A 144,179-nucleotide genomic window follows, 5' to 3' on the forward strand; every position below is an offset into this window, starting at 1 on the left:
CCTGATTTTTGTAACATAAAAATTAGTAAGGTCTTTTACCTGCTTTTTGTCAAGCGTCTCGAGATAACACTTGTTATGAATTGGCGCTATACACCGAAAGATTGATTGACTGATTGATTAAATCCTAACATTGTACTGAGCTGTAAGTGCACCAATGTTGACACCCATCTGCTCTTGTCTGGTAATGATAAATGTCATGGGTGTGGGAAAACAAGGGAGGTGGCTCCAAGTGCAGAATAACAAAAATGATTTAATTTAACAAAAAGGCAAAAGGCAAACAAAACTTACTATTCAAAAAGTCCAAACTGAAAAAAACCACAAAGGGTAAGTAACACACGTAGCCACAAAGAATCACAGGAGCACAAGGAAAACCGACAAGCGAAACTCTGCCATACAACACCGACAAACAACAATGAACTGACACAGAAGGGTAGAAACACAGAGACTAAATAGCCACAGGGGTAATCAAACACAGGTGAGACTAATGACACAGGTGAAGACAATGAGGGCAATCACACGGAGGGAAACACACAGAGGCAGGGATGAACACAAGACAAGAAACACTGAGGACAACTATTAAATAAATACATGAAACACTGAAGACACTGTAGAATGAAAAATCAAGAAACACTAGAAGATAGAGGGAAACACCAGGGAAGAATGAGACCTAAAAGATAAATACAGCTAAACTGTGAAAAACTAAACTAAACAGACCAAATCATGACAGATAAAGGCGTGATAAATGATAAAGAAAGTGTTAGCAATGTCTCCTTAGATGAACATGGACAATACTGTTTAGAGTAACACAAACGTGAACAATTCCAGCACCAAAGATTGTTTCACATGCCTTCAGATTCTGCATTAAAAACAGAATCTGTATTTAATATCACAGTGACTGAAATTGAGCGTAATATGTTGGAGTTAACGATGATAAATATTGAGCAGCAGTTCTATTATACTGCAATTATACAAATGAAGAAAAGAGAGGAGGTGGAATGGAAAGGATGGAATGTTCAACTCGATAGCATTATTAGCTCAGGCTACTAGTTACCCAACGTTAAACACACAGAGGTTCATGATACAAAGAACGTTAATTTATCTTTCCGTCATAATTAGACTTGGTATCCTGATGTTTTAGTGCAAGCCGAGAGAGAAATGTAGACCATCGTTTTGAAGCAAAATTACATTTTTGAGGAGTTGCATGTCAGGCTAAGTATGTAGCCTTCTGCCACAAGGCTAAGAAGCTAAAGCTAAGCTTATGCTATGGTGTAGATCCGACGCAGAAGTAGAAATCAGGCCTATTCTGTAGCCAACACAAGTAGGAATTCGATTAGGGAATTCTTCTAAATTTACAAAAGAAACTGAGCCATAAGATCATGAAAAAGTGGATTCCATCAAACCTTAAAGCTAAACCGATGTGTGTTAAATTACTCTAATCTGACCTCTCTCATGTCAACAAGCATTTTTTAACCCCCACACAACAGCTGTGCACATGAGTTATAGCCTCTTTCTCTTAAGCTCTAGGCACTGTTGAGTGAAATACAGGAAGTCAGCTTTTTCTGAGCTGGTAGAAGCTGTTCATCTGGAAAAAGAAATCTTGCAGTTTTGACATTTTTTATACTGCTCGTTTTAGTTTAAGTCAGTTTCAGCCGAGCCCCTTTTGACCATGTTTTATGCTTCAAACTCGCAGCCATGATTGCCTGTGGCTTTCATTACCATTTATAGTGTCTTACCAATTAGTCAATTTAGAAAAACTAACATTTTAGCACATTTGGTATCCCACTGACTTGATCTGTTAAAGTGACCAACTGCATATCAAGAAGAAGTAAGTATACTTTAAATATACTACAAAAACACAGCTGCTCTAGTGAGTGTCCTGTCCCACTGCAGACATTCCATTGGCTGAACCTTGGCAACAGGAACTTTCCAAAACATGTTTGGTCGTTCTGACAGACATTCAGTCAATATTATCTCTTCCACTAATGACATTTCACTCCATCTAAATTATGACATACTTATATTTTATGGCTGACAGAATCCAATAAGATTAAAGCAAGACTATAGTGGGTGAATCTCTGTCCTCCATGACACCAATAAGTGCACAGAGCATCAATAATTGCTCATTAATTTCTAGCAAAAACTCAACACATAAAGAGATGAACTATAGCACAAAAGCACACAAAATTGAGTAGATTTTTTTAAGCACATTATTTCTTTGAATGTCTTATTTCTCTTGCTGTTTGATGTTTAATCATAATGTCTTTTTTGTCATAATGTCTTACATATTTCTTAAAAATTTCTCAGTGTTCTTTTTTTTAACTCTGTAAAGCACTATGCCTTTCTTTATTAAATGTGCTTTATTAGGAATCTTGCCTTCTATGACTTGTTCTAATTCAATCTGTGCATGGGATGGAATGTTTAGCAGCTATTATGCAGGCACAAACTCTTGCAGACTGCTGTTGCGCATTCTGTTACCTGTATGCTTCCCATTCCTCCATTTTATAGGGGGGGACATAGGGGGTCTGAATCTCCAGTGGATTTGAGCTCAGTCAGAATGAGAGCTTTTCTGCAACATCATTTCTAAACATTGTAATTTTTGTTTCTGAATTTAGAAACATTGTACCTTTCACATCTGAATTTTCACATTGCACTTTGTATCTTTGGTATATCAAATGTGTTTCTATTGGATTGGATTTTTTATTCTGAATCTGTGAACAAAATAATGAGCATTGAAATTTGAAGTGAATTCAGAGTGAAAAAATGAATATACCTACAAATATTCTAGAATAGCAAAGAAATGGCTTTTTATTTTCAAAATCTGCTGACACAGATTTGCTTATTATAGGCCTACAGAAAATATTAAGATTAAGTTATTATTATCATACAAAAAAATATTTTAAGTTATTCCACATCAGTGTCTTTTTACTTCTTTTTCAGTAGAGAGTTTGGGATCAGGTCCAATGATCTGCAAGCTATAGCTCATTCTGACCAGATATGACAGTCCACTGTCTGTCCTTATATCTTTCCACAAGTCTGTTCCAAAAAGAGTTGAGGGTTTCACCTGAAGAAGTTCATTGGAATTCAATGTTCTGTCCTGTCTAAAATCATTACAGTAACATCAATTATCACACACAATTCTCAGTACTGGTCTTTATAGCCATGGTCTTCTGCATTCTGAATAGGTCGATGCCAAACTACCTTGCTCATAAGTACCCTGGGAGTGTTTTTCCGATAAGTTTGCTACTTCTTCTTGTCTCCTGCCAATTCTCTCAGATCCCTCTGGTCAAAAGCCAGATAGTCGTCCCCGAGGCTACCCCTGCCCCCCTCAAGATCCCATACATCACTTAATTAATACCAAATACCACACAATCTTCGACTCACATTATTCTAATTTTTAATCAGAACATGTGCTGACTGCACATGTCTTAATTTTACAGTCATTTAATTTATTCTGCCCAGTTAGGTAAATGTGACCAAAGGCCACAGACGAGAGATGAGGGGAGGAGTGAAAGAACTGTGCTGAAACATGGGAGGACTGGAAGAGGGGGAGCCTCAGCACAGAGTTTAATGTAGCGTGCACCCTGAATCTAGATCACTGAACACACCAGTGTTTCTTCAGTGAACTCTTGTTGCAGAGATCGGCACCCTGGTTTCACTTCATGTCTGTCCCAGTTTTTTTTTTTGCAGCATTGCACTTACAGGGCTTATGCTACAGCTATAGCTGGGCCACAGAGGTGTGGGACTATACGTTAAGACATGCCTTTGAGATAAGAAATGTAACGCAACAAGAGAGCAGCAGCATGGTTAAACTGTGGGGAAATAAAGACGACATCAAGCTAGTTTCAGTGAGAATGGACCTCAATTAAAGAGTGTGTGACGCACGAGTGTACATTAAACTACTTAATGTAAATTGTTGTGGCCTTACACTTACAGTTAGACACAGTACCAAATACATTTATTTTAATCCACTCATTTAGCTCTTAACTGTCCTGTAATTCAGCTATCAAAATAATATAAAATGTTGTGAAGTCTTTTTGGAAAAGGTAAACATTTGAATGCAGGGGTAGCCTACTAAATGAATTCTAAATTGCACCAGGTGCTTGTGAGCCTTCTGACTCCCTTACTACAACTGCTACAGCAGTCACAACTAAAACCATTACGCCTGACGCATTGACATAAAGCAGGGAGAAAAAGGCTGAAAGGAGTTTTGTCCGATAGGAGTAGGGGGTCTTCAGTTCTTGCTGGCGGGGAATATGCGGGCGAGACAGCCTCCTTGCTTGTAACACAAGGTCCCTACACAGAATTAAGTACGCTCCAGCGGACCCGAGTACGCGTCTTGTCCCCGCCCCCCCCCGACAAGGCACAGCATCCATCCTCATGCGCTCGCACGCTGCGTGATCCTCATCACAAACCGAGCTGTGCTGAGCCGATGGAGTAGTAGTACGAGTAGTAGTGGGAGTGCTCTCGGGTTCCTTTCCCCCCTTTCTCCTCCTTTTCGTTCATGGATTCGCATTTTCTGTGGACTATTGCTTCAGACCATCGCGGTAAGTGTGCGTGATGCCTGCGGATGCTGTGTGTGGGGGAGAAGTAAGAGGAAACGGCACTATGCAGCTATTGTCTGTTGCTGAGGCAAGTTCGGACCTCAATCAAGTCAAAACGCGGGAGTGTGGTGAAATACAGCGAAGCAGGGCTGACTATAGAAGGTGGATCTTTACATTTAACGGACTTTATTACCGGTAGTAAGACCATTTTGTGGGAAATTGTGTTTTTAATGATCGGAAATAATCAATTTCGGTGTTTAGACAGACACCTGTCTCTAACCAGCAACAGTGACCGCCCTCCAGCGCTCATTTAAGATCGGAAAGGTGCAGATATCGTGTGTTTCGTTGTTACACACACCTCGGGGAGCTAAACGAAAATCTGTGCAAAACGGGTCTCCTCCGTTATCGAGCAAAAAATGTGTCTCCAGTCCAGCAGGAAATTTCGGCCCATCTCCCCGCCCCCCCAACACGAGAGGGTGGATATTCCTTCTCATCCAGCCCCCCCCCCCCCCCCCCCCCAGACATGCACGTCGCAGTTAATACGTTTCAGATCACTGAAAGACTGAAATCTCTTGCTCATTAAGATGTCTTGATGAGCAATTTAGTGTAACCTTGACATTAATTTGGTGAAGAATGTGCCACCACCACCTTCTGATTACCTCTTCTATCATCACATTCTGTGAACGTGCAGCACTGGCCTAAGCCTATAAAAGAAAGGAAGAGATAGAAAAATAAATACAAGAGAGTAACCTTACCTTCATGTATGCATAAAAAATGCCTACACAATAAGAATAAAATCAAATGTTTGAGGTGAGAGTTTTTTTTCATAAATCTGTTTAGGTCCTTCAGAAACTCATCCTATAGCTGCTTTTTTTTTTGCATGGTGTAGGTGAAAATGCATTTTAGCTTTAAGTTTTCAATCATGCTGTTGCTGAATTGTGATCAACAGCACAATAAAACAGTCTGTGGTAAATTGACAGACGAGAGGCATTTGCAGATAAGCTGATTTCTTCAGCAGTCCAGTAAGTAGATAAATACTGGACCAGTCAATGCTGCTGTGCATTTTGCTCTAAAGGTCCTGCAGTTTTTAATTGTCTGCACCCGAAAGAGTGAATTGTGTTTCTTGAATGCAACAAATCACAATCTCATGTTGCTCTTGCAGCTTTTGATTTTTTGCACTTCTTTGACAGAGGGTATTTGTAGCTGAAACCTGCAAGTGTGTGCTGTGTGTGTGTTTATGTCTGACATAGGCATTCTTACTGGTTCCAGTATATACTGTACAGCAGACATGGTATTATTCAGCAGACAGATGGCAGGTGGCTGGACATCAGGTGAGACTTTCCTTGGCTGTCAGCAGGGCCTGCCTGAAAGCAAGATTCCACTTGGCATACACCCAGACATAACGGAACAAGTCTGCATTTATGCACTGTGCGTTTGTCAGATGGCCTCATGGCATTTCACAGCTGGTGTCTGTTGCTAATATTCAACTCATTTTGGGTGTGTGATCCATTTGCGCGCGGCGCTAGGTGTGTGTCTGTGTAAGGTTGAGGATACAAACGCAGCTAGCACAAAAGTGCTCTCTCGCTAAAATGAATGCGTGTGTTAAATGCCCCATTCTATACTTCTCAAATGGAAAGCCTTGTTTTTCTATACTGTGCATGTGTGTGCGTGTGTCTTTGTCATTTCTGTAATGTTCTGTATGTCCCCTCTGAACAATCAGATAACAAATCAAGCTGAGGTCATAATGACATCAACATCCCTGGGAATGACATAGTACTGATGTTCACATGTGACATCAGCAGCAGCTTCAGCAGTGACCTAATGTAAACATCGTCTTTCTTTGTTACAGATGTGATCTAAGGCAAATTTTCACACAACTGGCAAGTTTGTGCTTTCATTTTGACAATTGATCATATTGAAGTCTTTGTGTTTAGTATAGTTTGCTTTTTGTTCATTTTAGTTTAAATGTTGTCGAGATAGAACGTGTGATTAATCAAACGAAGGTGTATGCATTTGGATCTTCGCTTCAAATTGTGTAAAAAAAAACAAAAAAACTCTTGGTCTTCTGCAGTCACCAGCACTGCTTTGTTGTGTTTTTGTTTTCCAAATTGACTTTTTGGCAGTCGTTGTGCCGGTCTCCAACGTGGTTAAGCCTCTCCCACATTTATCCCTGCAATCCCAGCTTTCAGGAAGCTGCACTTTACAGCACACCTAGCTTGTTTTATCTTGCTACTCTCTCTCCGTGTGAAGGGCTACGTGAGTATTGCTTGCAGCGGAGTACGGAATCCCGTGAGATTTTCAGAATGAAATTCAGCTGTATGAATACCTCCTTTACATCACGGGGGCTAAATCCAAACATAGTAGTGAAATGTAACATGGCTCCTGAGCTGCAGTGAGTGAGAAACAGGGAAATCATATTTTATTGAATTCTTTTGGAAACAGGTGCTTTTTTAATTTTTATTTTGCAGCCTAATGGAACTGTATAGACAAGCTGCAGACAGCGCACTTCAGATGTCAGGAAAAAAGCAAACAGTGGCAAGATACTGTGACATTTTGCAATAATTACATGGAGACACAAGCCACAAAAAAACACCAGACGGAAATATAGTAGTGAGGCTGCAGGAAGGACTGACCTTTGAACTCTCGAATAATATCTTACCCACCCCTATTCTCACCAGGGATTGGTTATTGATTACGTTCACACAAATCCATGCAAATTCAGACTGCCACACACATAAACCCTTTCTATAGTCCAATGTTAGCAGGTATTTGATTACCAATAGATGTGGGGGTGGTGTTATTGGTTCAGTATGGGTGTCCTGATTGGGCAGTAGATGTCACTCTGATGTCTCAGGGGGATAGATTAGCTCATAGGTTTGTAGGCTTCATCTAGAGATTGTTTGATCCTCCTTTTATGTTTAAGAAGACGGACACATACAGGTGATATGGTGACAGGTGCAACCGGGAAGAATTGGAACTTTGCTTGTTCTTCATTTAACATCTTTGCTCTGCCAGAATCCAAACAATAGATGAGCTTTTAATGTGGCTTAACATCTACATTTACAAGGCTGCTTGATTCATTTGAGGGGAAAGTGACGTGTTGTTGGCTGAGATACAAACATCAAGTCTTTGCATGCCAGACTGCAACGTAAGCTTCTTAGCTCAGACTTGTGTATGTAATTAAGCTAACTAGCTAATGGACAACTACTTGAAATTCCTTCCAAATATCCTCGCTGGTTGTGCACCCTAGTTATATATAACAAGGATTTTTTTTTTGGTCTCTGGGAACCTTTCTTTGTTTAGTTTTCAGTAAATTCCGATTTGTGTATTTTGATTAATAATGAAAAAACAAACAGAGAGGAAGTCGTGAGTACGCTTGCTGTTTTCAAGCAGCTGAAGACCTTCTGTTGACATGGTCACTTTTTAATCCGTAATGCCTATAAGTGTCAGAAGAGCAGCAGTATGTGAAAGTACGAGACCAGCTTCTTTAAAGTGGATGTCCTAGTGATGAGAAGGACACACTCTCCTGGTTCAAGAGCTGGATTTAAATTCTCTGATTTAAAGGAGTTGTAAAATGAGTAGATGTTGTCGAGTCCTGTGTTGCTTTGGTGTTGTTGAATTGGACGGAGACAGTGAGTAAGCTTATCCTATAGTGCCCGATTTAGGATTTACATAGTCAAACCCGATTCGTCCGATTTTGCATTTTGTCAACTGATAATCTAACCTGACTTTAACATCATAAAGCTCTTTGTCTAGAATCAGATTGGAATAACAGTAAATTCTTTGATAGGACACTGTTTTTCTCACTCATTAAGTCTACATTTAGGTGACCTTATAACTATATTACACAAGCCAATATAGAAGTCACACACACTTCACGGCCCAGTGTGTGTGGGTCAAACTACCGACAAACAAACGTCTTTTAAAATACCATTTGGAGATTTATTGAACTCTCCTGATCATAATAATCCAACAAAAAATGAGTCCCTACGATTTAAATCCAGTTAAAATGTTAATCCAAGCACATTCCATCCATGAAGTTTTACTGGTCAGCTTTTCTCTGATGACACCTTGTTATGAGCCTATGACAGCCAATGAGAGCCTTTGTAGAAAGGAGGTATTCCCCCTGTTCTGACAGCCAATTGCATGGAACTCTGCAGATGACTGACATTTCTTGTAGCCAATAAAATTCTTAAAACATGGTTAGGGTAGTGGTGTGCGATATAACGATCTTAGATCGTGAAGGATTTGGACGTGTTGACGGTCTGCCAAAGCAGAGAGATCGTAGAACCGGGCTAATGTGTTTATTCTGTCATGCTGCGGTTTATGCTCCGACACAGACGCGTCTCCCCCTTCCCCTTCTGCTCCATCTCCATCCCGGGTTATATAGCCTAGGCTACAACTATTTTGATATTTTTCTAAACCGACACAGCTAGATCAACAGTTGACTTATCTGCATAGTTTGAAGGTTTAATCTCGGATAGCGACACAACGAACCGTAGGCCTGGGTGGTGCCTAAAATTGTTGCTGTAAAAGTATTAAGCTCTGTCTTTCTGCCTATTCTTTCATGTCACCAAACCTAAAAACAGCACCGATAAGAAATAACTGAATCGACTTATAGATTAAAATGATTGCAAGGATGGAAAAAAAAAAGCTGCACAAGCATGATACTGCAGGAATATTGAGAAATCTCAGAAGGGAACATCTTCCATCCCTCCTGCTGCATCATGAGGTCGGTTTTGTGATGGTTCTGATGGCTGAAAAATAGCTGAACACTGAGACATCAAGGGCTCTTTGATCTTAATATAGACTGAAAACTGGAGATGTTACAAGGCAGCATGGGAAAAACTTGCAGAGCAGCATTCAACACACAGATTGAAAACACACACACACACACACACACACACACGTACACTCACAAATGCAGAAGCCTTTGAGCACTTGTTTAAACCCATTTTCCCAACTTAATATATTTACATACATACATATGCAAATATACCTGAAGCGTTTGCCGTTATTTCCTTTTGGCAGTTGTAAAAAGTAATGGCCAACATTTTATCTTGATAAATACATTGCACAAGTTTAACCAAAACTGTTGTTTTAAACATTTATGGAAAGGATATATCATGCAATCAAATGAAGCCTTTTGCACCAGTTTGAATAATCAACAGACTCGGCCTGGGCGATGTGACAAAAAATGTTATCACGATAAAACATTTCATATCAGTCGATATCGATAATTACCACGATAATTGTCAATCATTATTTCTTTCAAATGCAAAAGCTGATTTTTGTTCCTGAGTGAAAGTTGAAGAAACCAGATGGTTAATTATGGTTTAATTGTTCTTTATTGTCAGAACATGACGAATTATAATCAAACAGGAACATTTCAGCATCATAAGAGCACGGAGCTGGAAACACTGATATGACAGTTTGCTGCTGGAGAGTAACACTCACTGGCCCGATGCTTAATGAGGGTCAACACCATAGACTGTTTCTATTATTTACAATACGGGCCACACTAACAGTCGTTTTGACATTTATCTCCTTCCGTGTGTTTAATGGGTCATATTGTATCAAATGGGGGGAAAAGTGAGTGTTAGCTGTTTTAGCTGCACTTCTCTCCGGCACAGTTAACAGAGCACTTTACTCTGTTTTTGTCGGACTGTAAATAGACAAAATGTCTCTAAACTCCGGAAGTTGAGCGCCCCTTCTTGTCGTCTTGTCGACAATGTTTTCTCCTGCTTTGAGCTGGTATGTTCAGCGTTTCCTTCAGATCGCTAATTCGGCTGTGTTTTCATTCCGCTCCAAATGTCTGTAAGCCAAATGGGTTGAAGGTGCATTAGCTGTTTCCCAGTGGTTGGATGGTGTAATTACAGGTTGAAATCTATCAAACTTTTATCGAACATTTTTAATATTTATATTGGCAAAAATTACACCGCGATAATTATCGTTATCGGTTTATCTCCCAGGCCTACAATAAACCCTTAAAACGGGATTGTATGTTGCACAGTTGATGCAAACCTCAAGTTTCACCAGTGGGTGACTTCATTTTCATTTTACAAAGTATGAGAATTATTTGTTATATAAAGTACCGTAGATGATTTAATATTTTGTTTTCTTCTTTGGTGGAGTTGAGAAATTAGCATGCTAATAAGATACGGAGCTTAGAGGAGTCAGCTTTATTTGTTCTAGAGATAAAAGCTACTTTGGTATTTGAAAAAGGATAACACATAGTGTGACAAGGAGTGTTAAACTCATGCCTGAAGCTGAGGAAAAGGCTTGATTTGTTGATATACGGATATCTTTTTTTTTCTTCTAAAAACTTTTTGACACTCTTTGTGTGGGTCTGTTGGTGGTTAGCAGCATTTGAGCAAACAAACTTAATATTTTGTCACCAGCTCTTCTCTGCTACTTCTCTCCTTTCTGGTTCCTTCTCCTCTGCACCTAAATCACCCTGGGGAAATGTTTTGTAGTTTGACAGATTTCATCTCTGTGTTTGACATTTATATATCATTGCCAGGCATTGATTGTTGATGTATCAAAACTGATGCATAGGATGATGTGACCTCAGATTGACATCAACGTACTTTTCTTTATTTTTTTTTCGTTAACTGTATTATATCGGTATCGGTATTTTAGTTTTCAAAGGGATCGAGCATGTGAATACATTCACACACATCATTCTCCTCCTCAAACAAGCCTGTTTATAAGTAACTGTTTGTTCAGTTCTCATTACATTGTAGCTTGTAACTGAATCTGTGTGGTTTTAATTATGCCAAATTAACACTTAACCATGTTTTTCTAACCCTAATATATGTCTCTAGTCTGTCTACAAACCCCCCCAATTATGAGAAAAGTCCATCCTCTCCATCTTTTGCGTGCGCCGCTTTTCAGAAAATGTGTGCTCAAATGGGCTGTTTTGTGATTTTCCCTTCATGACATCACTAAGGGCAGTTACCCCTCCCCCAGGCCGGTGACACTCTTACAGCTAGCTTGTTCTGCACTCTGGGTCGGCCTTCTCACCATAAACAAATTGGCATGGTGCATTAAAACCTGAGCCATCCAAACCATTCTAAAGGGGCGTGGTCAAACACAGCTTATTTGCATTTAAAGCTACAGACACAGAAACAGCCTGTTCTGAACATGGCTTACATAGAGGGGTTTATAGGCATGATCAGCCATGTTTTGGGGAGCTCGGAGACTCATTTAAACTTGTTAAAAATGAGGATGATATGTGACCTTTAAGTTTTGCAGAGTTGCAACCTGCAGAGTTGTGTTAAGCCGGTTCCCGAAAACACCACGTCTCCTGGCATGATACCTTCAATAAGTGGGGACTTTTACTGTTATGGATTAGTCGGATATAAAATGTGTTTATCATTAAATTAACTGAGCGTTAACAGAGCTCAAATTAGTGGAGATTTTCAATAACAGTGTCAGGAGTTTTAGTATTTAAAGCCGATCCTTTGACTCGTAAAGTCAGAGCCACAGCCTGCTTCATCTAATCCTCTTGGACTTAATACAAGCGAGTTGTCAGTTGAAACACACTTCAGCAGGTATAATGTTGTAATGGAGATGCAAATCCATTCCACATAGTTTATGTTACAGAAAGACACAAATGAAAGCTCTGCAAATAATCACACTGATTGAATGTAGCTGAAAGTTTGAGAGGGGAGAATACAAGTATAAAGATACTTGTGCCAATATTCACTTAACCACTAACACCTGCCCTGAAAGAGGACGGAGGTGGTTCCCTTTGGTTGGTGAGAATGTGACACCGCCGACTCTGCTCTGAGTGTCAGAGTGAAACACGCAGAAGACCAGGCGACTCAATCTGAGCCGTTGTGTTTCACAAATCACTAATTAACACTTCTTTTATTTACCCAACGCTGTGGCTGGTGGCCTAAGCAATCAAGTGTGTACTTAACCAAACACGTGTGTGTTTCATGACTGTATTAGAAAAGTCCATGTCGTGGCTGATCTTAATTCATTCTGGTCCATGAAAAACGTTTACCACCCACCCTCACTACATAGGCAACAAAACTGAGAATTTGTACTGGTGTTTAGTCTGAATTAGGTACAAACTTTGATCATGATTAGCATTGTTGTCAGAAGTAGCTGAAGAAACAACTACTAATATGTGTTAAAAACACAAAGATTACCTCCCCCCCAAAAAAAGTTTAAGAGAAACCTCTGTGTCTCTTAAGTGCATGTTTAATGGTTTGTTTCTTCAGATACCCTTGACAATGCTGGGATTAAGACCTACACACCTGTAACTTGATTGACTCGTGAATGGCCGTTAAATACTGTATAGTGATATTGATTATGCAGTAAATGAAAGGGAGTCTTTTTTATTCTACACATTCTTCATACTTGGGTTAACCTGCTACTTACATTGCCCACAATACAACTCAAAATCAGCAATGTGCATGGGTGTAAAGAAATTAAGATATCTGGCTCTGCTTCATCAATTTCTATACTTTGAAAAACATAATGGAGTTTAAGCCTTTTATAGGAAATCAATGCTAAATCAGTGCAGTAGCTTTTGAGACTGTGTTCTGATATTTTTTCCACAAATACATTATCCCAAACCAGCAGCTCGCATGGACTGGCTATATGACTGGCTATTGTGTTTACTGTAATGCACAACCAATGAATAACTAAGTATATTCTAAGTTTCAAGAATCAAATAAGTTAATACGATGCTGCAGAAGAAAAACCTTTCCTGCAAATTGACATGTGACAATGTTTTTTGCTCAACAGTGGGCCCAGAGACAAATCGTAATTATGCCTTTGTAACATTGTTGCAGCTGTTTTCTGTTTATTCAATGGATTTATTTTCCATTCGTATTTCTTCATTTGTTAACACAGTTATTGAGAAAACAAAATACTGATATCCCCACGAAATAAAACATGACAATCTCCAGTTTAAATGGTAAGAAAAGGAGCCAATAACTAACCGTACAGCTCCGCTGGTTCCGACAAAGTTTTCTTTTCATTTCCTATGGCGAGCCGGAAAGGCAGTCGCTCAATGCATATTGGGATCGTAAAAGGACCGCCCAGACGAGCCGCAATCCAATCAATTATCCAATCAGGTGCATTCAATGAGGCTAGGTCACCTATTGCGTAACCTACAGTGAAAATCAAGAACCCCCCCCACCAAAAATAAAAAATAAAAAATCGGAACAAGCCCACTTTTCAGTGGGTAGATGCCCATCAAGCGGCGAGTAGAGTGCTCCAACGTTATCCGTAGGGTCCTCGCCTGAAGCAGTGGAGCCGTAACGTAAGGCTGCCAGTAACGACGGAAAATCTTTAGAAATACTTTGCCCATAACTCTTACTGACAATGACAGTGCCAAGAAGGGGTAGAAGTAGTTTCCCCCCAAATGAACCACCTTGTACAAAATGTTTTAGTATAATCTTAACGTTTACAATTCTACAATTCTACAATTCACTTAGCAGACGCTTTTATCCAAAGCGACGTACATCAGAGAGTAAGAACAACACAAGCAAGGATGTAGAAAAAAGGGAACAATGTCAGTAAGAGCAAACGATCAGCTTTGAGTCCGATTGGACACACAGGTGCTGACAGGAAGTGAACAGAGGCAAAACACAACATTATCCTTCTCTGTTTAAATTTCTTATGTCTATTCTGTTCCTTTTGTTTTTTTACTTCTCTGTTTATTATTATCTATCCACTGTGACTCACTCTCATGTTGAATTTTTAGCTCTGAGGGAAGATGCCAGAGAAAAGATGACAATGCTGTTCATCACAAGTCACATGTCAATGTGTGTGTATGCATGTCAACTCATGATAGTGGAAGTTCACATCACGTACTGAAATCTTTCGATGCCTAAATATTAAACAAGAAGTAATGCAAAGCACATTGATGGGAATCTATAGAAACAATAAAACCCATTATTATTGTTTCTACAGTTTACAGAAATATTCGATTGATTTCACATGAATAACTGCGAGAGAGCCATAAGGGAATCATGAAAAACGACTATTTATAGCAATAAAGATGCTCAATTGGCAACAGTGGTAGCCATGGGACAGCTTTGTGTGTGTGTGTGTGTGTGTGTGTGTGTGTGTGTGTGTGTGTGTGTGTGTGTGCGTGTGCGTGCAGTCACAGCAGATGAAGACTTCAAACTGGGATGTATAGACAAAATATTTAAATTTTTGTAACAAGTCTCATTGATGCAATAATTTATGGTCTGTAAGGTTGTATGTTAGATCATTTTATTTGGTGACAGCAGGAGCACAATTGTTCTGAAGTCATTTAAAGGATTCAAACACAGTTGAAGGCAAGGTTTGGACACAGACTAAACTGCTGAGATGGCATGTTTCCCAGCAAAACAAGTTCCTTTGTTTTCATGCAAAAACAAACTTAGAATAGCCTGATTTGTGGGGCTTAAACTGTGCCCAAGTTTCACACAAAAACAAGAAAGCTTTATAAGAACATTAACACTTACATATGGTCAGAAGTCATAATGTTTTAGTACCTACCACGTGAGCACAGGAACAGGTGTTTAAGACCCTGTCAAAATGAGTTGTCAAAAGCTATTATTGTAGAAGGTGGAAAACTGTATTTCCTAATATGTGTGAAGACAATGGATGAGTCATTGGGTGTGAAAGTTATATGGATAGTTTGACATTTTGGTGAACTTGTGAAAGTATGATGTTAGAGGTTAGGTAGACATCACCCTAAGGTTGTCTGAGATTTGGATTGTTGCGGTGGACATGTCTGACTCCAACCGCTATCATCACTGTTATAATGCTAATGCTAGTCTTAGAGCTGCCCGACTCCAACCGCTAGTAAATATTATCAGACTTCCTATGATCATCATTATAGTAGTTACTGCTAATATTAGACTTGTTGACTTCAGTCATTATGATAATCATGATCAGTCTATTAGTATTACTTTGCTCTCCCTGGCAATATTACACTTTCACCATATGTGTTGGCACTGTAGCAAGAAAATCTGTAGTTGTTTTTGTCCGTCTTCCAAGACCAATACAGTCGTGGCAAATGGCTGATCAACATGTGTCATGGTTCTGCTCGAGGTTTCTGCCTGCTAAAAGGCAGTTTTTTTTCTTGCCACTGTTACTTATTTCAACGTAATCTGTGTTTGCGCGGTCCGTCAGCGCCGTGGTTTTGCTCCTTCGGTCTACGCGCGCCCTGCCCGACTCGATCCATTTTGCGAGTCCGTATGTTTTGTTCTATTTTGAAATAGACTTTCTTTGACTTCTGACTTCCTTTCCGGGTTGTGATATTCTGTCTAGCTTGAAAGGAACCTGCAGCGCACACTAGACTTGCAGCGTGTTTGAAGCGAAGCATAGTGTTGTGGCGCTGGTGGCACGCTCCCGAGATGGACCGCAGCGCTCGCTGTGGAAACACAGTGATTGGCTAGAGTGGCAGCGAAGTACGGCGCATTTAGTGGAAATTGGGGGTTATTGTCAGGTCAGTAATTTTCTGATGTTTCTTGAGATCTTAATTTATTTGTCTCATATCACCAAAGTTTCTAAAGCACAAAACAAACATCATATACTTTGTTAGTGTGGGCAATGGCATCCTTGCATGTCATGGTCTGGCCTATCACACTGACCTGCCTCTTGTTTTGTTTTCCAGATTCTCAGATAATTATTCCGTTTATCACGAGAATGAACGCTGGTGTCTTGAGATAAAGATAGTAATCTGTATATGGCTGTGCATCTTCACCTTCACTGGATTTGAAGATTTTATTCCTAATGCCTTTTCCTTTCCAGCAGCTACAAAGGGCACACAGCTTCAACCCTCTAAATGATGCCAGTGATAACAGAATGTAACTTTCCATTTTTCCCCTGCCAAGCGTTGGACTGTTACCTCTTTTATCTACTCTGTCTCTGTGACAGTTTAGTCCCATTCAGGCAGTCAGGCGCAGCGTGAGTCTTGGAGATGGTCAATCAGATGATACTCCTGAGCTCAATAGTTTCCTCTTTCAGTGGCTGAAGAGGAGAGAAGTCGCGTCTAGACAAAGTCATCACAAGCTGGCTGAGTGGACGGGGGATACTGATGAATCCTGACAAGGCCTGTAGGCTGCTGGTGTGATGAGCCCCCCTTCAGGAAGACATTGGTTCACCTTTTATCTGACTTTGTAATTAACTGGCTCATGGAAGTGGAGGCATATACTCCTTTGTGATCATCTTTGAAAAATCTTTTGAAACTCTGATATCCTGAGGCTGGTTAATACGAAATAATGTTATTAAGACTTCACTGTGACTAGGGTCCAATTGTTCTGTGCTGTGTGACTCCTCACAGCTATGAGGCTGAGCCGGAGAGGGAGAAAAACATGAATGTAGTGTAAACTCTTTGACATTTGAGTGTTGCCCCCTTAAATTTTCTGATTCGAGTCATCTGTCATAGAGCCCCCAGTTAAATCATCAAGCTCACAGTGTAACTGTCAAACTGCCAGTTTTTTTTAAATTTTTTTTATCTCCTGCTCCTTCTGCAGCACTATCCAAATAATAGGACAAAATACAAACTTAGACTGCACAGAGTTTGTTAAAAATGCACCACGTCTGTTTACGTCTGAGAAAGATAAATCATTTTAGGTAACCAAAAGTTGTCCTGCTCTCGCTCTCTTATGTTGGTACAAAGGCTAATTCAACTTTTAACATCATTATATATTAACATTACTCAGGGCATTCATCATTGTTTGGGAAAATAATGTCATTACTGTAAAAAGAATAAACACCGTAAAAACATATGCACTTTTATCTACTTTGTTTAAACAGCTACATAACTATTGTTTTGTATTGCTTTCTTACTTGTCCTCTGAGTTTCTGTCATTATACATTTAAAACAATTTGTAAACATGATGTTACAATGACTGTCATTTATTCAGTAGACAGTTTGGTGAGTCATACTGTGCTACACAGACCTACAAAATCCAAATTGATATGACTGACAGAAAATCCTGCATTGCTTCTCAGCTGTGGCTCATTTGGTAGTCGTCGTCTCTCAACCGGAGGGTCAAGGGTTCGATCCCCAGCTCCTGCAGCAACATGTCCGATGTGTCCTTGGTCAAGACACTTAACCCTGAATCGCTCCCGCTGCTTCATCGGCGGTGTATGAATGTGTATGAATGGGATTAGTTAATTCTAATGGTCTCACTACATAGCAACCTGCCATCAGTGTCTGAATGGGTGTTAATGGGCAGGTGTGACATGCCGTGTAAAAGCACTTTGAGTCGTCAGAAGACTAGAAAAGTCCTTTACAAGCTCCATTTATCGTTACATATGACAAATAGCTAACAATGTTACATGTACTTTTATTTGCAGTATGTTCTTAACCATGGATTTCCTATACAATTTTTATTTTGTTTTAGGACCATCTATGGTCAAACAAAGGCAGAAAATACAATAAAAAACTCCCCATAATCAGAAAATGGATGTGTTGTTGGATGTCCAACAACAACAAAACAACTAACATGTTTAATTTTCGTTTACAGATTTTTGGACTTGAAGGGAATTACATTTTTCTCTATTTCACTTATTCCAATTTTTTAAATAAGCATTACATTTTCTCTAATTATATTCTTGTCAGGATTTCCAAATATTTGAAAAGTCATTAATCTATGGATTTTGAAGTGTTAATGAAACTTTTATCTCATCTTAAAAAAAATATATTTTTTTATTATGTTTTACTGGCGAGTGGTTGTAATGCCAGACAGTGGCTGTATTGCATCTGAAGGGCCGGTACAGTTTATAGATCATCGTGATGCACTCATTGCTCAAGTAGCATTTCACTATAGACCAGTCATCTTTGAAAGTGTGGGCCGTACGTGTGCGCTGGGGAAACACGTAGTGTGTGGTGTTTTCCACCTGGGCGGGCCGTCCATGGTCCTGGTATAGCCTATTAAGAGCCGCCCCGGTATATTTCTCGCTCACATGATCTACTTTTAAGACAAATGAAGTCTGTTCTGTTATTCAAAACTTCAAATGTCGTACTTTTTTGTGCAGCTTGCTTAGTAGTCTAAACATAACTGTAGGTGCACCTTCACTCAAAGCACAAACCCCCTTTTGTCAAGAGCTTCTCTCTCTCATTATGTCAAAAATGTGCATTTAAAGACAACGGTGGGTTCGGGCACATGAGAGAAAACTATACCGGCGAGCGAGAGTCGGGGAACGTGCCGTTGCGTATTTAAGTGGACGGACAAGAAACAAAAAGTTAAATTTATCATCTGCTCTCAGTTTACAGGTTTACCAGTAAAGTATGTGAACTACATGGCAGACTGATGTCTTTCTGAGTGCTCATCTGTCTGTGCGTCTGCACGTCACCCTCACTGCTCTGCTTATTAAAAACTATTAACTATAAACTGGTCATATGCCACGTCTGAACCTTCAGTGTGGACCTGGTCGCCTGCCTGAGGGTCTCCATCAATGGGTTGAGCCTCAGGATTTTATGTTTTGACAATTTGTGTTTAATTCCTACAACAGCACAAAAATCTTAAAAGAGAACAAAATACATTTAGCCTTTTCATTTTGAACAGAATGGATGCATTTAACTTAAAAATGTATACAAGGTGTTTCTGTGTACCCCATAGTCTCATAAAATCATGTGGGAAACACTGTAGGCTTTGATTTTTAATCAAATACACGATTTAGATCAAAGGGTTGTAGAGAATAGTGCACTATTTCAGACGTATGTACTAAGGCTAGAAATATAGTCTGTATATCTCCAGCGAAAGGGTATGATCTAAAGTGGGCTGGTCTGAGCCATGAAACTCCTGGGCTGAAAATGAGTCCCACTCCAGTCCTGCTCTTATCTTCCCTTAAAGGCTTACTATGCAACTGTCAGATCAAATCAATGCTCTCTTCAGTAATAATGTGCATCTCAAAGTTTATTTGATTTTTTACTTTTTCTTTGTTATGGTTGTTGGTTCTCCCTCAGTTGTACTCTCTCTTACACTCTGTCATTGTGCCACTTGAAACTGTTTCATTGAGTAGACGAGGCCTTCTCTCTTCCCGTACGTGGTGGCAGGGCTGACAGTTGGAGAGGGAGGGGATCACTCGAAATAAAACACGTGTGAAACATGTTTGAGTCTCTAAGCCAAACTTACAGAAGCTAGAGGAAGCGCCTTCCCTTTCATGTGAACACACAGCTAAGAACAACACATCTCTCTTTATAGAAAGTCAGTACTCCACACAGTATATTTACAAACAGTAAATTAGATTTTTGTGATATTGTCAGAATGTTGCAGACCTTTAGGAATGATCTATTTCACCTTCTTTTCACCAAAAAGATTGTCTCTTAAGTTAAATTTACTGTGACGGCATTCAAATTCTGTATCCATAATGCGTTAGCATCAAGCTAATCTTAGACGCACAGTACATCCCAGTCCATCTGTTAGAAAATTAGAAACGTTATTCTTGATTTGCATATCTCGTCAATGCATTCAATAGAAATACTCAAACAAGTCTTTCCACTAAGATATGAATCACAGTTTGCTCTTTTAACTGTTTCCATTTGACTGGCTTGATAAAATGATGGTTTAGTGGTGCAAGCTGCACAAATGATGAATAATTGAATTCTGTTGAGGTTTGTAGGATGTTTTTAAAAATGGCTCGTATCTTGGAATCTCAGCGCCGGTGCTACAGTGTAAATGTGATTAGTGTAGTCATTTAATTTTGGGGGCTTTTATCACATTACAAGCATGACTACTCAGTTTTCCTTGCGGTTTATGTTTCCTAACCTAACCGCCATAATCTGAAAAGTCATTGAGTCACTTGAGGCAGATTACACTGTTTATGTTCACAGAGACGGATCTGTGTGAAAGTCTAGAAGTGGAGTTTTTTAAAAATGATTTAACTCAGAGCAATTCAATTGAAAGGGCATGTAAGGCCCTTTAAGTGGTTGAATGCACTTTGTTTTAAGAAGTGGAACTATTAATCAACTGGAAAAAATCTCATTTTTACTTCAGCTGACAGCTATCCACCCCTCTGAAGTGTCCTTGAACGGGACAGTGAGTCCCTACCTGCTTCTAAGCGGACATTGATTTGATGGTGGCACTGATCTCATTTTGAGGGGAGGAAATGTTATTTTCTAGGTTGTAAAGGTTACGCCTTTTTTTTTTTTTCTACAGGTCCGTCACCTTAATTCACACGTATATGTTTTACTATTTTGCAGATTTTTGCAGTGCTGGTTTCTGTTCTGTTTACGGACACCAAACAGGCTCTTTTTGCTGAACCTTGTATAACAACAAGTGAAGAGCTGGGAGATGGATGGTCAGATTGTTTCCATCTGATGTCGGGTTGATTAGCTTGACTTGAGTGTTAAATGAGATTGGACAGGCACGTAGGGACTGATTAGACCTGCCTGCATGGCTGTCGGCTTGCATTACTGTTCGCCTGGATCCAATGAGTCAGTAAGATTGAAGTGTTTGGTTTCTGAGAGAATTTTGAAGTGTCTGGTTCAGTCAGTGGAACTTAATTTATAGGCAGAAAGGACGTTGCAGTTTGTACTCATGATACAGCATATTAGTGACTGATGATCTTGTTGCCGCTGTCAATGACATCCTAATCACCAACAATTAGTGTCATATACAGTCATTGTGTGTTTTGTAAACTACATTTGAAGAACATCATAGCAGGTAGAGAGTACGGGGAGATGGGTTAATGATGCTCAGATTTAAATGTGGGATACAAATGTACGGATTTACTCTCTTAGAGTCAAAGCTACATTGGGTGAAACCCAACTGGCTATGAAGCTATGAGTAAAAACAGAATATTTGAAAGAGGAAATACAGTTGGGAACTATGTTGCATGTTGTTGTTTGCTACACCAGGCAATCTAGCTTACAGATAAATCCGAGCATTCACCTTCAATTGAATTGACATCGTTCAGGACAGCTTTCTGTGGACTCCCATAAATACTTCCAAAGAAACAAGCATCTTTAAATCTAAAAAAGACAATTTCAAGTGCCCTGCAGCTCCTTATCACGACTCTTGGACTGAAACACTCAACTTTGCATTTACAACTTTGGAGTGGAGGTTTTTATGCTCTTGAATGTTGACGGTCATAACCTTGGTCATCTTTGAAGCAAAAGTTGGGCATTAAGGAACATTTTTAACAATAAAATTCTGTTTCCTTTGTTGTTGAGCATTAAGGAGTTATTACTGTCTCATTTCTGTCCATAAGTTATAAGGCTTCAACTAGCAATCAGTTAGCTTACCTTTGCCAGGACTGAAAATGGATAGGGATGTTCTAATCAAGTTTTTATAGCCCCCCTCTAAACCATTGGATATTAAGTAATGTAGTCCCAATACAACACTTTATAGATCCTTTTAAAGATATATCCAGGGTTTGTTGCTTCAGGCCATTGTTTGATTTACCTGATTGGACAGTATTCCGCTGTATTGTTTCTATTGTTTGAACTTACGTCAGTGGATAAAATAACTTTATTTTTACCGGCTTTTTGCTCAGATTGTTTCAGTCATTCTGTTAACTCCTGTTTACAGTAGCTGCTCTAAGCTAAGCTACCTGGCTTCTGGCTGTATCCTTATCGCACATGGCCATTATGAGATTGCTCTCATAATAACTCTCAGAATGGGACTCCCAAAAAATAGAAAGAAGACTTACTATTGTCTGCAACGCTTATTTTTAGTTGTTTGATGGTGATTAAAGAGTCATTTATTATTGCTTGGTATTACAGCGCTGCAGTTTTGATTGTTCTTTACTTATTCATGCTGCATTTAATAAACAAACAAGTGACAATTTAAAAATCAATTGACAAATGGGATACCAGAGAAAAATGTACAGCATCAGTACTAAAAAGAAATGCAATATACATGTCGATATGGACTTTAAACTCTGTGAGATTTTGACTGTTGATGTGATTCTTTTTTATGCCCCCTTCACTTCTGTCATGGACTTTAACTGAGTTATGTGCTACTTGTTAGATAAGTATGTGGCACCAGAAGAAATCCATCTTAAACTTGTTTTTAGGTTGCAAACTTTTAATCCATATACAGTGTAGTGATGTAAAATAACTTTTGACTAGAAATAAAGTCAATCTGAAATCCACGCCTGTGTAAAGGAATGAATTAATATCTAATCTAAATCAGATCAGAAAAAAAGCATTGGTTGTTCAAAAGTGTTTTAAAAGAATAGTTTGGAACTCTGTGCTGCTTTTCTGTCTTTTCTCTACAACTTGGCTTGAATACAAACCTCCTCCCCTCCACATTCCTCTTCACACTCCTCTTTTCATTATTCAGAACTGCACAGAGAGAGAGAGAGAGAGGGGGAAGAGGTAGAGAGAGCTCTAATCAGATATGGCATTAATTTTTAATGATGAATTAAGTACGATTACAGCCCCATAGCACATTTATAAGCATTGAATATCAGCAGGGGGTATAGCTTTGCTAAGTTATACCAATAAATCATAAATTACTGAGCAGATACTGGATGTCAGGATTTCCAGAACCTCTTAAAGAACCTACCAGATCTACAACCACTGAAACTAAAAAATGCATCACTGCCCTGGCCCCTCTGCAATTTAAGACAATCCTATGAGTGAGTATCAATCTATTCCTGCATCATCCAGGGCTTGAACAGCAAATAGAAAAGCAGTTTCATATTTTTCAGTCATCACGTCTTCACTTCATTCTTCTCTATGATTGCCGGTCTCTCTAATGAGCTAACTCTTGGGGGAAATTGCATGTCGTTGTTGATGACTATTAGAAGGCATAATGAAATGCATCGAAACAGGAAGACGAAGAAGAACGGAAAGCAGCCCCAGATTGTGTGTTTGTGTGAACCTATTTGGGTTGGCGTGTGTGACGGAGATAAGTTCAGTGTGGAAGTCAGCTGGTTGCTCACAGCTGGTTTTTTCAGTTTGCGATTTGTGATTGATGACTTTTCTTCTTTAAAGGCTTTAAATGCGATTTTTCACACTTTAATATAACAGAAATCAAGTATATCCTCTGAAAATAACTCTGTGAGTTATGACTGTCTACAATGGGTGTAACACCCGAGTCCCACTGTCTGTGATGCTTTCCGAGTTTTCCGAGTCATATCTTCACTTTGTTTACATCGCCCAGACGGCGGCTGACTCCTCCCCTCATGTATAAAAGTTGTTTAATTGAGGGACTAGAGAAAAGAAGAATAACATACTGTACTCACTGCTTAACTGCGTTTCTAGATCACGCTCATTTCAGGTAAATTTACATGCAGTGTGAAGATACGAGCATAATAAAGATCGCTAGCATTAGCATGCTAACACAACAATGCACCGCGAGTTGTTTTGGTTTCATGCTGGTGCTCAAGGGCGACATCTGCTGGATCAAAAAATCTCGTCTTTAAAAATTAGCCATGTTTAAAAAATATGATCTCTTGAGGGCAGATTTAGACTTTAACCACAGAGAAATCCACTATTACAAAATAAAGAACAAGAAGAAGTATAAAAACAGAGTATATGCAACCATACTTTAAGTCAAGTGTAACTTTGGTTGTTTTATTCTTTAACAGATGCCTTTATATATCCGCTTCAAAGAACTAGCCAGTGTGGGTCACTCTGTAGCTTGAAGGGGGCCGACTGACAGAAATGTGATCAATCAACCAAGTCATTTATCCAACAAAGTACCAAACATATTCTGGTTGCAGCATAAAATATATGGGTTGAGCTTTTGCGCAAATTGAACTGCTTTTTTTTAATTAATTTTTTTTTTACTTTTGTTGAAAAAAACCTAAAACAAACAAGCAATGTGAAAGTATCATATATGCCTGTAGGCTCCACTAAAAAGCCGGCCGGCTGTAACATCTAGGAAGCCCTCAGACCGCCCAGTTTGGTGGGATTGTGGGCACAACTGACTGGAAGGACATTGAAGGTTAGACCCAGGACTCAACAGAAGGATTAAATCTTCAGCTGCTCTGGGAGTTCTTGTGATCTCCCAGAGGGAATTTGTAAAAGAAAAAAAAGGTCAATTAGCTTTTCTGCTTGTCCTTTTGCCAATGAGAGGATAGGATAAACAGCTCAAGTGTGAATGGATGGATGGTTGGCTAGGGTACAGATTTCTCCTTCTACAACATAGGTCACACATAGGACATTTCTAAAATGTCTGTAAATACCAAACTTTTTGTGAATACCGAAAGCGTAATGAGTAGTACATTTCTAAAAAACAATATCCAGTAATCATTCCTACCATGCACATAGATTGTATAAAGCCGATTGGTTTCCGAAGTGGAATTATGAGGCCCATCGATGGCGGTCACCGTATTGAATTGCTGTCTCAAACTAACTTCCTGTCAACCTATTAACAGGCAAAGAGCTGGAGCTGTAGTGGGCCTTAAGCCTCTTGACAAACAGCTGCAAAGCCTGCCCGTCAGTCAGCTCAGTAGGAATAACTCTTAACCCCAACTCACACATACTCCGTGCACGCCGCGGTCCGTCAACGCCACGGTCCATCAACGCCACGGTTTTGCTCCGTCGGACGGCTCGCGCCCACTCACACTGGATCCGTTTCTGGGACGTCAGCACAGCGGAGCGCACCCATGACACATCACAGGAGAACTACAAAATCCCGCGGGAATTAAGAGCAAAACATGCAAACAACATGTTGCTTTGTCTTTCTGATGATGTATTGTCGTTCATTCGGTTCCTGTTTTGACGTAATGTTGATAAAGTGATGAAAAATACGATCGCGAGTCCGTATAATTGTGTTTTATTTTGAAATTGACCGGATACTCTGTGCATTTCCTTGTCTGACTTCCTGTCCGGGCTGTCATATTCTGCCCAGCTTGATGCGTGCCTGCAGCGTACTCCGGTGAAAATAGACTCGCTGCGTATTTGAAACGGAGCGCCGGAGACGGACCGCAGCGCGCCCTGTGTGAACACAATGATTGACTAGAGTGGCAGCTAAGTACAACGTAGTGCGCGGCGCTGACGGACCGCGGCGCGCACGGAGTATGTGTGAATTGGGCTTCACTCTTCAGAAAATCAAAAAGATTAGCTGGGGCACTGGTGGCGCAGTGGTTAGAGCGCGCGCCCCCTCATGTATGGAGGTTATAGTCCTCCAAGTGGGTGGCCCGGGTTCGAATCCGACCTGTGGCTCCTTTCCCGCATGTCATTCCCTACTCTCTCTCTCTCCCTGATTTCCAACTTTATCCACTGTCCTATCTCTCATATAAAGGCAGTCTGTGCTAAGAGATAACACATTGAAAATGGTATCTCAACCCAACTTTCAATCCATAGAGGTAGAGTTTAGGCGGGGCTCAAGCCTCCGGGCACAATGCATCCATCTGTTAGTCAAATCAGCCATGCCCCTAATTAAGCCTTAAGAGTTTATAAATAACTCTTAGGCTCCATAAAATCAAATCCCATGAGGTATCAAACAATATATCCTCTATACTGTTGTTCCAATAAAGGCGTAAGTAAACTGCTTCCTGTAAACATTTTGAATTCTCCAGTAAAATGGGTTGTCAGTAATCATTCTCAGGCTTTTGAATACAGCCTCAAGTGGACACTCAAGGAACTGATACAGCATTGGCTTCATTTTTCAACTGGATGGCACTTGATCATGCCAAAATAAAAATAAAAAGGCCAAGTGATATTGACATCTCAGGATATTTTCTCTAGCTTTCACAGTCTCGTACATGATGACGCGGAACGATGTGAGTCTGTCTTTGGAGCTAAAAGGGTGTGACAAAGCTGTAGTAGTTATCAACATGGGAATGAAAATTCACTGCCAAGCCATAGAGGTATATGTGTGGTTCTGCAGGTGTGTTTCTAGTGGGTTTGTTTTTATTCGTGCTTCCAAGCATAATCCTTATAAGAAAAATATTTTATTTTAGAGTTTATTTTCCTGATGTTCTTGACAATACCAGTCCCTCTTTCGTTCACTCTATAGTCCTGCAGTGAATCACCCTTAGTGTCTTTGAATCAAATTACAATAATTATTTTGATTAACAAAGATTGGCTCGTTTCATAAATTAGGAATTTAAAAAGTATGAAACGCACAGTATGTAAATTCCGCCAGGGGGCTCTCAATCAAAACAATAACAAAAAGATGACAAAGAGGCTGGTGAGGAATCATGGGAGTTCTCTCTGCCACCTCCCCCAACCCACCCCTGATGAGAACGAACTACGAGCTGACTGTAGTCAAGACGAACGGGCGAAACAGACCTGAGGAAGAGAAAAGGTTCACAGACGATGTATCCAAGTATAATTGACATGAAGTTTTAATCAAAGCAGCACATACTGCAACAGTACGGCAGCTTTCAGCAGAAACAAAATGATGATCAAGTTTAATTTAATGTGCAGCCTCAGTCTGAACTTTATTTATTTCAAAATTTGGACGGACATTTAAGATTTAAAAAAAACTGTCATAAGGTCTTCACAATGTTATAACCTGTTATTTGATCATACAACATTTCGGCCTAACTGACCTTCATCAGGTATATATATACAACCAGAGAGCTGTTCTCGTAAATACTACAGGTCACCAGGAAATCCTAAACACACACTGTTTAGCCTTGGTGCAGTTTAGTCATTTTCAGATAATGAATGCTAACACGTCGTGTTCTCATCTTTGCAGAGTGAGCTGCTGTGATTCCTGAGAGGAGACGTCTCCTGACAGGAGACAAGATGGCGTCCAACAACACCCTGCGCAGCTACTCCATCATACCATGTTTCATCTTTGTAGAGGTAAAGGCAGCGTGTGCATGCATGTGTATGAGTGATACACAACATGTACATTTCTTGCATATTTGTATTTTAATCATGATGTAAATAAGGAGTTTGTGTCTGCATATGTATGTATTGAAGTGACAATTCTTCATGAGCACATGACCTCTTCATGCTAAAGTTTATACGGTTAACCAGAGCGTGAAGTTTTGGAATTAGCTGTGCGTGTTGATGTGTGTGTGTGTGTGTGTGTGTGTGTGTGTGCGTGCGTTAGAACTATGCCGCTCCTCCATATTTAATTACCATGTCAGCTGAAAGTCCTTAATCAGAGAGATGTCTCAGGACGCCTTGCATTACTCTCTCCTCTCGCTCTTTCTCTTTCACACTCTCACACACACACACACTTCTCTGGGGCTACATGCTCATAACCGTCTCTTTCATCTCACGCCTTCTTTCCTGACTGACCTTTTTGTCAGATTATCTGACAACCTTCCATCATGCTCTTTCATTCCATAAATGAATATATTGTCAGCTTTGCTGGTGAGTCTGTCTCTGTCCTCCAGGATAAGAGGAATTGGACTATTTTTGTTTGATCATTTCTCCTTGATCCATGATTATCGACCTTGCTGCGTCTGGTGTTTGGGATACTGTATTTTATTTCTAAGTAGCCCCGGGGTTTTTGATCAGTCAGATATAAATAACTTAAATTTGTGTTGTTGATCAGAGAGCAAGAGCAAAAATCGGCCTCCAGTGGTGAGATCATTTATTTTCTAATTTTACGCAATATGCTCCGTTCGACAAAGATTTTTCACAGTTTAACTTTGCCCTTGAGCACTGCAACCCCATCATCACGTCTGCTATAACAGTCTGTTAAGCCATGGAAATCAGATTTTCTTAAAGACCGCAAGTTTACTGTCAGATATGAGCTATTCTCAGAATGACTAAGAGGCACTTTGCCATCTTGTGAACCGACGTCACTCACAAATGGTAATAGGAGGGAGCTTAAATACTGGTATGGTTTGCAATACACAGATGCTCTTGGATACATTGTCACTGATGTTTCTGGAACATGATGCACGGTCTAATCTAACTTGTTAGTCAGAAAAAGTCAATCATAAATTCCATGATATGAATTGCCACACTAGAAATCCCATTTGTGTCATTTTAACATCTCTTTCACTGCGGCGCAGCAAGACTCTAATAACACTACCAAAACTGTGAATCCATACGGATTTCAAGTACCATCCTCCAATAAATAGTTTTCATTTTATTGACTGGGACTCGTGATTTATCATCACAAAGTCCTTCATTTCAGTAGGAAGCCCTTCTGTTGCCATCTCTGTTCAGCAATTTGCTCATTTACTGCTTTCAAGTGTCTTGGCTGGAACACAGCACGACACGCTCAGTTGGACATTGCTAATCACAGCTGTGCAATTTGTATAATTAGGATGTGTAACTAGAGGGGGGTTAATAGGTAAATAATCATTATGTTGGTAACACCGAGATCCACATCGGTGGTGGAAAAGTCTATAATCAGGATGTTTTTTACGATGGTGCTTGAAATTTGAACAACATTTAAAACCACACCACATGTTTTGTCCAAGTAGATCAAAGAACAACAACCATATATCAGCTTGATATGAATTTTAAAGAAACATACTTGATTGGCTATGGAGCTGAATAGCCAGCTTTTAGCACCCTAACCATACTTCATCATTTAAATATATGTATTTATGTATATTTTATTACATTAACACAGTTACCTCATTGACTAACTCTCATGCTGTAAAATGTCTTGAAATCATCAGCATGTATATTTTCACTCCAGACTAGCATTCTACATAAGGCTGTTGGCTTATAATGATTTTAATTATATGAACATCAGTCGGTATCATCAGATGAATTAATGTATCATATATATATATATTTATTATATTATTATAAAGTTGCTCTTTCTAAGAAAACATGATGTGTCCAGTTGACCTGCCTCTTTTCCTAATGGGTGAAGTTTTAATGGTTTTATAAAGGGACATGCCGCTTGTTTCAAGGCTGTGTCCCAGTTTAAGGGCTGCGTTCTTTGAGGAGTGCATTTGAAGGCTGATTACGTCACAGTGGTCACAGGAAAATGCGGCCTTCTTTCCCAGGCCAACAAAGGATCCATCCGGTGCATCCTAAATGGTCCGTCATATCCAAAGATTCAATGCATGAAAAAAAAAAATTGAAATCTCTTTATAATCACAGTCTGACATCAAAACTGTGAATAAGTATACAGCCCACAATTACTGACTGAGCATTAGTTGTTAAAAAAAAACTACAAAAATGGAAGCCTAAACATGAAACAAATATGAATCCAAAGAATCAAAAGTGTAAAATCCAGATGAACAAAATACTTTTTCAAATCAGTATGTATAGTAGCATTGACAGCATGTTATGATCATCAAAATGTGTTAAACTAGTTTCTACAGTACTGTAAAAAAATAATCAGTCAAAACTTTAAAATACACATTAGCTTCAGTAATTAGTTTAAGTAAATTATAATCACCAAATTTAAAACTTTTGTACAGACATGTTGTACAAATTATAGCATTATGGTATCAGAGCAAGTTCATAAATCAAACAACTGTGTCGTCAACCACTTTGGAATTGTTCTTTACTATTTTAATCTCAAAATGTGCCAAAAAAGATACATTTCCTGCATTTTGCAGCCGAGAACAAGCCCTGCTCCAGAGAGATGTACTGTAAAAGCCCATGGAGAAGTAAGCTGTCTTTAATTTAATTTCTCAGTTTTCAGTTAGTCCCTCTCCTCTGCACAAGCAGCTCTCAAAGGCTTCCTATCCATCTCCATGTCTCCCTTTTCTTCCTCTTCTTTGATGTCTCTGTCACATCCACACTCCTCTCTCCCCTCCTTTTCTCTGCTAAGCTCCTTCCCTCCTTCAATCTCTCGTCTCTCCTCATTTCTCATGGTGTCACAGGAACTCTTCCTTCCATTCACCTTCTTTATCCTTCACTCCATCTGATTGCCTCGCCCTCTCTCTTTCCCTCCACCTTTCTTTCCTCTCTCATTTTGTGTCTTCTTCTTACTCACCTCGCCTGTCACGAACCGAGTAAAGCAGGGGGAAGGTTTGGGTCAAATGACCAGAACAAAGCCTCCTGATTGGAGCAGCTCGGTCGCGCAGTTCAGTGCCTGATGGAGTGTGACGAGAAAGATGTTTATTTGTGGTGATTTGTTTATAAAGTCATGAAACTTGTTGCTTTTCTTTTGACCCGTTACTGAGCATCACGATGATCTTCTTTGCCATCTTCCTTTACTGTGCGAGCGACTGCGGGAGGGAAATGGGGACTGAGATGGGGACAATTATAAGAGGAGGGAAGAGTCTTAGATGGTGTGCAACAGGAAGATGGGACCCAAAGGACAAAAGACGAGAGAAGAGATTAGAAGAAGGATGACAGTAAAAAAAAAAAAAAAAAAAGACAGGAAGCAAGAGGAAGGTTGAAAAAATGAGAAATTAATTAATAAGAGGTGAGTTCTACTGAAGAGGAGGGAACTGATACACACTGCACATTCCCATAGATGAGATTATATAATACACACAGCCCCAGGCTTTCATTAATCTTTCATTACTTCTTCAGACTTCATATGCTAAACATAAACCTGGCTGTTTTTTAATGTTAGGGAGGGTCCTTAAAAGCCACCTGCAACAGGATGAAAAGAAATGAACAAATCCCTGGACCGTTGTTGGTATAAATTCTTCTGTCAACCATTAGAGAAAATCTCTCTCATCTTATTAAATCTACCAGTGTGGTGTAATAATGTTTTGGCTGTCATCATATCAAAACAAAAAAAAAACCCATCCCGTAGAGACTGGTCGTTTTTTGATGTTGCTCTGCCTCTCTGTTGGATGCATCACGCAATATGATTTCAACGTGGGGGTCTCTGGAGAGGGGCTTTTATCTTGGCAATAGCATGGTAAATTTAGTTTTGGGAACACAGAAAACACAGCCTAATTAAACCTGATTTTCATATTGAAGTGTAGACAGAACACATGCCTGCACCTGAAACAAAAGGACAGTTACATAACAGTCATTTGCATGTGACTCCAGGACTTAAGAAAATCACACATTCTTCTTAAACTAAATGTTTTTTGGGTCAGAACCAAAAACATTTAGTTTAAACCTGAATCCATTTTTGTTTTTGTTTTGTTTTTAGATATTTATTTTTGGACTTTTTGTGCCTCTATTGGAGAGATAGGACAGTGGATAGAGTTGGAAGTCAGGGAGAGAGAGTAGGGAACGACATGAGCCACAGGCTGGACCACGGCCTCCACACATGGGGCGCGCGCACCAACCACTGCGCCAACAGCGCCCCAAACCTGAATCAATTTGTGTCTAGGGAAATATCCAACTCACTTGTTCCCCAAAGAGGGACAACGTACTTACTATAACATACAAATGAACAGCTGTCTGCCTGAAAGTATGTTAAGTAGCAATTTGGAACAACATAACTCCAAGAACTTTGGACTAAGCTTCTGTTTTACTTAACCTGTAAATGTGCGTCCAGTTCAGCTCTTGTAGTTTTAATTTACCAAAGAAGAGCATCTACCACAATACATCCTTAGAGACTATAGTCATAATATGATTCAATAGAAGATGGGTGAACATTACTGGAAACAAAATACTGAATACTACACAAACAACTGTAATCACTAATGCAGAGAAGAGGGGTGGGGCAGCGGGTCACGCAGCTCAGAGTGCAGCAATTTGAAATTAAGTTACCGTGCACGTCTCTGTATAACACTGAGCTGAATGCACTTGCAGCATTCATGATTATATTATCTCTCTCTGGTTGTCTCAACCCAACCTGGTTACAGGCAGAGAGCTGGAGCTAAGACGGGCCCTTAGCCTCTTAGCAAGCTAACAGCTAAAGCAGCTCCAATGTGCCTGCTTTCAGTCAGAACAGTAACACTCCTAATTAAGATCAACTCTTAAATAAATAGAGCATGTTTATCTGTACCTAACAAAGGCACAAAACCAAAGAAATCCACAACTGAACCAACAGCACTTGGATGACCTGCTGAAACCCCAAATAGCATAAAATGCAGCATGACATTTCATTGAACCAAAATCACACAACACAGATTTGTTACACAGCAGCGGGGTCAGGCTTTTCAATGCATTTAAAGCATGTAACTGGTTTATAATTTCTTTTCAGAAAAGATTATGAATGAAAACAATCCTGTCTTGCTTCAGGGCTCATACTCCCATTTAAACAAGTGATGATTTTATCAGTACATGGGAGGATACGTGTTGCCGGCCTCCCTGTCACCTAAAAACAGAAGTGTTGCATTAAGGTCTAAATCCGGGCAAGCCAGGCGAAGATGCCAGAATCTGTCAGTCTTTTCTTCTAGTTTACTAACACAGCATGACAGGGGAAGCAAAATCTAGGACTTGGTGTTGGATTATATAACATTGTGCTGGTTGTTTTCATGGCGTGAAGGAGGAGATGCGTGTTTGGACTGACAGTAAAAAGACTTTGGAATGAAGGGAAGAAAAAAAAGAAGGGATTTGGAGGGTTGGAGGAGGAGAATGATGGGTACAAATTTAATTAGGGTTTGATTTCTGTGATGAAATTGGCTGTTATATATTTCCAATCCTACAAAAATGTATATTATGAAGTGGTTTCATATCCACAACAAAAAGTAAAAAGTAGGACTAGTCTTCAACCTATATCTATCATACAACATATTTCTATGGTTTGCTTACATTTCCATTTTCCTTCCATTAGCCACTACAAGCTTCCAATTCAAAGTGTTCCTTTTTTTTAATCTCTAGAAGAAGAGCAAATGTATGTTTTTAAAGTTGGACTTCCTCTTTATGTGACTTTTGCCTTTAAATAGCCACTTAGGTCACAGGTACATGCCAAGACAGTAGACTCAACAACATCAGTTATACTACATTATCTTTCTGTGGTTGCAAACACTAGCTAAAGGAGCCTGGTGAACTGCTTTCAACAGACCAAGTCAGACTAGTAGCAGCAAAACTTATTACCTTATAACCTATTCTAGTCTAAGTTTATTCTCACTTACCGCCTGCATTGACTGAAATGCATAGAATCTTTCCGGCAGTACAAGTGTGATATGTTGTACGACCCTTACAGTATGTTAAGCATCCGAGTGTTAGCACGTCCTGTACATCCAGTAGACATAGTTTACGAGTTGTTTTTCCATCCAACTCATGAATGTAGGTCAGCTACATCGAACTAATGGTTTCTTTTCTCTCTCTTTTTAGTTCTGTATTGCTCTTTCCCCACATTTGAATAAAACATCTGCCTCTTTAGCTGCTTAATGCTATGTTCTATACCAGTGGTTCCCAACCCTTTTCTTGCCTTGTGACCCCACTTTGACATCACGAAACTCTGGCGACCCCAGACATCCCAAACACATTCAGCTATTTGGTCAAAATGAATTTGTTTTCAGTCGTGTAATAGTTGTTCTTCTGCATTGCAAGTACGAGTACGTGTATGAAGCGATGGCTGCGCGCCAGTTCAGGCAGTCAACTCACGCTGCACTGATTTCACACCTGACATGCCTCATTCTCAACAATCACCTGACAACCCCTCCTTCCAATTAGCTGTCTATTTAAACTGCAAGATTGATCTTTTCACTGCCAGCTCTGACCTGTAGTGCTGCACTCTTGCTCAGCATTCACCTGTAGGCTCCTACTGGGGGGGTTAAAGATAAACTCTCATCACTCCTCAAGTTTCTGCATGTAAAATAATAATAGTAAATTATTGTTTTTTGGAATTGGCCCACAGGTAGTCTGTGATCAATATATTTTAATATACAAGAAATATTTTTTATTGATCAATAAATAAACATTTCAGACAACCCCATTTAAATGCCATGTGACCCCACATGGGATCTGGATCCCAAGCCTGTTTTATACTATGCTCATTGCTCACCTGCTTGTTGCTAACTCTTTGGGGGTTTATCAGGGCTTTGTTCCAGCTTTAATTGAAAAGCACTGATTGTAACTGCAAAAAAGAGTTGGGGATTATTAGACTTAGAAACTTGTAAGTAATTGATTTAGAAATGGTAACTGTTTGAAATGATTTCATTCTCGTACTCCTTTGATGTAATATAATATTCCAAACGGTGCTGAGAAGTGTGTCTTGTTAAAAAAGCAGCAGAGGTAGATGGCTGCATTAAAATGGCCGAGGATGTTGGGTAAAAAAAAAAGAAAAAAAAAAGGAGAATCGTGCCCTCCAAGCAAGAAGGATAATGGTGTGCTGCAGTTACTTTGTATTACCATTTTACGACAGCCAGTCTCCGCAGTCTGGCCTTCACACAGCTAATGCAGCGTGACACTGGCTGTGGAGTGAATATAATGGAGCCACAAGTTATGCTTTACTGTGAAAGGGACACTTGTCCAATTGTAGAACTGCCACACAATGCGACCTCATAAAGAAATCACAGAAATAGCTTCCAGCCTCCAGAATTTCACTGCACCAACCTTTTTTTTTTTTTTTTTTATTCAATAGTGTTGTTGGCAGAACTCTCTTAAAGTTAAGAACAAGCAGGCTCAGAACCTTTGCAATGTTTGTTGACTGCAGGTCAGACTAAAGAAGACGGGTAAGATCAGGCTCTACAAGTTTAAGTTTTGTCCATCATGGCCAGTTTTGGCAATTAGCCTCAGCCTGATGACTCTCATAATGCCTAATAACTAGTTGTGTATGGATTTCTATGATGTATAGTGTGGAGAATAATAATGTGTGTGTGTGTGTGTGTGTGTGTGTGTGTGTGTGTGTGTGTGTGTGTGTGTGTGTGTGTGTGTGTGTGTGTGTGTGTGTGTGTGTGTGTGTGTGTGTGTGTGTGTGTGTGTGTGTGTGTGTGTGTGTGTGTGTGTGTGTGTGTGTGTGTGTGTGTGTGTGTGTGTGGAGGGGGTGAGGGAATATTAATCAAAGAGATCTAAGAGAATTACTATAAGTGACAAAGAAAATATTTGAGTGCATCTTGATCTTTCCAACTAGACCAATGTTTTGTAGCAGCAACATTTACTATTTAGGCTGCTGAATGAACACAACACATACCTGGTTGAAGTTGTTCCTGAGCTTCAGGCACACTTTTATCCAAATGCTAATACATTCTCAAGGTCAAATTAATTGAATTTACAGTTTTAATATTGAACTTCACAGTGTGTATTTTGATGTACCCCTCTTATTAAACTGCCCTTTCCAGGTATTTTCTGTCGTAATGACAGCTAAAGCTTTGTGATCCCACTAGGTATTACATGGCTTTTATGCAAGCGAAGGAATTAGCATATTTTTAGGGAAGACATGTGCATAATGTTTTAGCAGATTATCCTGCTGGAACTTGTTGTTTGCGGGAACAACATGAAATCATGATATCATCCTATATCATGCTGTCTTGAAGACGGGATTATTTCTAGACTTATTGAAACCCATGTATGTAATTGTTGCTCACGTGATTTACTGAATCTGTTGTATGCCTCAAGTTTTGAGTATAACCCTGATGAGGGAAGGTTTGGGGTGCAGCCGAGTATTCATGTATGGTTTCTTGAAGCAGCAAAGATGCTAATGCAGGTGAACTGTGGAGAATGTGTGATGTTCTCCCCAGCATGGTTCATCTGGATTAATCATCTAAAGGAAAAAATATTGCTAACTAGCTTTGTGTTATTTAAAAAGTTGGCACAGAAACCAATAGAGCTCACGCCACACATACCGACACTCAGACGCACACACACACACACCTGGACATCTCCTCACGGCCATCTGTCACTCGGCTGGATCTGCCAACTTTTCTCTCCTGTCCTCGGTAAACACCTTTGCTTTCTCGCCATCTCTGTCTGAACCGCAGCAGACATATTGTCCAGTGTGGTTCCCGTAATCTCCATTTTCATATTCATATAAGAATACAATTTATTTGTATTAAGACATACTGACGTTTGATTCAAACCAATCTCCAGTATGTCTTACCAGTATTGTGGTGTCTGACATAGTCGTACATATTGCGATTTATGGGTTGTAGTAACATAGTAAACTGCCTTTAGCCCTGTTTGGTAACTGAGTCAGTCAGTCAGACAGTCAGGCATGAAGCCTGTAAAAGCGTCGTCACAGGAAGTAGTCAGCAAGATCATCCACGTAGCAAGTGTGGCTAATGCTTGGAAAGAATCGTGTCATGAGAAACAACATTATCCCCCACACAAAGTGAGTCAACATTTGCTTCAGTGGTAGAGTTATTTTAATATGACCGTCGTAGATTTCTTTGCCTCTTTTGGAATTTTTAACAACCTCATTCATCTTGATCAAAGTTCCACTTTTTTTCCCATTCCCGAAGTGTGGTGAAACAAAATTGTCGGCTATGGTAGGTAGAAATCCGTAGGAGACAGCAAACAACCCACAATGAATGTACTTGTGGGGTTAAGAAGATGAAAATAATAAAAATCCACAGCTTAAAAACAAATCTATCAGGTACACTATAAATGAACAAAGCAAAAGTTATTCTTTAGAGTACTTTCATTTGTTTAGCTGGATTGCAAACTCAGAGTCACAACTTTTTTGGTTTGACTGGATTTTGCAGGCTGGAATGTTTTTTGTATCCCATCAGATATGTTGACTTTTGTTGCCATGCAATATTTAGCTTTTTAAGTTAGTGCTGTTAATCAACGTCAAGTGGAAATGTGATATCCTTATTGTGTGGTTCTTCTCCTGAAGTCATGCAGATTTGTCTGCAGTAGCATGGGGACACCTAGTGTTTGGTAGAAATATTACAAATGGCTGACATGACCATGTTGAAAGTCAGGAACCATTCATAATACCACTAAAACTTTTATACAACGTTTAGAAAAATTTAGCACATTTGTCATCTTCAGCAACCAAATGTCAAGAGATAATCAGACACGCATCCCTGTATTTATCTATTTTTCATAATCTGGATATTTCACTGTGAGATTGATAAAGAATTTTATATTTTGTTCTTTTTCTTCAGTTTTTCGTTGATTTGAATGTTTTTCACAGTGAAAAAAAATAAGCTGATTAGCTGTTTTCCTAATGCAACATTCATGTGACTATAATTCATTCATTTACTTTCAGTGCCTTTGCATGACTAAGATTTCCTACTCCTTCCAGTTCCAATGACGTTGTCTGGCTTTTCTTCCAGCTGGAAGCCTTTCTAGAACCCCATCACTTTCCTTTTTATAAAAATCCAGTCACAGTGCCAGCTATGGCGGCAGTATCACTATATATGTGGCAGAATTATACAAATGACGATCATTTATAGAAGCCGAATGAAAAGCCTTCTCTCGCCGTGTCTTACATTTTATATTCTAGTGTTGGTTTCTTATCAGTGACTAAGGATAGCACAAATAAAAAAAAAATAAAAAAAATCGCCTGCAGCCAATTCTGGATAGAGAGCGAAAGGAGGCCAGAGACAAAAGATGATGTTAGAGGGATAAAAGGATGAGGGAGTGAGGGAGGAGAGGAGGTGGTAAGTGATGGTGGTGGGGTGCTTGTACATGACGAGTGTGCATGAGAGAGAGAGAGAGAGAGAGAGAGAGAGAGAGGAAAAGAGAAGGTTTTAGAGGATTTATGTGGATGTTTTGTGTAAAAACCTGGTACAACTGAGATAGAACTAGAGTGATGTTCAGGGAACAGCCAAGGAGCAAGTCCCTCAAATAAATTGACTTCTAGCACTGAAAACTGAGTCTGGCAGGATAACCTTCAGCACACTGGATATACAACTAACAAGTCCCCATTTCCACTTCTTCTTCTTCTCTTCTCTTTCTTCTTCTCCTCCTTCATTTCCACTTTTTCTCTACTCTCTTGCTTTCTCTACTCCAAAAATGTTTTTCTTCCAGCTCGTCATCATGTCCGGCACGGTGTTGTTGGCCTACTACATGGAGTGCACGGATCTGTTCAGCGTCCATGTTCAAGGATTCTTCTGTAATGACGCTGAGCTCATGAAGCCGTATCCTGGCACAGAGGAGTCCAGCTTCATCCCTCCCCTCATCCTCTACAGCGTGGTTGCTGCTGCTCCAACTGCTATAGTGAGTAAAAGCACATTTTATCCGAACTTCACTACGGTGTTTCAAATTGCCAACTTCTGAAAATATTTGTCACACATGCTCGAGCGTAATCAACAATAAACACATGTTGTGTACATTAGCTCATTCAGGCTCTGTCAGCATTACTGTTTTATTTTTTTTAGAGCAAACATTTCTTACAGCTTACACTTTACCATTTGAAAACAAAATATTTTGTTTTTCTTATTAATTTGATTTTTGATTTTTGACAAAAGACACAAAAACTTTAACTGTGACATAACCACAACTGACACTATCTGCAAGTGCACATTGGTTTCTTCACTGTTGTATTATGCAAGGTGATAATTGTAGAGTTTTTTTGTTTTTGACATTGGATGCTGTCTAAAAAGTAAATGTAAGTTATTGTGTGACAATTACACTTAACAACAGTGTTGTGCAAAATAAGAGTGCAATGATCATAATGTCAGCCAACAGTGTTTTTTTCACCAATATTATAAATCTTTTTTATGACACTGGTATTGGAGGAATACTCTTTATCAGCCAATACTCATGTCTAGCTTTTATCATCAGTATCAAGAAGTAAAAAAAGGTTTCTGAATATCTCTGAAATATTGATGAATGGGTTAAACAAGCAGACTTTACATCCAGCTATGCATCTTGCATATTTGATGTACAGACTTGAGTATTTACTGATACTCAGTGCTCCTCCAAGACCAAAACATTTTCACATTCTAATAATTGCGTATGTGATTTCATGTTCTGGCCTGTTTCTGGACACTGAAAGTATCTTGACCTAAAGATGACGACCAGCAGCACCTCTCTGATGTCCTGTGTCACAAACTAAGTTCAAGGGAGGAGAAAAACACTATTTGAAACATAAAACTACTTTATTTTGTGATTTAACTAGTTGATACTATGTTAAGTTTTAATTAAAGAAATGCACCCTTGAAATATTTGATGAAAAAAAACACTGTTTGCACCTATTTTGCAAGCTTTGAAACTAACTCAACACAGTTTTTGTGTCGCCACAAATATAGTTTACTTGAAATAAATGTTTGTAACACAACAAGAAGTAGTTTGCAACAGAATATATGTGTTCCTATATCATTGGTGATGTTCTTTTCATGACAAAATACGAGATCTGATTAAATACCACAGCTACTTGTCCGACTAAAGGGCATTTTATTATCTGTGTAATTTTTAATTTACTTCAAAGTCCAACTTTTTGCACTTTTTATTCACTTTAACGTGGACTAAGGACTATTATTTTCTGTTTCTCAACGTGAAACATCCTGCTGCAGGAGCAGTGTATGTTGTCTGAATATTAATGACAAATAGTGCAGTCAGATTTTGGACATTAACCGCTGCCCTGGCCCATAAAAAGGCTTTTTCCAGCTGTTACCCCATTCATCCATGAATCATTCAATTCTGCTGACCCATGCATCTGTGTAACTTTATGAACAAATTAAGATTTGTAGGTTTGTAGGAATTTAACCGTAGATTTTTCTGTTATAGTAGAAAAAATCATTTGTGCCTACATTTCTTGCCATGACTTTTTAAAATATCCTTAGAAAAAAGGGTCAGTTACAGTTAATTAAAAAACCTTATGACCAATACAATTTGAATTTCCCAAACTGTTCACTTGTAGAGTTGAGTTTGTTAACTTATAGAGCTGAATGAAAGGTGTAGCTGCATCAATGGCGAGAGGTACATATTGTTGATAAAAGTTCTCTTAGTAATAGCACCGTTCAGCCACAAGGTGTCAGTTTAGCTCCATGCCTATTTTCTCCAACCAATCAAAGCAGACCAGCCACCATATGTCTCTGGACCCCTGGATCAGAGTATTATTCAACCCATGTCAAATATTTTATGAACACCTTCTGAATCATGTCTGCATGTGTGTGTGTTTGATCAAATGAATTATTATGTCACATTTCAAATGGACCATATATTGGGGGAAATGTGGATTCATTCCACAAACAAGAGATACAGTCTATCGGCTTTTAGATTCTTTATGGTCAGACACAAGGCTCAGTTTGTTGTTGCAAATTTAAATAATAAATAAAGCATAAACGTGACGCACCACAGTTGTGCGTCAGTGTTGGGATTATTTGAGATAACCAATTCCACACATCAGCTCTTTGACTTAAGTGACCATCATTTATGATGATTTATGACAAAGACGTATTGTTCCAGGACACATGCTACCCTTTTATTTGTAATGAGATATTGCTGTTCTGCTGCCTCTTTGTGTATCCTTTTTTTTAAAGCTTTATAATCTGGGACATTTTGTTCCTCGCTTTCAGGCTCTGAGCATTGAGTGCTGGCATGTGATGCTTAAGTAAAATTTGATTTATTGCAGCTTTTACTGATCAAATGAAATGGGAACTGTTGCCCCCAGTTTTCTCTCTGTAAAGCTAATTTTGTTGCCGGATCATCATCAGGCCTTAGTGTTGAAAATCTGTTCTTACATACTCTGATACACGTACACAAGAGAGTAATATGAACTGTAACCTGAAGAATGTTATGATTAGCAAAGGGATGGGGAAGACAATATTATTATGGTTACAGTTTTGACAGTCTTCTGCACTGATAACTTCACAAAAAGAGAGGTTGACATATTATTTATTTTTATCTGTCTGCTATGACTGCAAAGGTTTATTTTTTCTTAATTTTTATTTGACCATTATTTGACCAGGGAAAAACATTTTAGGATTACAAATCTATTCAATACAGGCAGCAGTACACTTATAAGAGCAGCCATATAAAATATCATAATCAAATATTAAAAGACACAAAATGTTTGTGTTTGTTTTAACATTTTGTTCCCAGTAAAGGGAGCAGCAAACTAATGAAGGTCAGAAGTTATGAAGGAAGCAGACCTAAAATTGACTAATAATACTGTATGCCAGTGTTTAGGTCTGCGTGTAGACAAAGAAGACCATGCAACACATGCATACAACAAACAATCATGAGTGAGGGCTTTGCAATAAGTGATGAACCTTAAAGCTTTGTGATACACAGTGTCCAGAGAGTGTACGTTTTAAGATGGGGAGGGCATGTATAAAAAATCCCCATAGTCCAGCATAGACATAAAAGTGGCAGCAACCACTCTTTTTTTTTTTTTTTTTTAGATAGGCAGGATTTGAGTCTAACGTAAAAACCCAGTTTTACCTTCTTACCAGCTGCTGAATGTGAGGTGTAAAAGAGAGCAATTCACCAATTAAAATACCAATATATCTTTATCTAGGAACAGAATCAATCAATGTGTACCCTGAGTAGTGAAGATCGAAGGCAGATTTGGTGGTTAGATTTTGCATTTGAAAACAGCATTGATTTCATTTTGTCTGCACATAAACAAATTTTAAATTATAAACTTTTTGTTGAAAAGTGTTAAAAGCTAGTTTTAAGTGTGAAAGAGCTTGGTCTAGAGTGTGTGCTGAGCAGTACATTACAGTGTCGTCAGGGTAAAAATGAAAAAGCAACATTGAAAACAACGTTATTTATGTAAAGAATGAACAGGAGTGGCCCCAGGACTGACCCCTGAGGCACACCTTACTGCTAGTGAATGTGAAGTGCAGCCCTCTACCTGTACACACTGACTTCTACTGTATAAGGCCGTTGTTAAGCCAGTAAACCATTTGTTCGTAATGTGTAGTGTTACAAAACAAAACTAACAATTCCTTTGAGATAATTTCTTCCTTTATCGCACTTCTCCCTGATCACATACAGATAAGCACTGCTGGTCATTTACTTTATTTCCATGTCTTTCCTCTCTCTTATTGGCCTAAATTTTGCCTTTGTATTTCACAGTCTCTAGTCATCTGTATGCTATTCCAAACTTTTTATAGTGCCCTTTGAGAGTGCTGTGTCAGGTGTTTAAGTTGTGCTTGACACTCTGTATTACTCCATCAACATGAGTCATAAAGCAGAGAAGCAGCCAATACGAATTAATGATGACAGAGCTAGTTTGTTGGCCAATTAACAGAAAGGCAGTAATTTATGCAGATTGTTCCACATGGCTGGAATAATGGGACGCTGTGGAGGTTGGAGGGTCATATTTAACTTTATTGTATATGTAAACCTGTTCAGCCATGGAAAGGCATCAGGAATTCACTCCTTTTTCCTTAGAGCCAAGATGCGTATAGAATGATTTTGTTCCTGTCAGAAACAGCGTTATGTTAAATACCAAGTACCTTGCCACTGTAGAAGTTTCTCAAAATAAACTCTCTACAGTCAGAGATCTGTTCTCTCAGAGAACTGTTTGGAATTAATATTCAGCGTGCAACTCCAATGCATTTTATCCATACCAATTTTGCTCCTTGATGGCTTATACCCCTTCCTTTTAATGTGTCTTGGTAGCAATACTGAAAATGATTGGCTCATTAAGAAGACATTTAAGTGTCATTAATTGATTTATATTTTTCCCCCACTTAGGGACAGCATAAAAAGCTCTAGATGTAAAAGCTTTACATATTGTTTCATGTGTATGCTGTGTCTGGCCTACTAATGAAGGTAATTCTAAGATTTAGCATCATATTTTTAGCTGTGTGTAAGTCTTCAATGACTCCTAAGGGAGATATCTGGCTCTTTAGCTTTGTAATGCTCCACTATATGCAGCAGGTAGGCACTGTAATGGGTTGGGCACTTAAAGTGGGTTTATCAGAGCTTATAAGCTTAGAATAGCTGCATGCCTGCTCCGTAAGAAAAGAGTAAAGCAGTGAGAGGGAACTGTAGTGTGTGGGCCAAAACAAAGTGCTGAAAGATGCTAAAAACCATAGACCAGGTAGTGACTTAAGAAATTAGTTATCATTATCTTTAGGTTTGCGACTGAAAATAATGACTTTTTCGTTACTCAGAGTTACGTAAGAGCAACTCAAGAACCACATTGATAAGGGTTTAAGAAAAGTTTTAGATGAAGGTGTTTGGCTCAGCTACTTGATTACTCAACTATTATAGGTATGATATCAGTAACCTACTAATCATCAATGATTTTAAATCATTCTAAACTATATACCTTAGTTTTTGTCTTTTGGACATAGGATGACGTTATCGCTCTATGAACTTTTTATGGGACATTTGATAACAAAAGAGTTTTAAAAAATCAAAAATATATATTGTATATATGTATATCTATATATTTGCATTTGAATGAATTGGTAGAGAAATAACAAAAAGCTGAGAAAAACACAGAGGGCATTTCTTATTGTTTTGGTCCTTTTCAAGAGCTGCTGTTATAGCTCGCCAAAACACCTTGTATTGTTCATGATACGTCCAATCCAATCTTACTGTGTTAGACCCACAAAGGGCTGTTTTGATTTAAATTTGAATAGTTCATCACTTCAAATCAACAGTGTATTAAATGTTACAATCAAGACTGATCCAAAATCTCTTTATGTGCCATTCAATATGTTGGTACTAACTGGAATATGAATCATTCATGTTTTATATAGGAAACCTTTGTCATAAGCCCTGTTTCCACTAAGCAGTCTGGTTCAGTTCAGTACGGTACCCATTTATTGGCGTTTCCACCGTCAAAAGTTGGGAATGTTACCAAAATAAGGGATCCGTACCGTCCTACTTTTTTGGTACCCTTCTGTTGGGGTGCCAAGGGTACCCATCCGACCTTAAACGGTCCCTTTTGTCTACTTTGTCCCGTTCTTCTTATAGCGGGCTACACTGTGTTGGGCTGCTATGATGTCACACTATTACATAGCTGGCGCGGCTATCTCCATCTGGCTTACACTCCGTTTAACAAATAAGGGTACGGTTGGCTGTGAAAACACAAGCAAGACCAGGGTTTACCAAACCGAACTGTACCAAACTGTACTGAACCAAACCGGGCTGCTTGGTGGAAATGGGGCTACAGAGTGAAAGCATATGGACAGGGAGATATAAATGAAAAAGGTTATGCCTTTAAACTGTGGAAAGTTACTTGTTTCATTTTAGTGTCCCATGTATAGTAAACTATGGCCTTCAAGTGTGTTTCAGACCTGAGATTCCATAAATCTGTTACACTGATGGATGGGTCCATGTTATTAAGATAGTAGATGAACCAGAACTATGTTGCCTGTTATCGTTTTTGTCAGACAAATTACTCCCCAAGAACTCGTCGCCCTTTTAATGATTTGCATTTTGTATTTGTGTCTGTGTTTCAACCTTTTCATTTCCTGCTCAGACACCAGTGTCAGCCGAATGCCAGTTTGTCTGAGTTTCTGACGCGTTGTATTCGAAGGTAGTTGTTTTCAGTCAGTTCATTTCAGTTTCATGACATTTGTATAAAGGAGAGCTGGTGGTACATGAGCTGGAATAAGATGATCAGTCAGCATTAGCTAACCTTTTCAGAGCTAAGGCAGACTCTAGTGAGACAAATACCTCAAGGCAATTACTAGTTGCTTGAAAATGTTAAAGCCATCATTTAAGACGAGTATCAAGAAATGAATCACTGATTTCAACATTTCAGAACCATTTCAGTAAAGACTGTCACTGAGGAAGGTTAAACTCTCTCTTCAGTACTGACCTATATTACCAGCCCATATTTCAGATTTAACATTCATAGGTTTGTTTGGTCCCATAAATAATTATGTTTAGATTTAAATCCTGAACTCCTTTGATTATGCCTGTGGTGAAATTATGTCAACAGCTACACTAACACCAGCTTTCCCTTTCGGCTTCTGCAAAATGCCTTTTGATTTGTCACAACCACTGCTCAGTCATGTCCAAACTTCATGCCACAAGTCACCAGCTTTTGTACATAAAGTTGCTTTGAAGATAAAGGCCTTTTTGGCTCGTGTTGCCTTTGAGGACAGATGTTTCTTGATCATTATGCAAGAAAAGATGGATTTTTCTGTTATTTTGCTTTTGATGTATCTTTCATTTGGTGTAACATTTTAGTCGGTCATCAATCAGTGGAAAAAGTGTTTGAAAATATTAATTCATTCTTCCTTTTTTTTTTTTGGAAAATCTAGACAGGACCGAATCCAGTGCCCTGTCTGCTGTCAGGCCCCTGTTGAACTTTGCTTTTTTTTACTTCATGTTTTTAAAACATCACATCGACACAACATATTGATGATTTGAGGGTATTTATGATTGATGGGGCACAAAACAGAAATAATGTTACAGATCTGGGGCTCTAAACAAACTACAACCACACAGCCATACACATTAGAGGCCAAAACCACATATGTACACACAGATGCTCTGACAGTGTACCCACACTCTCACTTAAAAAACGCACAAATATTTGTAGCATCCTGTATCACCCAGGGCAGCTGGCAATGAGTTCCATTTTGTGTGTCCAGCAGCAGTTTTTCCATTAGACCTGATGTAATGTCCACACTATAATGGACCTGAAGAAAGAGACAGTGGTTTATGAACACAGGCCAAATGGGCAAAATGTTCTACCCATAATGTAATGCTCAGTTTGAGTTTTTCCTCCCTTGTCTTGTTTTCTGTCTTGTATTTGTGATTCACTCTGCGACATATTCTATTGTAGATTTTTGTCGGAGAGGTGTCCATGTACGTGATGAAATCAACGAGAGAAGCCCTCCTGGCCCAGGAGAAAACCATTGTGACAGGGGACTGTTGTTACCTCAACCCACTTATCCGTCGCATCATACGATTCATAGGTAAGAATGTTTCAATGCCCATTATTAAAACTGCACTTAGCACTTTCATAATGAACGTATCAGGCAGCAAATTCTAAGTATTTTCACACTGACTTTAACATCATGCAAGTGTCATTTCATACCTACAGAGGGGTGCAAAAATGGGATTTTTTTTTCTCCATTTGTATTTCAACAAAAGGCAAGTTAGTACTTAATGGAAACCCTGAACATGTGTGATAGAAAATAATAGCAATTATAAATAAAATCCTGCGAAAACTGTTTTAAAACAGTAATCTGGTATCAATATTTTCTAAACTTCGGTTTCAAACGTGTGATTTTTTGAATAAATGGTTATGTTGAGCAAGAGCAGTGAGCAGGATTTTCTCTTGTCAAATTTAAATTTCAAAAACAAACTTGAAGCGAACGGAAGTCAACATCTCAAAAAGCATTAAGGAGAAAGTTCAAAGACTTTTGAGCGTACATCACAACATCATCTTGGATGCTGTACACTTCTCATACCTCACCCTCATCTACAGGCCTTGTTTATCCTCTGGTAGCTCAGTGAATATCTTGTGCCTCATACCATGAAGTCTCAGCACTGTTTGCCTCATGCATCACTTCAGTGCAGCTGAACAGAACAGCACACAGACCAAAAATAAGGACGGTGTCGCTGATTTGAATGATTTCATTTGGTTCAGCACAATGATACAAAGTCACTGAATGTGTAGTTGAATTTGTTTATTGTAGCTAGGTGATTACATCGTTATTCTAATGCCTATCAGTGTGGGCTTAAATGATCACATCAGCATTCATAATGCCGTGCTGCTTTTGACTGTCTTCAGTCCTGTGTTCCTTGAATTTACCTCCTAAGCTCGTCCATTCTGTAAATATGGTAAGTAGTTCAGTAAACTATGCAACTGTAACACTGGGGTTATTCCGTTGGCTTTCTCAGCCAGTCAGTCATTTTCTAACCAGAAAGCATTGTGCTGTGTATAATGGCTAAACTGACAGTTGAATGAAGGTGCTGTCAGTTACCTGTGAGGGGAGCTCCAATGCAAAAAAAAGCAGTAGCCCTGATGATTCAAAGCTTAAGGAATGGGTGTCATGTGAAGATGATTTACCATGCACTAATGTCCTACAAAGGGCAAAAGCGGTGGGGGGGGGGGGGGGGGGTCCCAAACTGTTAGCTCCATCACCTGTACATAGCATGATATATGACGGGATCAGACACATTTCTATTGTGTCTGCGACAGGTCGATACACAAAGAGGGATTAAATGGGAGACATTAAAAATTAGGCTAGCAAGATTGACAAAGCCAAAACATCAACTCTGGTGCATCACTCGATGCAAGTAGCACACATCCGATGTTCCGTGCTGAAACTAGAAATAGCGACGATATGGCTGGTGTGATATGAACCATGGAGCAATGGGACACTTTGATATATTTGGCTTTACTGGATCTGGTTATGTCATGTTAAAAATGTTAATTGTTCGTGTAAACGGCCTGGATCCTTCCTGTATGATGACGCCGTCTTGCTATGATTTATACTTGGTTTTTGGTAGGGGAAGCATTTCAGTTTAAATACGGCAAACCCCCTGACTGAATGGATTTCAGTAATTCTTCAGTGAAGGGAGCCAATTGGGATCAAGTCCAGCTGTGATGCCTTCACTGCAGCTTCTCTAAAACTGCATTATCCACTGAAACAAATCTTAGTCAGACATGTTGGATCCTATAGAAGCTTATATAAAAGTATTTATTTCTTGCAATGGGGCTGTTTACACCACTATAAGGTGTATAACCCCACTCGCTTGGGCTCTTTTGGTGGAATAGCTTATGAGCCGTGCAACTCTAACCTTTGAATTCACATTTTTACAGCCACTTTTCCACCAAGCTTGAGTAGAACTGGGCAAACTGACAGACTCTATGCTACCCGTTCCAATAAGGGAGGTCGTCTATTGGACCTTCCTGGCATAATCAGAGCTGCATTGTTCATTTTTAAATAATACCCCTTCAATTTATAAAACACTCATCAGAAATTCATTAGGCAATTCACATGATTTATGTATCAGTCTGCTCCCAAACAGTCTCAAATGTGTAGGATCATAGAGGCTCTTCGTTTCCTTCTTGCCTACACCTCTTCTCACCCTGATTCCCCTACTCGGTTTCCCCTCAATGCCCTTCACATAATCGTGTCCCTGTGCCCCTCACAGCAAAACCCTCCTGTCCCCCCCCCCCCCCAGCAGCCCTCTGCCGCCCCACCCCACCCCCGGATGAGAATACAAAGCAGAGTAATTTCATGGCTAAGCAGGTCAGATAATCAGCAGTCATATTTCACATCCAAAGGAATGCAGACACAGCCACTTATCAGGGTTGGTGGGCTGAAAGTGTCAGTGCAATCATTCATATCAGATGCTACTTTTTGTTCAGTGTGTCAATATTAATCGCCCATTGTCCACTACTCTATCCGTTTTTTTACTTCAATGTTGCTGTTTTCTCTTCTCAGTACTTTTGATTCATTCATGCTGCAAAAGAGAAAAAAACTATTTTACGTTACTCTTCTACATTTGAGTGCACGGGTGAAACAATGCATGTGCAGCTGTAACAAAACGTGAGACATTACATCAGTACAATTTGCATTCAGGGTGTGTTTGATCATTCAAGAAATATACACCGCAGACTTATTTGTGGGAATGCGCCATTCTGGGGTGAAGCAGATAGTCACAGTTCAAATGAACCCCTTTAAATAAGGTGATTTCCTCATAATGTAAGACATACATGTCAAGAGGCATTCCAGGATTTGTTGAATGTGTCGGTTATTCTTTGAGTGTGGGTGTGTGGGTTGTTGTGTGCGGTAAATTATTATTGTGCATCTGTTTGTCTGTGTGCCCCAGGTGTGTTTGCCTTTGGACTGTTTGCCACAGACATCTTCGTCAACGCGGGCCAGGTGGTGACGGGAGGTCTGTCGCCCTACTTCCTGTCTGTTTGCAAGCCAAACTACACAGGCACCGAGTGTCGTTTTAATCACCAGTTTATTGTCAACGGAAACATCTGCACCGGGCCCTCTGTTGTCGTGGAGAACGCCCGCCGATCCTTTCCCTCTAAGGACGCTTCGCTGAGTGTTTACTCTGCCGTTTACTTGACGGTGAGCAGAATGTACATGAGCACAGGGCACTATAATGAGGTTTAATGTGGGTGTTTCACAGACTGAAAATCACACTAAGATTGTAGATATGAAGACATTTTGGCTTGTTAAGTGTATTTCTTACTTTGTGGCCTTTTATCAACTGATCCTTTTTTTCTGGGTTACAAAACATTACACTTTAAATCCTTTAAATAATTAAGGAAATGTTTACAAAACCTTTCCTGTATATAGCTTTGAAACATATTTATCTTAAGTCAAAAAACGAACCTCATCCCAGGGATTCAGTTTAGCCTCTTTGACCTTGATAAAGCTTCTGATGGATTTTCTTCAACACTTATTATTGTTGTACTCAGTAACTCAGTTGGGATGGAATAAAGGAACTTTAACATCTTGGTGGATTTTTTTTTTCACCATAAAAACTGAGACGAAAAGATGTTTGATAGATTGAATTTGAAATGATCTCTGATTGAGAAAGAGTGCTGTTGTAAGCTGCTACATAGCACCTCCCTCTGAATCTTTGATTGAGGCATTGTCAAGGATGGGCCTACTTCATATTTCTTGAAAGCTTGTCAAGGCCAGTTTGATACAAACATATGTCACAGGCAGGTCCAAGGCTGTTTTTTAAAATGTGGTTGAAAAAAACCTGTGAAGAATGTGTTTAATAGGGCTGTTTGAAGAGCTGCTAAATGATATCAGAGTGATGGAGGCGCTCGGCAGCTGAAGAGTGAAAAGGGAGAGTGCGGAAGTGCAGATTTTATTGACTGCAGCCAGAGAACTACAAGGACAGATTGTTGATGAAAGGATGATTTGAAAAGCATAGTCTCCGTTGGCAATGGAAGATGATTCAAGTTTAATTCAATTTTTTCACATCTTTCTCACAACTATTTGGAGAGCTTCCCACGTTACCTTACCTTTTTTTTTTTGTTTAATCGTCGTTGTTTTGGAGTTATTTCACTGACATGATGAAAGTTTCAGACATCTTTCTGTTTTTTTTTCTTCCATCCAAAGAGGGGGATTTTTTTTTCTGTCATCAAATGTTACATTTGATTCTATTTCTGCAGGAGCACCTCCAGGGTCTATGCATAATATTCCTTTTGTTCAGGGGTTATTATTAAAGAGCCCATATTATGTCCTTTTTGGGGTTTGTATATTTAATCTATGTTCTTACTTTTGTACGTTCACAATAGCAAAAGTTCGAAAAAATTGTCTGTTTTCATGTACTGCTCCTCCTTGCTCCCTCTACGCTCTGAGTCCGTCAGCTACACTCTGCTGTGCCCACACTGTTAGACCTCACGTGGGCCAAAGTCTGCTCTGATTGGTCTGCCGATCCGCTCTGTCGTTATTGATCAGTTGCTCAGCACGCGTCTCAGAAATTGCAACATGAGCTGCAGATTGCCACAACGAGCCAATGGGCTTAGATCAGTGATCTCACACTGACAATGACGCCACACTGACAATTTTTTATCGAGGGGGGGCTAGAACTGAGCGTTACATGCAGCTAATGCTATAGCTAACAGGAGGACGTAGGAGAAGCCGCGTTTCCGCAGACTTTGAATTTTTGCACATAGATGTGCCTAAACATGCACAGGACACTTGGAAAACACACTAAAGGGCATATAAAACCAGAAAAAGCATAATATGGGACCTTTAAACCTTTGAGACATGATAAAGAACATTTACCATGGTTTTCTTAACTGTCGCTTGGTGTGATTTAAAATGCTTTCTGTCCTCATTTCTAGATGTACATCACCAGCACCATCAAGACCAAGTCCAGCCGCCTGGCCAAGCCTGTGCTCTGTCTCGGCACGCTCTGTTCGGCCTTCCTCACTGGCCTCAACCGAGTGTCAGAGTACAGAAACCACTGTTCGGACGTAGTGGCTGGATTTATACTGGGATCAGCAGTGGCTCTGTTTCTGGTGAGGATGGCAGAAAAGTGAAAAGTTCAGTTGGAGTGGGGATTAGAGGAAAGAGAAAGAGAAGATGATTATTCTAGGATTCTGGTCATTCATTATTTTTTAAATTATAATTTCCAGTTTCCTTACGGAACCAAGCCAAACCATTAATTAAACGATTCACTCAGGCTGCAGACCTTAACAAGACCTTTAATATGGTTTGTATGTCAGTCTTAATGCAAACGTATATCATGAATTCTTTCGTACTTTCTGTTAACATTTATTCATCATTTTCCTAAATCATTATTATCGTTTAGAAGGTACAATAGTGAATGCAAAGGTCTTTGTTTTCCGTTCGGTCGATTTGAATGAGTTCTTAAACATTTATTTAGTACAAAAGTTAGCAGAAGTTCATGACAAGGTGATGTAGGGATGTGAAACAGGATGAAGCGTGGTTCATACTGAGCTTGACGGAGGTTCAGAGACGGGTGAGTGTGGATAGAGGGAAAAGGGAAGGATGCACTGGTTGGGGAAAAAAAGAGGAGAAGAAAAGAGTGAAAATACTGAGGTGGCACCTGGATTTCTACTGAGATCAGCAATGCCTCTGGTTCTGAGAGAGCATGGAGAGGAAGGGTGGTGAGAGAGGGACGAAAATTTAGTCCTGCAGAGGAGGGGAATAATTCTTGTTAGTCTTGTAATCTGTCATAGAAAACAAATGGCCCAACAAAGTCTAATTTGTGCAGAATAAACTTCTGTTTCTCATTAGGATAATTTCCTATTCGGCAGTCTTTAATGAAATATATTCGCTTCCTGTGATCTGTTGCCAAACAGTCTGGTTTCACTGAACATAAAAACGGCTTTGTCAGCATCAGATTTTGTGCTTAGTGTTAAAAGGCAGATTGGTGATTACAGCGGTAACCCTCACACTTTCCGGGGGGGGGGGGGGGGGGGGGGAGTGTAGAAGCATAAAGCCCGCTGAGGACAATGCAAGGTGAGGAGATACCCTCACAAATCAAAAAGGAAGTAGTTAACTGTCTCAGAGGCTTCATTATGTGTAATTGCCTCTGGGTAAAAAGCCTTAAAGCAGGAAGTGTAAAAGAAATGAGACAGAGGAGGAGGACATGAATGGAAGACGATGAACAGAAGGTTTGAGGTAATGTTATTGGCTGCAGGTGGCTGATTTTTCATTCAAAAAGAGACAAACAGCATTACAAGATATGGATTCACGTGGAAAATCTGCACATGTTGTGTTACTATGATTGTAAAAATGAATGTACAAATACATTGATCTGTTTGTGGAGCTAGAAGAAAAGGTTGGACATTTGCCATTTTACCATTTTTACCATTTTTACCATTTTTTTTCATCCAAGATGATTGGTTAAAACATATTTAATGTACAGAAAAGGTATAGGCACTAAAACAGACAGCTTTGAGATGAACAGAAAGCTCTACAGGAGAATGGGGAGGGTCTTGATTGGGAAATGAATAGGCCATAATCAAAGGTGAATTAAGAGGATTAGTTTGAATAGATGGTTATAAAATGTTCTCGGTGAAAATTTGGACTTTGGAGGAAGATACAAGCAAGTTGGATTGTCAACATGAAGAAGCGTGTCCTTGGATCAAAAGAAGTCAGTTTTATAAGGGATACATAAGCGTCAAGCTTCCAATGATTGGCCTATAAAAATTGACAGACATTGATTCGGGATCTCCAGGGAGTGATGAACCCAAGAAAGTCAATCATACTACTCACTCAGCATCTTTGAACTTCCTCATTTCCACCTTATTATCAGCAAACCATGAAGTGAGGACAACTACACATCTGTCTAATGGTCCAGTTGAAGCTTCTTCTTGTCTTGTCATCTGAAAACTGAGCCAATTTGATGGACTGCTATCCTGAGAGAAATTAATTGGTACAAAGAGAGTAGGAAGCAGGTATAGCTCAAATCCCTGTGCTATCAGTGCTCACACAGATTCGAGCTGAATGGGCTCATCAAACAGAGACTGCCTTTGGTCTTAGAAGAGATTTGTCCTCTGTTGGCGGATTGAGGGATCAATGGTAACTCTCGGTTGAGAAGCTGAAGGATGATATTCAAGAGTCAGAAGTGTCCACTTGATCCAGGACAGTATAGAGTCACATTCTGACTGTCTTACGAAAAGCAAAGCCTTTGAATTTTCAAATGGTTTTCAATCTAAATCTCTAATTCAAGGCTTTCAGGATTTGTAGAATTGCCTTTCAAAAGAAATGTCTGAGAAATGTTACCGCATGGAATACGAGTTAAAATGCTTGTTTTCATGCAGCTGTAAAAACCAAGAATGTAATATCATTCTGGACCTGATTTTATTATCATACAAATTGTATCCTGTCAAGACTATGTCTAACGTTTGTTTGAGTTTAGGAAACTTTTCAGAATTTTCATCATAACAATCAAAAGTCCTTTAGTCACCGGAAACAAAAGATTGCAGCTTGGCATTGGCAGCCTATTCTTAGCATGGATGACGAGATGTAAAAATGTAAAGAAAGCCATCATCCATTGTCTTCGGGGATACCTCTGAGTTGAAGGAAATCAACAGAGCTGTAACCGTACTGATATATATTTGAAAAAAGAAGAATAGTTTTAGGTTTAGCGTTTTTTGGAGAAAGGATTGAATTGAAGGTTGATATAATAAGTTGTTTGGAAACATCCAGATAGCACTGTCACCTTTTGAGTGGTGCATTTTATTTTATTTATTGGCGCCTTTCACGTCACTCAAGGTCACCTTACAGACACAGGTAAAGAAGTAGAACTAAGGTGTACTTCGAACATTTGTACTTAATCACAACTCGGCTTAATCAAACTCAAGTTGAGATTCACCCTTACAGATGTTTTTTTAAGAATTCATATGTATGTGTTTTTCTCTAAAGCAGGTATCTTGTCATAAGATTGTAGCCTGGCAGCTGAGACTAATTTATCTGCTTGGTTTGGGAGCATTAGAGCAGCACTGCCCATTAACTGCCACAAACAAGGAAACCTTGAGAATTCTCCAGCAGTGAATCAGCCTGCTTCATTTCCTCCTTTGCCACTGCCCGAGGGCATGATCGGCCCAGGGGTGAGATTCCCCCTCTGGCTGCCTTCTTTGATTTACTAGTTCATGGAAGAGTACAGAAATGGAACAACCTTGGTGGTGTCTGTAGTGTTTAAAGATCATGACAGATGGACAAAAAAGTGAATTCTCAAGTGACATTAATTTACAAGAATTAAACTGAAATATAAAATATCAAGGCCTGAGTTCACAGTGCCTGCTGGGCTGTGTACCACAAAAACCAACACCCCAGAGCATTTCCTCTCTCTACCAGAAGGCTGGGGGTTTGATCCTCTGCTTCTGCAGTCACATGTTGAAGTGTCCTTGGGAAAGAAGCTAAACTCTTCAAATTTCTCCTGCTGCTACACCAACATTGTGTGAATGAATATCAATGGGTGAAAGTGACGAGTAAGAGCAGCTTTGAGTAGTCTAAAAAACTAGAAAAGCGTTACAATGTCCATATACCATTTGAAACATTAAAAACACAATCTAAACCTAAAGCCTAAAAAGTGACATAATGATTAAGGTCCATTTACAATCACAACAGCCCCTTGTCACGGCTGAAACTGACCTTCCTGTCCTGATGAACCAGGAATGTTTTGCAGTAGTTCCATGTCAGTAGGATTTGCTCTGAACCTTGTATCACTCTTAATATTAAGCTGTCTTCATACTTCACAGGGTATATGTGTTGTGAACAACTTCAAAGGCGTCCACAGTGCAGCAGTTAAACAGAAAACTGAAGACTACCGTGGTCTGCCTCTGATGACTTTCCCCCGTGTAGAGAGCCCTCTTGAGACCCTCAGCGCACAGGTACATGAAAACACTTAACCTGGCATTCCAAAAACTTAATCTCCATGATGCACATTATCTCCCCCCCATTAATTGGAAGAGCTCCCTCAAGACTCTGAGCTTAGAGTTAAAGTCCCCTTTCAGATTTTGACTTCAGTATACTGTAATTTGGTTTGCACTGTAATTTGCTGTAACTGTAATTCAATTTGTGAGATCTGGAATTTTGTAGGATCCCATAGAGAAATGGTCTTACCTTAATCAACTTGAACAGGTTTTTAGTATGACTCACATATTTGTTGTTTGTATGTTCTTCTTTCTTTCTTTCTCTCTCTTTTTTTGTTCTTTCTTTATTTCAATCTCTCTTTCTTTCTTTATTTCTTTCTATTTGTTGGCTTTCCTGTTTTTCCGTCTTCTGTCTTTCTTTCTTGTCTTAATTTTCTGACACAAAGCAATGACACATTTTTAGGAGAACATACAGGCATGACATTTTGCACAACACCCCTGTCCTCTGTCTAAAATCCTCACAGAAAAACACAGAGCACTCCTGAATCTCTTTGACACTTGTTTCCTCTACCTTTTCATTTCTTTCCCTCTCCCCTTTTATGTCTACTTTCCTTTTATGTTTTTTCCTTTCCAATCTTGTACTACTTTTCCCATCCCTCCTTCCACATCCATTTTCAGAACCACTCGGCATCGATGACGGAGGTCACATGACTAAGGGGGCAGCACCGGGTCACGTTTGCGTCTCCACAGCACTTCCAGACACAATGACAAGGACGCATGCCACGTGGCTCCGAATGCTTTACAACAAACACTCCTGATATATCTGTTTAATTCACTGGGGGGACAAAATACACCATGTTTCAGGTGGTTCTCATTTAGTTGGGCTATGCTCAATTCAACCTGCCAAGGCACACAGATTGCATCAGTGGCAAAATATCCCAAGGCAAACTTAAGCACAGATTGTTTTTCCAGATATTTTCAACCATTTAGAGCATGAGGCATTTTTTCCCTCCAAGGTGTGCTGTTTGTAGTTAGAGGACGGTGTTTTGTACATTTTGTATGAGCGAGTGCTGTAGCCTATCCTGATGGTGTTAAACCTGCACACTTCCAGTCAGCTGACTCACTCTGTTTTCCATCACATCCTGTAAGGTGACTTGCCTCGTCCATCACATCCATCCCCCTCAGTCTAAAGAATCTGCTATTGGAAATTATTGATGTTGTTGTTCTGTGATGTTTGTCATTTGTACAGAAAAAAGACAAAATCCTTCTTTTTATTATCTCTCTCTGTACATTAATTGACCTTGTTTGGTCATATTTTGTAAAGATTTTTGTCAATCTGTAAGACTATTATGATCCATTTGGACCTGTTTGCCTGCTGTAAACCTGGATATGTTTGGTACCAGTTTATGTGTTTTGCAGAACAACCCCTCTCCCCTTTGGAGGAAGTGACAAGGAAGAGTCAGTGATATCCTCCGAGTCAGAAAATGGGGTTTGGCACTTACAGTGCCCTGTTATCAGCTAGAATAAAAATGAAATATGATTGGTTGAAATGTGAATATGAATGAGTATCACCCCAATTTCCTGATTCTCTGTGATGTCAATAGGAATTTTTTTATAAAGAGTCTAGTGGGACTAGCCTGTGTCAGGTGTACCTTGAAGATGTCACTGGTATGGCTTTACAGTTAAATTTAAACTGCAATCCCAATAGAAAAAAATAAATCCTTACAAAATACATGGGAAAATGAAAAAAAAGAAACAGAAAATGTCTTTGGAGTGGAACTAACTGACTTACTTAAGGCTCGGCTAGCCCTTTTAATGGAATCCAGGCTATGACTCCTACTTCACTATTCCTCCCCCTCCTCGACCCACCAGTGGATTGTGATGCAATGTTGTGACTTCATTTCCCATTGGAAGATGCGCCCAGCATGACATGAGAAGTCAAGATGTTTTATACATATTCATGATTTGAATTACTCATTATCATTGTGGTTCTAAATGTATTTTACTTTAAAAACATAAAAGGCATTTCATTGGAGATGCTACATATATTTTTTCTTGGTTTGTTCACAAATTAAATAGTAAGTAGCAACTATATGTGCTCCTGTGTTTTCTTCAGTATGTGTCAAATGCTCAAGTTCAGCTGATAACTTTGTTTTTGTATTTCTTATTAAAAAAACATGTAGCTCGGGACAATGAGGTCAAAAGATTTCCAGCAACACTTCTAGTACGAAGATCAGCCTTATAAACAAATTAGACCGACGCGTTTCGGCTTGTGGCCTTCATCTGGGAGGAAAATGAAAAAAGACATACAAAGAATAAGAGTATAACCTTTTCTTAAACAAAAATACCAAAGAACTGAGGCATATGTTGCACATCTTGCTATTCAGCCTATGTAACCACTTTGTGGAAGGAACAAAAGCTTTTGTATGTTGGACATTTTAGAGATTTATTACCTTTGATTTTTAAGTATTTTTATTATCTATGTCTCATCGTCTTATTAAGGTGTGCTCACATTAGCAAAGTTATTCTTTTTTTATGAACAAAAATTGAACCACTCTGCCCCAATAAACTCAGCTGTAATGTTATGGTCCCAAAGTGGCTAATGATTTAATATAAAGCATAATGAGCCTGTGAGACTGGGGTTTGGGTCTTTATCTCATAGTTGTATAATGAACTGGGTTATTGTAAACACTGATTATTATTATAATAACTTTGCTGATTGTGTTCCCCAGCAAGGTGAAGGTTTCAAACGATTTAGCTCTGGTTTCAATTCCAGTGAAAGGGAATCAGAGAGAACATTTCAAGATAGAGTAATAGTATTGTCACTGTTCTTTGAAATATTTGCTTGGCTCATGTAACAACCTCCGGTCTTGAAAAATAAAGCCAATGCGGAAGTGCAAAATCCTGCAGTTTGTTGAGTGTCCGCTTGAGGCTGGCTCCAGGAACCCCGGAAGTCACATACACACGACAGGCAAACAAGCTGTTTTTACAGCATAAGTTAACATGTTTACAGCCTGGTTCAAAAAACAAAATAGGTCTGATTAGTTATTGGCATCACTGGCACACACTGTATGGGGGGTGATTTTCTTTTTTAAACAGCTCCGTTTTGATTTAGAAAAAGATAGGCGTCATCCGTAGTTAGGCGCGCATGACATGATTGACAGGTGGGCATGATATAATGGTTCATCAAGAGGCTTAAAACCTGCCACAGCTCCACCTCTAAGCTTGTCGTTAGGTTGACTAAAAGTTAGGCTGAGACAGGATTTCCAGCATGGCGGCTGCTGCCGATGAGCCTCCGGAGCCATCAGCACCTGCTGTAGCAGATGGCTGACGTCACTCAGGCTTCGTCTATTACAGTCTGTGTAAAACAGGACAACAGTCAGAAGGTCTGCACATCACATAAAGAGGTCCCAGGTTCAGTTCAGGAAAAAAAAACAAAAAAAACTGAATTTCCTGTGACTTGCCTTGTCTATCACATCTAAAGAATCTGCTATTGTAAATATATTATTGCTCTGCAATGTTTTAAATCACAGCTTTCCTGCTTTAAATGTTTTGAAATAAGTACGCAAATATGATGAGTAAAAATAAATATATCTTTGTAGGACATTTTTGCTCAGAACGTACCGACTTTTGCACTTTTTTTGGTTGTTATTGTACAAGAAATAGTTTAAATGTATTTTGTGAGCAACTAATACATGTTACATTGTGCTATCTGAAAAAAACAACTGACGCCTCAAAAATCAGGGAAAAGTGTGATTTTTAGAAACCTTGGTTTAGAAAGGTCCACGAGTCAATATAAAATGAATGTATTCTTGTCTCGTGGACGGAGTGTCATAGTCTGACAGGCAGGCCTTTGCTCTTTCCATCACACCCTAAGCCAACCATGCTATGCAGAAAAGTGATTGGAATGAGCATAGAAATGCTACACCCAGGCTCTTATTTATTTTTTCTGTTGATTCATCCTGTTACCATCGGCGCACCTTCAGTGATGTTTATGTCACCACTAAGCAAAGCATACACACACAAACACAAAAGAAAGCTGACGGCTAAGCCAGTGCACTTGCTCTTTTGCTCTGTCAGGTATTAATTTCAGCTGTGACAGCCTGCGCTTTCCCTGCGGACACACTGGCTAAATAGATAGGGACTGCTTGAGTGTGTTTGGCAGTATTTGACCATGCCATGTGGTTTTAAAATGTCATCCATGACTGTTCTTAGTACACCTCCCAGTCCAAATTGCTGTTCCCTAGCAGTATGATTGAAGTAGTGCAGCAACCACATTGTTAGCAGCAGAACTCGGAGTGGGTTGGATATACTATATACAGCTAAAGGGTGTTTTTTAAAACATATATTGAAATATATGTAGATTAAAGGATACAGGTACCTGCAGGTGAATTGCAATTGCCAACCCCTGATAATATTTTGGCAAGTATTCCCTCACTGCACAGTTTGGTTGGTATGCAATGAAAGTAACCCATTGATCTGTTCCTTTCATGGGCTCTACTTTGTCTCTCTTACATAGCTGGAAACATGTCACTCATCAATGAAAGCAAAAACCTTGTGTTTGGAGGAAAAAAGGTTCGGGAGTCTAGGCCTTTTCAGACCGTTTGATCTGAGTCATCTGTCTGACTTTCTTGCTAAAGGATGTTAGGGTTGCTTTTTTTGTTGAAGTACGCTCCTTTGGTTGCTAATGTGTACCAAAACTTGTGTTTAAACATGAACATCCAATGAAGAATGAAGGGCAAATAATTGTTAATTAAGTGCAAAGAGAAGAGGTAAGTTTTTAATAACAGAAAACATTCAAACAGGAACAGAAAAGGTGCAAGAAAACAGATCTCATCACAGAACGACTTATCAGTGTATTCAATTGTGAATGATCATCATATTCAAATAAGGTGTCAGGAGTACAACAAGTTTAAGTACACCTTTACATTTACTCTAAAAGAATGGGAATTTACCAAAACTGAGATTACAAGAGCACCAGTGTGATCTTAAGAAGATTGGTATAAAGGTCCTGTTTTGGATCCCTGACTGGAAAAAATGACAACCATTAAGGGATCATTAATCTTAAGAGATTTCATGTACAACTTGTTGTATTAAAGCCTCAAAGCCATTATGTATAAGTCATATTTGTAGATCATAAATTAAACTATGAAAAATTAATGGATGAATTCAATTAATTGATGAAATTAAGAAATTAGAATAAACATTAGAAATTACAATAATTATAATATATAGAACTCAAAGAATTCAAAAAACTAGAAGTGCATCTGTGAAGTGCAGGACAATCTGACCAAGTAATCAGTAAAATTTGATTTCTATTGTCCTATAACCCACCACAAGATATCAACGAGATGTTCTTGTTGAATATGGATGTGTCTTTCTGATGTATTGTGTCTTTTTGTGTTCAATACTGATAACAGTTTCTTCACCAAAGTCGCAACAGTATGTGGGAATTCTGTTTGGTGAGCTTTGGCGCTGACTGAAGGTCTCTGAGTGCATCTGCACTGTTGTAGTACACACAGTGCTGTTATGCCTCCCCTACTACTCCCCCTCACAGACAACGTGCATTTGTTAACAAGCAGAGGAATGCTGTTGTGAGAGGCCAAAGAACCATGTCGACTGACAAGTTACAGTAAAATTACCGGATGTTGCGCAAATATGTCTGTTTGTGTCTGTAGAGAAAACTTTTGGGATAAGATAGATTGATTGATTTATTTGTATTAAGCCTGAGACAAAACTTGGGTAAGATGACTTTCTGCACTCGGTAAAGCTGCTAAACATGAGACAACAACACCGATAACAATACAGCCTAACGTATGTCGCAATATGTTGTGAATAATATCTGCAGGGATGTCCATTTCTTGCACAGTCACTCTCTCTTTTTCACTTCATAGCTACATCGGTCACTGTATTCTTCCATCTCTTAGCTTAGTTCTTAGCCTCATCCATTGTCTCAAACAGTACTGAGACGGGCTAACCCGCTAGTGCCCTAAAGCCATTCACACTTCTCGCGAGAGAACTGCAGCCCCACTGCAAAACTTGCATAGTTCTTTGAGCATGCGACCAGTGGCGGTCTGTGGACATGGGAGAGACGCTATTCTGCATGTGGAAAGTTGTTGAACTATTAGATCTACTTTGAAACTACTATTTTAAGATGGAAAAGTTATACATTGTTGCTTTAAGTCTCACAAGAATTGGGCCAAATTGTGTTGTTCATAAAGATCAGTGTTGTCAATGGTAACCGACCAATCACCACTAGATGCATTTATTTTCTTTCCCCCTTGAGCTGTACAATGTTTCTATCAGACATTAAGACATAAAGACCTAAGTGGCTTGGTTCAGCTCCAGGTCATTTACACTATAAACAAGTCCCAATATAAGACTCAGGTGAATTAACCTATTAAGTTTAAATACCAAATAGTGTTAATTTCTTTGTTCAAGCTTATCATTATGGCTGGCAAATCTAAACCTGTGAAGAGAAAAGGCTTTGAGGAAAGTGACGCCAAGGTCCAGAGTAAGGAGTGGAGAGAAGTAGGAATGGTAAAAGGCAAGAATGAAGAGACCAGAACGAGGTAAAAAGGAGGTGAAGAACATGGAAGATATGCACAGCTCTTCAGTATAACAGCAACAGGTTAGTGAGAACAGACTTGATCAGAGTATCTGGTTCACCTTTGTCCAATGCCCCTCTTCAAACCAAATCTCACATTCCAGAAGTTGAAGAGCAGGATCTGATCCCTGGAGAACATTTCAGTCCAGCTCTCTGGGTGCCGCCTGCCACTTGTGAACCAACAGCAGGTTTTGGAAAAAAGAAGTTTCCTGTTTCCTTGGGCAGAACAAAGGCGAAAAGTGTCAGAACTCTGGGAGTGAGTTTGTGTGTTGGTTAGTCTGCTGGTGGGACTGGGAATACTGAACAAACTGGTTAGACTGGTGCATGGGAGGCTGACTGGGTGTAGTCTGGTTTGCTTGCTGGTTCTCTGATTGGTACTGTTCTAGTTCCCTCTTCCGCCTCATTGCTGTCTGCAGCTGCTGCTTGATTACAAGAATTTGCCCCTCCAGTTCAGACAACTCCTGAACCAACGGATTTCGACCTAAGCCCAGTCCAGGTCCGCAGTCACCCGCACCCAAACCCCGACACTGTCCCGATGTAATGCTCTGCCCTGAGCCCCCCTGTCCTGGCCCTAGTCCTTGGCCCATCACTCGTCCTATCAGTTCTGAGCGACCATTAGAGCCGGTCACTATGGAAAGATGTTTCTCTAGAAGGGGAAGAGAATGGGGGTGAGGCAGGGGAGATGGGGGTGGTGGAGGAGGAAGATCCTGCGAGGTCTGGTGTTCCAGGTCATTCTGCATCTCTTGTGGAAGGACCCTACGCCTGTTGCAGTTGGAGGACTCTGCAGGATTCCAAGATGCTGACTGGTTGTTTCCCTCATTGCATCTGAAGATAAGACAAATAGAGAAATTTCAGGTGGTATTCCTGTCTTATTTCTAATAATACCAATGTGAGAGACTGTGGATGATCTTACTGCATCTTCCCAAGTTTAATCTTTGAAATAGAGAAGAAGAAAAGTGCAAGTGCATGCGAGTTGTGTGACAAACGTTCAAAATATTAGTGAGGCTCACATCAAGGATCATGGAGGAATAAACCAACTAGTGTGGATTCTTGCCAAGGAATAGTATCAGAACAAGTGTTCTCATTTAATGTCCTATTAAAAGAAAAATACTTGTTTTGAGCTTATCCCTGAGTGTGTATGATATATATTGTTTTCATTTTAACTAGACTAGCTTTGCTCTTTGGATGTCAGGGTGTTGCTTGGTCTGGGAGGCCAATACTGGAATATCATCTTTATTGTTGTGATTGCCATAGAATGTTAAACAGATAACCATTGGACCCAAAGGGAAATGCAAAATCTACTTGAGCTTGTTTAGCGCTTTCCTATTCTTCTGATTACTCAGAGCCCTTTTACACTGCAGGTCACACCTACCCATTCACACTCTTTTACACACTGATGGCAGAGGCTGCTATGTAAAGTGGCCATCTGTTTTAGCTAATCCCATTTATACACATACACAGGGAAAACCTAAACCCTGACTTCACTTACTTTTCATCTGTAATGAAATCATGTTTCCCTCATGTTGATTTGTTATAAAGTTTATATATAAAACGTTATATTATTGTTTGTAATAATAACCCACATTACTGCTAGTGCTGTAGCGCACTAGCTTAAAGATGTAAGTAGACCTCAATATTGGATTGGATAAGTTTTTGGAGCAGTTTCGGTGCTTTGTTAAATTAATTGGATATGAATTTGATTCTATAGTCCCAGTGTTGTGACTCATCCAGTGTCCAGATCCTTATGTCTGATTAGTTTGTTAATATTGACAGTTTTATTTCATACTATTATATAAGAACACCATTTTTATAGATGTTTTTTTTAAATTCAGAGAATAACATCATTAGGTTTATTTTTTGGTGAGTCATTGTACTGGAAGGAAACAGCTAGAGTAAACTTTTGATCAATCACAAGAGAAAATTTGAGACAAAATGTTATATGGTTGAGTTGTAAAAAATATGAAAAATGTGCCTAGAATCAATGTTAAATAAAGAAAACATTAAATAAAATAAAAAAATGTAATCCACATAGAGCTTTTGCTTGATAAAAAAAATAAGAAAGCATTCAAAGTGTAAACTGAACCCTAAAATAATTCAGCCAGTATTTTTACAGGATAGCCTCGACATGTTGGAGACTTCCAAAATAAATTGGTTTCCTCTTTCAAACAGAAAGCTTTTCACATTTACAGGACCAGATCTGCTAAGTGATAAATAAACATGATTTCATTAAAGGAGTATTGAAGAGGGATTCAGCTCATATGAACTAAACCCCGAATCAAAAAAAGCTTTGTAAGTGATAAAAGAAATGAAAGGAAGACTTTAATGAGATACTCCTGACATCATGAAAAGATACCTCAAGCTAAAAGATGAGATGCCAGAATGTAAGAAGATAAAATAATTTCATCTTAAATTGACAAGAAGGCACCTGTGCTTACTTCATAATTACACTGAAAGGCAGAATAGTTTTGAATGTGGAACACATTACCAGATCTGTTAAGCCTAAAGACTAAAGATAATCACTCCAATTTCAGCATCATATTCAGTCAGTGTTTTGACTACAGCACAGATGTTCTCTAACTGATGCTATATCACTGCAGCCAGACAATCTCACGACAGACCCTGGTAGTTGTTACGCTGTCTAGACTGAAAACCATTTCTGGCTGAGCTTTTGTGCCATTAGTGGACGTGTAAACAATATGCTTAAAGTAATTGGCTCACCTTTGCATACTTGCTTTTGTGCTTTTAACTGCAACATTCTCCTGGTGACCCCCTTTTTGCTTTTTTGCTTTGGTTTTTGTGCATTGTTTTTGCTTTTAATAAATTATCCTCTGTTGTTCATTTTTTTCATTTTGAAGGCACTTTGCAGCTGCTGTCCTGAAACTTGCTCTGCAGATAATGATTCTCATTATGTAGCGCCTTTAGTGGTTCCATATACTGGTAACTAAAAGAAATACCCATCTCTACCCTGCTGTACTGTTTGGTGCCCACACAATAGTGGCCTTGTTAGGTTGTGCAGAATTTTGTTTTTTTGGGGGGGAGGCAGTAAATCATTCAATAAATGGTCCATAAATTGGTCATTTGTAAAATTCAAGCAGATCCTCAATCAGCCCTTTGGCTACCAGATGGATGTTATAAATACACTTATTATATTTTTAAAACGAGATGAAATGGCTTTGTATGGTCACATTATGGAAACATTACCAATGCTAATGAAATCAAATCCCTTCCTTTTTTTACCTGGTGGAGATTCCCACAAGAAATAATGATATCAAGGTCAGAAAGGGAACCATGCACCATGCAGTGTTAGCAAGTGTGATGTTGTGCATGATGACTTTAAAAGATGTTTTTCTGCAATGTCAGGATGTCCTCGGCCATCATTATTAGTCATCATGATGGTTGTTGTTTAAATCCTTTTTCTTTTATTCTCTTTTGCTAAAAAGTGCATTTATACTCCATGCTGAGTGTAATCACTCTGTGCTTAGTGTAATAAAGGACACCATACAGATAACTATAAAATTAATATAAATAAAAAGGTAAGAGAAAAGTTTTGAAGCTCATTTTTGTTGTTGCTCTCTCTTACTATGTTGGTGGCGACTCAGTATCTTGCTCAAAAAAGAATCAACCTGCTTGTTGACATATTCTGTACCTAGACGACTGGAGCTCACACAGTTTCAGGTCATACCATATCTTCGCAACAATTTTAGGGAGATCTAATGTACCTTTTGCAACTGCTGAGGATAAGGTTTCTCTGATCCTTTTTTCCCCTGAAATGCCAGATCCCTCCTCCACACATCAGTTACTGTGCTCAGATTCCTCTACATAATTTCCAGAGATGTCTGCACCACCACATTTCAATCTACAGGGTGACCAGATTCCTCTTGCTTATACATTCTCTGTCCTTCCTTTCAATTTTCATAAAGATTGTTTTTCCTTGTATGCAGTGCTTTTACAAATGTCCTTGAACCTTACTGTTGAGCAAAGGAAGTTAGTCACAAGTATGAAAAACAAAATCTAAGGCTTTGATAACTGATCTTCCTATATTCACAAATATTTGCTTTCTGAGGTCAACCCCTGCAGCTTTGAAAAGAGGACAGCTCATGTTTACCTGCAGTCATTTGTGACATCCTCAGAATTGAATTAGAAAAGGAATATTTCACCACTGACCACTATTTCCCAACCCATCTGTCAGTACAGATGTTGTTATCAGCAGTCACAACAAGACATATGCACAGCTTGTACCGCAGTGAATAGGTAGGCTGTCCTTCAACAAGCAGGACACAGGTCCACCAGAAGGACTTGCTCTGCTGTCCTTACGTAAAGTTCTGCATACCTACCAGATATGCCGCATTGCTCCGCAAAGCTTTGATTACCGCTCAAACACAAATTTTGTTTCTTTTCTTGATTAAGACTATTAAAGAGTAGCTCCTATCTTTTATGATTAAACGCCCCTCAAATTGTCTTGATAGTACGTGCCTCGTAATAAATACGCAGCTGTACTGAAACAGGGCAGCAAAATACATGCTCAATTATTTTGCCACTGCAGAGTTGCTCTGGTTGCCAGAAAATGTAAATCTTGGGGGAAACTGTGTGCTCTTGAAAGTGAGGAATCAAACACAAAGTACAAGCTGATTCTGTACAGAAAATTTCATAATTAACTTCATATTTTAGCCTACATGTTAAACATACAGCTTTAATGATGAATAGACCAACTGAGAGAGGATCTTAAAAAACATCAAATTGTATAAATCCATGTATGACCAAATACAGCCAGGACATTTGAATTAGAATGAAAAGAACAGAAAAAATGTTGTTGAGGGGAACTCTGATGTAAATGTGTACCTAAATTAGTTGTGACTGACTTTTTTTAAATGATGAGTAAGCGAAGGGAGGGGGAATGACGGTCCCATCCAATATCATTTCCTAATTAAGAAGAATATAGCAACTAATTTATAGCTAATATCTGGAGATATTATCAGGATGAGAAGTGACACCTAATATCATTTTAGCATGGATGATGATTAAGGTCTTTTTCCGAGCTACATGACCTTAACACTGCTTTTGATACTAAATCACGAGATCTTAATTGGACATCGGAGAGTGTTTAAAGGTCTAATACACTGTTCGTAATTCTCTCAGTCAGACACTTCTCTTATGCCTTTCAGCAACAACCTTATTAGCACACTTAAGATGGACCCATAATCGACTTCCTTTCCTAAGCAGTTATTTTGAGCCGATTGAGATTTTACCCATATTCTTGATTTGATTATGTACTACCTCATTGAAGACAGGTTTAAATAAATTCTTTTCTGATGCACTCTACTGGTATTACAAATGCACACCTTTGGAATCTGTTTTGTGCATATGCTTCCCACAAATGGGAGGATCATGCTTTCTCAGTGCAGGGCTTGCAAAACAGGCATTTCTGACACACAAGGTTTCTGCAGAACGCTGACAATGTGACAGTAATAATTCCTGACTCTTAGACAGCACGCAGGCACAGTGCAGAAGAGCCTGATTGAATGAGCGTAATTATGCAGGAGTAGGTAATCTATCCTCATTACCACAGGCATCCCTCACATGGCCTTGGCTCCATAATTATTACGTGTATTTAATCCCCACTTTGAGAGCTCCACCTGAGTGTCCCCTCTGCATGTGGCGCACTAAGTAGGAAAGAGATGTGAAATATATTACAGCTGGAAATTTCAAATAGAGAGAGCTCAGCAAATGCTTTAAAAACCCGTTTTGATCTCCGCCTAGAAGCTTTCAAAAAAGAGAAATAGAACTCCCACTTTGCTCAGCTGACATCAGATATGCTTATCTCAAGCGCCAATGTGACATTAAACATGCAGTGTGAGCAGTGACCAATGTGAACAAGAAGAGGCTACACCAGGACACACACTGTAAGGGTGTCAAAATGACAGAGCAGGTTTATGTAACCAATGTGGACCACGCAACATTTGGACAGACACTGAAACCAACCAGAAAAGAGCTTTCATGCTTTACTAAATCTTGCTCTCTCCCACCAACTGAGCCATACAATACTCTGTGACGTTAGCACGAGATTATTTCCTCAATATCCCGAAGATATAATTAGCTTCCAACAGACTGACCATTCTATTTAGTTTTCTGATTAAAAATAGGTCCATTAACTGCCACTTGAATTTTAATTGATGTCACCTATTCTCAGCCTGTTAATCCAACCAATGGGCTGTTGAATTTTACAAGACTGTCTCTGCTTTTTTTCTTTAGAGGCTTTCAACATCTGGGAGAATATGTGATATCTCAGCGATGTGATTCGTTGATACCTCTGAATCAAGCATGACATCGACTTCTTTCTAAGTAATTGTACTAGTTCATGTACTGTTTGTGATTAAGTAAGATTTATTTATTCAAAGAAAATGAATTGACTTGGAGTTTTTTTAAGTCAGTTGTGTGCCCATTTCTGATGTGCCCTTGTGTGACAAGAGTTTTAATAAGCCTAAATCCACAGTCAAAACAAAATGGACTTAATGGTTCACAAGTAATTTAAACACAGCTTGGATCAGTTTCTATTTAGGGATGAGATTTGACGCTGATCAGATCCTTAAAAACGTAACATTTAAAGTGAATATATTACAGTGATGTGCGTGTCTACTCGATTTAGTCGGTACCTCTTCTCAGGCTTGGTTACAGTTGGTAGTTTGTCATCATTGAAGACGGAGTTGAGCGCACGGTGTAATCTCTGGAAAACAAGGAACACATTTCTTGTTACATTCTTTACAGTTCATAATTTGTCAGTTTCACTGTAACTTTTTTTTTTTTTAAATGTTAAAATAGCTGTGTGTTAACTGCATGTACAAGTCAGAAAGACAGAGGAGAGAGTAAAGAAAAAGGGAGGGTAAACAGCAACCAAAAATGTGTCACAGTCTAAATACACAAAATAAGAACAGTGCTGGTAAGTATACTTTGTTGCAAAAAGACGTGTGGCCTTTAGATTAATTAAAGTGTTTTGGGTTATTTATTATGTTGCAAACTCTTGATTAAATAGAAGCTCCATTCTGTTGTATTTGTGTGTGTTTGCGTGCGAGTTTCATACCTGGCTAGTGTGCAGCCAGTATTTGAAGCGTGGCTCCTTGACCCTTGGGATGACCAGCTTGTACACAATATGTTCTGCAATTGTGGTCAGTAGAGATAAGGCCACGCCCACACAGAGCATCACAAACAGACCGGAGAAATGCTTAATGCCCATCTGCAGCGTCTGGAGAGACAGAATGAGAAATAGGAAGAAAGAAAGGAGACTCAGAGAATGAACAATTAGGTATACTGCACCAGGAAGTAGATAGGTAGGACAGGAAGTAAAATAGTGGAAACATGAAAGGTCCCACAGGTTTTGCTGCATGGTGTTAGAAAAGTCACAAACATTCACAACTGAGGCATCTACTGTATTGAACATGCAAGCTCTATTAATATGTTTTTTTTTGACATGATACAGTAGTAGGCAACATGACTAATGTATGCACTACGGTTATAAAAATTATGTTTTCTCATAAATATAGTGTTTTGATTATTTCCTAATGTCATCTTGCTATTTTCAATCTTCTCTGTGTGTTATATATGTTTTTAAATAACAATTTATAGGGAAGAAACTCATTCTGCATGGGTTCCGTTTCCTTATCTTAGTCAAGCATGCATATTTTTGGTTGTATGCTAACAGATTAGCCTTTTGGCTGTATGCATTTTTCTCTCCAGCTAACACTTAAATGATAACTGTAATGCCTTTTTTTCTTTTTTCCCCTGATAAATAACTTACAGTAATTCTGTGCAACATCAGGAGCCACCTATTCACATTTTTTTTTTTGTAGAAAATAGAAAATGATTTTAATGTATCTTGATATTTTTCTGCCCCTTGACTTTATAACACCACCATCCCTGTCTCTGCAGTTGTGAAAAATTACTTCTAGAAAACCAGTTTAAGGAGAATGTTGCCCAGGTTTGCTTTCACTCTGTAAATTACACTGTGAGCAAGGGATTATCTTCCCCAAACTGAATAATTTACAGGACAAAAGAATCCCCAAAGTAAAAAATGGCAATGAATGTAAAATTCTGAATCAGCATTGTGTTTTAATGAGGAACTAAAGACTTTCAGAGAATTTAACATCTGAAATCCGATATAATTAGTCTGGAAAAGTTAAAAAATCTACTATTGCGCGATCATGCATTTCCTAATTGAGCATCTGCTTTATTTATTGCAGATTTACATTTTCATATAAATCCTTTTACTGCTGAGTATGAGTACAGCAGCCGCTGCAATGATTGCATTATAAAGTCATGTTGGGAAAAAAATGCATGATGGATTAAACTCCTCATCGCAGTTGTGTGACTTGGTGAGCTGGCTGTAATGCAATTTTAGAGTGTGTGAGCTAGAAGTGGCATCTTACATCTGGGGAGGAAATTTAGGAATTAATTTGGATAGGAACAGATAAAACATACGGTGGTTTTATCCTTGAACAACAAGACAAGCTTACTGAGGATACATGACAGTAATCTAATCTAATACTTAGCTCCAGTGCATAAGAAGCAGCGCAAGTTATTGTGTATCACGGCATCCTGACATTTCTCACAGTTATGGGCACTCCTTGGATCAGAACATTTAAGTACATACTATTACTAGTTTTGGCAATACACACACTTCCATATATGGTCCATATAGAAAGATCAATTTTTAGAGTGATCTTGTAATTCACAACTTTCATTTTTTCACTTTCATGTTTTAACCCTACTTTGTTCAATGCACTAATTTCTCATTGCAAACAGTTTCTGCAAAGATTTGAACAAAACACATAATGTTCATCACTTTGATCACTATTTATCTCTTGGTAATGTTGAGATTGGCCCTTTCAGTGTTAGGTAATTGGATAATATGTCATTTATTGGTATTGATTGTATTGCTTTTAATGGGATCGTCTTCTTTGGGGTGACAGAGAGCTGGCTAAGTGCCAGAGAGTTTGGCTTCCTCAAAGAAGACAATCCATCAGATTTTCCTCTTTTCAGAATCCCAGGCTTGCTGCTGGTGCAGCAGTCATTCGGTGGAATAAAAAGATTGCTTAAAAAATGCTGAGCAGGGTTGAACTGAGCCAGCCTAGTCAGAAATTCATAATGCTAACATCACATGAATTTCCTGATGAGTTCATATTGACAGCCCATTCTGACTGAGCCAAAAGACAACAGATTTTTTATGTGAGGATGAAGCTGTATTTCAGCTTTGATTTGACCATGCAGAAGTGTGCTCACAATTAGCATACGCTGGATTATAAATGATACACAGGTTATGTTGGTACATACAGTATAAAATCAAGGGATGAAAAATAATGCTTTCACTGCTACCAGTGTAGGAAGGTGCTGGCATGACACTGCAGAATGAAATGTACCTGGAGCAATTTAAATGTCTGCACCTGTAGATAGCATCTGTAACACATCTATCTGTTACACAGTGGGAAATGATTTAGCTGCACTGAATCAGTTGCACTGCAATGTACTGCTTCTGCTACACAGATCAACAATGCGGATGTTTGTTTACATTTATTTATTATATATTTTTCTTTTGGTTAAAGCTGTCATTCCAATGTACACAATACGTGCTCCTCAATGAAACATCATAATGCACAGGCTGCTGTTAAATTATGTGAAAGGTCACAGAGTAGCTAAGTAAAATAAATAATGGAATAGAAAAGTATAAATATAGGAAGAAGATGGGGCAGAGGAGGGACATGAATTCTTTTTTGGAAGTAAGTTTTTAATTCATGTCTGACAACAGGGAGTCTGCAGTCTGCAGTGAGCAAAGGAGACACTTTTGGGAATTCCAGAGCCACAGCTGGGTTGAGAGACAGCCAGGCTGCTAAGAGAGCTAAGTGCTTAGTAATAGCTGCACAGAATGGACTGGACTGTTTAAGGCCGAAGTTATGGGTGACATGGCTTGGTTGGCAGCTGGAGGGTCTGGGGCCAGGGTGTGAAGTAGCAAGACATGACTAAACATGGAGGTAGTACAGGGAAAGTAAACAGCTAAAACAGTGGTTAGAGAGAAGCAGCATTCTTGTATTGGTGCTTTCAAGGGCTTTGCAAACTTAGCAGAGCTACTTCTACAATGATGGTAAACTCAAGTGAACATTTGAAATGTATTTTAGATGTAACAATACAGACTGTAACTTGTACAGTGGCATGATACTTTTACTCTGTAAAGCTCCGTAATACTGCAGAAATATATCATGTTTCTGTCTCTTGGGGGCCATGCAACAAGATGTAAATACAACAAAGATGTGTTTTCCTTGTAAAGTTAAATGTGTAAAGACTTAACACATCCCACAACAGCTTTAAAATAATTTACAGTTGTGTTTCCATTAAACAAACATGTTCAGTAGTCACTCTTACCTTTTCCTCTATAAACTCCTTGAGGAATTTTCGGCCTTTTTAGCGCTTAAGTGCTGCACAATGTAAAACAGGAAGAAACAAAACTAACTGAGCTCTGATGTGCTTGTAACTAACTGCTCTTTGGCTGGAAACAGCTGCCTGCTGCGACTGGAGAACAGGATGATGAAGGCAGTGAGGTGAAACTAAAGGGTTGCAGACCGGAAACTAAAACAATGAGACATGAAAACTTTAAATGAAGTGAAAAGTTTGGTGGGCTATTTTTCACAAAAGATAGGTTAGACAAGGTTTTGTATTGTTTGTAATAATAATTAGAGACAAAATGAACATAAGATGTGTTGAATTGTGCAGCTTTAAACGTTTTTTATCTTTGTATTATTTGCAAGCAGAAACTAAAAACACCAGTCATGCCTATGTTGAACCATAAAGCTGATGATTCAACATATGGTTAAAGCCATGGCTGGTGATAGATAAAAACAATATGTCAAAATTCTATGTCATTTTTAATTTTCTATCACAATAAAAAAAAAAAACAGTGTAACATGTGGTTCTGCTCCTACCTCAGTCACAGCGAAACTGCGCTTCCCGCAGGGCACAACCTTGTACCATTTGTCATGCAGCATGTCCATGAAGCCATCTGACTTGTACTGACTAACAAGCGCCGAGAAGTTTGAGGTGAGTGGAGAGTTCTGAGGGAGGCCAATCCCATAACCTGCCAGTGGAAATAGACAGAGTCATTATTCCTCTGTCAGAACAGCAAAATCATTTTCACTTCACCTCCACGAACTGCCATTATTTTCAATCACTGGTTTCTGGCTGTGCACAAGACACAAAAGTAAAACACCCACAGAAAAACAGGAAGCCTGGTTCATTTTTGCCAGTGCTTATTGGAAAGCAACATTGTTGCTCTAAAACAGAGAGGGTTTTTGACAATTAAATCTCAGAATGTTTTATCATGCCAGGAAAGTGTGACAACATCAGTGAGAGCCAATTAAAGAAGAAGCATGCCTTGGTAGGAAATATACTGAATGATTTGTATCCTAAAGGCTCAAGTGTGCATTAAGTAATTAACAACAGCACTGGAATCTGAGACTATTGTGTCCTGTAATGGGAGCAACCGCCATGGGAATGTCTTCACAGAGGAAGGAAGAGACTTTCTAAATGGGCAAGAGATTAACAGACAATAGAGGCTCTAAAGCCGTTGAAAGCTTGAAGATTAAAAATTGTTCAAAGTTGTGTGTTTGATATTGTTAAACTTAGGGTTGTCCTAAAATGCTAATGGTCAGCTACAATGCAGCCATGCAAACAGAACCCTTCAAATCTACTGATAATTAAAGAAGAAACATAAACTGTTGTGGTGCAAGAACTCAGATTACTTTTTATCTAGTACCAACTGGTTACTTTGATTTAAAATATTCTTAACAACCACTACTCTTATTTATCAGTCAGCAAATGAATGAGGAGAAAAGCCCCACATCTATGATTAATAGGTTAAATGCAACCTGTGAATAATTAGTAATGAATAATCTAAAGGGCTGGAAGTGTGGTTTTATTAAAGAGTCTTAATTAGCAGATAGAAAAAATTCTCATAAAAACATATCCTAAGTATATTAGAAAATGTGGACATAATGAAATACATGCAGCTTTCTTCTACACTTTACTGCTTTGACTCTGTAAGTGCTTTGTATTTTATAGACAACATAATGTCCCATACACTTCGCTTTGTTCTTCATGTCTTAGTTTCTTGGTCTTCATTAAGCCGAAGAAGATGATTGGTATATTTCCATTTACCAAGCCATACTGAAACCCCCCCTTTGCATTCTTTGAATCAATCTCCTGTAACTCATCAACAGCTGTAATGATTTTTGCTACAATAAATGGCAGCTCTACCAAGTGCTCAGGATTCATAAAGAATCTGGTGGAGCAGCTTTCCCTTAGTTTGTGCCCTGGTCATGAAATAACTCTCAGTACACACACAACAGTTTAATGATTTTGTCTGCCTGAGAGAGTTCAAAGCTCTGAACTAAAACTGTGTAACTAAAGATTTAAATTGTTATTCCGAAACTGAATTTGTTCAATGTATCTGAGCTACTTGTTTTTGTTTTGAAGTCCTTTTTTATGCTGTCATGTCTGTTTTGGCATGATCTAATTGATGTTTTCTTTACTTTGAAGCATATTGCCATCATGGCCATTACTCTATTGAAAAGGAGATCTGTATCTCAAGGGGCTTCTTTGTCAAATAAAGTTAAATATGATGAATTGTATTTTTAAATTGTCATGTTACCTTCAATTGCAAAGGGTTTTCCAACTGTTAGTGTCTTGCAGTCTGCATCGATGGAGACTTCATAATCCAGTAGAGCTTTGTCCATAATGAATGCATCCAGTTTCTGAGGGTCAGCCCTGTAAACACACAGAAAGTAGATATATTGGAATTGACTGCAAATGCAGATGTAGCAAAAATAAGTGGCACCCTTGCTTCATGCACTCTATACAACAAGGTGTTTCTAAGTGTATATGTTAACTGAGGTTCTGGAGCAGGACCATGCCTAAACCATACCTCCAGTCTGCTGGCAAGCCTACTTCTACCTAGCTATTCCACTCCACTCTGTTTGTCTCAGTTCTTCCTTTCCTCTCCCCTCATCCACACAACCTTTTTTCCTCATCCCTTCATCTTGTTTGTCTAATCTCAGTTACAGTCTGGGCCGAGATAAGCTCGTGTAGAATTACGCCTGAGACAGAACCTGCATCCTGAGTCTCAATCTGCCTGGCCTTCAGTCCATTCTCTCATTGGTTAAACAACAAGATATACTCACAGTAGTTCATTTCAGACAAGGTGTGTGATGATAAGTGAATGATGTTAGAGCAGACTGTTGGCCTGAAATGTTCCTTAAGTGACCATCTGATGGATGACTGGACAGACAACATGACAGATGGACTGGATCTAATCCATAGTTACTCTCACAAATGCATTGTAGGGACAAATGTTACTGTAGCACTAACACCACAAATTCTTTCTGCCTGCTGGGAACCAGCCCCAAAAACTTGCATTTTTAAAACAACCCTCTGAATTGCACATGAAAAATGTATCCTTAACACCTCCTGAGACAGCCAGAATTTCACCTAACATGGTCCCCTCTATCCCGGTCTGCTACTCTGACCCTTTTCTTTTCAGTTTGTGTCCTCATGTCACGCCTCTGACCTTACAGTGCAAGTGGAAGTATAAGAGCAGTTTGTGTTTTGTCAGGCTCAAAAGGTAAAGTTGAACAGATAAAAACACCAATAGTATTCTCACTACCAGGGCATGAAATAACAACATTTCCGTCACATCTTTCTTGGTCTAATATGGGCACACACAGTAACCTTCAGCTTCTGCATGAGAACAGCCATCATTCAACTGTAATCTTTATTTTCAGATTATACATAGAACTGTAGAATCGGTATACAGGGGTCTGGATTTTGAGCCTGTAATGGTAAATGGTAATAGACTTGAGTTTATATAGCGCTTTTCTAGTGTACTGACTACTAAAGCACTTTTACACTGCATGTCACACCTACCCATTCACACCCATTCAGACACTGATGGCAGTGGTTGCTAGTGCGACCATCACAAGTAACTAACCCCTTTTCTAGCCTGTGCTCACTGTAATTGTCTCTTGTGTTGTATCGTAAGTGTATTGTCTCTTGTAACTAATCCCATTCATACACATTCATACCTCACTGACAAAGCAGCGGGAACAATTCAAGGTTAAGTGCCTTGCCCAAGGAAACATCGGACATGTTGCTGCAGGATATCAAACAATTGACCTTCCGGTTGAGAGATGACAACTCTACCAACTGAGCCACAGCCCACAGCCTGTGAAGTGTTCTTGTTTCCATCTTTTAGAAAATGTGTATTTTGAGCTGTATTGACCATTTCCATATTGGCAGAAAATGCAGGAAAAAAAAGTCTGTGTTGCACGATAAACCAGGCAAAACTTTTTTGACATGCCAACTCCCACGGGCGGCATTCTACCGATAACTTATTTGTCTCTTAACATTTATCTTCTTAAAAGTACAGCTAACAATCAATTCCAGATCAAACCTTTTACTTTTGTGACACAAATCTGTCTGACACTGCGTCACGAAAAACAAGCAGCGATTAGATTTCCTGACTACCTCAAAAAAATCAAATCGCTATTTTTTGTTAACAGTGAGTAAATTACAATTCCTTTTTCAGCTCATAATGCTGAAGTGAGCCAGAGTGAAGCTGAAGTGAGCCAGAGTGAAGCTGAAGTGAGCCAGAGTGAAGCCTCTGTGTAACTTGTACTCTACAGACTCAACAGATGAACAGGCGTAACTCTCGGATATTATGGACCAAGAAATTCCTTCTTTTTTTCCCCGTGCAGACGGACATGCCACATGGAAAATGAAGTCTTGCCTGGAAGTTGTTTAACGCTAACCACTGGCTTCACCAGAATTAATGAAAAATGTGCATCTGCTCCCAGAGGCGTATAATATCAATCAGACAATGTTGGACAATGAGCTGATTAGTTTTGAGATTTAAACAACTCTTATGTTGTTTGTAACTGTGATGTAGCTTTTCTGCTGAACCAAACAGATGGTGTGATGTTAACCATGCAGGAAGAGAGCTGATGCTATACCATTGCAATTGCTTTGGGCAAGAAAGGAGTTCGACAGGGCGTCGGTATTTGACAACCTGGAAAGAGAAATTGTTGGTAGCACATGTGGGCCACTGCATGTTTAGTGTCTAAGACTTGAAACAAACAAAGTCCAATAACTGACAAAGAAACCAATCCAAAAATGCTGCAGGAACACAACGCGACAATGGAAGCTGTTGAGTTGGTTTGCTTTGTGCCTCTGAGTACTTATAGAGCTTTTCAGAGTGCAATCACAGAAAATTGTAAAATCGCTCAACATTGCTTTGTCCGAAGCTGATATTTCGACAGTTGGTCTTACACATAATTTTCCAATACTTTAACTGGTCACATGCTGGTGAAATTACTGCCTGTTTCTGGCAATTTACTCACATCTCTTCTTCCAAGTCTCTCATACAGAGGAGACATATTAAGTCACAACACTCTCAGCGAGGTTTTAACAAATCAACTCTGAATGTCTTTACTGACAACTAAAGCCTACCTGAATATAAATTCTTCAAAGCCTTTTTTAAGATAGTCTTTATTTGTCACCCCTTATCAAGGATAGTGTTTGAAACCCACCACTATCTGCTGAGCACAACCTGGCTGTGCATTATAACAGGATGAATCAGACTGCAGCTTACTGTCCTCACGCTTTCCCACCAATGATATTATGTTTTAAAATGGGATTACTACCATGCCACCTACCAATTTCCCAACCAATATTATTACAGCACAAGGCCCCCTTTTCTGCATTGTCTCCATGCAGTTATGCTGGTAAAAGTAGTATTGCCAGCTCAATGGCACTTTAATACAATGCAGTGTAAGACACAGCAGTTCCGATGGTGTTGAATCTCTGAGGTTGAACAGGAGAGAGTCTTTGCATCATGATGAAGGACCTGCTAGCAATCAGGTTTGAAACGCCCTTGGGGGAAAAAAAAATGTTGTTCTGTGTTATGTGAAACTTATATCAAGGCATATACTAGAGTCTATGATTTTAATAGGCCAGACAAAATAGTACAAGAAATGTGTGATGGCTGATAATGCCAGGGAGCAGGGAGACTGCTGTTAGTTTTTGCTAGTACTAATTGCTGTGGTGAGAATGGAGCTATAGCAATATGGTTAAAACAGAATTGACAAAAATACACCCTAAAAAGTGGGGTCCAAATTTAAGTGATATTATTTTACGAGTAAAATACCTATATCAATCAGGGTGTAAAGAATGTTGATTCAACATTCTTAATTAAATCAATCATAATAAAAAAAATATAATAGTCATGATGAAAATATGATCATGAAACAAATTAAAACCCCTTTGAAACAATTGAAGAAACTACTTGGAGTAAAACATAAAATGTCTCTGCTCTGAAACCATGCGATCACTTCAACCGTAAAGTACCTTTAACATATTTTTCATTATGTGAGATTAAAGTATCCAGTCACTCATCCCTGGTCCCCTTGGGAAGTTAACCTTGAGCAAAGTTGCAATTCAGCACACTTGTACTTGTATGGCGTTGTAAAGTGTCATGTTCACCAGTTGTAATTTTCTAAAGATTACAATTCCCTTGAACCCTCTAATCATTTTACAAGCACAGTAAAAAAATCTAGTTTCGTCCGTTGAAATTGTGTTCTACCCAGCCTAGGCCTGCATTCCAGCTGCTTTTTTCTCCTATATTCTGCAAGGCTCCGTGGGGATGCCAGTTGAATGTTGAAGCAGCTTAGGCTGACAGCAATGGCAGGGTAAGGAGGAGTGTGAGATGTGAATGCAAACAGGAGAATGACAGCATTTTGTTTTTTTCAAATTCTGTCTTCTTTTGGACGTACACAACAACTTCACTTTTTTTCTAGAGATGATCTATTTTTGTATTGTTTTTTTCAACTCTCTTTTGGCTAATGATGACAGCAAGAGATAACTCGTTGAATAGGAAGTAAATATAAGAGGACAGATGACAGTTGTTACAGGCTTAGTGACGGCTACAGCCATGAACATACAAAGCAGTGCCCTCTCATGAGTGTGTACTTGAATGCATAATGTCAGTGGCAATATGTATAGTATAAAATTGCCTTACTTGAGATTATGTATGCCATCTGGTGTTGCTGGGACATTGTATCTTCTCATGTACTCATGCATCTCAGGGAAACTCTTTTTGAGATAGTCCTCTGCACTGCTTTCTCTCACTGTGGCAAATCGAAATCCCTGAGAGGGATGGTGCAACTGCAAGAAAGAAGAATGAACCCAAATGTTACCTTTAGAATACTTTCAAAGTGCATGAATATTGATTACTATTGATACAAGTCACTTCTGTCTGTTGTTTCTATTCTCTTTTCTTTATATGGTGTTTTAAGTCTTTTCTTTTCTTTTTGGAAACATACTTTCATTATGTCTTGCGCCACACTTCTGATTTTGAGAATATGTGAGTTGACAAACTACATAAATCACCTTTGCTCAATTGCTCTGAAAACATTGATCAATTCAGGAATTCACTTGTTTAATTAAAGTTTAAAAGGTTAACAAAATTTGTAGCCTGCAGTTTAAAGTGATAATCATAGACCTCGCAAAAAGATTATCCAAAAAAACCTAAAAAAGCACCTGTCTGTCTGTCTGTCTGTCTGCCTGTCTGTCTGACTGTCTGTCTCTCTGTCTGTCTGTCTGCCTGTCTGTCTGTCTATCTGACTGTCTGCCTGCCTGTCTGTCTGACTGTCTGTCTTTCTGTCTGTCTGTCTGTCTGTCTGACTGTCTGTCTCTCTCTGTCTGTCTGTCTGTCTGTCTGTCTGTCTGTCTGTCTGACTGTCTGTCTCTCTCTCTCTGTCTGTCTGTCTGTCTGTCTGTCTGACTGTCTGTCTGTCTGTCTGTCTTTCTGTCTGTCTGTCTGTCTGTCTGTCTGTCTGACTGACTGTCTGTCTGTCTGACTGTCTGTCTATCTGTCTGTCTGTCTGTCTGTCTGTCTATCTGACTGTCTGTCTGTCTGTCTATCTGACTGACTGACTGACTGTCTGTATGAATGAAATGTAGAAATATCTTATTTCATAAAGTTGTTTTTAGTAGAAAAGATTATTTAAATGAAGGAGTTCTATGCTGATATAAAGATGATCGAGAATATAAATTTCTTTGCTATTTAATCCCTGTTATCAGCATGTCAGTTTCATACCTTTGGGTCATGTATCCCCGACAGTTGCTCATAGGTTTTCTCCCCGACCATGACAGCAGCTAGATTTGCAGTGTAGGTGGACAGACAGAACAGACAAAAGATGGCCCAGAGATTCATCAGCAGACGGCCTGTCCAGCACTTAGGTGGCTTGATAGCCACTGTTCTCCCAAAAAGAATGGCGTAGCACACATTGAGCGCTGATGAGAAGGAGAACACCCGGTCGCGGTTGCGTCCTCGTGGTGTCATACCAAATGGGCTGTGCCACTCATACAGGGTGAGGAAAACAGCTGTGACGTGGAGGGAGACAAAGATGCCGAGCCACATGGACCAGTGGAGAGGCCACATGAAGGCACCAATGGGGGCTGCTGTATCACGAGTCCGAACCTGGGCAAGAAGGAACACAGGATTGGAGAATATATAAGGATATGATTTTGGTGACATTATCAGATTTCATAGAGTTGTCATAACCTATACCCCTGTTCTACCTGCCCAGCCCTTTCTCCATTCACACACCAATCCTCTGTTCCAACCACCACAATAGCTTCCTGTTTTACCTGAGTTTGTCTATCCTACCCTTTCTTGCCTGTGAGTCTCAATTTATCAAAATAGTCTGCCCGTAATCATCTGTGTGAGTGGAGAAAAAAAGACAGTATAGGGGGGTTTTGAAGGGATTTAAAATTCTTATAAACTGACTATTACCTTTTTTGTTGCTTACATGCTGCGGTATCAGTGTTGGGTTTAGGTGGTGATTGACAATTCCGTTAATGATCATACATTTATTTCAGTGTGGACATAAATCAGAATCAGGAGTTTAGATAGGATACTAAAATGATTGAAAAGTTATTGCAAAAACACGCCACAAATCCAATAGCCTCACATTAATTAGACAACATTTGTTTTATAAGCCAACAGTGCACTGGTAGCAAATGCAAATCCAATGGCAAATGTGCACTTAGTATGATATCTTGGAGAGAGATACTTAAAGCAGAATTGGAAAAACAATAAAATAAAACAAACTAATGATATAAGAGTTCATTACTGTAAATAAAAAAGAACATTCTCCCCTATAGTGGCAGTTAAAGAGAGGAGAGTCATTTCCACTATCCTTTGGTTCATCGGTCAGGGAGAATGGATAAAGTAATTGTAGTGAGGCGGTCAACCCATGATCTGTACATTCACCCGTCCAAACCATACAGAGGAACTGCAATATAATGCAATAAGGTAGGGCCTGCAGTAATAAACCTCTGCCATATTGATACTGACCACCAGCATACCAAGAGAAGAGAGTTGAGGTGAGGTCAATGACAGAGAGCAGAAAAAGATGGTCAAAAAAGTTACAGAAGTGAGACTTATAACACGTAGAAATAAAAAGAGAAAAAGCAATATTAAAAGATGGGGGGGGGGGGGAAATCGAAAGTGAGAAAAAGAGCAGTACTGACCAGAATTCCAAGGCTGGTGGAGAAAAAGGGTGAGGTGAAGTCAATAACTTGGCTTCTGGCTGAATTAATGCTAAAAGAAGTCACTGCCAGGTGGGCAGCGCCACTGAGCAGATCACCCACCAATCCTGTCCAGCGACCATTCTTGAACCCCCCGTACTTCCCATCACCAACAATGTAAAGGTCAAAAGTGAATCCCATGTCCTCTGCCAGCTTCTCCAGCAGGTCAACGCAGTATCCATAACAGCACTTCTTATGCTCTGTTGGAACAGATGCATTGCGCCCTGAAAGGTTCTTGAAAAGTCTGGCCAAAACTGAAGAGTCATTGGTCAGAGGGTCGAGGCACAACTGGCCCGCAGGACACAACCCATCCCCATCCACCTCACGAGTAAATACAAACGGGTGCTCCACCAGAGTTACCACCCGCATGTGAAGCCGCGTGGATCGACGCCAGTCACCTCCGCCCCCAGAACCATGATGGATTGGCCAAGCTCCCTGGTCCATTAGAACATTCCCCCGTCTCCACCGTCCCAGGCGAGTCCAGGTTGGCTGGCCCAGGGGGTCCAGCTGAAGGGACCAGATGTAATGATGCGACTCTGACATAACTTTCTGGCTGTTAGTGTCTCTGGATATAAAACCACTCTGGCCCTCGAATGATGTGTTGGACAGAAATCTAAATGAGGGGAAAGTGGGTGAAAGGAGGAGGAGGAGGGTGGTGGTGGTGGTGGAGGAAGATGAGAGGGAAGATGATAAAAGAGGTTTTGGAGAAGGAAGAAAAATGTTTAGTCTTTTCATTATTCAAGTTGACCTGGATACAGACAGCATATTAATTAAGTATTGCAGTAAACATTGCTGCATCCCTGGATCAAAATTACAATAAACTGTTTAGCTGATTAAGGAACTTCTCGTAAACAAAAAAATACATATCTTTAAAAAAAAAAAAGATCCCCAATATGTTCAGATTTCAAAGTTGAAGCTGTGGTCAGGATTTGGGCATAAATTGTATGTATGTTCAATTGTGGGAGAAATGTAAAAATGCATTTCATTGAGGTTGAGAAATCATTCTGATTGATTTGTAAATAAGTATCAGTTTTCATCAAAACACTTTAATTATCAACGGTGGAAGCTCTGCTGGATTTCTTTGAAATCATGATTCCCAGATATTAAAAATGTAATATTTATGATTCAAAAGTTGTAGTTAATTAAACCTTTTATTTTTGCAAATTACCAACAATTCCCAGAATGACAAAATGTTTTATGGAATTGTTTACCGATTTTCCAAAATAACGTACATTTTGGAGCTGTATGAATATTATAAATAGTAGAGATGATAAGTGTGATTCTAGCAAATACTTTGACCTCTAAGGCTTTTATCGATATTGACTTGAAGGTTGAGCTCGAAAATTCATTTCTTCATTCTTTCAGAAATCAAAATAAGCTAAAAACAAACACTTTGTGAACAAAAAAACAACAACCAGCTGTCCACCTTGTCGAAACACATGCTTTCCCTCTGCTCCCTGAGGAGGTTTCTGTGCTTTAACACAAGTTCTGGTCAAAGACTCTGGAACACTTCTTAAAATTATCCTCTGCAAAAAAATATGTAGTGAATTTATATATTTATATGTATGTATGTATGTGAGTGTTTGAGTGTGTGCATGTGCTTACGGGCATGCATACGTGATTGTATGTGTGTGTGTGTGTGTGTGTGTGTGTGTGTGTGTGCGTGCGTGTGGAAGGATAAGGCAAGTGATGGTCCAGTGAGCACGCCATCTTTCTCACTGAGCCATGCTACTGGCTGTCTGAGAGTGTCAGATACCAAAGCAGATGTACACACTCACACACAGAAAAACACACACACTTGTCCATTGGAATGGATATGTTTGGACAGAGGACGGAGTGCTGGCATCCATTCTGTGCAGGCAGACACTAATGTACCACTTCCACATGCCTCCAGGAGGTAATGATGTAAATGATGTGACCTTTTCAGTGAACATCTCTTTCTTGTCACCTTACTTACCAGAACATTTCTCTTTCCACCACCTTGTCTACTTTCCCAAATCTTTAACAGGAGTTAAGTCAACCTGACAGTTCAACTAGTGTGTCTGAAGGTCAGCGTCGTGACTGTTGCTTGTAAATGTTCAGCGACACCGTGTGCATTTTTCCCCTTTGAACACATTGGGAGTAAAATGCTTTTGACGTTCTTGACAGTGCAGACAGAAATTGGGTATTCAAAGTGAAAAGTAAAGTTTTAGTAAAAGGTCATATTTTATATTTTGGTTGGTGTTGAGCACAGACAATAATACAATCTGAGTGTGTTTCATTGTTGGAATCTGAAGTCACAGGTTAACTCTACTAAAGAATGTCAGCAAAGTGGAGCTGGTTTTTTTTTCCAGGTTTTTCCATCTGTGAACAGTTGTTTCTTATAAAGTCACCCGATAAATTGTTCTAGCACAAAACAAAATAAATGCTACGACAAAATACAAACATATCCTAGTTAAACTGGCAACTGTTGAACAGCTGGATTTTTCTGTGAAACTCTTTCAATAGAACATTTTCTCTGAACTGCATGCAATAAAAAACAGACTTCACTGAGTGTCGAGAAGAACTTGCTTACACTTCCCTTTACATAATCACAACTCCAGGTTTCTCATTAGAACTGGACTGGATCCTGTTCTTAATAAACTATTGAATTCCTCTAATGGCCCAAATTGATAGAACAGACTAACTTACAGAACAGCAATTCTTGTGATGACCTTAGTGTTTTAGAGCCTACATTTAGGGCCCTATCTATACACCAAGGTCATACTGTAGCATCTTGGCACAAAAGCTAAGGTAAATGGAAAATGATAAATAGACTTGAGCTTGTAGCCCTTTTCTAGTCTTCTAAGTTGACTGCTTTTTTACCCCATTCACACCACATTCACACACTGATGGCAGACTGCTCTCTAAAGTGTCCATCAGTATTAACTAATCCATTCAAAACCACAAGCTGCAGACGACAGCTGGAGCAACTTAGGGGTCAGTGTTTCTTGCTGCAAGGACACATCGACGTGGTTGCAGGAGCTTGGGCCTTCCGGTTGAAAGATTACTCTACTGCTGAGCCACGGCCGCCCCAAGGAGTTTCCAATCTGACGCAGCACCCATTTTCACACCAATAGCCCGTGTTGTTTAAATAAGATACAGACTTGGCAAATGAAATTGAAGCCGTGTTAGCGCCCATGGGAATTTCCGTGTTAATAAGATTTGGTCAGGAACTTTGAGGACGCATAAAGTGACAACAAAAAATAAATTGGAAGACGATGTGCTTTTGTTTCTCCAGTTTTCTGACATCTTTAATTACCTTTCCTTTGAGGTTGATCTGGTGATTCCAGTAAACAAGGAAATGTTACCGCTAACTTTTATCCAACTGCTTCACCTCTGAGAGATACTCAGGCCCTGCAAGGGCCAAAAACTAGATTCCAGCAGCAGAAACAATTAGATATTTTTGCAGCCTTTCTTTGATGTTAGAGGTAGTGGTGTAAAGGTACACGTACTCGGACCGGACCATTTCGGTACAGGGCCTTCGAGTACGTCGCAGGCAACACGTCCAACTTATTGCAGGATGGAAACAGGTAAGCGAACTGGTTCAAAGATAACTGATTCTACTTGACCTTGGCATTTTACTAAAAAGTGCTATGACCAAAAATATATTAAAGATAGGATAAATATTGGAGATGCTTTTGAAAGATGGAGAAAGTTTAGAAAGCAGAAAGGACTCATCACCGATGCAGAGCTGGATAAAGTGTCTGCGACATGAATGGTAAATTAACTTGAGCTTGTAAAGTGTTTTTCTAGTCTTCTGAATACTCAAAAGTGCTTTTACACCGCAGGTCACACCTTCACACACTGATGGCAGAGGTTGCTATGTAGTCAGACCATCAGAAGTAACTAATCCCATTCATACACATTCATACGCCGCCGACGAAGCAGCGGGAGCAAACTGGGGTTAAGTGTCTTGCCCAAGGGCACATCGGACATGTGGCTGCAGGAGCTGGGGATCCAAACCCTCAACCTTCGATCCCTCAGCCACAGCCGCCCGACATGACAACATTTGTGCACAATGGCTCTAGGGAGGAGGGGGCGGGGGGAAGCCAGCTCCTAACGTTGTTTTGAGTTTGGACTGCAGTACCCATTTTAAACGTTAGGTGTCAGAGTTACATACTGGTCCTGTAAGCACACAAAATTCCAGCTAAATAGCCTCTCTATGTACTTTGAATGCGCATGGGTTCTCAATGCAGAGTATCAACATATTTCATACAGTGTTCTGCATGTTCAGTAGCACAATGAAAATAAATGATTTCAGAGCTAGTTAGAGCAACAGTGACAAACGTTTCATTTTTGATGATCTTAGCAACCAAAGCAGTGTCTCTTATCTCTTTGCTGATCATGTACCTAAGTAAGAAATATTCTGACACAAAAAAGAAAAAAGAAATATTCTGCTGTCTTGTCACTGTCTAACAGAATATCTTATGGCATCAGTTTAGTCAGGCTCATTACCAACTAAACCCCCACAGGAGCTTTATGCTCCTGAATGCTGAAGATGTGATGCCTTTTGTAGTTCACAGGTATTCTACCTTGCCCTGAAGATAATAGCACATAGTTTGATGACAGGGTTTACACGAGTTTGCCATTATCCTGTGAGTTAAACTCAGAGTATAGTATCAGATACACCGCACATCAATTACCCAGTTATCGTGCAACCTATAAAGAACTCTATCCAGTTTGTGTTTAGTAAAAGTCAATACTGCCCCGTCAATATCAAATTCAAAGTTGTAATCTGATTGAAAGTATGCTGTATGCTGGATCAAAGACTATCAAACAAGAACATGACTTCTCCAAGAAGCATGACAGCATCTGCATTTTCATATATTTCATTTTGTTTTTAAAAAAAATGAATCAACAACATGAAATGTGTTGTATTTTTTCTCTCAACACTACATAATGCAGAAATTAGCCAATGCTGTTTCCTTTTATGACAGCGAAAGTCTTTCACTAACATTTTTGGAGGGAAAGTTATCCTTAAAGACTCCTAGACTGTGGTTTTGCAATCTTGTACATTTTGCAATCCACACTGTGTGACACGGATCTCATAATGTTGCGTATGACATACAGGCACACTGTGATGAGGTACCTGTAACTCGTTAGCTGCAAGGCAAGTCAACACGCTTCGGCCATGTGCATAAAAAAATTGAATAATAGAGGAGGATTAGAATAATATGGACATGGTCATGACGAGAGAAAAGAGGCCAAGTTGGGATGCCGGTGTTGCAAAAAGTGCTTGACAAAAGTGGCATTATTGTAAGCATACGCTTTTGACAGCTCTGGTGCCTGTATGATCCCGCTGATCAGTGCATCATTTCATACTGCATGTCTATTGGTTGGAAGTTGACGTAGATCGTAGAAGCATGCACTTGTAAGATGATCTCGCAGGATATTTGGTCAATAACCACCGATATTGCCACGATTGATCATCTTATGTCTAGGATTGCCTAAAATCTCACAGTCTGTATCTGTCATAAGGGGGCTGTTAATTATAAAGCATTTTCTATCTTCAAAGCTCAGCTGGCCCATCAGGGTATTTGGTTTTGGTGGGCATTCATCACTATACAGTTTATCCAAAGGGGTTATCTCTGGTGGGAAAAAAAGGAAGGCTGTTGAAATTCTTTCTGGCTTTATCTTATCTGTAATTACAGGACTGGTGCCACCTGTAGTTTATCTGAATCTAATCTAATCTCCAGGGTATATTTACAGTATTTACTTGGGAATGTCTTTCTCTTTTTTATCCCCTCTTTCTTTTCTGTTCCCCTGCTTTGCTTATTTTGCCACATACCTGGTAACTCTCTTCTCATTTTCAGTCTTAAGGGTAAACTATATCTGTTCCTTTTAAGAGGCTTACAAACATGCATTCTGTTTTTCTATGAATTCTATTCCTAAGTACAAGAGGGAGTTGGTCGTCAGTGACTTTTACCAGATCATACCTGATAGGTGACGAGTGTCAGGTTAGCATGTAGACATCAATTGATGTGGTGCATTGATCTAATTCACAATTTTTTTTCCCTCATGGTAAATGGACTTGAGTTTGTATAGCACTTTTCTAGTCTTCTGACGACTCAAAGTGCTTTTACACCACATGTCGCAACTACCCATTAACACCCATTCACACACTGATGGCAGAGGTTGCTATGTAGTCAGACCATAAGAAGTAACTATTTATTTTTATTATTTTTATTTTAAATTTATTTAACCAGGAGAACCTCATTGAGATTAAGAATCTCATTTGCAATAGTGTCCTGGCCAAGAGGGGCAGCAGCACAACAAAAAGTTAAAGACATAAAACACAGATGCCTTTCATACCCTGCCGACGAAGCAGCAGGAGCAATTTTGGGGTTAAGTGTCTTTCCCAAGGACTCATCGGACATGTTGCTGAAGGAAGCCTCAACCTTCCGGTTGAGAGACGACGACTCTATCAACTGAGCCACAACCGCCCCCAATGTCTACACAGCAAATCATCTGTTTAGTGTATTTTTTTCAATAATACGACCTCATAAGTTTTAGTTTAAATGTCATGGAAATTTATATCTTTTCTTCTTCTTTTTTTTTTTTTTTTTTACAAATTGGGTTCAAAAATTTGTACATATATCTTTCCATATGTACCAAATGTGTTACATATCAAAGCAGGGGAACACATGTGTCAAATTTGGTACATATGGAGAGTTCTTGTGTCAACTACAAAGAAATGGAGAGATATTGAGATGTCTGAGCTGCTGAGAAATATGTTAATTCTTGATAGGAATTTCCCAGGACCTGAAATATTTAACAATTTCTCTATTGGGGTTGGGTAAGTTAGAGTGCTATGGGTTTTATTTAGTATTGATAAGGTTGTGGAATTTAACAGCATGTACTCCAGAAAGTGGTTATTCCCAAGCTGAACTTCTGAATAAAAAAAAATCAAAGTAAATAATATGGAGGTGTTTAATTACTTTATCTTTTCAAGCTGTGAAAATGTATTATTTTTTTTTAGCAAGGTATGGGTAAGGAGCTGGGGACCAAACCCTAGACCTTCAGGTTGACAAACGACGACTCTTCCAACTGAGCCACAGCTCTGCTAGTTTTGTCTGGAGTATGTGATGCTCAGATTCAGTCCAATAATATCTGAAGAGGGTGAGCATTTTTTTTGTATATATTATATATATAATATATATGTATATATGTATATATAAACCCTCCCTGTAATTTAGGCTTTAGAGTTAAGAGTTTCCAGTAATATTTTGATTAAGCCGAGTCAAGCAAGGTTTTTGGGAGAAATGGGGATCCAGGAGAAAAAAAAGATGACTGGTTGAGAATTTTTGAAGAATTTAAATTTGAACTGTTTCTTAATAGACATTGAAATATGTAAGGTGGTCAAGCAGTTTAAGTCATGTTGTGTACATACCAGGTGCTCCTGCAGACTAAGGTTAACATTTGAACAGTAATAGAGTAGATTTTGATCATTTAAGTGAGTAGATGGAGGTTTCTGAGTTATTCCTGCAGAAATGGATGAGGGTCCCGAAGGAGTAAAAAAAATAGTATTCTGCCATGGGAGAAATGTCTGAAAGCCTTTAGAGAGTGTTGTTTTGGCTTACATAATTTCCAAATCTTTGAAAATTATAAATCAAGATGAAGAGAGAGAGAGAGAGAGAGAGAGAGAGAGAGAGAGAGAGAGAGAGAGAGAGAGAGCATCCTTACCATGACCATTCTGTGGAGTTAAATTTGGTTAAATCAACCCATTAGTTGTACTTGCCATTGATATAATGTGTATACAGTAGTTCCCTTATCCAAATAATAAATGTTTTTTCCTGACCTAAGATTCCACAGAAACATTTCCAATTCAGCCTGTCAAATGTGTTTTCTGCCTCAAGTGATAAAAGTGTTTTTGGTTGTTCTTCCTTTGATGAAACTTGTCTAATATATGAGATATATGCTTAAAATCGTTCTATCTTTATTACTTAGAGACAGCAGGTGGTCATAATCTGGAAAAGTTGAATCTTTGTCTGGTCCCAAAAGTATAGGTTTACCATTGCTGGGTAGTTGGTAGCACTTTGTAAGAGGTTGTGAATCCAGGCATTATTCTTAAGGAATATATAAAGAAAACTGGTTCATGATGGTTTACAATGAGCAAGTGAAATTTTGTTTCTGATACTAACAGCACGCTGTTTCTGCAGTGTGCTTCAACAGTCAAAAAGTTCGCTTTTGCTTTTAGATTTTTTAGATTTAGATAGGACAGCTAAAGAGAGCAGGACATTGCTCGGAGGAGAGAGTGGGGACATAACATGTCGCAAAGGGACAAGGTCAGATTTGAAAACCCCAGCTGCTGCGACCTCTATACACAGGGCACGTGCTCTATCCACTGAGCTAAACCAGTGCCCAAAATGTTTCTTTTGTTTGATAACTTGGTGTGAGAATCTGTCCTTAGCTAGAATGTGTTGAACCTGGAATTCCTGGAGCTCAATGCGAGAAAACTTTGCATCCAGAGCAGACATTATGTGATCGATGGAGAAGAGTGTGTCACAAACCTCACACAGGCTGATATTATGATGTATACAAATAGGACAGACTTTTTCAAACCTGGATATGTACGCTTGATTTGTGTTTTTTTTTTGTCTGTTCTGATACAAGATATTAGGTTGTAATGGACTTGATTGTTAAGAATCTTTTTTAGGTTTCAAAAGGAAAGGTTATGTTATTATTGTTGTTGTTGTTGTATTGTTGTTTTTGGAAGTGCATGCGACTTAGTCTGTGATTATAATGAACAATATGGAGACAGACCAAAACAGTCTATTTTACACATCAGGGAAATAAAATAAACTCATCCTGATTACAAGTTGTGGTGGCTATATAGTAATTAAGGATCAAATGAATAGTTTGAATATTATCCAAGGTGAACAATACTTAGAAGGTCCTTCATACATCTTTCAGTTGTGGAGAGACTTCCCTTGCCAAATTCTCCACGTAACTAATGGTTGTTTTTTTGTTCTTTTGTTTCACTAAACCTGCCATTTTCAACTAGATTTGTTTTATATATTTCAAATTAACTTGATCTTTCTTGAATCAAAGCCAGGAAAAGCAAATGAAGGGAGATGGAAATTAAGGACACAAGATATTAAGTAATTTGTTATAGCCAGGGGTGACTGATTAACCTCATATGAATTACACTGTGAATTAATAACAAAATCATCTTTTTTTTTTTACCAAAATCCAAATCGAATCTCTCTGCTTTGATTCGGCCTGCTTGGAACGTGTGCACTAACCACTTGGCTACCAGCACTTCCCTCAGTTTCAAGCTAAAGATCTGTCACAGCCTCTCTGTTTCTAATCCGTCAAATGTTTTCTGGTTTAATGCAGTCCAGTTCATCCACCAAATACTTGATACCACAGTTTGAACACAAAACCAAAGGCAATACATGCACTCTAAAAACACAAATGGAAAAGACAGAGGGTTTGGTACCTGATGGGATTTTGAAAGCTTAAATTAGGGAATTTTTTACTTGAAGGACTGGGATCACTAGGTAAGAATACATTAAAGTTTTTAACATTGCCTTATGTGAACGAGTGATTTTCAAACTATGAAAAGATTCCAATAAAAAGACTAAAAAGACTCATATAAAAAGTTGATTACTTTTAAATGAACACTTAATGAACTAAAGCAAGCTCATCATCATCTCTGTTTGAAAAAGAGTAATTCTGTGACACTTTCAATTTATGCAAGTACAATGAGCATTATAAAAGTATCTAGATAAATGAAAGGTTGGTTGAAGATATTCATACTGCATGTCAAATCACTTTTATGATTTTTTTTGTTGAAGCTCTACCATGCTGCTATTGGAGTATCAAATGGAGGCTATTGGGCAATGTAGCCTATTATCACTCACTCAAGTCGTGCAGACTGCTGGATACGATCTTTCACCTGAGCACTTCTAAAGTGCCAGTTTGGCAGAACAAGACTCTGGGGCAGGACATAAACTCTACTGAATAGATGTGACATTACTGCTTCCTTAGTTAGCTGCTGTTTAAAGGATGACACCTGTTATATGTCAGCCCCTTACTCTTTAATACCTGCCTCTCTTTTCACAGAACCAAGGCCAAACAAACACTAAAAAAACAACATGCTGTTATATAAATTCTTACTTAAGAGCAGATGTTGAATATATGTTATTTTCAAAGATAAAAACACTATAACCTGGGCCTAACTGTAGTTATAACCTTCTCTAAAATGTCATGCTTTTCTTCTTGTTTTTTTTTTTCCACAATTCTTTGCACTGGCATCCCTAATCCTAGCTGAACTCAGACTTCATAAAATTAGCATTATTAAAGAATAATATCAAACTTTAATGTATATAAGTGCTTCTCCTGGGTCCATGCCCAACTACCTTGAAGCAAAATCATACACAATTGCTTCCCAAATATACATACTCTGACTTTCAGCAAATTTCACGTGCAAATATTAGCTTCTTCCTCTGGAGAACTTGAGTAAGGTCAACTCCAACCTTTCGCCACACATTCAACTCTTTGATATTTTTCACACTCCCTCTGGCCATCCACAGCCCTTGAGCCCTCAGCCGAGTTGTGGAAAAAATTGCGACCTAATGTAACAGTCTGATTATTTAGCATTCTGTCTATAATGTGTGGGCACACATGTCATGTGTTGAGCATGAACAATGGAAAAAGTTTGGAGTCACTTAACAAATAAAACGTGGCTTAAGTAGTGATACAAAGGCAGGAAGACTACAGGTTAATGTTTATCAGCAAATGAAGAGTTATCATCAAGATGTTTCTTAAGCAATGTAAGAAAGCTATTACCTGGTTAATAATCTTGGTTATCACCAAGGAACACTTCAAAAAAGCTTTGAAGCTTTAAGGGTCATGCACATTCAGGTGCTGCTGCGTTGAGTCATAGGCAATACTGCGAAGTTGAGCCTACAAGTATTAGACAACCCCTCTGCAACTGAATCAGATCAAAGAGAAACTTAAGATTGCTCACACAAAAACATTGTTATACCATGCAGTAGAGATAAATTATCATCACAGCACAAATTTAAATTAAGGCCAATCTTTGTAATGTATAGAGACAAGCAGAAATTGGGAAAAGACTAATAAGTCAACATCCATTAATCCCTTTAGCATGAATACATTTCCATAGCTTTGTAAAGACAGAACTACTGAGAAACAACAACCTTTCTTTATATTTGTGAAACAGATGCAAACACCCTCTTTTTTTCCAGCATCCTCAGCTGGTTATACAGTAATGTATCATATTGCTAACTTATTCCTCTGACCAGGATGTATGGCATTTCCATATCCCAGGAGTGTTACAGCTAGAGTAGACTCAGTATCCAACAAGGAAAAACCACCTCTTCAGATAATGTTCCCACTGCCTTCACAGTTCAACACCGACCCTTAAAAACCTGGTTTAGTTCTGGTGACACCTGATTCTTCTTCTATTAGACAAAAGTAAAAGACTGACTGACTAAAAGCACTCTTCTTATAGCGCTCAATACAAATATTAAAATTGTAAACACAATCAGTGGATAATCTGCTTTAGCCCTCCAAGCTCTCCATGTTCAAATATTTGTCTTTCTTGGCCAGTCATTCTGCTGATTCGGGTATTCTGAGGAGAATCTCAGCGAGAAAGGTCAAACTCAGATTGTAATGCAGCGGTGTGTGATCACACACTCTTCATTACTCATACCTCAGCAAAATAGAGTGGCTCGACTGTAGATTATGATGCTGCTGTTAAATGCCATTCATCACATGTTATCGTTTCTCACACTGCTGCAGTTATTGAGTGTGTGCTCTTGAATGTGCTGCGTGCTTATGCATGCGCGTGTGTTTCTCCTGCAAAAGAAAAACTGACACTGCAGCTTGTCTTTGAACATCTGCATTAAGTAAGAGTTGTAAGTTGTTTCCCCCAGAAGAAAACCATTTTTGGGAAGATGAAGTAGAAACAGAAGGAAGATTGACATATGTAAACAGCACAGGAGTGGAAAGCGGGTGTGGAGTGGGATTTACCATGATGTCTGTTGGCTGGAGATGAAACAGAGTCAATTCCCAAATTATTACAGTGAAATCTTAGGCTTGAAGTATTATACTGGTGTGTAAGTAGATAGCGCACAGCAAATTTACTTGTTGGTTTACTTTAACCACACTCAGCTTCAATGTTGCAAAACTAACGCATCAGATTTGAGTAAATAGCTCTCAAAACCCATCCTACAGGCAAATGATTACATCACGTATTAAACCGCAAATAATTAAAAACAAAGTAAATATTGGACATGCATTTGGCAGGTTATCAGAAACAAAGCTCCAAATGTATCCTAATGTTTCTCCATGTATGCAAATAGGCACCTGCTGGCTAACAAGTCACCATGGTCTTGTAGGTTCAGATTTTCTTGCAAATGGTTCTAAAGAATGGATGTCCCTATCATTTTTTTTTGTCCCCAGTCCAATAAATTTAATCTGGAGCATCTTGTGATACTGACATCACAATCAGGTACCTCTTTTTTCAAATCGATAAGCAGCTGAGGGTTGCATAATGTATATAATGTATTCTTGACCTTCAAATAGCCCTGGCTTTGCCGATACGGTTTCTATCTTAAATGATCAAAATACAATTGTTTCACACATAGAATTAGATCAGGAAGAGCTCAGTTCAATACTTATTTAACACAGCCTGAAACACAAAAAACTAAATTGTAAAAACACAACAGGATGTTGTGATCACAGTTGTGATCTAAAGTACCATGACATTTTTTTAAATGTCGCTTAAAATGTGCAGTTTGTTGTGCACTTACATTTTTATGTTATTTTACTGAAAGAATCCTTTTAACTTATAGAAACATCATTTTCATCATCATCAACATCATCATCATTATCATCAATCACTAGTATGAGAATATATGGGTGAAATGATCACTTAAGTATCCAAATGATTCCCTACCGTGCCAAGTATTCCCCTGAGCTGCCATTGCTTTGTTGTACATCCATACAGTTAGTGGTTCCAGGTATGAGTGCCAGGGCAGGATTCTCCTGGGCAGCACTGCCAACTGCCCGTGCAACCAGCTCCACGGAGTCGTGGACGTAGTGATCCAGAGAAGGGGACCCCATGACCCCATGTGCCAATAGCCCCAGGGGCAATCCCTCTGTTCTCAGCTCGGCCACATTCTGACTGTCCCCCAGAACCCAGTGAAAGTCTGGGAGCATTATCCGAGTAGCCAGCGTCCAAAGGCGGCGTACTTCGCGAATCTCGCACCCAAAAGTAACCACTCCAGTTGTTGATGATGGTTCTCTTAGTGCTTCCAGCTGCCGCATGAGAGCCTGCTGCTGGTCTAATTTAGAGGATGAAGTGGCTGAGGAAGCAGAAGATGAGGCAGCAGGAGGCAAATAAGGTAAAGAAGACAAAGATGAGGACGCGTCTATTCCTGAAGTAACACCTGAAGCCACTCCTGAAAGAGATAATGAAGATGAAGAAGAAGTCGAGGCAGAGGCGGTACTTGTCAGATTGACAAGATTGCCCAAGTGGAAGCGTGTGTTGTTCTTGATGAGAAGGAGAAAGTCACTAATGTCCCATTCTTGACAGAGCAGAACACTGATGTCCCACCAGCCATTCATCATCAGCAGGGAATAAAGTAGACGAGATGGTGGGGCCTCTACGGTCTGCATCGCCATTTGGAAATGGAGTGGATTCTGTTAGAAGATCATAAACAGGAAACAGGTGTGATGGGAGATGAATTGGACAAGCGGGAGTTAGACGTTTAAAAAAGGAAGATCAATAAGTTGTTTGGATGAAAGAGGGAGATAAAATAAACAGAGAGCAAGATGATTTGGGAAGATAGATAAGATATATTTAAGGAGAAAATAAGGAAGAGTTGAGAAAGATTTGATGGATAGTGGAACAAAGTAAATTGAAGAGGTATGACGTAAAAGCAGATGACATGGGATTGGAAAGGTGAAAATGAGTAGAGGGGGTTAGTAAAGCAAACAAGCAGGAGGAATTACAGGGAATGAAAATGTGAGATGACAAGAGTGATAAACAAGAATTGATGGGAGGACAACGGGTTGGTAAGGGTCAATTGTATTTCACAGAGGGCAGAGAGGACAAAACATCAGAGGGTGTTTTTGATTGCGGGGTGGTTGCAACAAAGTGGGAAGGGAGAAATCAGAAATTGGATAGAGGTTAGAGGTTAGAGGTTGGAAAGACGAAAAATGGGACAATGCAGATATTTGTGGAGGAGTCGAGGGGGAAAAGGGAAATGGTTTAAAGGGGGATGGAGTAAGAAAATCAAGGAACAGAAAGAAGAAAAGATATAGTAAAGTGGAGAGGAGAAGAAGAGAATGACAGAAAGGTTATAAATCCAACAGTATAATTACTTTCTATCTTGGAATTCTATTTGTTCCTGGAGAACAAACACAGTCTGCTAGATATAATGGATTTTAGCCTCCACTTACTTCAACCCATGAATATCATTATTCACATCATAAGAAAAACGACTTTTATTTCTACTATGTATTTTAAGCAAAACTGAAGCCCTTAAGAATCTTAACTAGACCCTCAGAGGACTCTTAATTGTACTCTGTCAATTCCAAGGGAATTATTTCACACATGTATTTCAAATTCATAAACTCATTCATTGATGAATGAGACCTGGACAGAACAATGGTTAGAGCACTGTAATGGTGTGTGATTTTCAACCTGGAGCAGGAATTAAAAAAACATGTGGTCTCATAGTGCTTTGGTGCTGAAATGGAAACCATCCATTGAAGCTAGATAGCAAAATGAAAAGCTCAATTTCCATCGGTATGAAAAAAATATCTTAAGCTTAAGCAAAGGGTGAGTCTTTTTCAGAAAAAAAAATAACTGAACAAGAATTTGATTGCATAGAGGTTCTTGATTTTTATTTTAGGCAGTGTTTTTATTCATATATTTGCTCATCATCTATTTTTCAAAACACGTATAGAGTTAATTTGATGTAATCGTTCGCTCTATTGTTGGTTGCAGGGTCTTCAAGGATAGGGAGTAAACCAGTCAGTAGCAGAAATGAACCTGCTAGGGTTCAGGGGACATATCCACAGACGCAGCCACCATATCTCTAGGGCTTATTGTGGCCTACCAATCTCATCAGGTGATAGTCAGAGTTGTATCGCAACTGTCCTAAGTGCAGGAAACTAGGAGGGACACCATGAGGTTCCAAAAATTCCAGATCGGCCCCTCAAGTTTAAGGCCATTTAGACCTACCTTCATAACATCTAGAATGGAATGATTTGGCCCAATAGCCATCATAGACAGGGATTAGATGAGGATTTATTTTTGATGTCCTTGTTGGATCAAGGCTCCAACTTTTAAGGAGGCAGTATAGGAACTGCATGAAGCATTTGATGCCATGAAGCTGGCCTTCATGACCAGCTGCGCAGCAGAACAGATTTGGTTCTGCTTCAATCCACCTGGTGCTTCTCACTTTGGTGGATAACAGGAAAAGGAAGTGTGATCCGTGATGACAGCCTTTCACACCATATCGTGAGCTCAGCTCGTCTCTGAAGAGTCACATAGGTCCATGTATTGGGCTATTTTTCCAAGGACACTGCAGACCTGGATCCTGTCATAACAAACTAATTGGAATTACTCAGTCTCTCAGTTTTTTTTTACCCACAAGACGTTAGAAAATAAATCTTTTTTGTGGAACCGCCCTATAGAGATTATGATGTACAGCGTCAATCTCAGCCTTGGACTCTGAATCATTTCTCTTCAGCAATCTTAGCCAAGCATGGAAAGGTGGCATTTCCCTCAAACATTATTTACCACCTTCAGTAAAAATAATACAATGTTACTGTTAGAGAAACATTACTATTTCTTTCTTCCTCACTTGTCCCTTTGTAACCTATCACATTTTCACATTCAGTGTAATGAAATGGTACCCAGTTGGCAGGCATATGTTCCTGTGTAAGGCCCTATACCAGATCCGCCTACCATAACTTTCATTTTGCAAAAACATTTGTAAAGACACAAAAAATTTGGTCATGTTGGTTTATCTTTTATCTTTTATAGTCAGAATTTATAAAATTCCCTTTGGGTTCCTTTATATATTCTTCAGGCAGTACAATGAAGACTCCATTAGATGTTTAGATTTTTGGTCACATCTAATGTTATTTAGAGGTGACAAGTATCAAATTTGATGAAATACTCAAAATGCCGAATTTTGTAAAGTTTTTCAGCAACTCACTCACAAATATCACAGTGTATTAGAACTGTAACAGTGCACTAGTTTGAACAAATTTTTGATTTTGGGATTCAATTTGATAATAATATTAAGATTATGGAATGGTTTGGCTCATGGGCACAAACAATGTCAGAGAGGTTTGGTTTGATAATAACTTTACTCTTGTGGCTCACTCTCACTGCTAAATCAGCTTCAATTTCAGCTGCAGCAGGGGATGAAAAAGACCTCAAACCACTTTGTACTGGCCAGACATGAACAACATACAGGATTCAGTAGCTGTAGAGCGAGATAAGACCTTTAAGAAGTCAATAAGAAGTTTACTGGGGTAATATTTGTAAATGGGCCAGAAGCACACCAATAAGTCCAGAAATCAATATTTGTGTAAGTATAAATATCAAGGGTGTTAAAATTCACCAATAAAACTTGTGACTGATTTTAACATTAAAAGTGCAACTACAACAGTCTGCTTTTGTCTGGTTAGACAAGAATATAATACAAACCATTTGATAGCCCGATTCTAAAGCAATACACCTTTTACTGAGGTTTTGTTGCTTATTCTCTTCCAAAAGTCTGACAAATCTCACTGGTTGAGACAGCATGATGCAACCTATGCTATGGATGTAAGAATTAACAAGCAGCAGCCCAAATATAACTTTACTACCCACAACTTAGCAAAGTGTATGATAATTACAAAATCTTTGGACAGTTGTATTGCAAAGATTTACAACCCTAACGTGTAGTTGGGAGTGATTACTTTTGTTAAATGGTTAATACATTTGAGTGAAGTTACAAGATACCAAGATACTAATCAGACATCATTTTGCTGATTGCATGCCAGAAACATAAATTTCAATTTAAGAACTAAGTGTCAAATGAAGAGCGAGTGAGTAACAACCAATGCCTGACCATCATGTTTACATCAATCAGAGCAATATTACAAAAAAAATAATAAAATGCATTAAAATGTTGTTTTTCACTGTTCATTATTAGTCTTTTAACACAACAGCATTCTAATTACTCTCTCATAAGAGAAGAGACACAGAACTTGGGAGAATTAAACTTTGTTTAAAATGTTTGCAGGGCTTTGCAAAGCCCATGAAGTGAGATGTACAAAAGAGATAAGGTTAACAATACCTTTTCATATTTCTCCCCCCAACCAACTGCCAAAGAAAGACACCTGGGCATGGTTGTGTGACAAGACTTCAGCTTAAAAATATAGATCAAAGATATTTGTTTCCACAATTGGCCTATTCTGCTTTCTCTCACCGACCACATTTGACAAATTTACCACCTATAGTGCTTGAGATAAAATTGTGTACTCCAAATCAGGCTGCATGAGTCGCCTGTTCTAGTTCAGTGTGCCTTGGCAAACTATACCCTGGGTTCATCATGCCAGCCATTCAAGCAATCAGTTAGTCACACACTCTCTTGCATACACTAAAATACAAACCAAAATTACACACACACTGAAAAGGTGCTATTTAATAGGCTTTATAACTTTTTCATGAGATTTTCACTAAAAGTCCATTAGATTCATCTTTTGGTTAATTTCATCAATCCCATTAATAGAATTAATAAAATCATTATTCATCTGCTTAAGAAATAAAAAGGACGACTACTGAGACAAAACAACACCAAAAGCAAGACTACAAATGTTTCCCTGACAAATCAAATAAATGCTAATGCACTCCACTGGACATCAGACCTGTACCTCCTCTCATCCCGAAGGAGGATTAGAGGATTTATTCTCAGCTGCAGCACTTCTGCATTGTGATCACCATAAATCTGTATCCTTTTCTTTGTTCTGCGTGTAAATAACCAGGAAATACACACAGAGGTCTATTGCTTTTCGTCACACCTGAAATACCAGCTGTTATCACTAATATCTTTCACCGCTCCTGAATCTTCTAAAATCTTTTTATCTGGGATTTCCACAGCTAAAATATATTTACTGTGATTTTGAATTTGCAACCTTCTCTGTACAGTAACACAGCAGGGGCTGGTAGAGTCATGGGCTGGTGGTCATATTTAATTAAATAAATGAATTGGCTATTGATCCACACCATAAGATCATTAATTATTGGGAAAATCTAAAAACTGATTTAAATATTGTTGTTTTTTTGATATATTAATTACTAGATTACAGAGTCTCCCGTTCATAAACTATACATATAGAACACTGTCCTGTCCCTGCAATCATGTCAACATTTTAGATAGAACTGTTGATTTTGCACACATCATGTCAATCTTTTGAAATATTGAGGCGTCCTGGGGGTTCTCAATATTGCTCTGCTGTCACAGTAAGAAATCCCTACAGACTCAACTCCTAAGTCACATTCCAGTAGCTGTTGGCCTTACATCCCACTGACCTCCTTATGTCACTGCCAGCTTGATTTATGAAGGTACATAATTACACCAACTCTCCCCTTAGCAAGCAAAGTGCTAGTATCCATCTGTATCCATGGATGTATGTTTAGTACTCACAGTAACAAATCCAATATCCTAATCAGCATTAATACTTTTCTAAGCATTTGGTGAAAAGATATTTAAGGGTCTTTATTCTGTGTCCTGGTGTGTACTAAAACAACAAGTTTTAGTACACACGACATTGTGACATATTTATTGACATAATAATTAACAAAAAATACTTTGTTTGAGATTACCTCAAAATGGGGTTCATTTTACATTTCTGCATGCATAATAGAGACATCAGTTACTCACACACTTTCTGTCAATCATATAATGAGTAAAGAAAATAAACTTGCAATAATTATTCATTTTGATTGGTATTTTTTAACTCACAATCAACAACTTAATTAAGTTGTTGATTGTGAGTTTACTCTGAAAAAGTGTGCTTAGTAGTCTTCCTTATCACTCAATTATAAGACAGTTACAAAGTTGTGCGAAAGCCAAAGAAGAATTTATAATCTGCTGACTCCCTGTAAAGCTAATAGGTTATTTATGTCCTCTTAAAAACATGTTAAGAGTCTCATATTGTATAGCTTTGTACAGCCTTGTTTACACTGCTGCAATTGTGGGTTTCACCTCTACAAGCATTTGCAGGTCTGCCAGTTGTGGACTAATAAAAATGGCTCAAGCTGGACCCTAACCCTTGTTGGGCACCCAAGAGGGCCCGCCATTCAGTTCCATCCTTTTAATGTTGGAACCGCCATTGGTTAAGATGTATTAATGTCTGTTTTTCAACTGTGTGTAACTTTGTGTTAATGAAATATGAATGAATCAGCTGTGCATTGTCTGTGGTCAATAAGTTGATCTTGGATTTGGATGGAATAAAGACTCTACAGCTCGCATTTACATACAAATTGTGCTGTCGAATTATTAATAAATGACCTTGTCGCTTGAAAATCAATGCACTCTAACGGGTACATTTTATCCACTGGTGGTTTTAGTTTTGCGATTCTAGGGTTAAGGGGCACCCTTGAGGTCACAGCATGAGTTCCAGTCTGAAAAGGCAACCTGAAGGCATTTTCTCTGTTCACTACTGGAAAGGCACTCTGGAGGGTACCTTATCGAGTTTTGTCCACAGAAAGGACACACTGGAGGGGCCTTCATCATGCTTTCTTGCACATTTGGCCACCAGAGAGGACCTTTTTGTGTGTTTTTTTTTTTATAAAGGCACCCAAGAGGGCATTTTTGCAAGTTTATTTTTTTCATTTTTCACATGGGGGATAGGGATAGATGACCAGTCAATCCAAAGCATCTATGCTAAGAAAACCACCTTAACTTTTAATCAGCAACTGTTTGACATTTTTTGCAAAAGGTGAACAATTTGGCTAAAGATTTATGTTTACACATCAGCATATAATTCACAGCTGTATCAGATCAACATGGTGTATACAGTATCCCAGACCACAGTCTTCAATTTACATAACCCTTCCATTTTTAGGTCTGTACTCACGCCCTCCAACGTAAAGGGAATATCATAAACATGTTTTAATGTTAAGAGCATACATTCTTACATAATTGGATTAGGTAGCAAGAGTTATTTGCGTAGCTGCCTCATCATCTCAGTATGATGCTATATCTTTAGTTCTTACTCTCAAGTGTCTTCAAATCAGAGACAACTGACCTTTCCAACGGGTTTCCTCTCTTGAGCTGTTTCCAGCCCTTTGCTAGAAATATGCTAAATCCTAAGATTTAAAGTCCCTCACTATCAAACTGATCCCACCTGGCATTTTCATCCTTCATCAAAGATCAGTGCCTGATTCAACATCGCACCCTGTTAACGTTGTAGCACCTTAAATATAAATGTTGTTCGGGTGAAACAAGGCAAGGGTAGAAAAAAGGTCATCAACTTAATAATAATGAGATGATGACAGCGCGCATTCAAAAAGTTTTCACAGTTTGCAAACTGCACTGGAGAAAATGTTTCCAGCCTTCAGTTGGGATTTGCTGGCAAAACTAGTTTGAGTCAGAGGGGAGTTAAGCCCTAAAAGTCACAAATGAGAACTGCAAATTGTTTGTCGGGCTGTCGTTTTGCTATACTCATTTTTTCTCTGCCAATTTTCTATTCATCCTCCCGTCCATCAATCTTTGTCTAAGGGAAATCTGCTTTACCTACACCTGTTCTTTTAGACTTTAGACACCTGCTTACTCTTTACAGCCAAATACTCCCCTGTTTAAAGAGCAGGAAATTAGGTATTACTATGGACACACACACACACACACACACACACACACACACACACACACACACACACACACACATTACTATAGCTCAGTAGGTGGCAAGAGTCCCAGAGCCCTTCAGTCTAACTAATGGGTTTAGATGTGTGTGTCTCCTTTGTGTGCTGAAAAAAAAAACTGTGATGCACTTTGGCCCACCCAGGATGATTGTGTATGCAACGTCAAAAACACACACACACACACACTATAGCTGTTAGTAGGAACTAATTTATATGTGGTACTTGCCCTGTTAGAACCACCTTATTTAAGAGGTGTACAGTGCATTGCTTCCCAAAATCATTGTGAGGACGTGTCTCTGTGTGTCTACTTCTACTAGTCGAAGAGAATTATGCATGTTAGTTACACTCTTTCTCTCTCTCTCTTTTTCTTCCTCAAAATTCTTAAAAACTCACAAATACTCTCAGCAGGTGTCTTTTCAGAGACTGGGTAATGACAATGCCTGTGATGAGTGTTTACTCTTTTAACTTGTTTTCTCACTCTCTTACTCCAGCTGCAAACTCTGCAGATAATCTTTGGTTGGTTTATTTGACACAAAAGCAGCTTTTCAGCTCTAAGCTGTTTGAATAGGCATCAGGTCGTCCGCCAGACGTCAAGGTTGATTTTATCAAACAGGAAGACAATCTTTACCTAACCTAAAACATCTAGAGGAAGTTTTCTAACCTTGTCCATTCCTTTATATGGCAGCTTGATCAGAAAATGATCAGCTTCAAACAGTTATATGAGACTGTTTGGAAAGTATCGACAACATCCTATTGTGCTGTTCAATGTTGTAAATATGCGGCACTTGTTGCTTACAAACACCTCTTGTCCAGAGTTTAACTGCATTTGTATCTCTCCAACTCTATCTTATGCTATCGTAATTCAGAAAGAAGAAATGGGGCAAACAAACCTCGGAGGGAAGAGGTTAGAGATTTCTTTACAAGCATTTGGCAAAAAAACAGACAGGGCAATAACAGTTCAGAGTCATTAGAATATGAACTGTGTATCACTTAGTAGAGCAAAATAGAGCAAAATAACAGAGAAAGAGCGGGGAAGAATACTTTTGGACAAACTGTTAAAGCAGTGAAATGCCATAGAAATGCCATAGAAATGCTCTGTATGACTGACATTCACCCCTGGAACAGGCAAAACGCTAAATGTGATACTCAATATTTTTAAGTAGCTCCACATAGATAAGTCTTACTGGTACAGATATAATAGTTGGCCAAAATTTGGACAAATCAATAATGTAGGGCTAGGTGTCAGCACAAATTGGGTTTATTGTGTGTGTGTGTGTGTGTGTGTGTGTGTGTGTGTGTGCGCGTGCGCACCTGCTGTGCACTTCTATGTTTTTTTGCCAAAGTGCTTTTTTTCTACTTCCAGCACACAGAAGGGGATGCTGAGATACAAAGAAATAATGTCTTTATGCATCTGTGTAGGTCATATTATGCTGGGTGGACATAAGAGATACCCAGGCGTACTTTAGAGTTCAGCACCATGGACAGAGCCTTTTTCTGATATCCCTATTTGATGCTTTATGTGAACAACCAGCCAATAAAAAAAAAGAAAAAGAAAACGATGTCCTTCATCTCAAGGAATGTCTAATATACAGAGGAAAATGATCAACAATTCTGAAGTCCTTCAGCTTACGTCTAAACGAGGGCCACTGCTGTGCGAATAGGGCCTTTTAAATCCGCATGAACTCGTTTTCTCCATTGTTCTAAAACTGAGAACTATATGTTTTCGTTAAATAAACTGCTTTTGGGTTCTCTGCTGAAGGTTGTTGGACACATTTTGATAAGTTTACCGGAGAGCCTTGTTTTTCTATTCCAACATCTGGTATTTATTTGCTGACACGATCCACTGCAGTTCTAAACAGTAGTTTTAGATGCAATGAGAAATTACGTTTTCTACGTTTTTGTTTTTTTTACCTCACTTTGGCGCGTAAACTCCTTTTGCACAACGCTGACGACTGGCACCTGGAGAGCGAGCGACACGAACTCCAACTTGACGAACTCGTCTCGGTTCCGTGGGAATGCGATCATGGCAGAAACCCCCTGCACGACAACGGTGTGACACACGCTCTCCAAGAAGGACAGGGGGTCTTCCTCTGCGGGGCTGCCCGCAGATGAGGAGGAGAACGCGGGCAGTTCGCCGAGTCCGGACCCAACAGCCATTACAAGCTCCAGGGATAAATTGTATGGCAGCAATCCGGCCCGATTGAGAGCCTCGACCGCGAGTAGGGCCGAGTCGCGGGGTGCGAACACGCTGCTCTCCCTTGAGGTGTTCTCCTCCCGCTGCCGTGCCTGGTTCTTACTTCTGCTGCCCCCCCGCTGGCTATTAACGGTGCCCCTAGTCCTGAGACTTCCATATCCAGACGCACTGACACTTGTTTCAACCTGCTTTTCAAAACCCAACCCGCGCTCCCGGCTTCCTATCGAACCTCGATCTGTATCCCGATCTTCAGAACCACTTCCATTAGTGGCGGAGAGCAAGCGAGGCTGAACTTGCAGAGCCCCAACTCGAACCGTGTGGCCAATCCGTTTCAACACCTGGCACGGCTGTGGGTGCGAGTGAGCGCACGGCGGGAGAAAGACAAGAGCGCACAGAAATAAACAAACTGATGGCGAGATCCAAGTGCCAGCTCGAGCTGCCAGGCCACTCATCATCATCATCACCACCGTCTTCACCTTCCGTGCTCCACAGCTGCGCCGGATGCCCCGTCCAACCACAGAAAGGACGAACACCGGGGCCGCCCCGTTGGTCCCCCTCCTCGTCCCCTGCGTGTGGCTCTGACGGTGCGCCACTCAGACAGGCTGCAGCCCCCGCTCCAGCTCCGGCTCCAGAACGCGGCAAAGTTATGCGTTCCTCCGCAGGCACAGACAACAGGCTGCTGAGGCGCGAAATTTGGCACGAGCCGCGCACTAGCAAAAAAATATCCTGAAAAGTGCTGTTTTTCATCTCAAAAGATTTTCATAATTCAAACCTCCTGGTTGCTAAATAGGTATTCGAAATCGAACAGTAAAAAAAAATCCTCATATTCCAGTGGTAGAAAAAAAATGAGGCAGAATGTGCAGGCAAGCCAAGAGGAGAGGCTGTCGGATAAAAGGGTTAATGCGCATCAAACACATTCCAAAAAAGGGAAATCCACCACTGGGAACATCTGATGGCTTCGAAGGACAATTATTCCATTACCATCCAAAGCTGCAGGAGCCAAGTCAACATCACTACGTCCCGGTACACTGGATGGAAAAAAGGAAGATTGTTTTTCCCCACTTGTTAAACAAGCCGGGTAGAACCTTTCCAACGCGCGCGCGCTGCTAGACTCGAGTCCACCCGTGTAAATACACTTGTACCGGCGAGACCTCCAGCACAACAGTGCGGTCCTCTGCGCACGTTCCAAAGAGATTTAACCCTGTCCTCACTTTACCCCCTACCCCATCCCCTTCAGCAGTGTCAGGGGTAGAGGTTACAAATGAACAAGTTGCGTAACGTAAAAGAAACATTGGCACAACTAAATGATGATAGATAGATAGATAGATAGATAGATAGATAGATAGATAGATAGATAGATAGATAGATAGAATGACAGATAGAGAGATAGATAACATTATAGCACATCCATCTATTTTACAGCTCAACAAGTTACACATTGTGTAAGGATTTATTTGACATGTTATTTTAGAGAGGACTTCATTCAGAAGTCTGTTTCACCTGTACTGGTGGTTGCATAATCGTGCAAGTTGTCTCTGATGGAATTATGTTTGCATATAACACCTTAAAGCCTGTTAGTCTAATGCAATCCAATACAGCATCCTGGCCTAGAAAACTACCAAAGAGATAAATCAACACTTCTGTTACAGTCACAGCAAAAGCTTAGCAATTTTGGCTTTTACAAAAGGGCCTTTATTTTCAGGTTGCAGAATTGCACTGATGATTTAACTAATGTTTGCACCCTCAGTATTTCCCAATGTTTTGGGCTTACTGTTTTTGAAAGAATACAAAGTCTATCGTACTACCTGCAACTGCTGTGCATTTCATAACATGGTTTTCTTCAGGAGATGAATAAAAAATAAAATGAATCTCACATCTGCTACCATGTTCTTTTAAATGAAGCTTTGTAATGTAATTATTGTTATCAGGATAATCTAATATCCATGCATTGTAAATATGTCAAAGGAAACTTGCACGCATTCAATAATTTGATTTGATGTCATGAGAAAGGATTTGAATGTCGAGTGCCTGTGCATGTCTGTGTGCATTGACTCAGCTAATTTAGACAAAACCAGACGGCACCCTGCTCTTAATGAGATTGTTTTATTTAATCATACCTAAGGACACCCGGTAAGATCGTTAACAGCTGCTGAAGGGGGCAATGTTTAACTGATGGGCCTCATGTTGCTGCGGTAACCTACAGGCCAGAGGTCACTATTGACCCAATCAGAAGCCTCAGTTGAAATAGCAGCCCAGATTAATGATTGGTTAATGGTCTGATCTAGATTAATGATGGGCTAATGGTCTGTCTTGGAATGAGGGGCTCACCTACGAGGATATTGGTAGATCAATGACCGTGATCGATCAGATATCGCATGACCTCAAAGGAACATGGGCGGCATAGAGAGAGAGAGAGAGAGAGAGAGAGAGAGAGAGAGAGAGAGAGAGAGAGAGAGAGAGAGAGAGAGAGGGGGGGGGGGATTCGACAGGAGACAGAGGAGGAGGAGGTGGTGACCGGAGGGGGACTGGTGGGGAAGATTTAGAGAGAAGCAGAGGTGATGAAGAGGTAAGAGGAGCTGAGGCTTAAGATGGGAATGGGGGAATTGAAGGGAGGAGAGAAGGATAGTGATGAAAGGAGAACGAGGAAGAGCAGATGTGTATGCCAAGAGAAGAGGCCTGGAGAAATGAATGCTGTAAGGACAGGAGAAAAGCAGAATAGGTAAATGAGGAGCAAATGTGTGGAGTGAGAGGTGATGCAAGAGCTGCTTGGGCTGAAGTGTATTTAAGGAATTGAGGGCATTACAAATAAAAGAGAAAGACATTTTACTGGAGAAGATGAAACAAAAACTGAAAATTGCATTGAGCATAAAATTCAAGGTGAGATTTGAGAGTCGATCTTCGAAAGAGCCATCATAATTTTTGTTGCACCAAAAAACCAATTTCATTTTTTGTTGCTATTAAATTGTACACTGTGCAGAAGAATGAGATATCAGGCAGTCATGTGCTGCATAGGGCTTTTAAAACAGCTTCACAGTCACAGTGTTCTAATTCCAGCTCTTGATATAAAAAGTTTAATAATACATTTTATTATAAAAATGTTGAAGATTACCTCTGCCACAGGAATTGAGCTTAGTTCAGGAAGTTCAAACTTCATATTTCCTCATTGGCATTTCATATGAAAATCTGACTTTTTAGAGATTGTGTGGAATTCAATAGAGGAATTGTGGAGGGTAGTTTTTTTTTGTGTTTGTACTAAAAGAGGGCTAGTCAAAATTTAAACATTTTACATTTACATTTTGTTTAACCCATGTATCCAGTACATTTTATTCGAGCCTTCAGTTTGACATTCTAATAGATATAAGTACGTCGAGAAAGGCAGCTTCTGCACAGATCATAAATCATACAAATGCAACAGGTCTGTTTCTATATAGGGTCTTACAACCCTTATCACCATGTACTTATACTGTACATGTGGACATTTGACAAGGGCCAGAATGGGTCTACCTTTCACTTATATTCTCTGTCATATTACGATTATTATGTGTTGAATGTAAATATAGTGAAATTAAAGCTGCTCTCACAGACTTTACATGACTCCTCTCTTTTTTTTTGACTGGGACCTATAAGTTAATTCCCTAATTTTGTTCCCTTCATCTGCCAACATGTTATGGAATGACAATTAAGGCTCCTCGACTGCAAGTGTTAAACATTTACCTTCATATATATATATACACACACTTACATAAATTGGTACATGGCTTTGTTGAATACTCCATTGTCAGTTATGAGATTCAAAGGTCTGCCTCTTTTCCCCAGACTGAAGCAATGATGAAGAGCTGAGTCAAAATTACACCAGGACCACATTTGATCATATCAATTGTCATGAGTCTTGGTGCAGTCCCTTATATGAATGCAATACTGTGGTGTGGTTAAGATGTGGTTAAAATGTTTTCCCAAAACAATTTTTCCTTCTTACTTTTTTTGCTATCCATAGCTGGTTTTATTGTTTGTCCAACTTCAGTCTCTTTATCTAACTTCAGAGGTACCTGTCCGTGTTTATATCTGTCAGTCGTCCACCTTTCTCCCTGGTTGCTGGCACATCCCATTTTGCATTCTTGTCCTCTTGCCACGGTGGAACACCTATAAGTCTGCCCTCTCTTTTGTCCCTGTCTAAATATCTCTCTGACCCCTTGTCTTGTTGTATAACCATCCATGTCCCTGTGTGTCTGCTTTGGTTGTCTGATTTACTGATCATTTCCTTCACCTGTCCGCTTCCCTGCTGCTCTGCCCTCCTTTCTGTCCTCTTCCTGTGTCAGCATCATTGTGTAACTGTCTGCTAGTCTGCCGCTCTGCCTCCCTGCCTGGCTGCATGGCTCTCGGTTTGTCATCTTGCAGTATAGTGACCCTGCAGAGTCAATGACCCTTACACCTGCCAAGCAAATTCTTCCATGGTTCAATTCCCACACCAGCAGCAGGGATTATGAGCAGATGAAACCTGAAGAAAAAATATATATCAAGGTTAGTGCACCGGTTAGACACACCTGATCGCATGGGTCTACAGGCATTAACTTGAAGAGTTGAATTGAGATGATTAACATAGATAAGCACATTCAATTTGACAAATTATGTCTTTTATAAAGCTGAACATTAAATTATTTTGAATATAAGCTTGCAGGGAAAACAAGTATGGGGTTATTAATTAAATCCAAACTCATTCTTACTTAAATAATGTTTCCTTGTATTTAAATACATAGCTCAATGAAATTGTCTGTAATAGGTGTTAAGGACATTGTACAAGACTGATGTAAAATTGGATCATTATTAGTATTCATGAGATGTGTTAACTTTGCAACTTTGGTACAAATGAACAGTACTGTTCTGTTCTACTCTGACTGAACAATAACACCTGATTTAGTCTTGTTTGCATGAAAGCCTTGTTACACTTGAACCAGCTAAGCAAACTTCCATTTTAATTATTTAATCCCCTCAGCAGTCTGCTGCCACAGCTTCCAGCTGCTGCTTTAACTTTTAAAAGTGACTTTTTTTTCTTTCTAATTGTTTTCAGCAACTACAGCTATTGTTCAGAGAAATAACAGTGGAATTGTGTTAACCAATATGATGTTATACACACATTGTTAAACATTATATACACAAACCTGCATACCTTTTTTCTCTGTTGTTCTCCTCCCTCGTAAATCTCAGACAAAGGGATGTATCCATGCAAGGCAGGTGGTGAGAGATTACTGTTGTTTGTCAAAAATCTATAATTAGGGTTGCACTGAGCTATGAAGTTCATCCAGTAGAAATAAAAGTTGCACTGTGAATGGAAATATGCAATTTCAAGTTTTGGGGTTTCAAACCATCTCTTCAAAACAGCATTCACATAAAAAAAAAGAAAGGAGAAAACAGAATGATGCGGATAAATAAAAGAAGGATATGTTGGCAATCAATCAACCCAACACGGTGTGACTTTAACTTTTACAGCACTGTTCTGCCAAGGTCAAGCAGCTAAGCCAAAAAACAGGAATGACACTATTTTTCAGTATCTCATACACAGTTTATTTCAACTCACACAAAGTATTCAAACAGCAGTTTATTTTAAAAACACTGAGCTCAAACGGTTATGCATAATATAAAACATAATGTGCTATGTTCAGTATGTACTGTATTACCTCTAATGTTGCACCTATAATGAATGAACATAAATATAAGCTATAATACACATAGGGGGAGCAGTTCCCCTCTGCATCTGAAAGCTTTTAATGCATGCTATCCTAAATGTGGAAGAAAAAAAACACACAGTAACTAAAGAGTATAAATGCTAAAAAAAAAAAATGGTTAGAAAGTTTTCAATTATCAAGACAGGCGTGGAATACAAAGAGCAAAAAAGCTTTCTCTTTGAATGTAAAAAGACACATGTAGTGTGATGCAGTATAATAGTTCATTGCAGTGTTGTAAATAAAGAGGAGCAGGGAAAAGACAACATATCAAGACTTTCACATGAAATGGCAGGTTATAGTGGGGATTAAGTTTCATAAAACCCCTTTTAGTCTGGAGTGGGTCATATTTGGTTTAATGAGGAATACAGCAAGTTAAATTGGAAAAAAATAAATGTTGGGACAGCAGAATTCACAGATTAGTTTCGGATACAGAGCAAGAGAGTAAACACAGCAAAAGTGTCCTCTTTAACTGTTTCTGATGTTTTCTTATCAGCATTCAACTACAACAGTCCTTCCCCCCCCAAAGCCCCCTTTTTTTTATCTCACAGACAGGCAGCCTGTGTCAATCTCTCTTTGGGCCATTACCCCAGATTACACAAACCAGATTTGGCAGAAGAGAACAATACCCTTGTTTTCAGACGGCCACCCAAAAGACAGCGGGTTGCCATGCAGACCAAAGCATGGGGAGGGATGAGTCCTGTAATGCTATGTCGTCAGCCTGGTCTTGTTTTGTTTTTTGGCTGTTGCCTACACTGTAACCCCCATCCCCAACCCCCACTCCCTTGTCCTTAGAGTGTTTATTTTACACCGTAAAACACATACTGCTATGGAGTCATACATGGAGTGGCAAATGATAACTGGTTCTCATGTATAAATAGATATTCAAATTCTTGAAAAGCAAAATGAAAATACACACAGCAACCAGAATATTTGTCTAAATTTCTTGTTATTTCTTCTATTTTTTTTGTCCAATTATAGAATTATAGAGTCAACAGATATGTACTGTTTTTTTTTACACCTTTTCAAAGACATTAGTATCACTTCTCAGCAGGAAGAAGTTAAAGGAAAGTTAAAAGACTGCAGGAGCTGGTTGAAAGCTCTTTGATTTGACTGCTGCAGAGGCAAAGTGGAAGATTTGGGCACGACAGAAATGAGCCCAATGATTCATTTCCTCACATTCATTGACACCACAACGGACGTTTGAGAGCCTGAGTGGAGTCGAAGATTGTCTGTAAAAGTAGAATGAGGTTTGGGCAGGGCGATTATGCTGCGACCCATTTCTTGCCCTCTCCATCTCCTCTGCCCTCTCAGATCTCACTGCACCTGAGACACAAAACTTTACTTTTGGAGGGAGCTGCTTAGCCCACGCCCGTCCCATTAAGAAGAAATGTCTTTGCAAAGCACTTCAGATGCTATAATGGAAGAACATCCAAGGGCGATGCTAAGTTGCTGTTCCTTTATTCACTTTTTTACATTTAGTTTTTTTTTTTTCAGTCTGACAGGAGCTCAATCAACTTGCCTGATGTGCAGGTCTACATGACACATTTCTAAGGTCAAAGTGTTGTTAGCTTTGACTCCTTTGTAAGCCTCTGCAATCTTGAACCCATAGAAACCTCTGTAAGAACTTTGTGAACTTTATAACGAAGAAGCATAGAAGAGTCTTCATTAAGCGTGACTATTTATTGATTTATTTTACAAGATTAGAAGAATACAAAACTGAAAACTTGAAATAAAGCTGAGATACATTTCTAGCATTTCAGCTAACTGCATCTACTTTTATAATGCTAAATTATTAAGATGGTGTATATCAACATTAAGCTACACCAAATGTAAGTACTGTACCATCAGCAACGTGTGCCCAAAACAGCCACACACTTTGACTTGGAATATTTGACGCGAGTGCAGGAAATCGATCTATAATATTTTGTTACTAAGGGTGAGACCATTTTTGGATATAAAATATGAATTTGGGTTTGTTGAGTTAATATCTCTGAATATTATTTTTGTTAATGCAAAATACTTATACAAGCTGTCCCTTTAAGTGTGTATGACAATTTGTAGTTTCTGTAAAACCTGCTTGTTTGTTAGACTGTGAGAAAGAAACTGTCGACTGTAGTTTTCTTTTGTGTGTTTTCTATCAGCGTGTTTGGACCATGTTTTTTTGTTCATGAAGTGAGAAGAGCCAAATGATGGTTGGCCATTTTACTTCTTCATGACATTTGAGTCACTGCTTCGCTGCACAGATCCAAAAGAAGGGAGAAGACCATTTTTGTTGCCGCAACAGTTGACTGCTCCTTTGTTCGAGAGTGCTTTGTGTCCTGGTGTCCTTGTACCATGGTTAATCTGCCATTTTCAAACATTGTAATGGATTCAAGTAAAGCATTCAGAATCTGCAGCCTCATCCTACATGTCACACTTTGATCCATACTGTGTTAGGTAATTGCGTCTGCAAACATCAGCAATACATAATCAATACCTCTCACTCATTGCAATGAGATGCTTATTACAGCGGCTCATGTGCGTTTCCATTTATCCGGCAGACGACACCGGCAGAGACAAGAGAAGGCTAATATTGACACAGACCAGAAGCTATCATCTCTTTGATGCTAATCTCATGCTGACGTTACAAAAAGGCCAAAGCTCTTCATATCAATAGAATGCTAATATGCTCACAAGCTCAAATAATAACCTCATTGGAAGAATGCTGATGTGAAATGCTATATGGCAAGATAAAATCTGACTTTTAACAATGCCTGTGAGAAATTGTGTGACCTACTCTCATTCTTGCATTATTTGTTTAAATAAGAACAACATTTTGTAATACAGTCCCGTCAAAAACATAGCTAACAAAGTGGTCGTACAGACAAATCCAACACAATAACCAGAAGGCAATATAAAAATGGAATACCAAACAGTAAGGTCAAACCAAACCAAAACGTATTAGGCGGTATTGTAAGTAAATACAAAGAGAACAAGTCAAGCGATGCAAAAGCAGTAAGAAAAAGCATATTTGAAAATGTCTTGTACAAAGTGAGTAATAGGGTCTTTACTCCTCTGGCAGGTTCTTCCAAAGCTTAAGGGCCCTGATGGCACAAGCTTGGTCAGCTTTGAAACAGCCAGATAGGCCCATCTGAGGAGCTCAGGTAACAGACTTGTTCATAGGGGATTGGGGTGATGTCATGTTGTCTGTTCAAACAGCAGGAAGCATTCTGAACTAGTTGGAGGTGAGAAAAGGGCGTTTATAATACTTCCAAAAAGAAATGTGTCTGTAATGTCTGGAGAAAATACGTAGTTGAATTACTTTTTTTCCAGGTTAAAGTATTGAAAGAATAAAAGGCATTCAGTGTAATACAATGTTGTGAAGGTTGCAGAACATGAAAACTAAGGCAGCAAGTTTCAAAGAGATTGTACACACCAGAGGCTTAGTGAGGGTTTCATAAAGTTAAAAAAGAACCAATATTGAAAATGATCTCACATCCTGTCTGACACTTCAACTTGATATGTTCAATTATTAAATTGCTGTAGACTATCACCTGGTGGGAAAAAAAGTATATTAAAGCCTTTACATATTTTTCCTCAATTTAGAATGAAAGGTAAACACACCTTCTTCAAGGTGAAGTATCTCCACATCCCCTCACTCTAGCTCTAGTCTGCAGGAAAATTGCCAAGTATGAAAATCCGAGCACTTGAATTTTAATAGATTGGGTCTGAATGGAATGTAGAACAGGCAACACGTTTTGTAGCAATGGCGAGGATAAAAAAGCATATATCTGTGAATTATTTTGGCGGTAGATGCATTGAGAGGGGGATGATGAGTATCAGCCATGGTGAACCCCAGGTGATGTCTGGTGAAGATGATGGATTGCTTGTCATAAAAGACAGTTTTTCTGTAGAGATGGGGTGGTGTGGGGTGGGGTGGGGTGGGGTGGGGGGTAAACCAGCACAGTGCTCAGCTTGAAATCTCCAGTACTGTTTATGAAAGATTCATGGACATTTTCTTGCTTAATTTGAGTCTGCATTTGTTCTTAGTGTTTGCCTTCTGGCTGACTTTATCCCTAATTTGTCAAGTGGGCTCTGCAAAAAGTAATTACATATTATTATTCTTTTTTTTTCTTTTTATAATGATAACAAAGTTACGTACTTTAAAAAAAAAAGTAAGAGATGGCTAAATGCTTGGAGTTCATGTAGAGCAGTTATTTAAGCAATGTAAAAATAAATAAAAAACAGTATCCTAAATTCTTTAAAAGAGATTTATTTTGCCTAAAAATCCCACAGACCAAAATGTGAAGGTCAGTACACCATGAGCATCTTTTCAGGAGAGGGGTCAAGCCTGTCGGAAATGTAAGAACTCAGAGCACGGGCCAATGTGTTTTGGACATTCGGCTGGGTATTATGGCACAGGCCACTGTCTTGAGATATGTAGGTTATGTATAAGCCAATGCCTTTGCAAAGGGTTCTAAGTGCAAAATTACAGAGGAAATTGGACGGAGGTTGAAACTGAAAGAGGCTGGAGAATTCTGTGTTTTGAGAGGAGCACAGACGCTGGATCATTACTGCTCAAACATGGAGCTGGGCAGGAATACCTCTTTTATATTTGATAAAGATTATACTTGCATTGTGAATGCCTGTGTTTTTCTATTAATGAAGCTCTTACATATTTAATTCAGCTTAAACTGTGTATTTCTCTTTATTTGCCACCTAAAATTAAAACTCTCAATGAAACAATATGAAAAGTTGGCTTAAATTAGTCACTATAGGTAGAGAAAGCCCTTTAACAGGTTGTTCCAAGTCAAAAATTATTTTTCTAGATATTGTTTCCATACAGAGTGGAGCGCGAAGCTAATGTTTTGTTCAGCAAGTTTCTCCAACAGTTTCAAACATCTTCTGTATTGTCAATATGTATGTTAATGTATTGGCTTTGGGGCCTCCAAAATGAGCTGCTGGTATCCATTGAGCTCCATTTCTTTCCACTCAGTATACATTGTGTATGCTATTATAACTTTGTGGCAATTTAATCAAAGAGAAATTTATTTTTGAATATTAATGTTAGCATAAGAAACCATTAGACTGCATTAGCTTAAAACAATATTTATTTCACCCGAGATCTCAGCTGATATAACAAAATAATAATTCATCGATTAATACATCTACTAAACATTCAAGCTGAGCTTTTGGCCCTTCTCAGAGACTGTGGCTTCAGGGCAGTTGACTGCTTTACCTAAGTGGTGACCCAGCCTTTTTTTAAATAAAAAGGAAAAAGAAACACCATAGCAATTTAAATGAACGGTTATCTCAGGGCAGATAAAGGTCTTCTAAACAACATCCTGGAAAGCAAATTGTAAAGGAGGTGTGTTTTTCAAAGATAAGTATTTTATTCCTGGATGATTTTGTTGAAAGAGGGTCTGATTTGACAGATGTTATGGCATATGTGTCGGAGTTATTGGCACTTACATGTGCTCTATCAGCAGCATCAGTGTGTTCATGTGTAGTGTGTGTGTGTGTGTGTGTGTGTGTGTGTGTGTGTGTGTGTGTGTGTGTGTGTGTGTGTGTGTGTGTGTGTGTGTGTGTGTGTGTGTGCGCAAGAGAGCGTTTTTCTCCTGCTGCATGTGACCAGCCCTGTACCTTACTGTTTCAAAGAGAGAATGTTTGTCTAGACAGATTTTCATTGACAATAAACACTATCCCATCAGCTAAAACCAACACAGCTGTCTGAGATTATGTACCCATAACCAGAAATATTTAATTGCTGGGTAAACTCAGACTGTGCAAAACCACATTGCTTCTCTTTGAGATTTATGAAAGAGCTTTGAGACATATTTTATGCAATACCAGGGTTAATGTAGAAGTGTTCTTCCTGTAGAAACTGCACAAGTGCAATATGTAGAACATGTATTGGCATCTCTAAAGCAACATAATATTGACCAATTTCCATCACAAGCTTGATCTGCAACAAAAAATGTTTCTTGCCAAAATGACTTTGCCCAGGAATGCAACTGCTTCCTTGCGTTTAAGCGAGGAAGGCAAAGTCGACATTTTGTCGTATATTTCTTATCCTTAGCCTCCTTTTTTTTTTTTCTGGATGCAAACCACAAAGAGCAGACAACTATTCACACTGAATCACCTTCCCAGACAAACACAAACATATGTTATTAGACAAACTCCCCAATTAATAGCTTTGACTGGTTAGAAATCTATGGTATCACTCAATTGTGTTGTTGTGTTTGCTTAGAAAATGTGAATCTCCAGGGAGAATGACTCCCACCTTAAAACATTAAATAAATAGATTGATTTTGTCCCACTGATGTGCTCTGATAAACTGCCAAACCATCAGGTAAACAACAGGAGGGGAGCTTTTTGGATGATAAGCTGCATGTAATCTGGGAAAGCTGTCTGGGAGGCAACTAAATAACCTTATTCTAATGAAGCAGAAAGTGAGCGTAGCATGTCACATGGACATAATGTAAAACAAAGCTGACAGTGAATCACAGAGTGAAACTGTAACTTACAGTCTAATTCACCCGCAGATGTTCCTTGCAGGTTTCCATCCTGTCTACAATCTAAGATGCTGTGGATACTGAGCGCAAAACATAATATCAAAGTAATCAACTGTAAAAGGTTTGGGCCACTAAAACATCACAACTCAATAATAGGCAGATTCATTTGCTTTATTGGATGTCATTTGTGATATTATAATGCCAATAATGGATAAATGTCAAAACACTTTCATCAAATGGTCAGACTAAATCCAGCTACATATTGATGTGGGCTTATGGGTATACACATCATTTCAGCATCAGTGACAAAGTATTAATTTAAAGGACACTTCACCAGCAATAGTTTCTGAGTTAATGATAACTAAGTGAAACTACATCAAAATTATGAGCCGCACCACTTAAACTTTCAAAATTCTGTTCAACACAAAAGGAAAAGCAAGTGACATTTATAGATGAGTGAGCTGCTCCAGTGTCAGTCAGCAGGTGGGAGAGAGCAGTGCTTTGCGTAAACTCTTTATTCCACTTTAATATGCACTTAAGTAAATGAAGTATTCAAAATACCACACAGAAGGTAGCAATCTACTGAGTAATGAAAGCACTGTCAGATGAGTCATCCATCACTGTCATCTCAGAGGAGTTAAGGACTGCTCTGACAAAACAACTCAAAGTGTTTGTTTTACAATAGTGACTAAAAACACACTGAAATCATGATGGAAACCTTTTATCCAGTTAGTGCCTTTCTAGGGCAGAAAAAAAAAAAAAAAAAGTTTGCCTCCTTGAGAGAACTGAAAAAAATCAATTTCACAGCATCTTTTTCACCAAGTCCATGTATGCCTTTTGTCATTGTTTGTCCTCAAGGTTTGATTTTCAGATAACACAGCATTTGCATGGTCTTTTTCCACATGTGAATCAAATCTCAGGACATTGGAGTGTCCTCTGCGCTGAGCTTTCAGGCAAATCTCGGCATTATTTAAAATTAGAAACAAGACTAGGAAGATTCAAATTGTGATGTTTTTTTTTTTTTTTTTTTTTTTTTTTAGTCTTTGTAACGGTCCTCCCTACGTGTGTGGGTACGCAGTTCAATAGTCAGCTTATCTCGATTCAAATGATGAGTGAGTCAGGTTCTCAGTTCATCTTGTTTATTCATCAAGGTTGAATTCAGAGTGAAAACTATAACAAAGAAAATGCACAGATTAGCAAGGTTCTATAAATAACATCACAATTAATCAATTTCACTTGTAATACAATTATAACATTAATGCTAAGCTAATTATGCAAAGCTAAATGCTAAGCTAAGCTAAATGCTAAGCTAAACTACATGCTATGATAAGCAAGTGAAAATTCTGCAACCACATTCTGTCAAAACAAGTAAGGGCTAGCTACCTTGCAATCATACATAATAATTGACTTACAGCCGTTGCTGTCTTAAGCGACACAAGTCAGTTCGTTGTTGAGCTTCTCCAGGAGTTGGCACATGTGTGCTCTGACGATGACAAACGGAAGAACCTCCACCTTCCTGTTCCTTTAATAGAGTGCACACTTCCTGTTTCCTTTGAGACAAGTGCACTTCCTACATGAGTTTTTTGCAGGCCAACAGGTGGTGCCATTGCAACACATGACAGAACATTCTTCAAGTGGATTTTCATGAGCTAATGAAACACAAGATTGTGTTGGATACAATCACATAACCCTTTATCTCCAATAGGAATGTATTGACAACAAACCAAACTACATAGGATATGAAGTCATCATAATCAGATATATGTCCGTTTCATTTATTTTTCTGAACATGGGGAGTGCATTCTTTGGCCTGAGAATACCAACTGAAGCCCCTGGGGTAAGGATATATGTCAAAAACTTTCAGTAAAAACATTCATCCTGCAGCATTGTCAATCAATTATCTGTCTCTTTTGAAAGTCTCCCTCATTGATCTTTGGTCACATTAGATCTTAGAAAGGACACTGTGGTCTCACAGGAATATGAACTTGATGACCATGTTATAACATGTTTTAGGTTCTGCACATTTATGTGTTCAATTTCAATGTTAGCATCAATAAAACAGTTCCATTGCAAAGTAGATGAAGATCCATTATCATGGTTGAAAAAAAAAAATTCTGCTCTGGGTGGTAACCAACACCATGTGCTGTACTTCACTGACATAATGTTGGACACACGCCACATTTTTTCAGAACCAAATGAAGTTCAACTGAAAATGAAAATTCAACCATTTCCCAATTTCACTTTGTAGAAGCATTTACTTGAGCTTTTTAATCATCATGCTAACACTTATTTTAACATTTTCACAACTTTGTAATGTGGCATTTCGAGGTCAAGGTCAGTTTTTATATATTTTGATTTCAATGTGAAATCATCCTGTTGGTGACTGAATAGCACTTAATTAATTTCTTCATTTTTTGTTCATATCAAATGAACTAAATATCTTGATCTTGCGTTAAAAACAAAGAAGTCAGTTGAAACTGTCAGTGAACAGAATACTGGATCATGCTGTGAAGAGATTCTGCTCTCAAAGACAAAGTGCTTTTTTAAACTCTGACATTGCGAGCAGTGATCACAATGAATGCAAAAAGTGCTCGGGGCATCTGCTAATTCATTTAATAAGACCTTGAATCAGAGACACAGAAAACATTTTTGTTTGGACTCTAAATTGCACTTCAAAAATGTTAGATAGAAAGCAGAGTGACACCCCACAACCCTTTTGTACTCAAAAGTGCTTCAAAACAATCCGTCTGCGCTCTAAAGAAAAATGCATATTCTAGGTTTTCTTGGCGACGGTTGACCTCTATCTCTGTTTAGTCTAAAACTCATCGTCTTCACGTGATAGATGACAGATTATTTCAATTACATCTCTCAAACTGTTCTATTGCTTTTCATTGTACTGTTCTTTTGGTTTTTATTGTACTGATATAAAGAGGAAGCGGGAGGCAGCAATAAGAGTAACTTTTATTCACAGAGTGAACATGATGTGGAAAAATGTCTCCTTTCAACATCACTGTTAGTGATAAATGTAAGAATACTTGCCAAGCTTTGCACACAGTCAGAGCAACCGCATTGCACTTCCTAAACTTTCAGTGAGCCCTCATGGGGACAGCTTTGTGTAAAAAGGAGAAGTAATGAATGTGCTGGGCCATGATTCAGTCAAGTTTTCCTGTTTTAATTCCTATAAAATATATTCTTTCAATTATTATTATGATAATGATGTTGATGATTATGGTAAATAGACATGAGCTTATATAGCGCTTTTCAAGTCTTCTGACAACTCAAAGAGCTTTTACACACCTACCCATTCACACGCTGATGGCAGAGGTTACTATGTAAAATGCCAACCAGAAGTAACTAATCCCATTCACACACACTCATACGCCGCTGACAGCAGGAGGGAGCAATTTGAGGTTAAGTGTCTTGCTCAAGAACACATCAGACATGTGGCTGCAGGAGCTGGGGATCAAACCTCTAACCTTCCGGTTGAGAGACTACAGACTCTACCAACTGAGCCTTGATGATGATGATGATGATGATGATGATGATGATGATGATGATGGCGACGACGACCACGATGATGACGACGAAGACGACGACAATGTTCATTACCATTTTTCGATGTCTTATCTAAATATTTAGAAGCTTTTTGGTTCCAGTTTTATTTGCAATTAGTTGCTTGGCATGCTATGAACAACACACTGGGGGAGACAGAACACAGCCTTCTTCAGACTCAACAAACATCAATAGTACATGAGGACGTGCTGACAAGAAACTGATTTGGAGCAAATGTTTGTCATCCATGTAGACAGCAATCTCCTGTTGGCCCCCGAGCCACTTCAACCAAGCCATCGAGTGGATTTCTTTCCTGCAATAACCTCTCCTTCACCTAACTGTAATTCTCAAGAAGAGAAGCAGACACTTTACAAATGACATTAAATATCCACAGGACATATAAAAGCAGACAGGAGGCCCTTTAGCTGCCTAATGTTACACTATAACAGTGATGGATTCCACCGAATGTACTGAGTTATGCAAATGCAGGGTGAATTAATTAGGGAAAAAAAAAAAAACCTTTGCCAAGTTGTCCTTACACTGTTCTTTTCTGAAACAATTAGCTGCTACAATAGTTTCTACAAATTTATTCACCTCTAATTAATATTTTACACTTTGTAATAAAGTGCTTGAGAATCTAATCAGGTCACAGACTGGGGGCCTGTGGTGTCAGTAATTAACTTTGTATACTTTTCTTTAGATATTGTGTTGAATACTAAGTTCATTCATTGAGTTAGCCAAAAGTACAAGGCACATGAAATGGCTCAACTATAAAACAGTAGACAGATGCTGGACATACTGTACGTGTGAGAACAGTAAATGCACAGTGCTGAGTAGATTGTTATACTGTACATGCAGCTTCCTTACATCTCTGGCAAGTGGTTTCTGCTGAAAATAGTCAAACAAAATCCCAGTAAGCAGGTCAGAGTGTGCAATGTTCACTGAACAAAACCCTCAGTATCGACCTGTCTCTCTTTGAAATCTGCTAAATAATCCAATAATATTTTGGACTTTCTTATTTCCGAGAGGCACTGGAGTCAGCATTTAGTTCATTTCTAAAACTTTTCTCTATTTTCTGTTTTGTCGAGGCAAGGGATTAAAGGCTCTGCAGGGGGGCCCCCTCGCCGAGGTATTACACTACAAGCTGGCCTGAAATGATCTGCTACTCTCTTACTGCTGCTTTTTTGAATCCCCCGTTCCCTATTTCTGTATGTCACTCTGGCTGTCTGTCTCTACACATCTGTAAAATGTATGCAGCCATTTCTCTTCTACTACCCATTACTATCTCCCACTGTATACCCTCCCCTCATCATAAATCTACCTCCCTTCATCCTCACATCATTTACACCTCCCTCTTTCCCTCTGCTAATCTCCTCTGATTTGGTTATTTGGTTTCAATCCATCCATCCATTTATCCATTTATCCATTTATCCATCCATCCATCATCCATCACCCATCCATCCATGTATTCATCAACAGTTTAGGCTAATCACTGAAGGAATAGAGAGAGGTGGAGTTTATTTTCTGCCTCCACTCTGTCACTCTTTGATTGCCTCACTGAGTCTTGTTCAGAAATAGACTCATCACAAACTTGCAGGGACTTAATAAGGCAGCAATTAACCATCAGCCAGGCTTCTGTCTGTGTGGGTGTGTGTGTGTGTGTGTGTGTGTGTGTTTGTTTGTGTGTGCGTGCGTGTGCATTTGTCTGTCCTAGTAAACTGATTTAAACTGTGCATATTTGTGGACCTATGTGATTCCAAATAAATGTTTTTCTGCAGTGTGTCTTGATGTCTGTGTGTGTGTGTGTGTGTGTGTGTGTGTGTGTGTGCGTGCGTGTGTGTGTGTGTGTGTGTGTGTGTGAACCCAGCTTAAAATCCTAGTGATGGACCTCATCCATCATTTCAGCTGTTTAAATTATGAGGACACTTTGGCAGCATAATCCATTACAGATTTCAGTTCTTGTTATTTCTGTTCAATTATATGTATTAAAGACTTGGTTGGTAATTTTTCGAAAAACTATCGTGATTTTGAAAGCAGCATTCCCTCAGCGTTCCGTCTACATCCACCCCCCTCCCCTCTGTGCTCCCTTTAAAGCCACGCCCCTCACTTACATGCACGAGCGCCGTCTCCAGAAGTGGACCTCAGCTCATCCCTTGAATTGTGTTGAAGCTACGCCGCCTCGTGTCTCGTAGATGTAAAAAAAAAAAAGTGACTATTTTGCTACTCACAACGGCCAACGACAATTGGTGACGCACTTTGAGTGTGGGCTAGTGCACGCAAGGAGTAGAGAACGAGCAGGGAGACAGGGAGGCATGATTGGTTCTTCAGATTGGTACCTCGTGGCAGACAACGGTCAAAGTTTTTACAGGCTTACAACTGATACAGAAGACTGATTTTCTTTGTTCCTTTTTCTCAGAGCACATGAATGATTCATTTCTGTCAGGACCTAAAGACAATTTCAAACAAAATCTTGTTTATCTGGAGAAAATAAAGGATGTCCTTTTAGCCGAAATTGTAGTTTGTAATACAGTAAATGTTATTTTTCTATCGACCAACTGCACTCGAGCAAATTGTGATTCTGAAGTCAAAAACAACAATACATCTTGTGTTTCTATTTAGGTTAACTTTAAAATATTGTATTTAGTTGGGTTGCTGCTGAAGAGAAATCATATTTTAAGACTTAATTAATAAATGGATGAATCTGTGAGAGAGGGCTGTGTCCTTTAAGCACACGTTTCATTCTTCATTTTACATGCTTTCATTTTCATGTCTTTGACTTCCTCTGGCATTGTTGACTCGATATGTAGAACTTTAGAAACTGTAAATGTGGACACTGTTTCTTTCACCACTGTAATTACTCTGTTCTCTCAGATTTCGCTCTGTCACATTTCCCCTTCTATTCATTTACTTTGAAGGCCTGATGATCCATAACATAGAAGACAACCCCAGAGAGCTCAGGCAGTCATGAAATACATTTTGAAAAGCCCCAGCTCTTTCCCGGGTTTGAGAGACTGCATTCTGCTCTCACTTCTATGCTTAATGAACCTTGAAGTGGCCTTGATGCGGCATCAAGTGTTTTTCAGTTTTCTAAATTCACTGGTCCAGGAAGAAATCTGCCAACTAACGGCCAACTAGCAGAGCTGGTAGGTTTTCACTTTAGTCAATGTGTGTGTGTTTTAAACGGTTTTACACCGCATTTTATTTCGCTCTGTCGCGAGTGAATCTGTGAAATTACTGCAGGAATTCCTTTGTCTATGCACTCCCGTTGTCCGGATTTGCTCTCCGTGCACACCCACTGTCAGATTACCACTGATGGGAGGATTGCATTTGCCTTTTATGCTCTCCATAGGACTGTTTTTCATGGGTACCTCAAAGCCTGCTGCTAATTTGATGGTGACTACCCAGACTACGACCCATACTTCTAATGGCGCACAGAACACTTCTCATACCAACACCTGCTCCTGCGATACAGACCCAACATTATTTTGAATGAATAGAATTTATAAATAGAAATGATCATTTGATTATTCAACATCATATTTTTTCAGTGCTACAGTGTTACACATCAAAACAATGGTCAGAGAAGTGAACAGGTGAAAATTCCCTTTAAAAATGTGAAATGTTTCATTTCTGTGCATGTTGACTCATCTTGGCTCACGATTTCTTTGGGGGAAAAAAACTGCTGTCAGCAACTACATTTATCTACAACTCAACATATAATATACTGCTACATGCAACTGCCAATCAAGGTAAAATGACAAATTGACCACAACATATTTGCATTGTAGAACAACACTGGTGAAAATAGGCTGTTTTAGTAGGTTACCACTTAAAGATAAATAGATGTAAATCCAAAACGATTTCTTAATAGTTGTATTTTCTCTCTCTGAAGTGCATGTCACTGATGCAGAGAGTGAGATAATACAGAATTGTTCACTTTGTTTATGGATTTTGTTGACTCGTGATCAGTCATTTAACCATGAACTATTTATTTTGTAAACGGTCAAAATGGAGATCCAGGATTTTCCATTGGTTCATTGATAAATTCACCTCAGCATTTTACAACCATATACCGGTGTTATAGGTAAGTGAAGGTGCATTTTTAAAAAAAAAAAAACATGACAGGAGTCTTCTTTTGTAACGTTGTCATTTTTTTCCACATAGTTACTTGCAAGATTATTATGGTAATGGACTTGGACTTGTGTTGGTCTTCTCTGGTCTTCTCAACCACTCAAAGTGCTTTTTATATAACATGTCACAGTCACTACATTCTCACACTGATGGCAGAGACTGCGATTTAAAGTGCCCAACAGTACTAGTCCATTCCCACATAGCAAAAGTATCGCCAAAGCAGCAGGAGCAGTTCAGGGTTTGTCTTACCTAAGGATCCTTTGACGTGTGAGTACAGGAGATGGGGATTAAACCCCACACTTTTTGGTTGAGAGATGGCTTACTGACCCACAGCGGCCCAACCTATGATGTAGATCTCAGTTTTTTTGTTGTTTGTCTTTTACAAAAGAAACACACACAAAAAAAGAATCAGTCATGTTTCAGATGAAGAGAATAAGGACAGGAAGGATAATTATACGCTGTTTGATTTTCTTACACACAAAGCGAAAACAAAGAGACAGAAGTGGAGGGTTTCTGCTCCTTTATATATGGATGTGTGGCCTGCCAGCAGGTCTTGGCGGTTGCCTCTTATTCAATGCAAATGAGGTTTCTAGCATGTTGTAGGACTGCATTATATTTGCTGAGGCTGAAGCACACTGATAACACTCCAACACTCCCCCTGCTAACTTCTTCTTTCATCTTTTCTTTCCTCTCTGTCTTTTCTTTATGTCCTTTAACTTGTTCATCATCTGTCAAGCATCCACACTGTTGTGGACAGTGGACTGGATGCCACTCCTTTTAAAAAAACATTAACATTTTAAAAACAATTTTTAAGGATGGTAACACATTTAGATTGTTCCCTTTTGAAGGGAATTGCTTAAGCCTCTTGTCCCTTTCTCACATTGATTGGTCCAGAAAGAGTTAAACCCTTAACATTGGCAGGTTTTCAATTTTCCTCGGGATCAATAAAGTCTGTCTGTCTGTCTGTCTGTCTATTTCAACCCTTTAATAATACTTCTGTTTTATATATCATTGGAAAGCCTTATTAGAAACCTTTACAATGAGGTATAATTTGATTGGATCGTATATTCGTGGTATGAGCAACACAGCTAAACGTGTGGGTAGCGCACAAAAAAATACCAGCAGAGGAACATTGCAGGGGATTTTGGCACATTTTCTTTGGCCGCTACCCACACGTATAGCTGTGTTGCTCATTCCACAAATCCACGATCCTTACAAGTTATACCTCGTTGTAAAGGTGTCTAATCAGGCTTTCCAACGCTATATAATACAACATCAATCAGTATTATTAAAGGGGCCAAATAATTGACCAAAATAACATTTAGACTATCTATCTATATATAGATATATATATATCTATATATATATATATCTGGCTGAAATAACAAACAAAAACAAAAATTTCTCGGTTAACTAGGTTTGGAAGATTTCTTAAAATCCAAGTTAATAGCTGAAATTCAAACCTAACTTCATAAGAAAACGTTAATTGCTTTGTTGTATCTTGAAATCCAGCCCAGTCTTTTCCTCCAGCATGCACTAAGCTTTGTAAAACATTTATCTGTTTTTTTTCAGCATTAAATGAATGTGTGAATGAGATTTTTAAGGAAAACAGTGGTAATTATGAACTTAAAATTCAATGCTGACTTGATTCTATTTTATCAAACAGAATTAAGACAATTAATGTTGCTGTTGCTAATTTGTTCAAATTATGACTATTTTTATGAGCTGTTATTGTTGGTCGGTGTACGTCTTCCTGTCTGGTTGTCTGTAGTTTTTCTGAAATCTGTATTTCTCTTTCTGCCTCTCCCTCTATCCCACTTTCTAAAAATGTTTTTTATTCAGCTGAACAAAGAGAACAATTTTAAGCAGCTCTTCCTGTTAGGTGTCATAAGATAACTTTTCTTTTGAGTCGGTGCCATATAAGAAGAAAGGAATCATCGCATTGATAGAACTTCTGTTCTTCATTTTAAAATGGCGAGTCTTCTCACTGAATTAGTAAGTCTGAGAGCTTACCCTGCTGGAGGGTAATGACCAGAGTGAATGTCCCTGTACTATTGATTAAACCACAGAGTATTAAACACTAAGGCCACACACACACACGCACGCACGCACGCACGCACGCACACACACACACACACACACACACACACACACACACACACACACACACAGAGGCAGGCAGGCAGGCACGTACGCACATATTGTATGCACACACATACAGACTCTCTTAGTGTTAAAACTGTCCTTCATTTATATTTCAGTGTCTGTCCCCCTTAACAGAATAAACTGATGCTGAGTTGGTATGGGAGTTGACTATGCTGAAAGAAGAGACAGAGACACAGATGAGGAGGCATCTTTGTTTTCTGGGCCCAAAAAGTTTCCACAAAACTCCCTGATATTTTCATAAAGTTTCATGAAGGTGTTTTTAAGGTCAGAACATAAGGCGATAGTATAAAGGATGAGATTTAAAGGCCAGGTGAAGACTCTTTGTGTCATGGATACAACATTTTAGTCATTCAGCTGGAATTTTCATTAGGAAAGATGAAAGCTGGACGGATGAAACCTTGACATTTTAATCTTTTACTTTTCATTTAGTCAAAACAAATTTGTTAATGATCTGTCCTTCACAAAACAAAAAAAACAGTTTTTCATTTCTTCACTGTTTTTCTTCATCTCCTATGCTTGTAAAATTGCGTTTAACTTTGAGAGGGCTTTCTTTAGCATGTATATTGTGTTGTATGTTTTGTATTTGTACTCGGTAAATCTGCATTTTCTTTTGATGCCCCAAATTCGTGGAACGCCCTCCAGCAAACTCTGAGGATCAGAGTTCGTCCCTCTCTTCCAGAGTTCCAATTTGATTTCGAACAACTTTGTTTCAAATTGTAACTGTTTCAGACGATCTCAGTGGTTTTTGTCACAGATTCTGAGTGTTTGATGTGTTTTTGCTTGTTTTACTGTGCTTGTAATCTCGACGGCGTTGGAAATGAGCGAAACCTCAGTGTCTTTTCGAGAATAAATAAAGGTTTGAAAAATGAAAAAAGTATTTAAGGTTGGAGTTTATTGATGAATTGGAAAATATCCTGATTTTAAATATGTCTCTTCCTCTGCATAATCCAGTCAGTGTAAATATTCTGTTGGTGGTGTTTGGATCTTTAATAAAGCAGAACATGCTGTCAAATAAGGTGGAGGTTATTCCATCAATATGTTAATGAATAAGGCTGAATTGTTAAGGAATTCAAGCTCCTTAAATGACATCCCAATTTAACTTTAGGCATGCTGGCACTATGAGTACTCCTACACCAATATAAGGCAATTTCACACTCATTTTAACACCTTGACAGTGAACAGTCAGTCACTGCATAACAGAAGTAATGATGCAAACCTTTATCTATAATCACTTAATAAGCAAATGATCTGCACCTCAATCACAATGAGAACCTATTGCAGAATTATTTAATTTAACTCCAGGTTTAAGTATTAACCCCCAAAACAGGAGAGCAAAAGTAACAACTCAATTTACAAATCAATGATTCCTGTGGCTTCATATTCATTTACAGATATTACTCTGCCAAACAAGTAGAAGTAAATCAATTAAGCCAAGTTATAACTGTTAAAATGATCCATATAATGTTCCCACTACAAAACATACAGCTCTGTTTTAAAGGTGGGACCAATGGACCTAAAGAAATGACGAATTAAAGTTGAAAAAAATAACCTGAGGTTAACAGAGCATGAGGAAAATGTTTACACAATTACACATTCCATATCAACAGAGTATTGAATGTTTCCCTAAACTTGCATCACATCTAAAAATGTCTGTTACTTTTGAATTTGTGCCAGAATTAGGCTTAATTTTAGTAAGTAAAGTAACTGATGCCCACTCAATGGAATACTATATGGACATAATGGACAAAGTTCCTGAGAAATGTGTCATTGGTATATGTAGAAAAGTAGAACTCTGTTCATGTATGTTTACTGTGGAAGGTGGGAAAAAAGACCCTCAAGCCAAGTTTTTTGACATTATGTATAACATCAATATATATGTAATATACTCTAAGCTGCATTCTTCGTGTGCAAATAACATTAAAGAAACACATAAGAAGAATCAGGGAACTTGAGAGATCAACAATGTTTCCAACAAGTAAAAGACAACATGGAAAGCTATTAGATATTATTTGAATTCACAATCGCATCGGTCTACAACCAAAACTATATTTAAATGTTGGTTAACATAATATAAACTCATCTCGTGAAGATTTAGATCACAGCCAAACAATGAGCAAGTCAATTCACACATCTCTTATTTTAGCACATGGCTTTTTGGTCAATGCTAGCTGTCAGGATAAATTGGATTACTAAATTACCAAACAGACAATGCTTTGCACTACAATGAATAGGAACAACCTGAATTCCTTGGCAGCATCTCTTACAGTAAATCAACAGCAAAACATACTGTAATGTTTTACTGTAGTCGATTGCTCTCTCCGGGTGAGGAGTGAGTGCTTGCCCCAAGTGAAAGAGTTTAAGTATCTTGGGGTCTTGTTCACAAGTGAGGGTTGGATGGACCAGAGGGATTGGCTCAGCGTCGGCAGTAATGCAGGCGTTGTGCCAGACTGTTGTGAAGAGGGAGCTGAGGCCGAAGGCACAGCTCTCGATTTACCGGTCGATCTTTGTTCCAACCCGACTGGGAGGAGACCCTGGGGTGGCCCCAGAGTTCACTGGAGGGATCATATATCCCGTCTGGCCTGGGAAAGTCTTGGAATACCCCAGGAGGAGCTAGAATACTTAGATGGGGAGAGGGAAGTCTGGGTTGATTTACTGTGCTTGCACCATTACCCGACCTCTGATAAGTGGAAGAAAATGGATGGATGGATTTCCTTTATACCTCTTTTTGGATTTATTCTGCTCATTTCACTTCTGCTGATATGGATAAAAGAGAGGGAACATTTTTTTTCCTTACAGAATTCTAAATTAGTAATCAAATAAAGAAAAAAAACGTAAGACCTTCAGATCCAACATCCCATTCTTAAGAGCTTGAATTGGTATTTTCTTTCTATTGTGATCAATTAAAAGAAAAATTGTGTATATTTTAGTGCATTCTCATACACATACAGCTTATACATGTATGCAAGGTGCCCTCCTAATTTTCACAACAACATTCATTAAGTAAGATACGAAGTAATGCAATAAATATATATAGATCGGATGTAGATTTTAAAAGAGCTTTTGTATTTTTTCTAAAATGTGCCAGGGATAGCTTGCTATCAAAGTATGGTTGTTCACTTCTACTTCATCTGCTTATTTGACAAAAGTTCCCTAAGTGTTGAGACTTTAAGTTTCTGTGTGGATCCTCTGAAAGATTTCAGCAAAGGAGCTGGCTTTCGACTTGGCCTGCAGCATATTTTACACCTGGCAGGACCAGCTCAGAGGTCCCTCTCTGCGATACTGACAGTAATTGATATTCACCCTACGCCTGTCCAGATGCCAGGACAGTGTGTAGTCTGAATGACCTTTATGAAATGGTTTTCTTACAATAATGACATCTTTTTTTCACAATTATAGGACCTACAGAATTATATTTCATTTTAATTGGGCATGAATGGTGTTGAGATAATTCCAAACTGTTATGCCATCAATTCCTTGTCACCATACTCCCAAATGTGTTTTAGGTGTAACAAATTTTAGCAGACTGGTGCCAAAAGAGAGTGTCCCACTTCAAAGAAACAAACCTGACATATCAGCAGCAATGGCACATGAGAGCTGTCCAGGGACACTAAACACAACTGTTGCTGCTTCAAGAAGGATCTGCTTTTTTAAAAGAATATGATTATTTTAAAATAAATGTGGACCCTCTGAAACTGAAAGCCTTACAGTTATTGTTTCATAATTAGTTTATTATGGTTCTACCACACTAAATTGGAGATTCCTTAAATTCTGAATACCAAACCCGAATGCAAAGAAGCTACAACTTCAGCTCTGAAAAGGCCAGCAGAGGATGAGGGTTGTGGAGGGTTATTGTCATACTTAAGTTAACATACTGAGAGCTTTTTTATTTGCAGTGCTTTGTGTGCTGTAATAATTCAGGGATAAAGACTGCAAATCAGTAAAGAACATCTTTGTATCAAAATGCAGCAGGGAATGCACTCCTCTGCAAAATTGATTTCCTTGAGGCCTGATATTCTGGCTTTATGGATCATGCTTGAATGCATGTACGGAATTACTATCAAAAAATCTGAATTTCAAACTGATAAAAGTAATTTTTTTCCCGGTTCTTATTGCTTATTTATTGCACTTGGATAAGACTTAATTTGTCACAGTCTTTGAGAATGACTTTGGGTCCACATAAGAAAGTAAGTGAGTTTCTATTGAGCGCTGAGCTTTTGTTGGGGATGTGAGGTAGTTTACTGTAGAGCTTCAAGTTGATGATTCATTTTATTTGAGCATCTATAAACTGCAGTATAACTGGCCATGAAAAAGGCCAGAAAAAAAAAGTTACAGCACATCAACGTGGCAAAAAGTAGATAAAAGAAGAGGTGGAGAGATTGCACAGGGAGAGAACTAAGGAGGGATGTTTATGGAGAGTGGCACTTGAGATATAGCCTATGATTCCTCTTCTGATGAGGAGGAGGGCCAGAAAGATGGAGCGATAAAAGAAGACAGATGAGAGATGTAGAGATGAAAAGGAGATAAGCAGACAATGGAAGGATCAAAGAGAGATGTTGAAAGGAAAAGGAAAGGCTACTCATGTCATGCTGTCAAGTACAATGGGATTGAGAAACTTAACTTGAATGCTTCTTATTGAACATATATTTATTTATTTTTTAGGAGTTTTTATTTTACTAGTTGAGGACATTGATGAAAATGATATGTGTGAACCATGTCGGCATTTTGTCCAAAATGTCTAAATAAAAAGCAATCTATACTTTGGGCCAGTGAAGTCCACCACTCACAAAACACTTTTACCCTAATTCTTCAATGTCGGTCATATTTGCTAGAAATGTTGTTGTTCTTATTTGAATATTGTGGAATGATTGATTGATTGATTTATGTCTCATTAATTTGTGTCTTTTTCATGTAATGGTATTAACATTTTAAATAAACATAGTATTGTGTTTTTTTTATTGAGATTTTTGATTAAATGTATTATTGAGATATTTTAATAGAGATCTCTTGATCACCTCAGCAAGGCCTATGGGCCCAGGGTGACAGTAGTTAACCAGTTCAAAGATAAGTCATGTGACTCACTGTGTGAACATAGGCTTATTTTATTCCATGCCACCGCTAAGCCAATTTACCATAACTGATCCACTTTTAAATTGTATTTTTAAATGTAAAAATAAATGCATAAATCCACCAATGGCAGTCTTCCATTTTAATTGGAAGCTCAATCCCACCCTTCCATTTAGAGTTACAAATAGAAAGTTAAACATTTATATACCATACACATGGCCAGCATTCTGAAACTGAATTACTACCTTTCACTCAGTAGAAACAGCACAGACCATCTTTTGAAGGTAACTGTGATACAAAGACATTGTTTCATCAGGCATGCATATTCCATCTAAAACCCCAAGGGTTTGGCAATGCAAGAACATACAGAGCCCTGAAAAGGATTACTATGGTATAGGCCTTGTCCGACATATTTTAAGTCCCAATAGCTGAGGTTTGCAAAATCAAATACACATAAACAAATGTATTGTCATTTTAACATCTGCACAGTGGGAGACACTTTCGAACATCCCTGTTTTTGTGAAATGACATTCCAACACAAGGAATGAAATGTATGTTTTCAAGAAATATACATGTTTATGTGGGGAGGGGAATTGCAGATTGAAACAAACTCAACAGCCCTTACTTCTCCTCTCAGTGGATGAGAACAACTCCCTTTGTAGTTATAAAGAAATTAGTGTATGCTTATGTCCCTGCCAAAAAATAGCTGATGGCTTTCCACGATTGAGAAGACGCTGATTTTATCATTCTGATAATAGTAAAGCAGAACAGTGGTGCAATAAGTGATTTCAAGCTAGAAGCTGTAAGCACAGATAGTAAAAAAAACAGCATTCTTTCTGTTACAACCAAAGACAGTGAGTGATTAAGCAGACGTTTCCATTCTCTATTTCACTTGGGGAAAAGTTGCACCTGGTGAAATTTTCTGCTTCATGGGCTGTTCCTTCACTGCCAAGTGGATGAATGAATGTCAACTATATAAATGAAATGCATTGCATCAGGCTGTTGAAAGGGAAAAGGAAGAATTGCCACCGTCCCTGCCCACCAAGCCAGCCATCTGTTCTGAATGCTTCCTTTTGGCACAGGGTGCCTGCATATTCAATTGGAGACAACTTGTTTCTAACCTCAAGGTGGTCACCTGTGAAACAACCCACCAGCTCCTGTAAAGCCCTCAATGCCCTACTGTGACACTGCAAAAATAACTGTTTTCTTCCCTACTATTTATAGGCAATATAATATTGCTTTAACCATATCAACAGAATTGTAGAGATGACACCACCCTCCAATCTTGCACACAAGGTCTAAGAGATGTATTTTTTACTCAAGCTAGAAATGTGCTTCAAGCAACCAAATTTTCCAAGCAACTCTAACTGGACAATGCCAAATACATATTTTCTCTGAGTCATTTATCATTATGTAGTGTCCAGCATTGACTGAATAGCACATGCCTGCAGTATAAATACAGTATCAATATCACGGTCATTCACTGCTTAAAGGACTATCTTTACCAGGGGATTTGCCACAGCTCTTGTTTAAAATACACTTTTAACCCGTTATTATCAAAGGACATGATGTGTTGTAAGGATGAGGAGCCTGGAGGTTGCTTGGAGCAGAGTTAAAAGAAGCCAGGTGAGTCAGTTTGTGCATTTGATCAGAATGTCTCCAGGGTGCCTCCCTTTTGAGGTTTTCTGGGCACGTACAACTGTGAGGAGACCCCAGGGTAGACCCAGAAAACCCTGGAAGGATTACAAATCTGGTCTGGCCTGGAAATGCTTGAGATCCCCATTGAAATCCAGCTTGGAGAGGGAAATCTTCAAGCTGCAAAGTTCAGGTGGGACAGGTGGGAAATCAGGTTGCCATCCCTCAGGTTTTCCCCTGCCAAAAAGTAAGGCGTTTTGAGAAACACCTTAAGACTTACAAGTTAATGATCTGGGAAATTGTGTGTGGAAACCTGAATTATTATTTGTATGATCATTCAAAATGTGCCAAAACATTGTTATTATCCTTCTGTGTTGTCAAACTCGTAGTAACATAGACCCTTGTACTCACATTACCAATGAGACAGTAAACCTTGTGTCTGCACTATCCTGTATAACAAAGATTACACGCCTCCACAGGTTTGTTCTTATTTGAGTTTCTAATCTTGCGGGCAAGCTATTAACCCATGTGTCAAAAAACCTTATCTACATAAATCCCAGACAACAGCTTTGAACCAGAAGGATGAAGTGCTTTTCAGGAACAATACAATCAGAGGAAGAAGATAATAAGGTTCACAATATAATGGCAAAAAGTTACTACATGAAAAGCTGACATCTATTCCAAATCAGTGTCATCATTGGCATTTTTTTGCCAAACGAACAAATGTGGATATTCTAATATTTCTAATATTCAAGTGAGAGCACATTCTCCATGACGCTTTAAGTTGTCAAATGTAATCTGAGCTGTTCTGACATAACTTCCTCCCAGATAGCAAACTACTGCTCTGTATGTTTTAAAGACATGATAACATAGGGAAAGTGGTGATTACGTCCTGGACTTGACTTCAAGTACATCCAACAAATAAAGCCTTCCGTAAGTTTTGAGGAATTTAGGGTTAAGTGTCCTGCCCAAGGACACGCCTCTTCCTGTTGAACAGGGAGAGTCTCCCACTGTGAGGGGTGGTCTGAACAATTACCTACAAAAATAAAAGGATGAGTATCAGTGTTACAATGTTACGATTTCATTTAGCCGGCACTTTTATCTAAAGTGACATAAACTGAGAGTTAGTACAACACAAGCAAATATCTTATGTATCTAAATAAGTGAGTGTCTCACAATTACAATAATTACAATTATAACCTCATATTCTCTCGACACAGACAGATCCTAATTCTTGACGCTTTCCATTTTTTTTTCTCTGTGTTTCACCATCTTAAAGGCGTTCCCCTTCTGCCATCATCATTCCACACTAACGGTCCTCCACAAAAACAACACTTGCCTCTCTGTTAGCATGATGAATCCACATGGCTGTCCGCCTACTTTTTTTCTGTCCTGGAGCATCTGTGTCTGTGCCTGTCCCTCTCTGTTGTCTTTCTTTGTCTGCATGATTTTGTATTGCTGTCTACTGGTCTGTTTTTCTTGCTCCTCATGACTCAGCAGTCTTTCTTTGAGTCCATTCACAGTGAACTAAGCTGGTTTAATTTTCATCATTGCTGCAACTAAGGACAAAAACACTGTTGATTGTAGTCTTCTGTTTCAGTTTTTTCTCTGAATCAGTTGTTGTACTGTTTCCTTGTCCCACCTTTCTTTTTCAGGAGCACTGAGGGCTTTTCATTTAGTCTCAAAGATAAATGATATCAGCCCTGTGAGCACAGTGCAGTTACACTGCTGACTTTATGATGTGAATACAGCTCTATTTCTGCTCTTTAGCGCTATGGGAGGTTATGCAGGGACAGACCATAGATCTAAGAATGTGTCAAAGCTATCAGCGCTTGTGTGTAATTGTGTAGATGTGTGTGTATGTGTACGTACTGTGGAGAAGGGCCAAGGTAGTTGGCAAGACTGTGTTCAGTGTCAGCTTTTATTGGAAATCACGCAGTGTGGAGAAAGCACTGCTTTTAGTAGCTCTTATTAATTGTGGATATAAAACACTATCTTGAGCGGCTGCTGTGTGTAGTATTTGATTCCCTGTTATATGGCAGGAGAAAGTGTAGCAGTAGTTTAGAGAAAGAGTTTGCTTAAGACCTGTGCATGTGTATTAAAGACAACATGAGAGAATGGAAATGGTTGCTATATATGTATCTAAATAAAAAAAGGAAAGCATATTTCTGCAGACTTTCAATCTGGTGTGCGATGAGAAACTGCCAGCTTCAGAACAGACAGTATTCGTTCGTGATCAGGGACCGATTAGACCAGCGTATAAAATAACAACATTTTGAGTTTTTTTTAAAATTAAATATCTGTTTATAAATTGGAGCTTTGAAATAAAGGCCACCTTTGTTGAACTTCGACATGCAACTCTGTTCTGTTTACCAGCTCACTATCTGCATGATTCTGCTACAGACGATTTTTGTTACCTTTGAATAATCAGTGCCAAAGCAGAAAGTCAATCATGGAGGTCGAGATGGCAGATGGCCATTTTTCATGATTTCTGCTCCTTTATTGTCCCTACAATAACAGTTTTTATTAACTCTTACCATCATCTTTCCTGTACTGTAACAACAGTTTCATCCTGTTCTTGGATTTTGCAAAGATTTCCAGAAGGCTATCTGTTGAAAGGGTTGGTGGACCAATAACAAAAGACAATTCTAGGAGGGGATGGAGAGGCAGCCTAAAAAATGAAGCAGAGCAACATTGTTGTTGTTCTTAAATATGTGGGTGTGGAAAAGTATGCTTGAGTCACCAGCAGTGCCCACTCTTACCCTGTCTTTTCTAAGTGACGCCCTTGTCGCCTAGCAACCTCAGCAGCTGCATTGAAACAAACTGATATAAAATACCAATTTAATTATTGCCAAACACTTCAATGAAAAAATTAGATTCATGAAGACCAGACCACTTAAATAAGCTAACAAACCGACTTAACACTAAAATGTGTTCTTGTATTTATTTGATTTGAATACCTCCATTTGTTATGTGTTTTCATTATTTTATTAACTCTTGCTTAGTCTATAATTGTAGATGTCAATTTAGTTGCAGTTGCATTTAAGGGCCATAGGGTAGGTTATGTAACTTATCAGTAGAGCATAGGGGCATAATTGGGATGAGGGATGTCTTCACTGAGCACTTATCCTTTCATTAGGGCACATTGTGTTTATTTCAAATGCCAATTCAGTATTCTGATATTGGACTTTGATTATAAAAAAAAGTTTTACAAAAACAAAAGGCACACATTGAATCTTGGAATTTGTGTGGCCCCAAAGGATGCGCCGGGTGGATGCTTTGTTGAAGGATGCACAGGATGGATCCTTTGTTGGCTTGAGAAAGGACGCATTTGTCAGCCGCCGTTAAGGAGCCTTTGCAAATGGGACAGCCTTCTATGCACAGCTGTGACATAATTTCAGCCCTCAAATGTGCACTCCAAAGGCTGCAGCCTTCAAATTGGGACATGTCTTATCAGCTAGTGTAATTAAAAACACCTGGGTGGGTGTACATGGCTCTTAAATTTTGGGCATTGGTACATACAACTATTCTAATGCTGTGGCGAGCATATGCCTTTTAACAAATCATAATGGGAACATTTCAAATCAATGCTCATTGGAGTGTGAGATCAGTATTCAAAGACGAGATAATAATAGCAATAAAAAATAATAACAATGTCAGTAATTGAGCTTAGTTGAGCAGAGCAAACAATTCCACAAACACTAACATTAGAGACACACTTTTGAGTTTTCTCCATTCTGACAATTAAAAGTCCAACTCTCTCTTTGATTCATTGGAAGCAGTCATTTCAATGCCACTAGATACCATTGGGATAAAAGCATCAAAATGCTGCATATTTAACAATAGCACCTGCATATATCCATAAATTACTGTAAATAATGCAATCAACCTGTTATTATCTTAATCAATACAAAGTATGCATGTATCAAAGAGCATATATTTTCTCCTAGTTAAAATAATACCTTGTCCGTTAATAAAGTTCTGTCAGCTCAACATTGCCTCTTATGTTAAATTGTTTTGGGAATGCACATACAGCAGTGTTAAAGTTCTGACATATCCTATTAAATCATGTTAATAAAGAATATTTATCTGCATCAAATACAAATGAACTGAGATCAAATGTTACATGACATTTCATCAGTGTCATGTAGGATGTGTGTGGGTGAAAGTAATAGAGCAGCATAGACAGTTGGATTGAGAAACATTTGCAGGGGAAATAGAGAACATGGCGGTACATGTGTAGTTAAAGGGGTTAAGATTGTAATGTATTGGGAGATCTGTCTTTAAAAAAAAAAAACTACTTCCTGTATGTGTGTATTTTCAAGAATGTGTCAGTATGTGTGTTTGTGTTCAAGGGTGGTAGACTGTTGGGGACAGGGAGCCAGAGGGACATGAGAAGGCTGTTTGATGTCATCACCATGTGTCCTTTCTAGTTACCCTTGGCTCTAATCTATAGTGAGCTGCTGTCTAAGTCCCTCATTAGTTACTGGTAACTCTCTTTAGTGTTATGTCAACCTCCTGAGGCAAGGTTGACTTGTGGCCTGAATATCAAAGGGTACAGACGTGTGGTGAAGATAAATAGTAATGAATATTACCATTACATGAGTAAGAACATGATTTTTGTGGTGGTAATGTGGATTTTTTGTTCCAGTGTGTTCCTTGAGTAAATGCAAGTCTCAGCTATACTGTTTGTCCCACATGCTCAAAATATGCAGACTATTTTCCTCCTCTATTACAGCTGAAAAAATAATGAATTGAATGTGTAAACTATCACAATATTCTTCAACCACAGTGAACCAGATTTCAAAGGCATTATTAATGATTCTCTTTGAAACCTTATTAAATTCTTGTGAGATGAAATAGGGGGTTTGGGTCTCTTTTCATTGAGTAATGCATACTAACTGAATGGCTGAGGCCCAACAACTGAGATTACTGACCCTCCATCTTATGAGGTCATAACCTACTCCTGTAAACCGGTGTTTCTGTGTACCAGAGGGCTGTGTAATCAAGCTCAAGTCAAGTGGGATTTGACCCCCCAACCTGCCAAATACAAGCTTTTCTATCAACAGAATGGAGGTGCACACTAAGGTCACATTTTTCACAATGTACACACAAACACTCTTTTATAGGAAAGAACAGATAGAAACAACACACCTGTATGTCCATAAGCTACTTTTCTTTGTTCAATATAAAAGAGAACCAGAAATAGCACTTGATTATCGTTTCCATCTTTGATGAGCATTAAAACATATCCATCCAGTCATGTTTTTTTTTAATGGCAGTGAGGATGCAGTGCATCTTCTATTGGTTTTGTTTGAGACAGAATATATGGGTAGTATCAAAAAGGAAATATGTCAATTAAAAATAAATTGCTATCAAACTGCATGATGTTTTATTATTCTTTACTTCTTTGATATTTAAAGACTAAAAATATGACCATATAGATAATCAGAAATCTGAAATATGTTTTGTATGTTATGGCTGACACTGTAACTGAAAACAGCTGCTCGAAATGTTACCAAAATGTATGAGGCACTGGATTTAACAGCTTTATTAGGCTTCAAGCATGCAAACATGATGTTATTGTAACAAAGATCTAATGTAAACATTACTTACTCTACATAAAAACTCCACAGGGCCCCTTTAATGTGCTATTTGCAGCTGATTCCCTCATAGGGAAATCTGTGCTGGCCTCTCCTCTACATTACAAATCTGTTGGTCCAGCAAGGTGTGCACTGCATTTAAAAAGGGATGAAAGTATACTTGATCTGATTGGCCCTGATTGATGCCAGCTGCTATCACACGCACTGATAATTTAATCCTCCTAATCCGACCACTTTCACAACAGTGCTGCAGGTGCTCTGGTCATGGAAATCTGTTGGTCACACACAAGAGAGCTGGTGCCACCTCCTGCACTTTGAGTGATAAAACAGGGGCTGAGTTAATGCAGAGAGTATTTCATTCAAGTGAAAAGGAGGGAAACACAGCCAGACCACAAGGGCACAAGGGAATGTCATCGAGAGAAAAGCTGGTCTTAAAGAGGAGCAACATTTTTTCGACGTTAACCAAGAAAAGATTTCACCAGCTCAGAAGCTAATTGAGGACTTTGAACTTTACATACATTTTAGTGTCATATATTTAACAGAAAATAAGGAAAAGCACAATAGGTCCCATATAATCCCAATAAAAGGTAAGGTGAGAGAGTTTACGTTGTCCTGTGTCAATGCAGCAGAGGACGAAAGTGCACTGGCCAGGGTCCTGCTGTTAAAAAATCCCCCAGCCAACAGACAGTATTAAAGTCCATGTCAAAGTTGGATATGAGCTTCTGAGAACATGGGGCTATATACAATTACAAGCTGTAGAAAAGTCAATAAAAAACAATCTGGCATGGTTCTTCGTCGACCCTGATTCTCTCTCCACTATCTTTTGGACCAAGCTTTAAGATCGTCAGTATTGCAGCATTCAGGCCTATGAAGGCTTGTTTCTACAAAGAGGTCAGATCTATGACTGGTTGTACTGAGTTTCATTTCCAGCTTTTCAGATAATCAAAGTCCAATTTTCACAATTAACAATCAAGCTTATTATTGCCCTTTCATTCCAAACAGGCAATTTCAGATGCATTTGCATTTCTGACTACCTGCTCAAGATCTCGCCTTTGAATCTAAATTAACTACAAAGGTTATGCCTCAAAAAGCAAATCATTATTAGTTTGCAGATTTATAAAATTTTAGGTCTTGATAGGCTTTTGAAAAGGGTTGTTTAGCAGGGATCGTGGAGTAAAGTAGTGGTAGGGAGCTCAGGGAGATGAGAGGGCAGATGCATCATTATACAGAAGAAAGAAAAGAAGAAATATGGCAGGAGGGGAGAAAAAGGTGAGGGGAAGAGAACAGCTAGTGGGGAGTAGATTGGTCAGATAATTGGGCTGCGAGTGCATGAGAAGCACTATGGAAATTAAGCCAGTTAAATGTATTATGCATTAAACATTGATGAAAATATGAAATATGGATCTAGTATTCCATAAATGAGGTTGAACTTCAATGTCATTGACATAATGTCTCTTACACTTTCTTACGTCTTGTTCACACAACGAAAAGATGTTGAATTCTACCAAACAGATGTCTATTTTCTCCTACAGTTACACAAACTGACAAGATTTCTGAGCTGGAAGGAGACATCCTCAGGACCATCAGTGGTAACACGTAACGACATAAGGTGTCTACTTGCAAAGGAACATTTTGCTCTCACTATTCGTCCTTGTTCCTGTCACTGCAATTACTGCCGACAATTTTCCTCCTTTCCGATATAGTAGAGTTGTCTGAAAAGAGAGGTGTATTACATTTAGATGAGAAATTAATATTCAAAAGATGACACAGCACTTCCAAAGATCCAAATAAAAGCGGATTGCCCACCCTGCCCAATAAAAAAACTCTTCCTCCAGGTTAGTAAGACACAAGCCAAAGTACAACACTTTCAATGTGTTGTAGCAGAGAGCCAAAAAAACAACATATTGACTGCCTTTGGACAAATTACAAAACCACATGGAATTTTGTACCTCAAACCCCATGATGTTTGGTTCAGGCCTGCAAGGCTTCACATGGCATACAGAGACCCATTCTATTTCTATAACAACTAATGAAGCATGAAAACATAAAACAACATTATTTATAAAAACATGCATGCCTGCAGAGAGATGCATGCTGATCTCAGCACTGCTGTCTTTAAGCTAAAGCCAGATGGAGTTTTAAATATGTAAGAAGACACTGGAGACCCCTCCTCTCCATAAATTAAATATAGTCCATTTTTTTCCCGGAGCTTTATTTTAACTATTGTAATCCTGCATGCGCAGAACAAGACATTGTCAAATGCGTGTCTGCATGATTAAAGGTTATTTGATCATGAGTTAAATAACAATGACCCTAACAAACAATAATTTATGAACATTGTGTTTTATACAAGATCAACGTTCTGGGGAAAAAAGGATAAACCAAATGCGTAATTCATTGTTAAGAAAGATGTTCAATATTTTGCAACTATATCAGTGTGTTTAGTATTATTTTTTTATTACTTTTTTTCTCACTTATTGAATTGAGCTACATGTTAAAATGTGCACTGAAAATGTTAGACCTCATGATTTATACATCAGCTTCCCCAAGCATGATAATTCCTTTAGATTTATTAGATATTATATACAGGTATTGTTTGCTTTTCATGAAATGTTCTGGTGCAATTTGCTCAACGTTGTTTCTAGGAGACCGAGTTGATACATGTGGGTCTTTGCACAGCTCTTTTCTGACCTTGTGGACTTGAATGTACTTGTTAAGAATTTTTCTCAAATTGAATATCCTGAAAATAAAACTAATGTGGTATATTGACAATACAATTCTAAACATTAGAGGCAAAATTAGAAACCTCCTGCCCTGACCTGGTGCAGATACCTCCTATAACGCTGATACGGCAGAAACTGTTCCAAAAACCTGATATTAACCTCGACTGTTTTTCTCCAATTGAACTTTCAGAACTTAATTCAATTATTTCTGCGTCTAAACCATCGACCTGTATCTTTGATCAAATCCCAACCAAGCTGTTCAAGGAAGTATTTCCCTTAGTTAGCAGCTCTATATTAGATAAATTAGATAGAGTAAGGTCTTTTACCTGCTTTTTGTAAAGTGTCTGGAGATAACACTTCAAGAATTGGTGCTATACAAATAAAGATTGATTAATTGATTGATTGATATATTTATTGGACATGGGTATCAGTACAACAAATAGAAGTTAGGAAGAATGTAAAATTAAAAGATTCTTACAATATTTCAGTGTTTTCTTACTCTGACTCTGTCCTTCCTGCTCTTGTCTGTGTCTCATTCTCTCCTAATGAATGCTTATTGCAAACTCCTCAAACCAGAGAGACCTGCAATATTTCACCAACATATACACCCACTATATTTTCCTGTTTCCCTCTACCTCTCTCACTCACTCTCTCTCTCACACACACACACACACACACACACACACACACACACACACACACACACACACACACACTCACAAGTATAGAGTAAGTCAAGCATGGAGAAGAGGTCTTCTCTAACTGTGGTTAAATGAGTCACCTGGGAATAGACAACATCAATCTTGCTATCAATACAGGACAGCTGAGCAATCTTTCCTGCCAACCTGTGAGGGGAGTGTGTCACTGCCCCTGAGTACACATGCCAGAGAGAGTGTATTTATTTGTTTATAGGTGGTGGCTCATTGAAGAGATGGAAAAATATTTAAAAAATGTATGTCTTTTAGAGTAATAAAGCGTTTTGAAAACATTGTGGAAATCCCTCTTTTGGATAGAAAGATAACCATTGACTTTCTCTCATTCAGTCCCATCAAATTCCAGAAGTTTATCTTTTTTGAACCTGGCATACATTTGGTAAATAATAACATGATGGTGTGAACAGTGTGATGATGATCCAGGTTGCTTTGGTCAGGTAGCGTTTGTTAGAAATGTCATGTATGGAGAGGAGTACCAATAATTATTGTGCAGGCTTTCCCCACTCTCTGCAGGGCCGTCTGAGGCCGTCTACAATTCTCATACCAGATGGTGATGCAGCTGGTCAGTATGCTGTCCACAGTGCCCCTTTAGAATTGGTGAGAGTAGAAGATGTGCTCTTCTCAGTTGTCGCAGGAAGTTCAGCCACTGGTTAGCTCTCTTAGTCAGAGAGGATGAGTTCTGGGACCAGGTCTGGTCATTGGTTATGTGCACCCCCAGGTACTTGGTGCTCTGGATGATCCCCACAGCAGCACCGTCTATGAAGAGAGGAGTGTTGGTGGGCTGTGAACAACTGAAATCAGCAATGATCTCCTTTGTTGTTTCAACATTCAGGTCCAGATTGTTAAGGTGACACCAGTATGCCAGATGTTTCACCTCCCCTCTATACACCAGCTCCTTATTGTCCCATGAGGCCCACCACTGTCGTGTCATCTGCATACTTTATGATGTGATTTTCATCAGACTTTAACAGCAGTCTTTATTAGGTAAAAAGGTGTGGGCCCAGCACGCAGCCCTTTGGGGAGCCGGTGCTCAGCAGGATGGTGCTGGAAATGTTCCTACCATTGCATACAGAATGGGGCCTGTTGGTGAGAAGGTCCAGTATTCAGTTGCACAGAAGAGGCCTTAGATCCAGTATGCCCAGTTTGCTCACCAAGTGGAATTATTATTGTATTTAAACATTTGCACATAAGTGTTGTGCTCCTCCAGATGTTTCAGGCTCATGTAGTGCACAGGGTATATGCTTATAAAACAGAGTTTAGAGCCTCTGGAAACCCAAATGCACATTAAGCTTCTAAGTATGTTATTAATGATCTTATAGTATCAAATTCTCTTAAAGCATTAGAAATGACCTTCCAACCATTTTGACATTTTGTTATGTACATTTTCGAAATGTTTCTGATTTTAGGTGTTAAGTGGCAGGTTTAGCTCTGAAATTTACTACCCAATAAATATCAAACCAATGATAAAAAAAAATACAGGGCAACCTGCCTAATGAAGAGCGACAAAACTACTCTGCTTCTGCTCATTCTGCCTTTTTGAGTCTGAGCCAACAACCCCTCACAAAACATTGCTTCGCCAATTTTGCAATTAACTAGCTAACTACTTACCGCTTGTAAAATATCTGCCTACTCCTATGTATCTACTTACATTTATCTAATCTATGGATCTGATCTCTTTCCCTCTCCATCTCTCTCTTTCTCTCTCTCTCTCTCTCTCTCCCCCCGCTCTTTGCTCCTCAATGCTTGTGTGTGCCGTTCCTGGCTGAACATCCACAAGTGAGGTTGACAGCTTGTCATGCGGTGGCTTTGGAGAAACAGTGGGCTGCATTTTGGTGAGCTGTGGCGGAGTCATGCATTCTCTGTTTGACCTTGGGTTGTCGAACTTATGTGCTTGTGAATGAGCAGAGCATGCTTTTTAATGTGTGTTCCCTCAACAGTTCTGTAATGCCTGAAGGCATCATTGAAAAGAGATTTCACCGCTAAAATAAATCATCACCCCATTATCAGCCGTTTGCAGATTTCACACAGACACACACATACTCACACACACAAACACACACACACACAAACACGCACACACACACGCACACACACACACACACACACACACACACACACACACACACACACACACACACACACACACACACACACACACATAACTAGGATATGAGTTTTAGATCATGATATTGCTTCATAGATCTACTT

General features: G+C 39.0%; 2 protein-coding genes across 3 annotated transcripts; one reads left to right on the forward strand and one right to left on the reverse strand.

Annotated features, from left to right (window-relative positions):
* The first annotated feature begins 4,365 nt into the window (after positions 1-4,365).
* plppr1 (phospholipid phosphatase related 1) lies at positions 4,366-56,849 on the forward strand. Of its 2 annotated transcripts, none has more exons than XM_061061675.1 (8): positions 4,366-4,544; positions 27,116-27,225; positions 38,077-38,265; positions 45,758-45,890; positions 48,763-49,013; positions 50,753-50,929; positions 54,644-54,775; positions 55,204-56,849. In XM_061061675.1, the coding sequence occupies exons 2-8, from the start codon at positions 27,166-27,168 to the stop codon at positions 55,207-55,209; spliced, it is 948 nt and encodes a 315-aa protein (XP_060917658.1). In that variant the 5' UTR covers positions 4,366-4,544; positions 27,116-27,165; the 3' UTR covers positions 55,210-56,849. The 2 variants fall into 2 exon arrangements, with proteins under 2 accessions (XP_060917658.1, XP_060917657.1); XM_061061674.1 differs by having other exon boundaries at positions 4,367-4,544; positions 55,436-56,849.
* Positions 56,850-60,279: 3,430 nt separating this feature from the next.
* grin3a (glutamate receptor, ionotropic, N-methyl-D-aspartate 3A) lies at positions 60,280-106,105 on the reverse strand. The gene is made up of 10 exons (XM_061061786.1): positions 103,888-106,105; positions 93,997-94,742; positions 80,988-81,657; positions 79,549-79,932; positions 78,469-78,614; positions 74,050-74,165; positions 72,326-72,477; positions 68,440-68,601; positions 68,015-68,085; positions 60,280-62,189 (listed from the first exon to the last, which is right to left on the reverse strand). The coding sequence occupies exons 1-10, from the start codon at positions 104,629-104,631 to the stop codon at positions 61,607-61,609; spliced, it is 3,774 nt and encodes a 1,257-aa protein (XP_060917769.1). The 5' UTR covers positions 104,632-106,105; the 3' UTR covers positions 60,280-61,606.
* Positions 106,106-144,179: the final 38,074 nt, after the last annotated feature.

This window comes from Labrus mixtus, chromosome 17 (assembly GCF_963584025.1).
Source record: "Labrus mixtus chromosome 17, fLabMix1.1, whole genome shotgun sequence".
Taxonomy (NCBI): domain Eukaryota; kingdom Metazoa; phylum Chordata; class Actinopteri; order Labriformes; family Labridae; genus Labrus; species Labrus mixtus.

What these genes read in the sequence shown, in the direction of transcription:
- plppr1 (XM_061061674.1), top strand. Translation starts at nt 27,166, where the DNA reads ATGGCGTCCAACAACACCCTGCGCAGCTACTCCATCATACCATGTTTC. An exon ending in CTGCTGCTCCAACTGCTATA is followed by an intron (nt 38,266 to 45,757) that starts GTGAGTAAAAGC and finishes ATTCTATTGTAG; the next exon opens with ATTTTTGTCGGAGAGGTGTC. An exon ending in CAGCAGTGGCTCTGTTTCTG is followed by an intron (nt 50,930 to 54,643) that starts GTGAGGATGGCA and finishes CATACTTCACAG; the next exon opens with GGTATATGTGTTGTGAACAA.
- grin3a (XM_061061786.1), bottom strand. Translation starts at nt 104,631, where the DNA reads ATGATGATGATGAGTGGCCTGGCAGCTCGAGCTGGCACTTGGATCTCG. An exon ending in AGTTTACGCGCCAAAGTGAG is followed by an intron (nt 94,743 to 103,887) that starts GTAAAAAAAACA and finishes ATCTTCTAACAG; the next exon opens with AATCCACTCCATTTCCAAAT. An exon ending in AAAACCCTTTGCAATTGAAG is followed by an intron (nt 72,478 to 74,049) that starts GTAACATGACAA and finishes TTCCACTGGCAG; the next exon opens with GTTATGGGATTGGCCTCCCT.